The sequence below is a fragment of the Phaethon aethereus genome (assembly GCF_964289735.1).
Source record: "Phaethon aethereus genome assembly, chromosome: 14".
NCBI classification, from domain to species: domain Eukaryota; kingdom Metazoa; phylum Chordata; class Aves; order Phaethontiformes; family Phaethontidae; genus Phaethon; species Phaethon aethereus.
The window spans coordinates 15,765,064-15,909,242 of NC_138590.1; the positions used below are offsets into that span (position 1 = coordinate 15,765,064).

Consider the following 144,179-nt stretch of genomic DNA (forward strand, 5'->3'; position numbering starts at 1 on the left):
TTAACTAAACTTTCAGAAGGACTTTATTTCCCCAAAATGCCTCCTTTTATAGGCTTTAGCTTTATTAATACTATAAATGCAACAAATTGTATCAATTTAAATATCCACCACATTTTATTCAAAATCAGCAGTACACCTGGCTTTTAATAACCATGGATGTAAGCCACGGAAGAGAAATCTTTATGAAATGCAGTGAAATTTTTACGAAATGCAGTGCAGTCACTGGAAGTTTTGCCATTAACTTTGCTGGAGTCAGCTTTTCCCTTCTGTTCCCTTCCAACTCTCATTTCTTTCTCCAAACATAGGGACAATATCTGCCCCCTGCAGCCTCCTGGACCTAAGCCAGGCTGGCCAGGCCATCCCTTCCTTTCCATCCACAGGTTTATCAGCTTCCCCAAACCTGCACCACCACCATCTGCTTTCCTCCCTGTTGCTTTGCTGAAGGCAAGTGCAACCCAAAGCAGTCTCCAGACCACCTGCCTGGGATGCAGCCAGACTATATGCAGGCAGGTCTTAGGTCTCAGGCTACATCTGCACCCTGCAGAGATCAGCATCGCCATTTTGGTGTCTAAGCAACATAAATTAGGCTGCCTGGAACTTGGCAGTAACACAGCCACTGATTTACTGAGGTGGGCAGGAGGACCTCAAGTTGTACCACAGCATCAGCTGGTGCAGGATGCGTTCCCCCATCTCTTGGCAGAATCAGGGCTCCCACCTCTCCCTCCCTTGGTCCCTCACTCCCATCCTTCTCCCCTGCAGACAGCTGGTTCCAGTACAGGAGCTGACTCACCCCGAGCTGCCTCGACTATCTATGGTGGATGCTGTATGGTATAAGCTTGACAGATATTAACTATCCTTCTTGGTCTTACTCATAGCTTCCAGCAATGATGGTCTTATCAAACTGAAGTAGCTAAAAAGAGCTCTTTTCCCTCTTCAGGAACTCAGCAGTCACCACCTTCCCGGGCATGTCCTAAAATGGGGAAAAAGACATGTACCGTCACTAAGGAAATGGAGGTTCTAAATATTGGCCGGGTTGGAAAACAAGTGGTTCTTTTGTGTTTGATCCCCATTCTTCAGCACCAGGTACAGCAACAGAAAATGACCCAAATGACTCCCGTCATCAGGAAAGATGCTCGTTGTCTAGAGTCTAGGAGAGGCTTCAGACTTTCAGGATAGGAACACATGTTGATACATATGCACAAAATGCCTGGCTTGGATATTTTATTTAGCTTAGTTTGTTTTCCAATTTCCACTTCAGGCCTTGGAACTGGCCTGTTTTTCACACCTGAGGCTCACAAAAGGTCTGTAGATCAGTGCTAGACACGAGAGAAGGGGGCAGGAGATGGCTGGCAGGGAAAGCAATGCCTCCAGAGTCCAAAGGGTAATTATTTATGTACCCAAAATGTCACTGGCTGGAGCAGTGATTGGAACAACAGACCAGAGCACTGAGAGCTGTTTCATGCTGAGGGAACGAGACTCTTCCAACAAGCATTGCACTCACGGGTGGAATTTCTGAAGTAAATGGAGACACTGCTCTGCCTCTTGTCCCAGGGCCCTGACCAAGAGCCCGCGGCAGCCAGTGGGAATCTTTCCATCAACTTAAACACACTTGGGATGGAATCTGAGGTAGAGAGACACTAGATCTTGTGCACAGAAAAATAATTAGAAAAATTCTGTTGGCTGCAGTTGTTACCATCTTGCATGTTTGTGGATTTGTCTGGCCGGACACATGGTTAGAAGAAAGAATTAGGACTACACATATATCCCCCTAGAGAATTAACTTCCCTTATTCCCATCTGACCAAACCACCAACCCCAACAAACATCTTGAGAGCAGACTCTTTTCTAAGATGTTTGCTAATCTGCAATGGAAATGAGACTAAAAGGGCCAGATTCCATTGCTAAACTGGTGAGGGTGGACTATGCATAAATCAGGGGCAAAAATCTGTTTGAAGAACTCCAGATAAATTCATCTTGCCCACAAAAATCTTTTAGCTCGAGATACACTCAGCCGGTTGGGGCTTAGGAGGCTGGGATCCTCACTCCAGTTTGGCCATAGGCCCACTGGGTGATCTGGGCAAGTCACCTTTGTGCTGTGTGGCTCACTGGAGGCACTTGAATTACTCTGCAATTAGATATTCCTGGCAGTCCAGATGCTTCACAGCTATCGGGTTTTTTTCCTTCACACTTCTGGGCACTCTGTAGCGAAATCTTGCATAACAGAGACTCTGGAGTCACAGTCAAGTCAGAAGTAAATCCTGATGTCGGAGTGTCTCCAAGCCTTTCCTGCAAACCTGATACATCTGCTGACAGATCTTTCGCTCATGCCCAGTTTTACGCCCACTTAACCTGCTTTTATGCATCTATTGGGAGAAACGGTTTCTTGCTGAAAAAAACAAAAAGGTTCATGCATGATGAAATAACGAGGGTGCTGGTGAAGCCACTGTTAGTCAGAGACCTGAGCTGTGGGATTTCATTACTCATAGTGAGCACAGCCTTACTTTTGTGGGTACGCTTCCTTGCTTAGGATCAAGCTGAACAGCTGCGCAGCCAGTGTCTCTTCACCGCGATTAATGGAGGTTCACCTGTTTGTGCTAGGCTTGCGTTTGCCCCAGCATTTACGTGCCTGGTAAAGACCCAGTTACCTTTTTTTTTTTTTCACTTGGGCTTTGGCAAGTGACAGTCAGGAGAAATATTGATCTGAAATGTGTATACTAAACCTTTGATCGCCTTGAGCCAATGAGAAGCTGTGATTAATTTTAATCCTTTAAATGTTCAAATGCAAATCCAGAAATCTGAATTAATATATTTTGCTGGCATCACTAATGGATTGTGAAACAGGAAATTAAGAGCACAATAACTTAAACAAAAGCTTATGAAGAAATAATGGCAGTGGAACGGGTAATGAGTCAGAGTGAAGAAGCTGTTCAGAGAAGCCTGTAAGAGCCGGGTAACAGTTCAGTGGGGTTTGGGGAACTATTGCCCCTTAAATTTCTGGAAAATCCCAGCCTAAAGCAGTTGCTAACGTTTTATTGCAAGTTTATATCTTCATAGTAAAAATTCTTAATAAAATTAGCCTTCCTCTGACCTTGTGCTGAGTCCCAGCTAGAGCCTTTGCCTGTGGGTATTCCTGGAGTCTATTGTCTGCAGCAAGAGGCTCTGATTTGTGTTGCACGGGAGCAGTGGAGACCGTCTCCCTCATCATGCCAGAGAGATGCTATGGTTCAGCTGCTTCTTGTTACTGATACTGGGCAGCGGCCTTACAAAATGCGAGATGTAAAATGTATCTGGGGTTTTTGATCACGTAAATTTTAGTTGTTATGCATTGTCAATTGATCTCTAGTGCCATTCATCATATTAAAAAGTGACATAAGTATTATTTATACGTAATGATTACCCTACTAAATTACTTACAAAGATTTAATAGGTGAGAGATACTTCCACGAGGAACAGGTGTCACGAGTGAATACAGTCATACGAGCAATAAATAACAAGTCATAAAAGACTAACTCTGTAACAACAGATTAATCATCATTAGCCCTCTCTGGAACATTTATAATTGGAATCAGCTCATTCATTTTCTGCCTACAACCAGCGACAGGTCAACCAGCCACTTCTATCACTGAGTTACACCTCGGAGGCCTGATCCTGACCCTGTGCGCAATCCCGCGGGGCTGGAAATGACGTTGCTCCAAACCCTGTGAACGGGCGCTCCTGGCGCAATGTGGCTGCCGCAGGCAGGGGACGTCATCTCGCTAACGCGCTCCTAAAAATACCCAAAATATTTACTAGCCTGGGCGCTAGTCAGGTCCAGGGGGAATGGGTCAGGAGTTCGTAATGTCTCTCTTTCTCATGCTGCCGGTCTCCGCTGTCTGTAGTGGTCTGGGGTAATGTCTGAGCCTGCAGAGCTGAGGAACTGTGTGTGCGCGCGCGCGAGCCGCTGCCGGAAACGCGGCATCTGGAATCGATTGTGCCACAGTCATCCTGAGCCGAGCTGGAAGCCAAAAGAGCTTCAGACTGCATGGGTGCATTTTTTTTCCTCCATGCTTGTGGGATTTTTAAAGCGCAGAGCGAACTCAAAAAAATCCAAATCCCAACATCTCTAATCCTCACAAGTTGACTTCACATTCTTTAGTTTTAAGGGTCAAATTGTGACCCTTGCGCAGGAGCTGGGGAAATCTCCCTCCGCCCGCCCTTTCAAACAGCACCCACCGTCCCCAGGCACGCTGTGCCCACAACAAGTGCTGGCCCTACCTCCACGCGGCCAGGGAAGGACGTGCAGCCGCATTTCCCCTCTTCGCACCACTCGCACGTGGTGAAAGCACCACAAAGGAGGCTGAAAACAGCCCCTCCGGAATCCCACGTCTATCTCCGTGAGAGACATCACCCCTGTGCTGGCTGCCTCCTCGTCCCTCGGGTGAATACATACCAGGAAGAAAGATGGAGAGCAGAGGGGGAAGAAGGCAGAAGGGGTGGATGGTGGGCTGCCCTCGTGCAGATCCTCGTGAAGCAGCCGTGGGGCTGCTCTAGGTGACCCTGGGACCATGCCAGCCCCCCGCTGCCTCCAGAGTGCCAGCAGCACGCGAGAATTTTGCCCCTTTGGCGTTGCTGAGCTCAGCTTTGCTCTGTTTTAGAGAGAAGTTTCTCTCCGAGGTTTTTGGAGGCTGCAACACGACGCGTCTGTGCCGCAGGAGGCAGGAGCCAGAGGGTGGATTCAGCGGCCGTGCCCAGAGGCTGGAGCACACAACAGGGCGCAGGGAGAGGAGCCGGTGCATCACCGGCGGTGGCTCGGTCTGTGATGGGGCTAAAGAAGAGCTGCCACCTTTCTGGCACACGCCGCAAGGGTGTACAGTGGCATAAATCTGGGAATAAATAATTCACCCCGTGGCACGTTACCTCCCGGGTAACGCCACAATATGTGGTGCAGGTAGGTGGGTTTTTCGCCTGTTAGAGGCTACTCCAGAACAGCACTGCTCAGATGGTGAGAAAGCCCCTGATTCCCAGCTTGAACGGGTCAGTTAACCTCATCTGTTCCCCTGCCAAAATGGCTCTTAAACAGCTCCCCTCTCTCACAGGCATTATCCTTCCAAGTATTTATAGAAAGCAATCAGCATCCATTCTCACTCGTGTAGGCTGAAGATGCCATTTCTCAAAAACTGTCTTTGAGGAACTCCCCATGTGATGTGGGCAGTCAGTAGTTCCTTTTTCTGATGCTGATTTGGTATTTCCCTTTTCAAGGCAAAATTGGTGTTTTCTCTTTAGCTGGGGAAATACTCAATCAACAGTTCCTTATTAATACCCATTTCTTCCAATTTATTTGATTTTCCTGGTGATACCTAACCAAAGGCTTTACTGAAGTCTTGGTAGCTGAGATCTATCACATTTCTGTTGTTTAGAAAATCACATATCAAGGAAAGATTCCGTTAATGTAACCGGTGTTACCTTTGATAACTTGCAATATGGGTTTCTCCTGTTTTTCTACATCTGAATATGGAATGCGACTTCAGGCATACTCAAGTGCTATAATGGTTATTCTGTGTATGAAATGCAGTGATAAGTTAAAGGAGAGATTTGAGAGAGATAGATATGGTCATCTTCCAGAAGATCAACATCAGGAAATTAGGTTTGGAGCACAATGAAAATATTTTGGCTTGTTAAATTTAAGAAAATCCTCCATTCTGTTGGATTTGGGACAAGCAGAGAAACATAAATCTGTGTTTCTCCTTTTAGGTTTCCTTCTGGTGCATGACACTTGGAAGACTTTGGGTCTTGACAGGGTAAATGAAACTGTAGATCTAGTGAAGGAGACCCTCCCCTAAAATCCATTATTTGTGCCTTTCTCATACTTCCCGGTCACCTTTCTTCCCCCTCTCTCACGAGCTGCCAAGCTGGGGGGTTTGGTGCCAGCTGGTGGAGAGCAAGGAAGAATTCTGCAATGAAAAACATGAATGCTTTTATTTCAAAACAGTAAAGTAAGCAGCAGGAATCTCTGCCCATGTATGATGAGCCTTTGGGGTGGAAAGGACTTGATCTGCCCACCCCTGATGAGATCTGCCTTGTGCCAGAGATGGGAGAGGTTCGGAGCCAAGCCTTCAGGAACCACATCGGGTTCAATGCAGGACTTTGAGAGCTCAGCACAGTTTTGCCCGCCTGGATATCCAAGCTCATAGTGGGTCAAATAGCATAAATTATATGGCAATGCCTCTGTCTCTCTCGCGTGCCGGTTTCCATGTCAGTCACTTTGGGCATCCTCGAAAGCAAAGTCACCCGGAGCGCAGCGCGCCAGCCCCACGGAGAGTGACCAGCGCAGGAAACCCAAACAGCTCTTTCTCTGTAGAGGCAAACCAAGGTTTGCTCACGTGTCCTCTTGTGTATGGCTCTTACATACAACCTCATAGGACTAAGGAACCGCAGGGACGTCCCAGGTGTCAGGCCTGAAGGTCACTTTTTCGGGGATGCAGGGGAAGGCAGCTCTGAAGTGAGGTCTGAACCAGGCTGGTTGCCCTGTGGCTTTGCCCTATGACTATATCCAAACCCCTGTTTTATGGGTAGAACTGTGCTGCAGTTTACCAGCATAGATTAGCTAAGACTGAACATTCTAAGTGTCATAAGAAACCGAAGAGCAGCCTGTAACAATTTTTTACTTTATTGCCTTAAAAAAGCACAGATTGTAGGAGTAAGATGTCGCCCTCAATCCCCCAAACTGATTTAGTGGTTCAAATATTCCTGAGCTGTCAACCCCCCCAATCTTGCCACAGAATTTGTGCCAAACTCCAGCCAGCAAGTGATCGGTTAGGGATGTTTAAACTGAGAAAACAAGCCCTGGTGTATTCTGAAGGGGTGCAGATTTTCACTGCATATGAGTCTTGACAACGTACATTATGTCTACATTCAGCAACAAATCTGTTATCTCCTGGCCTCAAAAACATGCCGCAGATGCAAGTTACAGAAAAACAGCTGCTACAAAAAGGGGATGTGTAAGTAGTTACCATCAAAAAAATCCACAAACCTAAACAAATGGGAATGACTATAGTGTCTTACTGCTTACCACAATAGAGAGAGCAAGTCTGGTTTAGAAGGGAAATGATGCAAAGCACTGATCTCCAAATCAGGAACACCCCAGCAAGACCTCCCACAGCAACAAAAGAATTTAAAATAACAGGGAAAAATTACCTGGGCTGCATGATAAGATCTAGAATCCCACAGTGTTATGATGAAAACATTTACTAATTAAACCACTTCCACTCTGACACTGTCACTAGTGGCACTGCAGTGTGGTACTTCTAGCATCGCTACTGTGAGCCTGTGCTTACCGCAGGCTGATTACACTATACAAAATGAGGTCTCCTAGATATGGTCTTCAGTGCGCTACCCTAATTAGTAAAATCCAGATTTATAATCAACCATATAGTTATGGTTTAGGAGAAGGAGCTAGATCTGGAATTAAAAAGCCCATGGCTTTTAATTAGGCTACTGCGAACATTGCCTGCTGCGGATTTGGGCAGGGGTTATTACGTTACATGAACTGCTACAGGAATACGTGACTAGAAACGAAGTGGGCCCTCGAGCACACAGAATTGGTCATCTCTCTATTATACAATCACTCTTGGAGAGGCTTGAGTGGACATGGTCAGCTGTTGGCCATGAAGACATGTCAATGGAAAACAAATGCTAGTGAACGAGCTCTGTGACACCGTACCTGGTAACGGATTGCTCTTCAACGTCGGAGAAGAACTGGACTATACAGAAATTCATTATGAAGCATTATACAACAGCCGATGTATTCTGAGTCTTGGGTCTTAAAATCTCAAAATGTAGTCAGCTCTTTGTACTCTTGGCTCTTATATTTTCTTTAATTACTTCAACCCTTGCCTCTCGATAGACATTTCTGCTACAGGCTACTACAGGGACTACCCAGCTCCATTCCTGGTGCGACAGTAGAGTCTCAGACTGCCTATGTTTGGATATTGGAGTCTCAGGGTTGGAACTATTCACTAAGGATGATTTTGGCCGCTGCAGTGGTGTATTGGGCTCTAACATCTTGACTTCTTCCACTTTAGAAATAGAAGGGAATCTGCCTCCCCGCCATCTAATGGTTATGTGCTGAGGAGCTTTCTGACCAAGTCTTTGTGGGCACATGAAGTTTACAAATAATGGGAAAAAGAAAATGCCATATAGCATTTTCTCCCGCCTAAGTATCTACCACATAACAACTCTGTAATTGCTGAGCTCTTTGCAATATAAAAAGAAGAGCTTATAAAAATTCAGAGGAAAAGCTCCCCAATTCCCAAAAGAACCAAAAATGGGAACAACATATTCTGAAAGTTCATCCTCAGCAGCCAAACTCTGATCCAACACAGATGTAGTTGAATATTGTAGATGGAGAAGATTATAATTTTATATATTGTTTCTCTTGCTTTATCATTCTCTACATTTTTATGGGCTAGCCACATCTTGCCTCATATATGAATGTAAATACATATGTAAATGAATACTATTGTGCAAAGCCTTTTTCTGTTATCAATAATGGGATGTTTTCATCCCCGGGTTAGATGTACAGCATACTAAACTGCACGCTTTTGACTTTTGAGTATTATACTATTTCCTGATAATAAAAGTATGCAACCCCAGTTTATTGCTCTCCATTTAACAAAGGAAATCAATGTTTATTTTGTATGTCTGAAAAGTACAAACTCAATTAAAGGAATGACCGATGAAATACTGACTCAGGAGCTTGTACACAGACTTAATCACAATGTGGGAGAACCCCCCCGGAAGATTGGTTATGCTGCCCATTGAGAATTTTGCCAAAATCTATTAACTTCAATAGGAACAAGAACTGGCCAAAACTCCAAGTGCTCAGCCGGCCTCTCCGGGCTAAGGGTTGGCAAGAAACTTCCAGCATCTGCTGCAGGATCCTGTTTTCTGCTGTGTACACAGAATTGCTCCTTCCACAATAGCCCACATCTGCGAAGACCCCCTGCTGCAAAGGGCAGCCAGCTGGATCCGGGTACCCGGCAGTGCATAGCTTGGATCCCTCAAAGAATTCGTCCGTTCTTTTGGTATTAATTTTACTGTACTTGAGCAATATACAAGAGTGGGCAAAGGTCACAACTGAAAATGGCCCTTCTTGCCTTGTAATGCTGAAAGACGATGGCAATTTGCAGAGCATTGATTATTTCCCATTCACAAATATGGCAAGTTTCAAAAATCCATAATGTCGGTTCTATAAAATATCACCGACAATTTTTAACAGGCCTCACTCTGTTAAAGTGTGAGAACACATAGAACACATACCAGTTCTATGTCTGATTTTTAACACATGAAAAATTTTTGCTGGGATAGACTGTATATTCAACATCATCGTTGGGAAAGCTGAAGTCAATAACACAATTTTTCAGTTGTGTCATTTTCAGCGTGATTTAGACACAGCCAATTTCAGATGAAAAAGACATTATGTAGGACAAAAAAACACACTGGGCGTTATAACCCATAAGGGTGTCCCGTTCCACTCCCCTACTACTGATGACTTGTGTAATTTGATGGTCCAACCTATTGAAACTACACAACGTACTCTGTTTTGCAATTTCATAGACAGTGATGTAACTCCAAAACAAGCAATGATTAATGAAATATCATTTGACCCACCCAATGCAAGAAATGTCACACTGCACCAAGCTTTGCAATTAGACTGAAAATGTACCTCTAGAAAAGCTTCTGCAGCGCTGTTTCTGTCAGAGACATGTCAGCTGGTCTTCTCTGCCCCAGAAATTTTCATGTAACAGGGTAGGGATGCTCTAGGTACATCTGGAGAACGATTCAAGTGGTTACAACTGGGTAAATGGTTCCTTGCTCAATATCCTAAGTCATTATATCTGCTAGTTTTTGTGTTTTCTTTAAAACCAACAGAATTGGGTTATCTCATGCAAAGCCACAGCTGAAAAGGAAGTATGAGAAGAGAAAATACATGAATTTGGGAATGTCTCGTTTTGCGGAAAGGTGACTCTGTCATGTCTCATGCATCAAAGACTACCTCACGACTGACTACTTTGGGAGGGGTGCATGAACCCTGGACCAGGAATTCGCATGGAAACCTCAGAAGTTCAGATAGACTTGTTCATTGCTCAGCTTCATCATCTCTCATCCTCATTAAAGTAAAAATATCACATAAACCAGGATACTGCCCAGTAAAGCTTCCTTTAAATTAACTCATACCGAAGGAGTGAGAGGTGAAAAAGAAAAGGAGAAAGCTGAAGAAAGGCACAAGCAAATGCTGTGTGGAATGTGTCGGCTTCCAGCGTCAGGCGAATCAACAGCGGGTGTTTTAGATAACCTCTTGTGGCTGTAATTTGACGTGTCAAAGAGCAGTTCTGTCCTACAGCCCTTCACTTTTTCTCCCCTTAAGAGGGTAACAGGAGGTCTTTCTGACATCCAGTGAGACTTCTCTTCTACCATGGTGCTAACGCTAGTAATTTGATATGTATCAGCCTCTGAAACGGATATATATCGAGGGGCTGTGGAGGTAGAAATCCCTCCAAGCTTTGGTACTATTTTGAGGATTTATTAGGACACTTCCATGGGGCAAAAGCCAGTGCTGAAGGGCTCACAGCAACCCACAGCCCCCGGGGTCTGCAGCAAGTGGTCTCCTTTGGATGGCCACTGCTGTGCCAAGCACGGGTGAGAACTGAGGTGAACGGGGCTGACACGCACGAGATGATTGATCGCTCTCTTGGTGTCATGGCTTTTTTTTTTCAGATAATATAACTACAAGAATGGTTTGCTGAGGAGGCAATTGGGCTCTAATCCCTCCTGGCAGAGTAAATGTGACATGAATGAAGCTGGCAAAAAGCTTTGCGACAGCACAGTCACTCGGCAAGTTACTGGGATGAATATTTTTGTCACCAAAAAGCGGCAATTATTTTTTCACCCATGGGATCTCTGTCTTCTCCTCCTCCAGGCAATAGAGTAACATTTACATTCTGCTATTCCTCCAGAGTGCTTTATAGTGACACGACAGAAACAAGAGAGATATCTTGGATGTGATTAACCCTCATGTACTGAAGGCATGAAAAAATAAAGCCCAAGGAAAGCTGAAGCTGAAGAGGAACTTCTTCAACATCTTCACCTTTCTAGAAGCAGTTTATCATTTTTGCTCTGCTGGTCCGGCCTGGGGCAGCACCGAGGTGGTGAGCTGGCAAGCAGAAGCGTTCCTTAGCAGGATCACCACCAAAGTAAGCAAACCGAATAAATACGCCTGAACTGCAGGCAATAAACAACCTGGGCACACCAAAGATCCAGACTGGGTCTTGAGGTCCACCCTCAGTGAATCCTTATTATATCACACTGGTGCACTATAGACACAGGATAAGGCTCCGCTCACCCTCCATCGTCACAGCTTTAACACAACTACACATATATGAGTCTAAAAGCACTCTTGTCCCCCGATAGGTTTAATCAATTCCTTCCTCAACAGAGGTTGACTTTCCTAGTTGTTCTCCTGCCTGCATAATGAAAATACTGTAGTAAGGAAGAAAATGCTGCAGCGGCTCCTGCTTATAATGAAAACCACATTGTGGCAAAGCCCTGAGGACTCGCTGGGGGAGGTGGAGGCAAGGGGCTCCCTGGCTCCGCTCACAAGTATGATTCAGTAAGTCATTTCCAGGGTAAACATATAAATCTGTCCTTCTCGAACAGAATCCAAACAATCAGAAGTATCCCCCTTGCTTTATTCCTCTGCTGCTACTGAGGAAATAAAAGGAGCGGATAAAACCAAACACCCTTTGGTGGAAGTTGAAAAAGAAAACACTCAGTGTAAATGTTCAGATGGCCACTGAGTAACTCTGCTCAGAGGCTAAAGCTCTGGCTGCCGCTGATGTTCCTGAGAAGTACCCTGCCTCACTAGTGGCGTCACGTGTGCACTGATGCTGTTGCTCAGAGCGTGAGGACTAGATGTTGGGATGGATGCCCTGGAGAAAAGAAAAAACAGATGGGAAAGAAGGAAAAAAAAAAAAAATCAACAATTCTTCCCCTGCAGCAAATATGGTTTAGCTAATGTGCAAGTCAGGATTTGTACAGAAAGCAGAACCTACTATCACATCCTGTTTTCATCAGTGTGCCCTGCTGGGAAAGTTTAAGACTGGCTCAGTCGAATGGTGAAGATCAAGAAGAAAATTCTTTTTATGAGGGTCAAAACTGCTGTGTAATCTGCAGTGTCAGAGTAAAAAAAAACAATTCTGATAGATTTTGCGTTACAAATTAAGGCTATTGAGCTGTCACAATGCAAGCTCTCCCACCCCCAAAATCTAGCTCTGTGTATAATGCCATGGAAGAAGTAATTATCTGCTACACTTAGTGTCTGGTATGGCTCACCCTGCTGTAAACCTGGTGTCTGTATGAGAAGCTTGTCAGACCTACTGCTATTGTCTGCCATCTTGTTTAAAAAGTTGATCCTCATTGTTACCTTAAAGACCTTTTTCTGCCAAGGCAGTGATGTTCTCAGAGAGTTGGAGTTACAACAAAACACCAGATGTTACAGAGGTGTTTTCCTCTGGATAGTGATTAAAACTAAGCATTTAAAAATGGTGATACTTGAAATCACCTCTCTAGCTATGTTTTAGGATCTATTTCTGCTGCAGAATCCTAAAACTTCCCATCGTTCCCTACTGAGATGATACAAACAATTCTAAGTCTTCTACTAGTGGTCTTCATTGGGAACACCAAGAACAAAACACAATGTTCAGCTTTAGCTCTTTCCCAAATTGCGCTATTCAAATCTCTTCCTTGCAGGCCCTTCCTTTAAATGCAAGGCTCAACCTGCGCTGCTCGTTTAGCCCAGCTACACTTACAGTTTGTCTGTTTAGACAGGTTTATAACCCGGTAAAAGGAAGACTCAGAAGATGAGCCAGATGCCTCAAAGTATGGTTGTAGACAGCACAAAGCCAATCAAGTCATGGCCAGTAGAAGTCAGGAAGATGCCACCAGACAGTTCTCTGTGTGTAATGAGCTGGATTCTGCCTTGAGTATCTATAGGCAATTCAGCAACACAACTACAAGCAATTTGCCAGCAAACGCATATAGGAGGTTGCATATTTCTGTGGTTCTTTTACAAGTCTTTGGTAGCTGCATGCTTATCTTTCCGTCTGGTCAATCCTACTCATCAGTGCAAATCTGCCAATTTTAATGTAAATTGATTAGCTAGAAAATGGTTTGGACTTTCTGTAGGTCATCTTTTCCCTACCTCTTGCTTAGCTGTCTCCACACTTGAGCTTATATTTATTGCAGAAGATTATGAGACGTAATTCCCAATGGTGCAAGACCTGATGCTACAACTTCAACAGGTCATTTCCATTTTGAATACAACACTTTCCTGCATTAGCTCAGTTGTATGTGTCACTAAGACGCACATGATCCCATCACTTGACTGTGTTTCTACGCACAAGGGGAGCGGCAGGCAGCAGAGTGAGTAGTTAGGAAGGAATTAATTTTTTTCTGTCAGTCCTTTCACTAGAGAGAACGTTTAGAGACGTTATTGGCATAGTCATATGAAGTGTTTTCCAGACTACATTTCATGAGAAGACTTCAAAAAGTGTTTAGGGACATAAATCTAATATTTAGATGATCTTGCAAGGAACAGATTAATTCAGCCTTGCTTTACAGATGAAGTAACTCCTAGCAAGAGTAAAATAAAGGCCAACACATTTTGTACAGATGGATCCTCATTATCTGAACTCATATGGCTCCTGCAGAGTGTGTCAGGGAAATAGTCAGTGGCGGGGACTAGAAAGTTGAGTCTGTTCTCCTAGACGGAGAAGGGATAGCACAAAGCACCCGCACAAGGAAGGGCTGGGGGCACACTGGGAGCACTACAGGAGGGCACAAACATGAGATGGGTTTGGCTGGGAGGGGATGGGTTATGGTAGGTACACGCGGCCGTCTGGGAGAGGGATCACAGCCGTTCTGGCAGAGGGAACTGCCTCTTCTGTCAGATACACGTATCGGGTCAGACAGACGTATGGGGCAGCTGCTTTACCATCTGAACATCTTTCATATCAGGTCACTCACGGATAGCTTTGGGGTTTCAGTGGGCTTTATTTCGCAGTTCCCCGAGGACGTCCTTCCCTCCTTAACTGCTCTCTTCCCATGCGTCATTTGAAGGCATGGCTACCAAGGGCTGAAAGTGCTGCTGAATTGCTTTTAGAGGCTCAGGACTTAAATTCCCGGGTTGCCTAGGCACAAGGCATTATGATACCAAGCAAAGCAGTACCTGGGCATTTTTAATGATCTAGATTTAAGTGACTTACCTATATTTATATATAAAAAAAAAATCAGAAGTGGAGCATGAGATTGAAATAGGATCTGCTAAAGCCCTTTTAACCGCTGAACCATCTTCCCCTGGTCTAACTGGTGCTTTAGAGCTAAAACAAAATGCCACACACTTAGTTCTAAGGTTCACCTTGGAGACACCTCTAAGTAGAAAGCAGACTTGACAGGTATTTCATGTCCCTCAAGGGGGACATTCTGCTTTCATAGAACTTTCTGAAGGTCAGGAAATCAGCTGCTCAGAGCCTGATCTGGTTTGCAGACTGGGAGCTTCAGCATCTCGGCTAGTGGGATTGTGCTCCAAAGGGAAGTCCTGGGGGGGCTATATTGCAAAATTAGGCTCCCAGTCTACATCCATGGATACTTATTGTCTATTATTTCAAATTGCTGATATGTTTCCTACAAGAGTAACTGCTGAAACACCGCATCCAGCTGCTAACAGCTGGGGTGCTGGGCAATATAATACATGTGCTAAGCCATTTTCTTGGAAACTTTTTAGATATCTACATACAGTCTGAAAAGGGAAATAATTTTCACTGAAGATACCGTCCTTTTGTTAGCTTCCTCTCCCAATGGCGTTATTCTGAGGTCTCACTTTGTGGAAGGAAGCAGAAAGGCTTGTTGCAAACAGTTAGGATGCTGCTTTACCACAAAAGATCTGGCAAAATGCTCTGTGGGTTTAGTTTCATTTTGAGCAGTACAGAATCAAAAGACCAGCTTCTTTCTTTTCCTGAATCAAAATAAGGAAAGCAGAGGAACCTAACCGTTTCCATACCCATAAGGTTAGAGCTGAATGAACATAACAAAATCTTATCAAACATAAAAGATTAATTCACTCGGTTGCTATTAGCACGAGTAAGATCATTAATGTGCTGAGTACTGGCATGGTTGAACATTGATTTCTGGAAAAGTTTATGATTCCTCAAAGACTTACAAACAATATTTCATCAGAAAATTCACATAGCGAAAAAGCATATTCTAATTCACTGTTTCTGTACTCCAACACTTTGAAATTTATTCAAAAGGCATAACATAGAATCCATTTGCCACAAATATTGTCCCGCAAATAGTGGAAATGAATGTTTTGAGAAACTCATAGTCTGAACTGTGCCTTATAGTATTATACTCTAACAATTATGTCCACATAAAACACAATCAACTGGCAAGCAATACATCAACAGAAAATGGAAAATATAACTAATATCGCAGGATAGTTTATTTTGTATCTCACTGTCCTATCAGCACCATTAAACCTTGATTAGCTTAGGACGGCTAATTTGTTTTTGAAAGAATCTCCATCTGTGTAACACGCTTTGTTAAATCTAAGCCAAATTTGGTAGGAAGGAATTGTATTTTTGCATTCCTGTTAATTTTGCAGACATGCCTTTCAATTTTCTGCCCAGTGAACTGAGCTCAAATCCATTAAAAGACAGTCATTACTGAAACCTCCTCTAAGTTGTCACTGAAGTCAGAAACAAAAGCTATTTATTAGAGGTGATCCCTTAATAAAAGGCAAACGAGAACTGGATGTAGCTGACTTGGGGGATACTTCTTAGTTCTTTCTTTTGCCAAGAGGTTACCAAAGAAGGAGAAGTTTTAGTGCATTTTGGTGCTGTTTCACTAGCAATACATATCACAGGACAGTAAGAAAAGGTGAAGAGGAGAAGGGTACTGGAATTGCTCCTTTATTTTTGTTGACTGCAACAAAAGCATTCAATCTCCTCTTGGATATGTCTTCTCAAGTGCCAAGTAACACAACAATAGAGTAAGAATTGCAAGGTAAGAAGAGTCGGAGTCTTCAGAGGCTAAATTTGTAAAGGGCAGGTCCTACCTGTCTAGATCATCTGGGAGACACCTTCTATGGAAAAAGGAAATATTTCATCACCTTTTGGTTTCAAGTGTGAGCTGAGAGGTGAGAGATGGGCTTGTGGTTGGGACAGAGGCACTACAGGAGCTCCATGCTCAGCATCACACACTGCCTCTGGCTCTCTTTGGGACCTTTGGCAAGTCCTTTACCCCATGAGCAGGAAAAAGAATATTTAGTTATCCCTTTATTTATCTCCTCTACAGATGCTTTGCCCTGTTAAAACCAAATACAAATGTTGAATTGTAGGTGCTGTGAATAATCCCTCCTACATACATGTCTGCACAGTAAAAGCCATGTGCAGAGCTTTGAGATCACAGCCTATAAAAGACAGCCCTTGCCCCAAACTGCGAAGTGTGCCTGCTGCTGCCAGCACTATACTTCTGTGCTTTGAAACTTCTAGCAATAAAAACTTGCTTTCTTAGGAATTTTCCTAGCAGCTGATTGCCTATCTAGGGAAAACAGACAGATACGAGTGTAAACAGACACACAGGTACTGGGTGCAAATTATCGGTGGGCAAGGAGTCCCTGAGGTCAACAGTTGGGTAAAGTAAGTGACCACCTGGCCAGGAGCTGATAAGAAGCAGTAAAACCCATGAAACCACCAGTCTGAACAAGAAAGGCAGAAACAGGCTCCAGCTTCGTTCTCACCTATTTTAACTCAAGGGATGATACACAGGATAACCCTGGGGGCCAGGTCCGGCTAGCTGCAAAGCAAAACCAGGCGGTTGCTGCAGCAGTGTCCAACATAGGTCACTGCTTGTCTTGAGCATTTCTGTAGGAGCTGCTCAATTTTGAGCCAGTTTACAGAAGAACAGTTTTCAGAACAGCTTGATTGATGCAACATTCAGAAATGTAACTCATGCTTCCAGAAGCTCAGATCTCATCCTAACTCCTGAAGCCATCTGTATGGAAAATGGAACTAAGGTTCCCAAAGCAGCTGGGTATTGGGTCTTTTTCTGTGAAAAGCTTATAGTCTCCATCTGTGAGTTAGCTCAGCTGCGCTCAGCTGGTAAAGATCAGGTGAATTACTCTGTTGTGTGTCTGAACTTCTCTTACACATGGGTAAGAGAACCTTTGGCTACATTTAAAGGCTGTTGTCTCCATCTCTCCTAAGTTGTATCTGACTGGTTATGCTTATGAAGAAGCAGCAGCAGCAGCTTTTTTTTTTTTTTACATATTTATTGCTATCAATTTAAAGGATAAGGAGCATGCTTAAGTTGGTTCAGTATCAGCGGCCAAGTGGGGACCTACTAGGCTCAAAGCAATGAATAATCTGTGCTTTACACCATTAACAGAGTAGGGAGACAAAGACTAGGATTGGGTCTTGGATTTTGCTAGTCTGTAAAATAACTGAAATAGTATTTATTCCTGCTCATGGAAGCTTACAGGAGCTCTGTCTCTAGGAGGAAAGATGTGCTCTATTCTGAGTCGTACTTTTTCCCAGCCTATCTGGAAAAAATTACTACTACTATTCAGGTAGTCTGTAACAGTTGAAGAACTTGAAATATTTGACAGGCTCTATGTTGAGTACGTGGGTTTTAGTTTCTAAACATCTATCTCAAAGCCTCTCTTTCCCCTGTGCCTTGTTAAAAGAAAGGCTGGAAGAAAGGAAATGAGGAAATTTGAAAGTTAAAAACATTCTAGGAGTTTCTCCAGAGAACAGAGGAGGATGTAGGAAGCCCTCCATAGTGTGTCAGCTCTCCTTGACCTCTTATTAGTGCATTTAAATTGCTATTTTAATTATATTGATTAATTAGTTTGCATTTATTTAGAAATTGTAAATGCATCTAGGACTTTTTAAGGAAGAAGTTGCACTTAGGGATAGAGCTCTCAAACATGTCAGAATTAGATTTAGCTGAAGCTTTATTTGCCTCTGCAGTCAATGAGGATCTGTTTACTGAGCTGAAGGTAAGAAGCAATCATTTCAACTGTATGTGTCTGAAGAAAGCTTTCTTAGAAACCATCTTCCAGAGGCAAAAGATAAAAGCCTTGCCCCATTCAAGAGGAGCCTCAGGCTGCCTGGTATGATCTGTGGTGAGAAGCTGGGTGTCACTGGCAGCAGGCTGGTGCCTTTGCTCTTGTGGCTCAGTGATGATGCGCTTTCCTTGAAACAACAGCCAGCGTGTGACCAGGAACCTTGTGCTGCTGGATCTGGTGTCTGCAGGTAAGGCATAGAAAAGTGGTCCTGATCCTCTCAAAGTCACTGAAGATCCTATACTATTTTTCAAAAGAAAAGCATTTAGTGCTAGTGCTTTAATTGCGTTCTTCGCATCAAGTGAGTGTGATGGGGGTGATGGCTGCTGCTCTTACAGAGGTGGCTTCATGGTGTCAGCAGCACGTTCAGGTGAGCAAACCAAGCTATTGCGCTTATACTGCACAGCGACAGTCATTAGCAGCCTTGTCGATGACGTCACTGATTGCATCAGAACTGGACAAGAGAATTTGGTTGTTTGCGATGCTAATGCAATGATTTGGTTTGAAAGACACCATAAGCTCAAAGCATGCTGTCTCCTTGAGAGCTGCTGGGCTGCCCAGGTACAACAGGAGAGCCTCTGAGCTATTTTAACGTCATTAAAGTGCAGTCCCAGGCCGGATGATAAAAGCCCCGGTAGCGCGCTCTGCTGCCCGCTGGCTCGCTCGTCTACGAGTGCGCAAAACCAGTGAAGATGGGCCACCTGTGTTACCTGCCCGCCCAATGTGATTGGGGTAATATTGCTGTTTTTTGCAAAGGTGAAGGTAGCAATAAAGCCTTGCGTTAAACCTAGTGGCTTTCTCTAATGTACTTCAATAAGCCTTCAAATTTGGGCGTGTAGAAACACGAGTGACTATGTAATATTTTGTTGTCCTTCATACAGCTGTGCTCAGTTGTTGACAACATGACTTGGGAGAAAGCAGATGGTTTTGCAGTCCAGGAGTCTGGAATTCATTAGTGGAAATTTTCAGACGTGGGTTGTTTTTTTTTGTGGGGTTTTTTTTTTTTTTTAATTCTTTGGCTTAGCTACAAGAAGTCAAAGCAAACAGAGCTGAAAATTCATAGTGAGGGGTGTGAAAGAGTTTCTTTGCTCCCTTTCACCAAAGAAGTGACTGGACAGAAAAATCAAACACTTGTGAATTTCTTTTTCCTGGTTTGCTTCATCTGTGACAGCAAACCTTTACTGAGAAGAGGAGCTCTTAAGTGTTTCTCTGGAATTCAGGTTTATTTGGAGAACACCAACATGATACTTGCTACTAAAGACTGCAGTTGTGCTAACCTCGTAAAGGAAAGGGGAGGAGATGGGAGAAGTGATGTTAATTTATTTGCTGAAGAGTTCAAACTGTGTAGTTTTTCCTACAAGGATCTTTTTCTCCTACACAGGAACCCTGCACAGAAAGAAAAACTGTACGGCGAATGTTAACCTATGGCATCCTGACTCGAGGCAGGAGCAAAGCTCTGATGATGTGGTGCCATGCCTTGGAAAGGTGGAGTTTTGCATTTGCGCTTTTTATTGGATGAGTTTGTTTTCTAGGCACTCAACAAGAGCAGACCGCACCATTGCCTGGAAGAAACTGGAGGTGGAATTATTTTAGGGGAAGTGAAAAATTCTTTGCATGAGTGTAAGTACTGGAGTGCTGCAGCCCTCCTGAGCTGGACACCGGCCCCGCTGCCGGCCGGCCACCCTGGCACAGGGCTCTTGGCCAGGTTCTGCTTTGAGCTCTCCCATCTCACAGTCTCCTCTCTGTTTCTTCCATTTTGTAGGTTTTTCATCCGTTCCTACCATGAAGATTTGTTGCTCCCGGCTCTCCTGATTTGCAGAGGCAATGGCATTGTCCCAGCTCCTGGCAGCTCATTTCTAGAGCATTTTCCTTGAGGTGCTGTGCCCCAAGCCAGCCCCAGGAGCCACCCTTCCCTGCCGTGTTACTTCCCAGTATCCTTTAGACAACAAATATTTCCCATCTTGTGACACTCCTCTGATGCTAAGCCATGGGAGAGGCTGGGCGCTGGTCCAGGGCCATCAGCTCTCTGACAAGCACAATCGACACAGTAACAGGTAACAAGGCTTTGGAGAGCTGCTTTTTCAATAAGTAAAAGGGAGGTGGAGAGAAAAAACACATGTGAAACCTCTCCTGCTAAAATCCACACGCTGTGGATCTGCTACAAAGGATATTTCAACATGGGCTTCTGGAAGCTGTATTGCTCATGAATGCCGAGGTGGTTTACACGTACCTACGGTCTGGGAAATCCTTTAAGCCTTATGTAAATACTGCTAACAAAACCACTTTGCCTGGGACTTTAAAAGCGTTAGGTAAACTTCTTTGGGATTGGGACACTCGGCTTGAAAAAAAATCCGTTTCTGCTTCTCATTCTTAGTCCTCTTGGACTTCTAAGCTGCGTTGGGTGTTATCTCCCTATGGGGGAGCAGATGCAGTGTGTCAGAGCAGCCGCAAAGCAGAAGTCACGTCATAAGAAAGCTTTGCCCATGTCTGGACAGATGATGACTCTTGCCAGTTGGAGCTAAGGACCAGCTAACTCCTTGGCAGCCCTCGTCTCTAATCTATAGTGTAGAGAAGGTGCTGCGGCCTGTTACTTCCCTTAACATCTGCGCTCCGAGGCAGCCGGTAAAAAATGCGACTCAGAAAAAATGAAATGGGAATATTTTTCCATAAACTGGAATGTGTAATTATGGCAGATCATAATCCTCCATTTCTTGGAAAAGGCAAAGACTCTTAGCTGTGATTTTCTTAGCGTGACCCAGTTCAAAAAGCAAATGACACTTCATAGAAATCACTGCAAAGCTAAATTAGCAAATTGCTGGTCCTTAGTGCCAAGGGTGCTGGTGCTTGCCTGGTGAACTGAGAGTCTTCCCTGAAGAGCATCGCCTTCAATTCCCAGCACGGGAATTCTTGTTCCAACTCCAGTGGCAGATGCAAGACAGACTGTGAAGCTGTTCCTTCTGCCTTTTAGCGGTGCTGCTTGTAAATGAATGCAGAAGATAAGGAACCATCCAATTTTATATCACTTATTTGAAAATTTGTCATGAACTTATGATGTTTTGAGCACATAGAAGTTAAAACTGCATTCATTTAGGTAGCTTAGAAGTGGTTTCAATTTTTCATGCCAGGTGGATTTATAAATGTACACACTCCTGTTAAACGTTGGCCATTTCATGCCTCTAATTCAACATCTATCTGTGCTTGAGTTAATTTGACATAATCAAACTGTATTATAAAAACACATCTGAGGCCAAGCTCTGAACCTGAATTGACTGTATTGCATTCAGATGCTCTCTTGGGCTACAGCAATGCCACGCGTGTAGCTGCACAAGCACCACTTTAAACACTGCAATGGTTAGGAGACTTTAGCACTATTTCACTCAAAAACATGGGTGGGACCTTTGTAGCTTGTAAAGCCAGAAGAGACTTGTGATCATCCCCTCTGCCTGCTGCAGGACCCGGTGCTAACTGCCTTGACGCAGAGTCGATGTCCTGCAGCACCATCATTTACGGGGGGTGGAGAGTCTGGTGCTCGCAGCTGTACAAATAAGGGATTTAGCTGTTTTGGTTTCGAATTTGCCAGCCAGTTTTGGCCAACTGAATTGAAAACTGCCTGCATTTGCTGTCAAAATGTACAGCTTAAATAAAAAATTTTGGATCCGACTTGAAATTAAATGTTATGATTGGAGGAGAATATTTTTTAAGAGTAAAACCATCTCATTTCAAGATGTAACTAAGATACAAAACCCCAAAATATCTACTCCTCTTTGGTTTTCTGGCAACTCTCCCCCCTCACAGTTCTTCCCTAAATTTTATCCAGGTTGTAGTGACCGTCATCTTGTCTCCCACTTGCCTAGACACAACGATGGGGTAAGTTGAGGACAATATTTTTCTTCAAAACTGCATTTCTGCTTTCAGTCAACCTACAGCTTACCTCATCTGGTGTGTTCACACCAAAAAAATCACAGCCCAAATCGTAGCCTAATACCACCAACTTTGGTTGCCAAAGGCAACTTTACAGTGCAACAGCATATACATCCCCATGGGGGTGTCATACTTTCATGCATCTCATGAGGTTCTAAATCCAGTTAGTAGCTGGAGCTATTAGGAATAGCCAGAGTCTCTCTGAGTGAATCCAAAAAGAAAATTTTAATTTTACTGTAACAGAAAAATCTTATGCTGGAGGGAAAACTATGTTTAAAAAAAGTAATTCAAGGAAAATACAAGGAATTTTTACTGGCAGTAAAACAATGCAATGCATAGCGTGGTCACGGTAGTTGTTTAATGGTGTAGCTTGCAGAAGTTGTCAGGGGACTGGACAGGAGCCTGACAGGGGCGGCAGTGGCAGAGGGGGGCTGGTGGGGGACGTGCGCAGGTGACGCAGTGAGCAAGCTGCCGTATCGCTGCACAACTCTTCCTCCATTTCATGCTAACTTCAGGTTAACATCCTGCACGCTAGTCACAGGTTGTACAGCACTCTGCTTCTGTTAATTTATCAACATGTAACTTACACCCAGCGGTCTCTAGCAGCCTGTCCTATAGCAATGCTATGTAGGTAGTGAAGAAATTGCTGCCCTGCATTATTTCTCCTTAGGTGCTTCCTCATCCCTAGTACAGAGGACCCGCACAAGAAACTGAACTGGTTTTGCATCTGGCTGGTGATAGAAAAGTTATCCTGAAATCCCCCGTGTGCAATATCTTTATTTCTACCAGTGCAAATGTGCCCAAACCTGATTTTGACGACTGGTAGATTACGGCAGATCTAGTAACCCCAAACTCCAGAAACGGAGATACAGAGGGGTCATTAATTGGCAGTGAAAGAAAATGAATGCTTCTGTTTAAGCACAGTTTATGCCATTTTTCTTTGAATGCCAAAAGAACAAGATTACAAGCTGTTACAAAAACAACTTAAAGAAAAAAACTAGCTGTGATTTGTGTCAAGCATTCAAAAATTAAAAATATAGAAACCGTAGGCAAGAGCAGATTTCGGTGCAATAGCTGTGACTCCGGGACTGACAATACCCCACCCAGGAGATGAGTTTCCTTCAATCATTTAACAGTTGCTAAACAGCAGCATTGCATATTTATCGTAACTCTTAATGTGATTATTAAAACTGGGGAATCGCTGGTTACCTGTGGGTGTTTAGTGGTGTCCAGGCGTGAGGTACTTTACTTTCAGCCTCATTTTAAATAAATAGTAACACAGCAGCTGCAATGTTAAATACACCAGTCCTAAAAATTACTGCCGTATCTTGAATCCGGCTCCCCCCATTTATTTATTTTGATCACAAATGGGAGAAAAAGGGGAAGAGGGGTAGTGTTTAAGTTCCCAGTATGTAATCTTTTGATGCTTATCTTGATTGTAGAAGGAAGCGATAGGGACAGCAGATTTGAACGTGTGAGGTAAAGCCAGATGCATCTTGCTATCTGGATTGCTTTTAGAAATTTGGATTTGTTTTCTTTTAGTCTAAAACTGCTGATAACTGGAGCTGTATGGAAGCAACTCGTACTCCCAGCACCTTGCCTCCCTCCAGCTCCTTCCAGTTGCTGCTGTAGCAGCTTCTTGCTGGACAGCGGTGGCAGAAGCAATGTTGGGGGGTGACAGGGTGGAGAAAATTGGGCTGTTTAGCATCCCTTTGTCTGGCTTTGTTGGCAGTGCAGGTATGTGTTCTGGAAAACAGCAGGTTTTGATTTGCAAAATCAGAAGCTTTTTGCCAGAGAACTGTCTAAAGGGCAAACCAGAGGGCAGCCAGCAGCAAAACTATTTTCTAGCTTCAAAGGTGTTCCTTTCAAAGGCCAGTTTAAATCCTTGAAGTATTAAAGCTGTGAAAACAAATCAAGAGAAGAATGGAATGAAATTGTTCTTACCACAATAGCAAGCCAGGTTCATATGCTAAGAAATAAAATGAACCAGAGCAGCGGAGAAATTGCACTTCACCCTGCTCCGTGGTGTTGAGTGAGCCAGAGCAGCTTGGGCAGTGGCGAATTATTGCACTTGGGGGTGTTTGCTGCCAGGAGGGATCTGCGGGAACTGGGGAAGGAGGACAAGGCTTTCCTCTAGTGGAGAAGTAAGAGGTGATGCTGTGGCCGGTCCTGGAGTGTGATTTAGCTGTATAAGCCACATGGAGTAGCTGTGGTACCTTTTGATTTTACAGTCAGCTCCTTGTTCAGTTTCAGTGAAGCCATGATTTGGTGTATACTGAAAAGAATTAAGGATTTCTTTTAATGCATGCTTTATCTTTGGAATTTGAGCTTTTTGACTTCTTACATAGGCATGATTTCCCCGGCTATTGTAAGTAGCTAGCTTTGCTCCCTCCAACCCCACGGTATCTGTAAGAATCCTTTATTTATGAAAAATACTGAGTGGATGGTCCTGGTCCCCAGAAATGGGGCAGGGGAGGGCAGGTATACAGATATCTGTATTGCTCTATCAGCATTGCTCACTCTTGACCTGAAAGACCACACACCAGGCTGAGAAAATTAATCCAGCACCAAAAGCTATCTTACTTGAAAAATCTACAAACTTTTCCAAACATTTTCACCCTGACACTTCCCATTAACTTATTTGCAACTCCTGTTATGAGGAATTTACATCAAAAACTCAGGAAACCACTTAATGCTGTTTAAAACATAATGCTTTAGATGAATTATTACTAAGTGCCCCTTTGTGTTTTTGAAGTATTTCAAATCTAGTTAATTAGCCAGGTTGGTTTTACATTACACATGCTCACCACGAGAATTCTGCTGAAAAGCTGTCATAGAATTAAGTCACGGTTACTTAATTCTCAATCATAGGTATGATGTTGATTGACATTTATGTGTAAATCCTCCTCACACACATAATTTTTAGCATTTCAAAGACAGCTGTCTGACAGTGACAAATGATGATTAACTCTCACCTGTTCTCAAATGAAAAGCTGTTAATTACTATTATGTACTTTTAAAGTGAAAATATCAACTCCTTAGTCCTAGACAGATCCTAGGTGAACAGCCAGTTGACACCCCCACCGAGAGAACCATAAACATAAAAAACATGTTCTCCTCTCCTTTGAACTTCTCAGCAGAAGAAAGGTGTTGCTGTCTTCAAGTCAAACACACTTGCTGATTATCTTCAAAACTCGCTGGGGAGCCGAGACGGATGCAGAGAGCGGCTGGCCTTTCCTGGGTAGCTCTGTCCTGCCATGCGCAGCCCGACCTCCTTCGAATGCCAGCAAGGTCAGCCCTTTATGGTTGTTTTTTCTGTTGTTGGTGAAATTCATCTTCACTGGAGCAACTCCTGGTTAACAGCAGTCACTGTTAGCAGACTGGGAAGAAATCGGAGAGAAATGCAGATCAATCTGGCATCCCAAATATTCTTCAGAGCCATTTTGTTAAAATTTAATTGATGGTGATGGTCGTGCTCAGCTTTTCTCAATGTTTTAAATATTTTTATTGGGAGTAATACAGAAAAATTGCAGAAGTGCAAGAGTCTAGTTGAGGAGGATGATGATCTGTTACGTACAATGGCTGATTTTGGTCTCCCAACTTTCACATTTTGAAACAAGAAAAACTCTTCAAGGGAATCCTTCCTGGTGTTCCTTTTCTCCAATTTGTTATTTCTCTCTTTCACATATATATATATATAAAAAACCCTAAAATAATGAATTATCATTGTTACTATAAGAACATGTGCTGTGTATTCTAGGATGAATCTTGCAACAGGCTATCAGTTCTCAGAAAATGTAGTAGCCACTCAACCAGCAGTCCAAAAAGAGTAATTTAAAAGGAGTTTTATAACTCAGCTATAATCATAGAAGTGCTGGTGTTGGAAGAGACTTCCATTTGGTCACCCATCATCCTTTGCACCGTACACAGATCACTCACATTAGTGATGCCTCACAGGAAAGGGTCTCCTCCAGCAGTGTCACCAGTGAAAGGGCCATAAACCAGCCTTTGCAGCCTGTTCTGCTGTGTAACTGCCCTCTTTACTAATGAGAGTGTTTTGGTCCTTTTACTCCCTGGGACAACTGAATTTTCTGAAACTCCTCAGTAGGAAATCCAGTCCCCTTCGGTGTCTAGCACGGAACAGAACCAGGCATTTAGACAGGTATCTCAATCTCTTGAATATGCAAATGCAGTTTGAAATACTTGTCCTTAAAGTGCTCCTGGCTGCTTTTCAGGGCACATCATAAATGCTGTAAGAACAAGTACCTGCATTAGGCTCAGAGAGAGTCTAAGTATAAATTCCTTTTCTTTCCAACCACATCCTGAATGATTTTCATTGCTCTTTGCCTTTACCTAATGGTTCCCCAGGCAACTTCCTTGTCACCTGATGTTAAAACAGTGATACAGTATTCTCCATACTGTACCCTACTATCTCCTACTTCTATTTTTAAACACTTGTGCAAAGACAGCAAAAAGAAAGAAGTAGTTGGGCAAAAACTCCTGATCCCTAGACTATCTCTCAGATTTGTGTTCTGACTTTCATGGGAACTTGCATGAGTTGATCTCCTTGTTGCTTCTCAGGTGCCTAACTCCCATAGCATGAAAACAGCAACCTTTGGTTTACAAACTCTTTGTCAAATGTGCTATCTGTTTTGTTTTTTTAATGGTCTCCTGAGAAGAGCACTTTTCCAGAGTACAGCAGAGTTGCTATATCCTTCTTGTATTGAGTATGGTAGATGATACTTCCACGTATTTTGGCTTTTAGACTTTAACAAGTTTCAAGGTGAGATGCGATCAGTTTGATCATCTCATCTGCGTGCTGCAAAATCTGTCCCTTCAAGCCAAACAAACCCACCAGTAAATACAATTAGTGTATTCTCTAATATATTCCCAAAAAGTCATGAAAAAGCCAAATGGCATCAGACAGAGGAGTCTCAGAAGTGTTGACTAGTAAATTATCAAAGTGACACGTTAACCACTAATGAATGCAGTTCATACTTGCAGTTGAGCCTCATTTCTGTTCAGTTTTCTCCCTGGGAATGTTACATAGAAACATGAAATGTCTTGCATGAGTGAAATTTTGGGCTCTGACTTGTGATCTTTGGCGATAAGTTTTGTGGTGATGTTAGGAAAAAAAATGCTTCTTTCTCACTATCTGCACCACTCATTAGCTAAAATGCATGTTGCACAAGGGAGCAAAAAAAAAGTTTATGTATATAATTCAATATAAGTAGCAATGCTACTTAACATGCATAGCTGAGATTAGGAACCTCCCCCTTTGCTTGGGCTGGACTAGGGGAAACAAGATCAGAGATTGCTTCAGGGGAGGAGCAAAGTAACCTAAATAGACAAGACAAACTGGAATGGTGTGTCAAAATGACTTGCGTGATGTCACACAGCAGGTCAGTGACAGAGCTGGGCCTACAACAGTGACAAATCCTGGGCCTGTTTGGGCTTATTCTGGGGGGTGGGGGAAAGGAAAACAAAACTTTTCTACGGAGCACAGTGTGCATAGCTGTTTCACACAGGTAGTAAAGAATGGATTTAATTTTTTCCTTCTTATAAATTCTGCTTTAAATTAGTTTATAACAGTTTTAATTTTATAACTTGAAAATATTTTAAATACAGGTTTTTGCCTTAAAATTGAGACATAGTTTCCCTTTCTTAAAATGGCACAAAAATTTACAAAAAAAAGGGGTTTTTTGTAGTTGAAATTTTGATCTTCCAATCTTTATCCTTCATTCAACCTCTCCATCAAAAGTGACAAAGTTTGAAGGAACCACTACTTTATATAAAAAATTAACTACAAAAAGAAGTGCAAGAGAAAATGAGCCCTTAAGTTCTAGCTTAAATTTAAGATGCCTTGCACTTGAGTTTCAATAACTCTGTGTGAAATAACTAGGATCCTCTCTATGAAATATTTTGGTGCTTTTTAATAAGAAAGAAGAAACTATAAGCAGGCTGAATCATCATGAAATGAAGCATTTAAAAAAAAAAAAGTTTGTTCAAATAGCAGCTGGAGCTACTTCTTTGACTGCTCGCGGTTCCAAGCACGCTGCAAGGTACTCGCTCTAGAAGTCACCATTCCCTTTGCTCGGAGGAGGCTCCCTGACACAAGAGAGCCCAAGTTTCTTTAGAAGAAGACAAAGCGCGAGCCTGCTGCCTGGGTCACGGCCGCAGGACTGCACCTGCGCCGAGGTGTGCTCTGCAGATGATGCCAGCCGGGGCCTGCGGCCTTCCTCACCCTCGCAGCATCTGCCCCCAGAAGAGAGCCCAGCCTGGGAGGAAGAGGCTGGAGGAGGCTCCTGGAGCCGATTTGCAATTTCTCTTTTGCCAAGTAAATGGAAGAGACCACAGGGACTGACCAGGCGTTCAGTCTGCTACTGCAGGGAAAGGCTCTCCCTCAGGCAGAGGCCGATGGCCCCGGCCTCTGGCCTTCGTTCAGCTGAACATGAACGCAGGTGCTCTCGGTCCGGCCTGTGCAGATGAGGTTGGTGCCGAGTGTCTGTTTTTAATGCGTGTGGCCGAAAAGGCTAGAAAACGGGGGACACCTTTCCCTGCAAGCTCAGAGAGGGGCTGCCCTGCCTCTTCGCATCAGGCCCGGCCATGTCACTCTGACAGGACGGACTGCTTCGCCTCCCCTCCGGGCTTCTCCGTGCGCGGAGCCCGGGAGACCCGGCCACAAGCCACAGCCCTCGTCGGCCCCTGGAAGAGTCGAGCCGGGCGAGCGGGCGCGCCCGTTGCCGCAGGGCTGGGCCGGGCCGGGGGCAGGGCGCGAACCGTCGCGGCCCCCCGCCTCGGGCCGCCTCCGCGCCGGGGCTCAGCCCCCGCCGTGCACCCGCTCGGGGCCCCGGGCGGAGCGGCCCCCGCGCCCGCTCCCCGGCCAATGAGCAGGGAGGCAGGGGCCTCCCCGGCCGCACTATAAGAGCCGGGGCGGCGGCAGTCCCTAAGCGAGGCTGTCGGGCGGGAGCCGCGTTTCCTGTCAGCGGGGAGGACCGTGTGGTGCCACCATGTGCGGTGAGTGATGGGGCCGCGGCCAGCCCGCGCCCGCCGCAGCCCTTCGCCCTCTGGGCAGGACGGACCTGGGGGCCTCCTCCGGCCGCGGCGGGGGTCGCTGGTAGAAGCGAGGTGCTCAGGTCCAGCCGCCTCTTCTGCTGGTGTGCGGGACGCGGGCGGCTTTGTCCCCGAACGGAGGGTGTGGGGCTGCCCCGCGGTGACAGCGGGTCCCGGGGCTGCGGAAGCCCGCCGTCGCTGCCCCCCGCAAGCGGGTTCGTTCGGGGCGGGCTCCGCTGCATCCATTTTGTGGTGCGGGAAGGGGGAATGACTGGCTCTTGCGGTGATGGCAGGTAAAGGTAAAGCTCCCCCGTCCTCTCCCACTTTCCAAGGGAAGGAGCTGGCCTTTCTCTTCCCCACAGCCTCGCCTCTCCATGTCTGGCGGCTGGTGCCCGGGTCTGGTGATCGAAAAACGTCCCGTCTCCACCGCCCGGCCGCTCTGGGGGGCCTCGGCCGCGTTGTTAAACCTTCGCTCCTCCTGGTCCAGGCGCCCGGGCGCATCGCCGCTTCGGCAGGCGCGCAGGCTGGATGCGCTTCCTCTGTCTTCCCTAACCCTGGCCTGGGGGTTAGCTGTGACTCGCCGCCCAGCTGCGGCGATAGGAAGAGTTTGCGGGTTTCGAACAAAGGCAGTGAAGGAGCTCAATTCTTAGCCGGTGTGAGTTTACTCACCTTCCTTTATCTAATAAAGAGGAGATGGTGAAGATAATACCCACATCGTGTATACAATTGCTTAGATATGCTTTGGATCAGATTAAAATCCAAGTGCGGGTTTAGAAGCTGCTAATGCAATGTATTTTAGTTACAGAGGAAATTTCAGTGAATCTGTACCTGTACCTTCACTGAAACCTCCTCGCAGGTCTGGAAGGATACTTTTGCTGAAAGCAGAAAAAATTCTGCTTGTACTTCTTAGTCATCATGAACAAAACCTCTTTTGTGAGAAGCAGACTGAAAGTGAGTGGTTACAGCTCAAAAAAGTATTTTCTGAGCTAGATACCTTTTCCTTGCCTCCCCATCCTCTTTAATTGTAACCTCAGAAGGAGCAAGGAGTGTAGCGAGTGTCTTTCCTTTGAATGGAAACACGAGGTGATATTGTTCGAGCTCCTACGTGACTCTTGGGACGCTATCAATGAAACAAACTCGGTGCCTTCCTGCAAAACCCCTTCAGGTGGGAGACTTGGCTCAGTGCCTAAGCAAACCAAAGGGATTGGTGGCAAGCACCAAGCAGTGAGACATGTAATGGTAATATCAAAAACTTGGCATATCTGGACTGTATATTGATTGAGAAATGAGGGTGTTAACAGTGTTAAATGAGTTTGGTAAAACATCTAGTTTGGGGTGGAGTAACTGACTCAGTGTGAAATGGCAAAGAGAGCAGCATTTCATGAAGTGCAGTGAAAGTAGTGCTAGTTTCTTCCCGTCAACATTTGGGAACCTTTTATGTGACATCTCTTATCATGAAAGATGTCCCATATCTTCCTTGCTATGCTGATCTGCTGTAGGATGTGCAGGAGTTCTTGAAGTTGCAACCAACAGTTTCTAAATTACTTATTTTGTTGTTGCTGTTTTTCTTTTTGCATATCTTTACAAGTTTAAGTGTTGAAAATAATGTCCTGTTGTGTTTTCTCTGACTTCAGGTAGCACATGAAGATTTAAACACGTTGTTTTCTGTTTTGGAAATACATAGGTCATTAAATACTGACATAAACATGCTCTTTAGGAAACAATGTTGAGATGTTATTGCACTCACATGTAAGGAGATAGTATAGCAAAAGTATGCAGGGTTTGAAAATAGTGTAAGATTTTCTTAAACTGATGATCTACGTATTATAAATCAAAATTAGTTTCACCAGGATATGAAGTTGAGATTGGGACTTTCTCAAAGCTAAGTTTCTGGCATCAACAATGTGCTTACCCCAACAGAGATACCCTTTTATTAAAAAAAAAAAAAAAAAAATTTAATTTTTTTCAAACTTCAAGTATAGGCTGCCCCCTTCTTGATTTTGGTGAAGTTTTGCAATTGCAAGAGTTCTTGTGGATTTTTACCACACAAAAAATACTCAGTGAACTTTTCAACTTCTTGACACTCTGCTTGAAATCCTGGAAGAGAAAGAGGAAACTCTAAAGTCTTGATATCCATGTAAAGGGAGAGCCTTACTTTCAGTGTCTGCACCTGATTAAAGCTGGTTTTAGTTATGTTTTGACAACAGTCTTTTTCTGTTCTGAGTATCTAATTCTAAAGGTAGGCCATAAACAATTGATCTAGATCATGCTTGTATGCAAACTCTGTTGTTATGGAAAGTTATGAACTAGATTTAGCATTCAGGTCAAGAGAGCAATGCTCTAGTAAACCACTTCTTAAATGCTTTCATTGGATTCTATGTTTGTATGTATGACTTAGGAAAGTATTTCATTGCTTATGTTGTGCTGACAAATAAACATTACCTTTCTTGATATGTATGAAGAAAGTACTGCATTAATTTAGAGAGTACTTGAGTCTTGACGGGGGAGGAGAGATGCAAGCTCTGGAAATGGCATCTAATAGCTTGGGGAGGTCATTATAAAGTTGTGAGCATCACAAACCTCTCTTATCAGGAGTATGATTCAACTAAAATTCAGTCATCTTGATTTGCTTCCAGAAGGAATTAAGCTACAAGAAGACTTTATCGAAAGTTGTTTCTACATAAGTTGAGCAATGTGCTTTAAATCTAGCCAAAATGATGACTGAGTAGGGAAGAAAATATGCAAGTGGGTAAATCATGAAACAGGAAAGTACTAGAGAAGCGGTGCTGAGAGTAAGATTTATTTCCCTTAACTGAAAGAGTTTATAATATATTCCTTGAGAAGTCAGGCTGCAGCTATTGATTTCATTGTAAATGGCCTCTGGTGACTTCTGCGTCTTCTGATTCACGTGTGTGGAAGCACAGCTGGAGTTCCCTGGAAACAAGGGTCTTTTTAACAATTGCAGCACACTGGTAGCATTGTAAGGATGGTCCCGAAGGAAGATTTTTCCTGGAGCTCTGTGTAGTCAAAGATGCCACGTGGAACATACACGGCTGATGCTTCTTAAGTATATTGTGAAATCTGGCCTAGAAAGTAGAGCTGGATCTGAAATTAGGTGTGTAGCAATGTTTTGGAATGATGTTGAGAAATTCGCATTGAAGAAATTGAAGAATGCTGCTCTTGAGGTTTGTGGTTAGTGCCAGAGAACGGTAAATATCTGTCTGGAAAAATGATCAACAAGCTCTCAGTCTAAGGTGACTGTATATAACTGAAGGCATTATTTTTCAAAGCGTCAAAGAAAAACAGTATTTAGCTGTTCAAATTCCCAAATACCTCTTTAAATGCAACTGTTGTCTTGATATCTCCGTTAATGTTGAACACTAGAAATAATTAGGCTAGGCTCCTCATAAATTTCACTTCTGCAGCAGAAGAGCATTTTCCACCCTTTTATCCTTCCAAGATCAATTCAGTGACCAACGTTATAGTCTCTTAGTCTCACTGTCAAATCAACAGTATTGATGGCTTAAAACCAGTGGAGTAACCAAATTGACAATAATATTTATAAGGGACATTTATTGGTGTATTGTTATAACAGCTTCTTCACTACAGCCATTTACAGTTCAAAAGCCTTAATTGAAGGGGAAGAGGGTGTTAAATTTCAACAAAGGCTTTCTCTGTTTAAAATGCTTGCTTGTCTGAACAGCTTATCTGTTGAGCTCTTAAAGTCTGGTTTTTGCTAACTGTGGTCTCCAGTCCTGACTTGTTGCTTGGAGAAAATGTTGAAACAGAGAAATTAGACGTTTCTGTTTTATTGGGGCACAGATTTGCAAGAGTTAATAAAAGGGCCTAATCTATCCTTATAAATGCAGAAGTCTCAGGAAGAGCAGTGGGCAGAGAAAAGGAATGGTTGTGTTTTCCTTTGCAGGTGACCTTTTTATTACACCTTTTCTAAAGATAAAGCAACATCCCTCAAAGTCCGCTTAATGAAAAAACACTTGTGTACTTTTGCCTTAAAATAAAAAAAAAGTCTGTGTGGGAGAGTGGGGAGAACCAACGCAAAAACTAAAAAAGCCTCTTCTTGGTTGATGACTGGCCTATTCAAGAGAAGAAGGATCAGACTTGCAGACTCTGCCAGGCTCTGTTTGCCGAGTAGGCAAGGAGTGAGTTCACGTCTTTCCTATGATGTCTCTGTAAGAGTTGACCTCAGTAACACGGGGCAAACAAATGGATCTTATATGTCTGTTGAGTTGGGTTTGGCAGGCAGCTTTGTGTTCAGGCAGCGCAAAGGGTAAATGCTTGTTTTTTTGGGTGACCCTGTTTTTGTATCTTCTGTTTCTTTTTTTTATTGTCCTATCCTTTTGACTTCTGCCCTCTCTTTATGTTTTCTTCTCTGTTCTCTTCCTGCTGAAGTGACTCTCATATATGGGATTAAGCTGGAGCCTTTCAGAAATACATCTTGTGCCTAGTACCTACCCGTTGGGTATTTAAGGCCGTAACTTTGATTACAAAAGTCTCCTTGTGTTAGTACTGGTGAATATATTCCTTCTTTCAATGTCTAGTTTTAGATCTGGATATGAAGTAGATCACAATGTTCCCATTTTCAGCTGCGGTTTTCATGAAAAGTAGAATTCTTTTTAAACTCTCTCAGCTGTTTAACTCTTGGTGGGTAACATAAGGAGAGCAAAACTGGCCAAGAAAGTTTATCTGTTTGCGTGGTGAAAATGAGGGTCCTTGGTTCCTTTATTGTATTTTAACACTTTCCACTTAAGAACCCAGTAGGAAGAATTGTACTAAAGGGGAGGTTGGGTCCCCCTAGGGCCTCTCTGTGATACTAGTTTCAATGGGTTTTAAGTTGAGTCTGAAGGGATGCAAACTCTAAAAAAAAAAATCTTTGCTTCTTTTTTTTCCCCCCCTTCCCCTTTTCTCTTTAAACAGGAATTTTTGCTTATCTAAACTACAGAGTGCCTCGGACACGGAAGGAAATATTTGAAACCCTGATAAAAGGATTACAGAGGCTGGAATACAGAGGATATGACTCTGCAGGTAAGTAAACTAACTCAACAAATTAATTTTAGCAACCTATAGGTATGTATGTGACTTTTGGGTACTTTTAACTTCTGTGTGTTGGATTTTTTTTTTTTAATTTTTTTTTTTTTACCCTGCAGATTAAAAGATCAGAACTAATTACCTTGATTCTTGGAGTTTCTTCTTCAACTTTACTCAGGACTTTAAATTATGTGTTTAGCTCTGTAATCAGGTGGTGCTTGAGGTTTAGTACACACAAGCAAAGCAAAGACTGTGGGAGGAAGATGACCTCCCTGCAGGGTCATCTAGCCTTTTTTGTGCATGTGAGTTCCAGTGAAATGATGAGGAAGATTAAACTTGTCTTTAAATTTGAGTTGGCTAATTTTATCGGGCAAATACCAATCTATCCTCAAGCAAAATTTGAGATGGCTTATGTATATTTTCGTCTATGCAGTGGATATAGACTTCATCTAGTTTGATTTGAACATGCACAGGTCTAGTGACTTTAAGTATAGCCCTTTGAAAGATAATTTTAAAATAATTGTTTCACTAGTGTGTGCTTCTCTGTATTTTCTCAGCCTGTTTTTTTAATCCAGTGTATTTCATGCTTTAAATAACACTTGTGACTGTCCTGTGCTGTAGGAGTGGCAATTGATGGAAACAATAATGAAGATAAAGAAAGGTTCATCAAACTAGTTAAGAAAAGAGGAAAAGTAAAGGCCCTGGAAGAAGAGTTGTACAGTAAGTGTCTTAAAAATTATCCCTTTACTTTGGCCTCCCACTGAGGTATCATCTGCATCTCGGCAGAAAGTCAGACCATTAAATTCCAGTTATGATTTTGTACCAGAAATAACTGCAGTGTGTAATCCAATGGCAGTTAAATTGTGACCCCCAAATCTGCACTTGAAAAGCAAGTGGATCCTCAGGTGTGGTGCTGTGAAATTATCAGTCTACTCTTTCTTCTCTTATTTGCGTCTTTGGTCAAGATCTGGGCTTCCTTGATGCTTTACTCGGATGATTTTTGTGCTTGGTAGCTGAAATGTCGGAACATGGACTCTGACAGAATTTATGAGCATTTAAGCATCTGGCTGTCATCACAATCTGCTTTATGCAGTGCTTCCATCTGTGAAGAACTGAAGTTGTGTTTTAATATGCTTACAGTATAATTTGTAGTAATGTGGTTTGTTAGCCTAGCTGTTAGTATTGGCTGAAAAATGCTCAAGTCTTGGCAAACAAAGTTTTAATCGTCGTAGCTTGAACTGTCTGAAGTGTAATGTCAAGAAAGGAAATCGTTTAAAAGAAAGCCAGAAGATAACTTTTAGATTTTTACCTGCAGCAATTCTCTTAGTGTTTTACTAGTTGTGTTATGTGTGTGTGAGAGAAACTCAAATGTAAATATTTGGTAAACTGAATTTCTTGTGTATAGAACAAGATGACCTGGATTCAAAAGCAGATTTTGAAACACATTTTGGAATTGCTCATACTCGCTGGGCGACCCATGGAGTACCAAGTGCCATAAACAGTCACCCTCAGAGATCAGATAAAAGAAATGGTATGTAGTTTTTGCGGCACTCTGGAACTGTATGAATCTGAAATGGTTGAACCCACATATTACATATGTACTCTCTTCTTACTAGCATCATGGCATCTATTTTGTATATTAGGGCTAAGCTGTTGCTATTCTATCTAGGTTAGACACTTGTACAATAAAATAGCCTCTTCTGAGGCTAAAGTAACGCTGTAAAAGACTAATGACATCTGTTTTCTGAAAATTGATGCAGGTTAGTCAAAGGACAACATTGTTGTTTTTAAAAAGTAAGACTTTAAAAGGCATCAGTATTGTCTGGGCTGGAGAAGGGAGATTTCATCTCGTTTTTCACTTGAAATGGCTTGGTGTAGTTTAAACCTGTGTCTTGATGATTTGGAAAAACCTTTGTATGCCTTCAGAATTTGTAACAGAATTTCTGTTGTCCACGTTATGATAAACTGTCTGGTCTGAAAGCTGTACCAGCTAGTTTCTAGTGTACTTCTAAGCCTTTTTCCCTCTAATTTTGTGTTCTGAGTTAAATATCTTTTATTTTCTATTACTGATGTTTATATTTTTTTTTCCTTTTAGAATTCGTTGTTATCCATAATGGAATCATCACAAATTATAAGGACCTGAGAAAATTTCTGGTGAGTCTGTGGCAACTTGATTCTAAAACTATAAAGTAAGCGGTCCACCAACTAACAGTGGATCTTTCATGGCTTTGTTGGAATCTCAATTCAAGTTTTGTAATATCATCTATAAAATAGTAGTGTGAGGGAGTCTGCCTAATAAAGATATGCGGGAGCTGGTGAAGTGCAATATGTTCTTGCAATCCTAAATGCAAAGTACTTATGAGTAGAGTAGCAATTTGTGCTCAAATTGTTGAGCAATTTGAGTTCTCGTTGTTGAGAGGGTGTGTGGAGTCTCCCTCCTGTCTCTTGTTGCTTGACAGATGCTAAGCAAGTCTTAATACATGTCTTATTACAGTATTTCTGAAAGAGTAAGCTATGAAAAGTATGTCTTTATATTTTGTCTATAGTGATATATATCCACTAGTCCAGTGTAGTGCTCCAAGCAGTCTGTCTTACTGTGCAGTTTCTGTTGGGAAACAGCTGAAAAGCTCCTCAGTGTTTCTTGCCTGAGGATGAAAACCCTTTTTACTCTTTTATATGATATTTCAGGAGAGCAAAGGCTATGAATTTGAATCTGAAACGGATACAGAAACAATCCCCAAATTGATCAAATACATGTATGACAACAGAGAGAGTGAGGACACCAGTTTTTCAGCCTTGGTGGAAAGAGTTATTCAACAGTTGGTAAGTGGGATGTTCCTTTTTTCCTGTACTACAGTATAAGCTGTTTGTGGGCTTGTGTAATATTCCGCATTTATGCATTTAGATCCTTTGCAGGAGTCTTTAGAAAGTGCTGTAACTAATGCTTTTTGGCCTCTAAACAATGCTTAATAGACCAAGAAATGAGATTAAAATTTTGGAAACTTCAAAGGTTTTTCAATGGTAGATTTTTAAACTGCATTAGCAGTGGTTTTTGTTTGTTGTTGTTTTTTTTTAAAGCAACAGGCTATCACAGTTTTTTTAATGAAGCAGTTTAATTAAAAAAAAATGTAGGAGCCTCTGGAGGTTGAAATCTCTCATAAAGGGCAGCGTGTTCTTGAAGGCTATTTTGATCATGTTAAAACACTGCTGTGATTCAAGTATGTCTAATAGTATGCCTTGGCCCACAGATTTGGAAGTAGATCTAACTAGCTGTACTGATTCATGGCGTAGCTGGTTCCCAAACTGCGAAGTGGGAATCTACTGTTACTTAGTATGTGAACATTTAAAAACTTCGATAGATGCTTTGCAAACTTGGAGAAAGTTTGTTTTGTTTCTTCCCCTAGTCTTGGGGCAGATGCTTTCCCTCCCCTTCCTGCAGTTTCTTACGCTCTTTTCAGCTCCCCTTTCTCCTCTCTAAAGCAGCTCTCTGGGATTTCCCTAGAGCAGGACTGGAATACATACCAAATAAAGGTCTGTGTGGGCCAAGAGGGAATAGTGGTGCAGCCTTCACCTGACCACAGAAGAGCAGAGTAGTCTCAGACTGGAGTCCCTGGGAGCGGAGTGAATGTTACCATTGGTTGTCTGTTTGCAAGGTTGTGGGGCTTTTGCTTTTGGAATACTCCTCAAGTTTGCAGGATACAGTAGAATGGTTGATTTTGTGTTCCTGTTTTTGTTCTTGCATTGTGGATTTTGCTTTTTTCTTGGTGTGGGGTTTTTTTAATACATTAGTGAGAATTTGCTGCTTAAACTCCAGAATTTTAGCTGAAAACGCATAATAAAATCCAGCTACATGCACATTATTATTAAAAGTCTTACTAAAAGTAAATGTCTAACAGTCTTCACGTTGATTACCAGTAACATCTCGGACACTTTCTTAACGCTTGCATTAGAAGGTATTGTTTTTATTTATAAAGAGAGGCTAAGTGCTCACTTCCTGCTCGTTCAGCTGTTGCACTGTTACATGCATGTTAGCTTCTTCTGCTCCCTGACCAATTCCTTTAAAGGTGCGGTCTGCCCTCCAGGAAGAGATTCCTGATAGTAGTAAAGAACTTTCCTTCACAGCCTCCTCAGGAAGAGGGGCCCCAGTTTAAAGAGATGCAACTAATGGAGATAAGTTGTTTAGGAGTTCTTTTTTCTTTTTCTCTTCTGTTTGCATGGTTTCCAGGAAGGTGCTTTTGCATTGGTTTTCAAGAGTATCCATTACCCAGGTGAAGCTGTTGCTACCAGGTTAGTAGAAGTCCATTTTATACATAATTCATGCTTTTCTAGGTCAAAAAAAAAAAGCTAACATCTCTTAAAAAAAAAACAAACCACAAACCAACAACCTAGAATATGGATGTTTAAAGTGCTCAACTAACACAAACTCAGAAGGTAGATAGCTGCACTAGTGGAATCCTTGTGAAGAGCTGCAAAACTCTGCTGAGCGTCTCTTCAGCTGACTGTTAAATATAACTTAATTTGAACTGTACTGACTGTAGGTCACAGAACTTCCAGAGGCTTGTGTTGGTTCTCTATAATCTTGAACTTGGTTTTGTTTAATAAATTAGCTGTGACTACTTACTTTTTGAGAATGCAAAAACAGTAGTGAAAAGTAATCAGATGATGTTTTCTTGCCTCATGCAAATACACTTTTGGTTGGAGATTGTGCAAATGAGATGCTCAGAAGAATGTACCATTGACAGCTCATTCCCTTAGTCTGTCCTGTTATCTACTACAGTGCAGTGTGGCAATAAAGGAGCTCAGTGTACCTTCTGTTTCTAAAGTTACTAGGAGTGTGCTAACATTCCTCCTATATATAAAAGGAGAGGGAAAGGGTGCGGTTCAATTTTCCTTCACATTGAATAAAGACTGAGAGAAGTATGTTCAAGTTGGCTAAAATGCCATCATACTAATAGATTATACAAATAGTGTTTTATAGCTGTCATAGTGTTTAGGAGTTTTCTTTTGTGTAAGTTCTACTGTTACTTATGACTTGGAAGACAACTTTCAGGAAATGTAAAGACATTAAAGTAGCAAGTGAAGTAGCAGTGGGAATAAAGATTCTTTTATACTACAACCCAAAAGCACATTGCTTCAGTGGCCTAAAATAGGACTATATTAAAATTGTGAAAAAGCCAGCTGTACCATCACTCTAACTGGAGAACGTATCTGAAATGAGCTATTCTATATGTGGTTCAGGTTTGGGTTTTTAGGATTGAGGGGATTAAGAGAAGCTAAATTTGTAATCTGAAGTGTTGGGGGAGTGAACGACTCTCTTATTCCTGTGAGATACGTTTTTTTTTTATAAGCTCTTCAGTATGGCACGTGACACATATAATTAAAAATTATCTTAATATTCTACAGTTTCAGAGGTGCAGTTGACATTTCTGAGTTTAAAAAGCTAAAGGGTGGAACAGTATTTCAATAGTAAAGAGTGCTAGAGCTTATTGCTGGCTCACTTCAGAGGCAGAGTAGGGTTTGTTTAAAAACGGTGTTCTAAAACGGTGTGCTAAGCTGTTTTGTGATTACTGGAAGGAAACCAACTAGTTCATACATATTTTCCTCTACCTGGGTGTAGTTTGTGGGCAAAGAAACACCTAAGCATATGGTGCTTATTCATGTAATAATATTTGGCAAATCTTACAGAAACAAACCAAGCTTTATATAAAACGGCTTTAGGATCAGGGTTGAGGAGGATCTTCCTATTTAGGACGTTACATGGGATATTGTCTTTCAACTTCAGAGATGTCCTTTGACTTCTTTGTATGCACCTTTCTCTTTATAAACTTGTGTATTTTTCCATTGCAGGAGAGGGAGCCCTTTGCTCATTGGGGTTAGAAGCAAGTACAAGCTGTCCACTGAACAGATTCCTGTTTTATATAGAACATGTAAGTTGAGAAATCCAATTGCATTATTTCTAAGAGCTAAAATCATTGTTACTTTATGATTAGAAATTAGGTTAATTGGTCTTTGTACTATAAAACAACCAGCTGATGCCCCAAATAGCTTCTTAGCTGAGGATATTCTAATTTTATACTACAGAATGCGTAGTTCATGTAAAACTCGTGTCGTTCCCCCCTGTTCCCCCCCGCCAAATACTTGTGTAACTGTTGATACCTTGAACCTGTATAGTCTGTAATCTCTAACTTTAACAGATCTGGTTTTGCATTTGAAGTGTCTTATTTCTTTAATAGGCAACATTGAGAATGTGAAGAACATATGCAATTCACGAATGAAAAGACTGGACAGCTCTACCTGCCTTCATGCTGTTGGGGATAAAGCAGTAGAATTTTTCTTCGCTTCGGATGCAAGGTAGTAAAAGTACTTAAACACTTCTCAAAACACTGTTCTTGTTTAGAAGTGAGAGAGTTTTGGAAGTCTTGCGCTATCTTGCTGCTGTACAATTGTCTTCTGATAGAATACCTTCTAATCCAGGTAACTTCATAAAGCCCACAGGCTAAGGTACTTGAAAAATCTGGAGGCTTGACGTGAACATTGGAACTGTAAATATCTTCCAATTACCAACCTCTATGTAAAATAAATCCAGTGTAGGAAGGTAAGTTGGGTACAAACAGACACTATTAGCCAAGTATTTGGGAAGACTATAGGTAAGTCTTTAGCGTTTTAATAGCGTTTTAATAGCGTTTTAATCCAGCTATCAGAGGAGGAAACGGTGGTATCCTGCTAAGTTTGATAGCAGGAACCTGGACATCACGTACGTATTTGTGTCTCTCGGAAGTAAGATCCTGACCTTAGGGGTCCATCAGAGACCCTGGAAAGCAGGATCAGATTGGCAGGAACTTGCTGATGCAAGATGCTGTGGTTCATGAGCCTTCTGCTCTGGGTTCCTGTGAGAGTGCAGGAGGAGCAGCAGATGGAGCCATTTCCTTTAAGATGGCTCTATCTGTAGTTATGTCCAAAAGGAAGATAGAAAGGGGCTGGAAGTGCAGTGTGGCATATTTAATTGCTTTGAGGAGTGCTGCTACCAACTCTTACTGACATGTCAGGTTTGTCTTGCTTCTGTTTTTTCTGTAGTGCTATCATTGAGCACACCAACAGAGTAATTTTCTTAGAAGATGATGACATTGCAGCAGTAACTGATGGGAAGCTTTCAATTCACCGTCTTGAGCGTTCAGCTAGTGATGATCCTTCCCGGGCTATCCAAACCTTGCAGATGGAATTGCAGCAAATCATGAAAGGTGGGATGAAACATCTGTAAACAAGTATCATCAAAGATGGATAATTACTGACTGTTTGTGTAACAGATAAAGCAGAAAACTGCTAATTTGTTGTGAAAATGACCTGATATTTAGGCTCTTTGTACTGGGAGATGGCAATTCTAAGCTTTAAGACCAAGGAAAGATGGGCAGTATAGGACCCTACCCATTTTTAGCCTTGGAAGAATCCTAGATTCTCCTATTCACCTCAATATTGAGTGAAAATATAAATAATGTTAACATGTTGTTGTAGTTGTTGGCAAACTTTGACTGTAAACTAAGAACTGAAATGGAATAGAGAAGTTTCTTTAAAAAGGAATTCAATTACTTTCTCAGTGTTGGGAAATGAAACCAATCTAATAGAGTACTACCAGTCCCTCCTTTCTTCTCGCCTATTCCTAAGTTTTTGTTTAAGCTAACAAAGTCAACTTAAATTAGCTTGCTACCACAGATCATCTAAGACTAGTCTCTTTGTAACTGTAATAGACTTGAGATAACAAACCACGTACCTAAGCATTACCATGCAATGTTTTCCTAAACAGGTAACTTCAGTGCATTCATGCAAAAGGAAATTTTTGAACAACCGGAATCAGTTGTCAATACGATGAGAGGCAGAGTGAACTTCGAGAGCAGCACAGGTAACTCGGAACAGGTGCTCAAGTTGCACTAAGCCTGCAAATTTTGAATATATTAACTGGAAAATAAAATACGCCATTGATATATGCTTGCTTGTTTGCTTACAGTTCTGCTGGGGGGGCTGAAGGATCACTTGAAAGAAATCAGAAGATGCCGAAGATTGATCATTATTGGCTGTGGGACCAGTTACCACGCCGCAGTAGCTGTATGTTCAGCCTTAGCTGAAATGCATCTGTAACTCCTAGTTCTGTTTTTAGGCAACAGCTCTTCATCTGCTTTTTCTTCTGTATCTCAAACTTTGCCTTTCATTGAGGGATCTTGCCCTTTTATTTAGTTTTCCTTTGTACCACATTTGGTATTAATGCTCCAATGCTGTTACCTCCAATGCTAGAAATTAACTGTTTTTTCACCTTGGTTTTTAAAGCCCTGGTGAGCTGTACTTACCAACGTTTGTAACAAGAATCCATTTAGATTATCTCTCACCCTTAAGGTGTCAAGACTCTTACGGGTGGCAATATTAACAAATATTGTGTGCTGCTTGAATACAGACTCGACAAGTATTGGAAGAATTAACTGAATTACCAGTGATGGTGGAACTTGCTAGTGACTTCCTGGATAGAAACACACCTGTATTCAGAGATGACGTGTGCTTTTTTATAAGTCAGTCAGGTGGGCTGCTTTTACTGTTTGCCTTCAGTTGAGTAAAAACTGTAGAGAAATACAAAAAGCCAATGATTTGTTAGTTTCTGCATGTTGCAAAGGAAGATGATGGCTAATGGGCCGGATTTGTCTTGAATGAAAGTTTTTTCAGACTTGATTCAAATATATAGACAATGAGCGAGTGCTGCAAGATTGTTTTCAGTTGCATTTTGCATTGTGTAAGTGTGGATGCAGTTATTTAGAACACACTTGCATAGAATTTTGTGCTTTTCAGGAATCATTACTATCCTCTGTCAACCTGAAGTCAAGATGTAAATGTTTTGCAGGTGAAACTGCAGATACGCTTATGGCCTTGAGGTATTGTAAAGAACGTCGTGCTCTCACAGTTGGCATCACCAACACAGTTGGAAGCTCAATATCCAGGGAGACGGACTGTGGTGTACATATCAATGCAGGACCTGAGATAGGTGTGGCAAGCACAAAGGTAATTGATGTTCAGTGTTTGACTTTCATACTTCACCTGTGTGGAATCCAATTAAAGTTTTAATTGTAGCACTTCAAACTGAGATCATACTAACTGTCTGCAGACTTAGCTGCTAAATTTTTTTTTTTTTTTTTTGTCTGCAGGCTTATACTAGCCAATTCGTGTCTCTTGTAATGTTTGGTCTAATGATGTCTGAAGACAGAATTTCCTTGCAGAAGAGGAGACAGGAAATCATTAGTGGACTAAAGTCATTGCCAGGTATATTGATATTTTGGGTTTGAGGAGGGATAGATGATGTTGTTTAATGGGCAATATAAAATCACAGAATCACTAAGGTTGGAAAGGACCTTCAAGGTCATCAAGTCCAACCATTAATCCAGCGCCACCATGTTCCCTAAACCATGACTTGAAGCGCCACATCCACACGTTTTTTGAACACTTCCAGAGGTGGCGACTCCACCACCTCCCTGGGCAGCCTGTTCCAATGCTTGACCACCCTCCCGGTGAAGAAATTTTTCCTAATATCCAATCTAAACCTCCCCTGGCATAACTTGAGGCCATTTCCTCTCGTCTTGTCGCTGGTTACTTGGGAGAAGAGACCAACACCCTCATCGCCACAACCCCCTTTCAGGTAGTTGTAGAGAGCGATAAGGTCTCCCCTCAGCCTCCTCTTCTCTAGACTAAACAACCCCAGTTCCCTCAGCCGTTCCCCATCAGACTTGTGCTCCAGACCCCCCAGCTTCGTTGCCCTTCTTTGGACACGCTCCAGCACCTCAGCATCCTTCTTGTAGTGAGGGGCCCAAACTACTCTGGGATGTTTGTTCCTTATTTAAATTTCACTCTCCCCCTCCTCCTGAAAGGTAGACAGTATAAGAAAAATTTTAGTTTCTGCATTAATTGCCAGTTTTACAAGTACCTTTTCAACAAAGTTGGCAAGAAGATCAGAATTTTCATGGTTTGGGTTTTCTAATTACAAGAAGATAGTTTTGTATGAGAAGTATTACTTGATTTCCTAAATTGATAATTTGAAATGGTTGAAGCCTTTCACTTTAAATCACGATGGATAAAAGGAAACTAGTTCAAGGTGACTTTAAAAAGGATGTTCACAACTTCCTTTAGAAATATAAACGGGATGTATGAACACTGGTTAAACTAATAGTTGCTTTAAAGTTCTTATTGTAAATAGGGCTGCAGAAAACATCCTTAAACTGCAGTCAGAGTTGCAAAGATGCGAAGTTAATGGTTGAATTATCTTAAGCGTTTTTGCTCTAATAAATCACTAGAACATCCTACTACAAGCAAACTATTTTTTCCAATTAAAAAAGTTTCATATATGTGCTTTTTATGTGCCCCATAGAGATGATTAAAGAAGTCTTGTCCTTGGATGAGAAGATACATGATTTGGCTCTTGAACTGTACAAACAAAGATCATTGCTGGTTATGGGTCGTGGATATAATTATGCCACTTGTCTGGAAGGAGCTCTGGTAGGAACCCCTTAATACTGTTGAATGTTATTTAAAATGAGCTTTTGTGGCTTCTGCAACATAGTTTATTTCTAATATTTCATTACAAGTTAATTCTGCTGCAGTAAAACTGCTATCTATAACTAAGAGCATTTAGTCCTGTTGAATTGAACACATACATAAGATGAACTTGGATACAGTATCAGTTTCTTGTTTCTTTCACATAATAAATGAAGTGTTTAATGAGTTTATTTTAAAACCAAACAATTTAAAATACTGACCCTTTTGAAAATAACATCAGAAAAACACAATGTGCTGATGATGTTCAGATCAGATGCTCATGCAGGAAACATAAATTATGCTATGAACGTTCTGGTGGAATGGACACATCCATCTCTGACAGAAGTTTGATATGTTAAAGGTAGACTGCATTAGCTAAGGTTGTGCTGGACATTTGTTCTTACAGTTCCTGTTGATTACTCCATTTATTTATCTGCAAATGCATGTGCATGGGCAAGCTCCATTTCCACCAGCAGCCTGCTAGAACTCCCATCAGACAACTTTGGTATTTTCAAAGATTAGTTAATAGTGAAAACAGACAACTTGATACTGTATGTCTGTATTTAAGCAGCAGATGTAGAGCCTTGGTGTTTTACTTCTTGTGGCTTTTATTTCTTATCTGATTTACTAGTAATTTGGTGGTATTTGGGGTTTTTTTTTAGAAAATAAAAGAAATCACCTATATGCACTCCGAAGGTATCCTGGCTGGTGAGCTGAAACACGGGCCGTTAGCCCTAATAGATAAACAAATGCCTGTAATCATGGTGATAATGAAGGATCCTTGTTTTACCAAATGCCAGAATGCTTTGCAACAGGTCACTGCTCGACAGGTAAATTGTTTAACCAATGCAATTAAAGAGATAGTGCACATGGTATTGCTTGCTCAAAAAAAGGATGTATTGGTGATTTTTTTCTAATTATTAGTTATGAATAAGATGCTATATCTGCATTGTAGGTTGTCATTAAAGATTAACACCAGTAATGAAAATTGATTCCATGCAGGTGGTTAGTTTGTGTTGGTTGGTTTGTTTTGAAGCAAATGGAATAGTTAAAACTCCACAGGGTGAAAACATTCAAGTCTCACAAAACAGTGAATGGCAAAAGTCATTATGCAAGACTGGCATTGTCTTTGTTAGCTACCTAAGCTCTTCTAACATCCTACAGGCATGCTGTGAATCAGTATTTCAAAGGAGTTCTAAGTCAGCTCTTCACTTAACATGGCAAAATTTTATTTTCAGGGTCGTCCAATCATTCTGTGTTCTAAAGAAGACACAGAAAGTTCAAAATTTGCCTACAAAACCATTGAGCTGCCTCATACAGTTGACTGCCTTCAAGGAGTCTTGAGTGTTATTCCTCTCCAGTTGCTTTCATTCCACCTGGCTGTTCTCAGAGGATACGATGTAAGTGCTTTCTATATTTAACACTCCAGTTAGTGCAGTTTTGAACTTCCTCTTACCAGTGTAAAATAGTTACATGGCATATCTGACAAAGAATTGCGATAATAGTGGAGCTTATAGTGACTGTGGTAGGTAGAGATGGCATTTTCATGCCAGTTCTTCAGCTTTATATTTTTTTTAATTGCTATCCTTCAAAAAAAAAAAAAAAAAAGATTTGCTTAGTTTGATTAGTTAAGAGTGCAGATAGGACTTTTTCAGAGAACTAAATCTTCAAATGTGATATTGCACTTTAACCTAAAATAGTTCAGTGCTTTGTACAGCTTAGTTTGTTGACACTGGCTAGGTGTGTTAGTTTGATAATGATAACTGCTTTGGAAAGGTACCCTCTGCAAAACAAGTATGTATTTGCTAGGAGGGTTTTAGAAGCAAGGATGAATTCAACAGTGAGTCATTATCTGCATATCTATAGTCTCCTGTGTGTGTTAATGTGTCTAGAATAAAACAGAACTCATTAGGAAGTCTAAAAAAAAGCTCACTAAATGAACTCAAATGCAGAATGTCAGTATTACTCTGTCATATACTGAAAGTCTGTCTCTTCATTCTAGGTGGACTTTCCAAGAAATTTGGCCAAATCTGTTACTGTAGAATAACAGCCAAGAACAGCTGATGTTTTTGTCACCAGACCTCTGAGTTATACTTGTAGAAATGTGGTGTTCTGAATTGATAGGTACATGTTTTTCTAAAGAGAATGACAGCGCTACCTGGAAAGTATCAGAAGGATTTATCTTGCAGCTTTAAAAGCTTTTGATGTGCCTTGTACCCAAGTGCTTTTGCTCACAGCAAATACTCCTTTAAGTCCTAAAATTGCCAAAGGAGAAGTTAAAAATTGTTTACATATGGTATACTGAATGAACTTTTCTACTGTGCAATATATATATATACAGCTCTCTTCAGAGTAACTGTGAACATTTTTTTAGCCTACACTACTTAACTAGTTTTAAAGACATAGTATTTATAACTACAATTGTATAGCTTTTTTTTAAGTTATTTTTTTAGTACATTGCTTGTCTGTAGCATTGGTAATGCTCAGAATGTAAATACTGAGCATGTTGACACTTGTGTACAGTTGTTAGGGGTTTTTTTCCTACTTCAGCCTCAAACTGGAAATTTGTTGTCTGTCTTCCTCCCCAGCTTCTCTTCCCTTCTCTGCATCTGTGTTTTGTATTTAACCAGTCTTTTGCAAAGTTCTTCTGTGTCTGTAAATTCCCAGCTATGTTTAAATTTCTGCTTCTTTCAACTAATTATTTGAAAAGCCAGAGCAACATTTTTTTTTGTATGCTGCCCCAGCTCTTATTTGCATAACATGTACAGTGCAACAAAATAAGGGAACTGGATGTCTTTTCAAGTGATATTTCTGTTTGAAGAGTGTACAACAAAATTATAATGCAATTAAAAGATTATGTAAGTCTTCTTGTTTTGTGGGGTTTTTTGTTTCTGTTGTGTTTTGTTTTTTAACTTGATGACTCCTCTTTTCAGGTCTGAACACAGGTACACCACCGCAGTACTCTGATACAAGTAGGAGAGACAGTGTTCTTCTCCAGTCTCGCCTAAATCCTGGTATCTGAGTTCTTTTCTCTGTTTCTTGGGTTAGTTCTTTCTGTGTCACACAGGTCTCTCAGGGAGGCACACCTTACTCTTCCTTATCCAGCAGCTGTGTTTCAAAATAATGTGTTGTGTTTGGGTAGTTTGTTCCATATCACCATCTTTCTAAAGCACATGAGTACAGGAGAATTGAATTTGGTGACTGTTCGTGAGTGTTTTACCAGACGTGTACCAATACAGGAGCGTCATCTCTGTAGCTCACAGTAGCTCCTACTGTAGTTCACACCAGCTACTGATTAAACCTTCATGTAGATGAATGTGGGAAGGAATTTCCAGGTGAAAACAGAAGCTGTGTCTGTATTTTTACATACGCTGTTTATGGTCATCAAGTCTCCTCCTTGGCCAAGAAAAAAATGCCATAAACTTTGCATGTAATATAGTGTCTAGACTACAGATACTAGAATATGTATAAAAAAAGCCCTACACCCTATACCAGCAAATAAGAGAATACTAAGTACATCTTCAAGCTAGCACTAAAGCACTATTTTATTAAGATACGTATTTGCAAAAGCACAGTTTGTTAGTTGTGAACTAACTCAGAGTAGGAAGCACCTATAAACCTCAAAGGAATAAGGTAGATATGCATATGAAGTTCTCTGCTTATGTGTTATTTTGGAACAGTTAGAAATCATAAATTTTTGCATTTTAGTAGCTAAATCCTTGACTAGTAAAGTTTTTTTAATGGTATTCCTCTGCAGGCTTGCTTCTAAATGGACATGTTTGAATGCTTATGTAGGTTAATACCTTGAAAGTGTTACAACAAAGCTAGTGTAATGAGCTTCTTACTAGAACCTGCTCTAGTACTTTTTATAACCACATAAAAGAACCCAAATCATAATGAAAGGCAGAGTGATAATCTGACCTAGATGCCAAGAACATGTGACTGTATCCAACATGTTTTGCTAAGTGGTGCAAAAGTCCCTTTTGCTGTCTGTCTGCAACTAGTATCCTCTTCATATTAGAAAGTGGCAGTATTAAAGAAAGTGATGTCATCTGGTCTATATAATAAATTATTTTAAAAAATAGTTTGTTTTTTCTAAAATCATCTATGAGAATAGAAATCACAGAAAAGAAAGCTGCTGTTAGTCCTAGGAGAGGTGGAAAAATATATTTATTTTTAGTCAGCACTGGTTTTAACAAACAAGCAGTCCTAACATCAAGGCAGATGGTATGGTGATGTATAGAAGGCTTATGATTTTTGAGTGCTGTCAAAAATAGCTGGACTGCCTGAGGATGCAATAAATCCCTTCCCTCTGAACCACCCCTGTGTGAAGATCATGCTGTGGTTCTCAGGGCCATCGCAGACCCAAAGGGTCAGGGCTTGCAGCTGCATGACTCTGCACTGGGGGACTGGGCGCTCTGTCATCCCAAAGCACAGATGTGAGGTGACCATGGTGTCTTGTGGTGCTGTGACAGGTTCCCAATGTGTGATGTTATTTTGGTGTGGCGCTTTGAGGGCTTCCTATGCATGGGAGGTACTTACCTCACGAAGCACTTCTCCCCGCTTGCCGGAGCAGGGCGGTCGTGAGGTAAACGACAGTACAATCCACTAGCTAACCTGCCACAGCAACTCCTAACAAGGCGCGGCTGTGAGGTGACATCATAAATATGGTGGCAGGTTGACGTGCGATGATGACATCACGCTAGGGGGTGGGGGCTGCGACCGGATTGGCTTGAGCTTCCCTATCTCCACTGCAGTACCTCACCGCCCTCCCTCATGTAGCGGCTAGTAGGTCCTGCCTCCGGGGCTCGATTGGTTGATCTTCACAGGCAAGGGCTATGATTGGGCTGTGCGGCTGCCTGTTAGCGGGTGCAGGCCTGGCGCGGTCCGTGTGGAGCACCGGGAGGCCATTGTGGCTGGGGCAACTCTGCGCGCCGGAGGAGGAGGAGGAGGAGGCGGCGGCGGCGGCTGCGGCCCGCGAGCGCCGCGCCCCGTCTTGCTGCGTCTCTCCGAAGCACGACTGAGGGAGGCGACGGTGAGGGAAGCTGCCGCGAGGGGGGTCCTGCGGCCAGCGGGGCCGGAGCCGGAGCTGGGCGAGCTCCCGACCGCGAAGCCGGCCCTATGGCCACCGGAGTCCCCGGCTTCTCCCGCGGGCCCCGCCCGCCGGGGCGCGGGCATAGCCGGGGCTCCCCGTGTGCCGCTGCCTCGGGCCCGGCAGAGTGGGGGGGAGGCGGGGAACCGACGCGGCCGGGCTGTGGGCCCTTCCCTTTCCCCTCCGCGCCTCTCCTGTGGGGTGCCCTCGCCGAGCCCCCCATGCCGCATTGCCGCCGCCGGCCCCGGCCCGCTCCGCTGCGGTGGGCGCTGCCCCTCCGCCTTCGCGCTCGCTTCGTGCTCGGTCCTTTGCGGCCCCGGGGCGGGATCGCCACCTGCCCCGAGCCCGCCGGCGAGGGCAACGCGCCGCGGCGCCGAGCGGCGGGGTCCGGGTGCCGCCCCGCCGGTGCCGCGCTGTGCGGCCAGGCCGGCGCTCGGTGTCCCCTGGAAGCCCCCCAAGCGGGTGGGGGTCGAAGGCGGTGCGGCCGGGCCGAGGGAGAGCCCCGTGCCGCCGGCCCCGCTCGGCGCAGTGAAAGCGAACCTGAGCTTTCTGTTGAGCCGAAGCAGTTTCTGAGCCTAAGTTTTTGAAGAAATGTAAGAAGTGCTGGTTTACATGGCCGTTACATAACTTTACAGCCGCGTAATTGGTTACAGCACATGCACATTTAAACTTTTTCCCTCTTTCCACCAACTTGCCCTCGCAGAGGCGCTGAGATGCATCCAGTGTTTGTCTGCAGCGTACGTTTAACAGACGAATGATACTGTAACAGGTAGTTGGCAAAATCTTTGGTCAGTAATGGATTGGGTTGCTTAAAGAAAAAGGTCGACTTTTCAAAGAGCTAAACAGATACAGAGTACCTCTAAACTGTGCTGTAACCGATTGACGTTACTCAGCCAGTGGTTTGCTACACTTTTGTAACGGGCTGTTGGAGGGTTGTCAGTAGAGGGACAGGAGGTAACTCACTATGATTTTGTAGCTGGACTCATACCTGTTGATATATATTGCTGTAAAGATTAAAAAAAGCCAACGCAACACTATCGGATAATAGCCCTTAAAAGGGCACACCTGAATTTGAAGTGTGTTTGAAAGGGTGAATAAGAGAATGGAGGGAGATTTTCTGCACAGAATTCCCGTATTTTTTCATAAATACATATAAATATATTTTCATTGTCCTGTGACTTTTACATTTACTGCTGGTCCTGTATGGTGCAGCAGCAGATAGAGAGCCATAAATGAAAACTTTTATTTCAGAAATTGAAATAATGCCTACTTCCAAAAAAATCCTGTATAGGAGAAGTGTGGAGTATGTTAGCTGGACTGATGAATCAGGTTATTTCAGATAGGAGAGTAACAGCTCAGGACTAAGAAACTTACTACTCAGATATACTTTTCTCTTGAACAATGGGAAATCTGTTTTTGTTCGAGGGCTCTGGCCCCAGAAATAGATTGTCTTTCTGAAGTCCTGTGAGCACCTACAACCCCTAGGCATCTAATTTTACACTAATGTATATGTCTGAAATAATGTGTGTTCTGACGCTTCCAAGCAGCCCAAGTGAAAATCAGGGCTCAGCTTACTTTTCCTCCATGTTTTATGGAGAGGTGGGGTACTTGGCACAGTGGATTGCAGAGGATGTCAGAATACATAAAACTTGTGTGTTGTGATGTTTAAATCCCTCTTTGGGTCTTGTCTAAAGATTTTATCATGGTCTCCAAATCATTTTTAAAGGATGGCTTTGTACAAACAGGGAGGGTTTCTCTGGCTCAGGATAACTTCCTTTTCCCCTACTTCTTTATCTCTCTTACAGAAAAGTGTTTCACTAATGCATGAAGTGGTACAGCACAGGTCTCGCATAGCTAGCAAGTCTTTAACTTGATTCCCAGCTTATGTAAAATATCTACTTTTTTTAGTTTTGCTCTTTTTTCAGAGACAGGATCTTGACCTTCCAGCTGTACCTTTCTTCCAGTGTATGAAGAGTCACTGAAAACACTATGGCTACTCAGTGACTGTTAATAAAAAAATTTGGTACTTCAAGTGTCTATAGCTTTGAAGTAACAAAAAGGGTTGGAAGGAAGAGTGGGGTTGTTTCTGGGATGTAGGAGGAAAGGTTGAGAGGGCCTCTTAAGGAAGCGTTTTGGTCTCACATTAGTGGAACTGCATCTCATTGCCCCTAAAATATTGTCTAGGAGACATGCTTTTCTTCCTCCCCTTACTGCTGCTGTAGCAGAAAGTTGGTAGCTCACATTTTCGCTTTGCTGATCCTTTCTCCTCTGCTTTTTTTCTTAAGCTTCTAAGAGGAAATACCAAGTAAATTTACTGACTAAATTGCTGCCAGATAGGACCAAGTTGAATATCTACTTCTTAAAATGCTGCTTAGATTTTGAGAAACTTTAAGGTAAAGGGACTCTAGATATTTCTTGAGAGTCCCTTAAGACTGACCATTACCAGTTTAAAACCAGTCTTTATGAGGATTTGTAGGTCTTCCGCCTGTTTTACTTGCAGATTTCCTGGAGTTCATCTGCTTCCTTAAGCCATGGAAAAGATGCTGCTACCTTCCACGTGCACCTAGGAAGAGAGAGGTCCAAGTTCTAATTCTTGAAGCAAACAAAGGCTATTTGTGTGGCTCTATGCCCTTCTACGGCAGGCTTCTGGGTTGCTCTTGAGACTTTTCTGTTTTGCATTGGATCACAAATATTCTGTAGGCCAGCAAAGAGAGAGACTAGCTGCTCGCTAAAACAGACATTGTACAGGCCGGTGGTTAGGACAGCTGCTCTGGGGGAAGGTGATCTGCTTTCATTTCCTGTTTCAAGGAACACTTGGCTGTGCCATTTACTCTGGGCTGTAATGACACTATCTGTCATAGTGAATGTGAAATTAAAAATGGGATAATTTGACAGAGATGTCTTCAGTAATTACTGACGTAAATTGCCTTGTAAGGTTTGGAAGAGGGAAAGAAGCACAGGAAAACTGGAGCGCTGTACTCTCATTACTGCAGCGCTTTAGAGCTAAAGAGGTTTAGTCCATTACCTTGCTCTCCGATCTAATTACCTACTTCTAGTTCATTCTTGGCAGATGGATATAACTTATCCTCTATTATGGCATGAAAGACTCCTTCAAACTATAGCACAAAACTCTTAATTCTTGTAGGACTATAACTACACTAACTGATAGCACGGGATGTTATGGTGTATTTAAACTGGGAGGGAGGATGGGTTGTGATAGGTATGGATCAGGGAAAGGTTACCTGGCAGAGGTGAGGAGGCAGAGACCTGCTTGAAATTACCTACTAAACTAGGTTGAAAGGAATGTTGGAGAAACTGCAGCAGCCATAGAGATTTTGGGGGCAGTTGTTTTATTTCAAACCTGTCTTGCAGTTGTAATCAAGTCTTAAAACCCTGTTTCTTTCTCTGTGGACTCCATGGGTTTCTGCTGTTGCTTTTTTCTGTGTTATCAGTGTTTGAAAGACATCATTTATTTTTTTTTTTCTGTAATGCAGAAATTAATACAGTCCTAGCACACAGTAGTAATTCTAAGTTAGGCAGTATCTTTCAAGGAATAGTGAGTTGTTGGATTTGGTTGGTTTTATTTATTTTTACAGTTGTTTACTTAGCTGCTTTTTGTTTTAGGGATTGGAATAGAAGCATGCATTTACTTAAAGCTGTGAAGGCTATAATTATTTGCTATCTGTCTGGAAGTATTTTTCACTAGAAGTGGTAATACACAAAGTTGAAAGACTACTTAATACTATGCTGTTGAAAAATTCATATGTATTAAAATATGTATAATGATATTTTCCATCTTGTCTGCCTGGAATTAGTAAGACATTGAACGTTTGTTTTCTTTCTTTTTCTTTAAGATCTTGAAAACTTTACCAGGTCCTTGAGAGAGAAAACTACATGACACTACACCATGAGTGACAGTAAATGTGATAGTGAGTTTTACAGTGTTCAAGTTGCAGATTCAACGTTCACTGTACTAAAACGTTACCAGCAATTGAAGCCCATAGGATCAGGGGCACAAGGCATTGTCTGGTGAGTAATAAATACTTTCTTTAAATGTAAAAAGCTATAAATATAAAACAAAATTAGAATGTGTTCCTGATAGAGGTGCCATAACATCAAATACAGATAATTTCTGTCTCTTGCTACAGGGTTATGGACTAAATAAATTCAAAACACCTGCTTGCTGTAGTCCATGTACAAAACTATTTTTTGTTTTGTTTTTAGGGGAAAATTAATATTTGCATAACTGCATAACTTAAAATGGTCAAATGAATTTCCTTCTCATTAACCACTTTATTTTTGTTTCTAGTTCTCACATTCCACATGTAGTTATGATATTGCAGTGTAAGGTATGACAATGCTATGGTGAGAGATTCTGGGTTTTACTCGTTTCTTCATCATGGCCCCCTTTCTTCCCCCCCTTTTATTCCCGATCACTCCTGTCCGTTTCTAGGAGCCATCAGTGCAGTGCCTTGCCATTAACTGGCAGGACGAGGCAGATCAGTGTCATTGTCACTCCATGGATTAACCAGAAAGGGATGCTGTGTGAGGGGTTGGGCTGGCCGGCTCTTCCTTGGTGTGTCACCTCAGCTATGTGTCCAGCCTCCACTGGCCCAGGACGTGAGAGTCGTTAGTCTGATCCTGAACCTTAGTCTCTTGTATGGCACCACACCTCTGGGCCAGCTAAAGGTAAACATTTTCAAATGTTTTTTAGACTGCAGCAATCCATTCTGCACAACTTAGTGCCAGTCCATATTTTGTTGGACAAAACTTACTTCATAACAATAGAAATGTTTATTGGTTTGTTTTTACAATTCCATACACAGGGCAGCAAACGGATATGCTCAAGAACTCTTTAACGTTAGACTTAATTACAACACGTGGTGGGTTGTTCGTGCCTTAAATCCAGTCTGCAGTTTCTGTTCATCTATAAATTCTGCAGAATAAGCGTGATGACTCGTGTATTGTGAGCAGCTCCTGCCCATGGTTTTTTTTGGCCTTTTCATAACTGTAATAAGTTATATACATAGGAAAAGAGCGCATTTTTGTGAGAAGTTGCCTTTATTTTTAAATTATTTAGATACCCTTATTGCCCTGCTAATAGATGAAAAATGAGCAAAATGCAAACAGAATTTTTCATTCTTCTTTAGTGGGTTGAGTGATGAGTGGATAGGCATACTAGAACTTGGTTATTAGTCTTTGGATAAGATTTAGTATAGTGCTTAGCATTTTCCAGGTATAAATATTCTTAAAGCTATGCTTGTTCTAGATGGCATGCAGGAATTTAGGGTGGCTGTAAATGTTCCTCCTTTCATTAGAACTAGTGCATTTCTAAACTATATATCTTAAACTAGGTGTCTGATTCAAAATGAAGTTAGGGTAGTGTGAAGGTCAACATTTTGGGAGAACTGATGATCTGTTATATTGACTTGTTTTGAGAATACTTGAGTTATGGAACAACAAAGTGAAAGATTGCTTAAATTTTCATCTTCCTGTGAAACATATGAAAACTATGTCCAAGTTGAAGAAGGGGCAAAATCTTAATTTCTCCTAAAATTCTTTATATTGCTGAAAGGAAAGATACAAAATACTACGATGTAAAACATAGAAAACTCAGTGTAAGATGAGTGCTATCCTGTTATGTTTGGCTGGAAAAATTGTCAAGTCATTAGTGTGACAAGCAGATGTGTGTCAGATGCTTTTTTATCGTCCAGTGTTTAACATAAAAATTAAGGAAGATATTTCTGGTGTTTTGTGTGTGGATTTTATTTTTTGGCGAGAAATTTTTAATACCACATGTGTCACTTTAGACCTTCCCCAGCTGAATTTTGCTATTTTTTTTTTTCCCTCAAAATATTAATGGGAAACTCCATGGGTATTGCTTCTGCTTAGTTTTCTCCTTGATATTAAAATGTAGGAAAATAGGTAGTTTTAAAAATATGTACTTGGGAAAAGTGATAAATGAAAGCTCTGGGAAGATGAAAAGTGAATTAGGTTGTTATGTAGAGGGTATTTCTAGCTCATGCTGCAAACAGGCTAGGAGAGAAATTGGATATACCTTTTGTATTTTTATATGCAAAGTACACTTTTATACCTGACTTACTGCACTTCTTTGTTCCTAAGTATAATACATTTGGAGTCTTAGAATATATTTAGGACCGAATAATCACTTGCACAAAATTATCCTTTTGAAATAATTTTTGTCTTCGGCTTCCTGACATCTTTTTTTTCCTTTCTTGTCCTTGATTTCCTAATTTCTCTAGTGAATCTGATTTTAATGTCCCAGCAAATTTCTTTTGTCCTGCAGTGCAGCAAACCCATGATCTTATAAATAGCACAGCTTTGACTGTGTTGATAACTTTACTTACAGTTACAGTTGAAGAAGCAGTCGGGATAAGCTTGTTACTATTTGCAATCTCCTGTTCAGACAGTAGGGAAAGAGTTTGTGAAGTGGAACTGGCGGAGCAAGAGTCCGTGGTAGTAGCATGTTGCAGTTCAAAGCAAAGGTCATTTGCCTACAGTGATTAAGTGTGATTTCCTACTATAATTTAGGTCATAATGTTTTGTTAATAATTTCATCATGTATGTGGTATTGCTACTCTTAATATTAAATGTTTGCTCAAGCTGCAAAACTACCATAAGTGCAGTGAAGACCCTACTACAATTAACTATGATCAAACTGGAATCGCTGCTATACAGTAGGATAGACATTGAGATTCTTCCCTGGTATCAAACGCTGAAATAATTTGTAGACATTCTGTTAGTCGTCAAGGTGATAATTCAGTAGACTGGCAAATCCGCTTTTTTCAAATCTGTGCCTGAAACAGTTGCCAGATGAAAAAATCTCTTTGAATTCAAATGAGCAGGGATGAGGAAAGAAATTTGACACCAATTACATCCACAATTTTTTTTCTTCATTTATGTAAAATTATGTGATATTTAGAAGTGTGGTCTTAGTGGTTATAGATGTTATATTCTGTCTTTTTTTATTGGTAAGTTAAATAAATGCATGCTCACACAATTTTCTACTGTGGGGTTGTTTGGTTTTTTTTTTAATTCAACCAGCCTGTTGATTTTTAAATTCTTCTCTTTGGATTGTGTAGGTAGCAGACAGCGCTTTTTTTTTTTTTAAGATGCAATGTCAGTCACTCCCATGTAGATGAGGAAAATAAGAGGTTCCAGTGGAGTTCTTCATATGTCCTCAGACTGAGCCTTGACATATACCTGATTTGTCAGATCACAAAGGGACATTTACCCTGAAAAAAAGGGACGTTTCCCCTAAAAATTGCTCCTTTGTCCACTGCTGACCTGTGATTGACTTGAACAGCTAATTCATGAATTCATGCAGACCCTGTTGGTTATTGATTTTTATACTAATTCCCAGGTTTAAACTCATTAACATATACAAAACTCTAATTTACATACAGTGTCTTCTAGGTGAAGTGAATAATGAAATATCAGTGCTTTCATATTTGTGAGAAAAATAATTTCTCCAGCTGTCTGGCTACTTGCCTTCCTCCCACTTTGTTATTTGTTTTGCACAGACCTAAAGGCTTTAAATCTGAGAATGATCGTATCATTGAATAATGACTTGCGTCTTTCACAGAACTAAGTTGAAATAAATGCTAGCAAGCCTTTAGTGCAAATGGCACATTGATTCAAATTTGGGACATACCTCCAAGAAATCACATAATCTCATGAGTGAACCCTGCTTTCTGGTGCTGTTGCTTTTTCCAGTAGGGAAAGCAGTGATTTGATGCTGGTAAACTTCATGTAAATTGAGTATTGTTGTTATCACAGAGGAGCTGTACATTTTTAAGAGTACTATAATATGATGGTCCTTTTAAGTCTGGTGGTGTACTATCTTGATGAGATAGGGAAGGAGCTCACAAAGAGCTTAAATGTGCTTGTAAAATATATGTGAATGAAAATTATTTTCTACCCTATGAAAGTAGCGTTAAATGGAAATGTGGGAATCCTTATTTAAAACTGGAACTATTTAAAGATTGGGAATCTAGCGTAGTTTGTGGTATGAATTCACATGTATTTTGCTGAATAGTCTTTGTGTTTAATAATGAAGAATATTCCCATTTTAGTCTTGTCCTGGATATGCAGATAACTTAGCTTTAGATTCTTACAGCTATTAAAGCAAATTTACATCTGTACCTCAAACTGCAGAGGGAAGGAACAGGCACAACTGAAAAACAAAATAAATGTAATGGTTGTATTACTTTTAAACTTTTATATTGCTCCCTGCAGTTGTGAGTTTTCCATGTTTGGTTTGTTGGGGTTTTTTTCCAAAACCAGATGTTGAATGTGATTTTTATGCTAGGCACTACAATTGTTTATAATTGTAAACATACAGGAGAGTATTGATACCTGCTGAATGGATCCTGAAGACATGATTGCAACTCTCCTTTTAGCAAAGAGAAATTTTTATTGCAAATACTAAATGATTGTCAGTCAGCAACAGTGTCCAAAAAAAACCACTCCAAAAATACAGATTAGGCAACTGAATGCTTCTTGATTTCAAATAAGCTTAAAGTATTTTTAGATCTTGCAATTTTGAATGTGAGTTTTGATTCAGCAGATTCAGTTTTAAGACAGAAAGAGGGCAGGAAGACTTCTGATGAGTGTCAATGGTTTGTTTCACCTATTTTTATTTATTAAAGGATGTGTAAATTTTAAAGGATGTAATTTCTAAATGAGAATTAGATTAAGTTAGTATAAAAAGCTTTGTCTCAAATCTTGATTTATTTCCTCACTCCCATCTCCCTTTTGCCCCCCTCCTTTCCTTCAAACAGACTTCAACTTAAGTTGTTTGTCTTTTGAAAACTTCTAGTGCTGCATTTGATACAGTCCTTGGAATAAATGTTGCTGTAAAGAAGCTGAGTCGTCCCTTTCAGAATCAAACCCACGCAAAAAGAGCTTACAGAGAGCTTGTTCTTTTAAAATGTGTCAATCATAAAAATGTAAGTTTGGCTTTATATTTCTCTCTGTCATTACTGTAAGTTGTCTAAAAAGCTCAGGATTTGCTCTTTTACTTGCTGTTAGTAACCAAAGTAATGAAAAAATAGTGAGAGAAAGACTGGAAGGATCTGTTATGGGTAATGTAGTTCTCCACAATGTATGGTTAAGTTCTTGGGTGAGCTGTTTGGAGTATGAAGTACCAGGAGGAGGAGGTTTTTGCTGCGTTGTTGGTATAGGTTTACCATCAGTGTCAGCTTTACAGAGCTGGCCTTGCTGTACTGCAGAAAAGCCTGTTTGGCAGTGGGTTTGTTTGTGGGTTTGGCTCTTGTAACTGCACTGTAGTTAAATCTTCTGAGCCTAGACAAGATTTTTATTAAATACAGTGTTTAACTGGTGGGGTTTGCAGGGGTGCAGTCTGTCTAACAGTTTATTAGTAAACAGAAGTGGTATACTATGGACAATACATATATATTTTTAAATCTTTGAACCTTCTAAAATAATAAGCCTTAATGTCAATACTTCAGTGTTCAAGTACAAGAATATAAGGTTTATGTGACTGTTAGATTCTGATACTAACATGAACTAGAGACATTGCTGATCATTGAAGTTGTGCATTCAGGTCTTAAACTTCCTGCAGTCAATTAGCCTTTTAGGATTGATTTTCAAGCAAGCTTTTCATGTAGTCCAGAAGTAGCAGAATAAAAGCAAGGTCGTTATTAAGGATGGCAGTACAGTAATTTTAGCAGTTCTTCTGGAAATAGTACATCATAATCTAAGTTTAATGGGATGGCGTGGGGCACCTCTGTGTACATGTTGTTGGACAGCCTTGGTTAAAATTCCTTGCACAACATGTGATTTAAAATAAGAGATTATTATTTATGGGGAAAAAATGGGATATATTTCAGGCACAGGGGAGGGAGATTGGTGTCATATAACTTTAAAAAGAAAAAAGTGGTTTTGTCCTGTCTTAGTTCCTTTGGCATACATGCTGCAGTTTTGAACTATTTCTGAATTGGCAGTTTTTCAGCACATGTGAATTAAATGAAGCCAAGTAACATTCAAATTGTATATAGTAACAGTGTGCATTTAGTTTTGAATAGTAGCTTCTGCAATAGTGGATTTTTATGTGAATTAAAGTGGAAGCTTCTTCTAATGCTTATTTTTTATTTTATAGATAATTAGTTTATTAAATGTATTTACACCACAGAAGTCACTAGAAGAATTTCAGGATGTGTAAGTACTAGATTTTTCTTTTACTTTTCCTGACAAATACTTGCCTAAGCCCTGGAGCTGTATTTCCAGTATCCTACAGACTTCACGCTTTGAAAATAGAGGGTAGCTAAAACCTGAATTTAGCCTTTAATTGGTCTGTATTTCAAATTTCTTTAAGAAAGACCAAAAACGTTGTTTCACTACATGCATAAGATGGAAATGGGAAATAAAAAAAGGTTATTTACCTTTTATTCATCTGTCTGCCATAATTTGCTCATTGTATACGCATCTGTTTTGTGCGCATCGTCCTTTAGCTAAATGAGTCACCTCAGAATAACAACTTGGCCTGGATGACCTGATACCATTTTTCTGCCATACCAGTCACATCAGCACAACAGTATTTTTGGCCTCAATTAAGAACTGAATATATTTTCTTTTTTTATGCAAGCTATGTCAGTCTAGAAAGGATTCATGGTGATTTAATTGGTGGGGTATTCATAGGTTCCAGTGAATATGCTGTTGTGGTTTGTGAATGGGCTTCTCAAGTAAACGGGGAAGTGTGTGTGTCTGAAGTGGATAAACAGATGATATTTTAAGTTGAAAATTAATAATTCCTTCTTAGTTCTTACTTGCTTTTCTTAATTTTCTTATTTTTTTTAATTAAAATACTGTGAAAGGAAGCATCGTTTTTTGAAACATTGCAATATCTGTGATTTCTGTGTCAACTTCAGACAATTTTTCATGCTGCATAAACTCAGCATTGTTCTTCTGCATTGCTGTTTATAAAACTGGACGAATTCTGATCTCTTGTGATGGACTATTGAACACTTAATTTTTAATAGTAAGACTATTATATAGATATAGATATATTATATTATATATGATACATTATATAGAATAGATAACTTTGAGACTGTGGTCATGCATAATTTTTTTTTTAATCATAAGCTTTTGACACTTATGTTAGCAAAGTAGTTGACTTTTATTAAACATCTGTCATGCTAAGCTTAAACCTGATGCGAAAAGTAAGACTTCAATTTTCTTAATGCTTTCTTGTGCTTTAGATATTTGGTTATGGAGCTGATGGATGCAAATTTGTGCCAGGTTATTCATATGGAATTGGATCATGAGAGAATGTCTTACCTTCTTTACCAAATGCTATGTGGTATCAAACATCTCCACTCAGCTGGTATCATCCACAGAGTAGGTAGTATTACATCATTAACAATACTTCCACAGATGTTGTTATGAAACAGGGGGATGGGAGAGGAGGCAAGGGGTAGTTATTTTGTAAGTTTATATTTCCTTCACACATAAGAATATTATTAAACCTGAAGATTGTTTTTAGTTCAAAGATAAAATCTGTATTGTAAGTAGATCTTAAATCACGTTAGCTCTGTGGATTTAACTAATGCTGAACTGATTAAAAAATAAAACATGAGTATCTGTGGACCCTTCAAATTAATAAAGAATGAGTCTTTAAAATGTAATATTTACCTCTTAAATATCTATATCCTTGGAGATATTTAAAAGCCATCTGGACATGGTCCTGGGCAACTGGCTGTAGGTAGCCCTGCTTGAGCAGGGGAGGTTGAACCAGATGACCTCCAGAGGTCCTTTCCAACCAATCATTCTGTGATTCTGAAAAATAAAGCTCATGTAAATGATCAGAATTTCAAAGTCCTGTGCAGACTCCATATAGGTCTCTGCTTCTGTTGTTCTGCTGCTGCACTTTTTAAATTTTTTTTTTATTTATTTCATGACTAGTCTGTTTGGTTCTGCTTGTTTTCTTTCCGGTTCCTTTCCTTTTCTTCCCCTACTTCCTGGACATACTTACCTTTTATATTTCTTTCTTTTTTTGCCTGGTAGCTGAAAACTCTGTCCAGATCTGGTTTAATGTGGGTTTTTTTGTTTATGTTCAATCCATAAACATAATTGAGAAGCTGTATAAATTACAAGAGATCTACTTCCTTACTTTGCTGAAAAAAATCTACCGTGAAAATCCTGTGGTACTAGCAAGGAGTTATATATAGTTAGCTTAAGTCTGTATTGAGATTGTCTTGGTACTGGGCTTTCCTAAAATTATGGAGTGAGGTGTGTAAGAGAGTGAAGCAGGGAGGGCTGGAACTCCAGCTGAACTCCACCTGACATGTTGACTGTGACTTGGAGCTAAAGAGGAGACAGTATTTGCTGAGAAATTTGAGCTCATCGGAGCTAACAGAGCGATCAGCAGAAGTGATAAGGTTGATGAAGAAAACGGGCAATGAGAGGAACCGCACTATGAATAGCTAAACAGAAGTGTGAAGTTGAGCATTAGTTTGGGACCAAAACAACATTACCCTTCTGGAGTGGAAACTCTTGATTAATGAGAGATTTGATTTTGAAAAGAAACCAGTCTAGGAAAGGAACAGAGCTGGGATAGTTCAGGAGGAATAGAATAGTAGAAATTATATCTAGAAATTACTCAAAGAGTCTGTGACCAGAGTAAATTCAATAGTGTTCTCCAAATTTATTGCCTTCCTGAAACATGCAAACCCACGTGAACTATTTGCATGCCCCCGTGTCCTTTAAGAGAAAGACATCTGTACCTGATAACATGATTCGTGTGGTTGAAACTAAGTCAAGCATTTGAGCAGAATTAAAAGTACATCTAATTTGACTGCTTCTGATAATTTGTGAAAAAAACCCCAATTATTCTAGTTTTTCCTAACTGTATTCCTTTGGGTGCAATAATGACTGTTCCCATGAGGCATATCTCCTGAAGTATTTTATTTTTCTCCTCACTTGTTGGGTAACTTTGTGTTTTCACTATGTCCTACTACTGTGAAATTTGCTAATCGCTGTAATGCAAGTGGCTTATGTGTCATTAACAAATGCACTTATTTAATTGTCATTAACAAATGCACTTATTAATGCTTTGTGTGTTAGGATACTCCTTTTCCTACAGATACTTGACTAATTCATGATGTTGTCTTTAGGATCTGTGCCCTAATAATGACAGTATTTCAACAGTCTCCTTTATCATGCAACTATTCATACCCAAAATAGGTCCACTTAATGTGTTAAAGGAAGCAGACAGATGTACACATTGTGCCTGTATACAGACCGTTATGTAACTGGCTATGCTGTCACTGTACAACTGGGTAAAATAAGACTCTGCAGACAAGTTTGATTTTGGTTTTCCCTGAATTTGAGTACTTAGCTGTGCAGCATTTAACTTGTCTCTAGTCTGTGTCTAAATAAGCAGATACATCAGGGCAGGAACATGCAGTTGTTAATGAAGTGAACTGGTGGCATGTATTGACTGTGGAGGGGTGTGTGTGTATTATTCTGTATGTTGATCCTTCCTTAACTGAAGTAATTTCTTGTTAGGATTTGAAACCCAGCAACATAGTAGTAAAATCAGATTGTACGCTCAAAATCCTTGATTTTGGACTGGCAAGAACAGCATGTACTAACTTTATGATGACTCCATATGTAGTAACACGGTATTACAGAGCACCAGAGGTTATCCTTGGGATGGGATATAAAGAGAATGGTAAGTTGCTGGAGTAACGCTTTAAATCTTTTGTCTAAAGCCTATCTGTCTCAGAATATAGCAGCTTTGAAAGGGGGAGGGCGGGCTGGTTTCCTCCTGCCATGTTTGTTGTTTAAGTATGTTAATCATGGTATTGGAAATACCAAAATTACACTGTAAAAATTTTGGAGAATATAATAGTTTTCTGATCTGTGTGCCTATCTCCATTTAACATATACTGTTCCCTCTCTGCTGCTATTGTTATATCTTTTCATGTGTTGTCTTGTTGCCTTTTTTTATTCTACAAAAAAGTGTTGAGACGTGCTGGATGATATTAAAAAACCCCCAAACCATCACTATGTAAACAATAAACCCTTTTATCAATGTGATTTTATTCTGAAGCATCTTCTTTCAACAGTCTGTCCCCTTTTGCATCTCTGATTATTAAAATCTGTTTCAGATCCCCATCATAAACCATGTCTTACACTCTCTTAAATCTGCATAGCATTCAGAGAGGCTGGGTGTTATGTTATTAAAAACAACACAGCTATAATATATTGTACGTTCAACTGACAAAATTGCTGGCAAGGAGATTGTCCTTGACTGGCGTTACTGGAGGTTTTACCTGCTGATTTTTACTAGCTGTGGAGTAATATGCTGCCTCCTCTGGACTTCTATGCTAGTACATCTTTTTGCCTTATTGCAGGGGTTGGGGATACCATGCTTTTTGTGTATGTGTAACTTTGGCTGTGTAAAACAAGGGACTCGCAGGACCTTGCTGTGCCACAGATAATGTAAAAAAAAAAAAAAACCAAACCCTTTCATTAATGCTCAAGGCAGCTTGTCATACAGCAAGTGCTGTCATGGATCAGAACTATAGAACAGTAGAGGCTGTTCTGGATGGGACAAAAAATAAATTATCTGCAGGACTGTAGGAATACAGTGTGAGCGCAGAAATAAATAATTGTGGTATTTAAAAAAACCTCTTTAATCTTTTGTCCTTGTTGCACCTAACATATGATAGTGGATATCTGGTCTGTTGGGTGCATTATGGCAGAAATGGTCCTCCATAAAGTCCTGTTCCCAGGAAGAGATTGTATCCTTCACGGTCGTTTCAGAAATGCAAACACTGATTATATTTTACAACATGCTAATAACAAAATGTAGCAACAGTCAGTTGGTGTTGATATGATTGAAAATTCATGTTACCAATTTGGTTTTTCACATTGTTGTGTTTTATTGTAGATGCTAGATGTTTTTGTTTGTTTTCCTCACTTTTGTTCATGATACTTCATAATTTGATCATTTCATTTTTACTTTCAGTTGATATCTGGTCAGTTGGGTGCATCATGGGAGAATTGGTGAAAGGTTGTGTGATATTCCAAGGCACTGATCGTATCCTTCCCTAGTCATCCTTGAATCCCATTCCACTTCCAACAGAAACACAATTATTTTGATCTGTATAAAAGCATAAACAATATTTTCAATAATATGTTTTAATAGATCTACTGTACTATTTGAAATTAGTGTCATTAAACAAATTGTCGAGCTTTCCATTTTATTTTCTTAGTAGACTATATTTAATGTAACTTGTACTGGTTGAATCCATAGAATTTATATTAAGAGCTTCATCTTTTGTAGCTTAAAGGATACCGTTAGGTTTAAAAAATAAATAGCAGTTAAGTATATTTTCTTACTTTTGTTCTTTGTAGATGTGTTATAAGCAAAAGCCTACAAAGTTACTTTTTACTATGCATGGATTTTGCTTACTATTTGTTTGAGCAGTAGACTCATTTTTTTTATTGTACAACTTTTTTGAGTTTCAGTCAGATTTTTTTCTTGCTTATTATCACTGGCTGGGCAGCAGTGTCCTAACTGCAAGCACACTGTATGAGAGATTATTTTTTTTTTATTACTATTATTTAATATAGAAAGAGAAACTTTATTTTTGGAGTTTTTTCATTCTATGAAAATGTTTTTTTTGGCTTGCTTTTTCTATGAGATTTGTTATTCCTCCATTTCTCCTGCCAATATTTTTGACCCAGATTTGTCTTCATAAAGTTCTGCTTTCCTGTATGATAGTAACTGTAAGAACTTTTACTGTATTAAAAATAAACAAACCCCTCATATATATGTTTTCATGCCTTAGAGATTGAAAATCTCAATAATACATCACTGGATCACAAACAAGTCTTTACACTGTATTGAGTGAACAGAAGTGATCATTTAATAAAGTAAATGTTCTTTGAAGATTTTGATGTATTTCAAAATATTTCCCTAGAAACAAGATTTAAAACATTTCAGTCATTATCAAGTTCCAATTATAAAAAAATCAGAGGAAAACTACTTTCATCCTTTATAAATAATCTTACAAAGTAGTAGGACTAGACATTCAAAATTGATCAGTAAGTAAATAGAATCCAGATGATGCCGTTAAATCACAATTGCCAGTTATGGCTGTAGGTCATAAGAAGCTATAGCTACTTGTGGTCCAAGGTCTTGAAGAAAGTATAATATTTTTGCTCGTCAACAAGGAAAAGTTGAGTCCACCACTAAAAATGCCAGGTGCATGTTCACAGATACCTACGTATCTTATAAAGAAGGACTTCAAATTTTAATGCTAAATACCATGACACTAATCTTCAGCAGTTGATCATGCATTATTTATTAGTACAAATGATTAATTGTTAAATAAGTCTTTTTGTTTTCCACCTTTCTTCCTTTCTATACTTATTGTTTTGCCTTTTAAAGCCTTCAGACCAACCTAACACAATTCTTCATGTATGTTATGTGTCTTTCACCTGCATGTTAGCATGGGCTATTTTGATGTATTCATGAATAAATGAAGGAAATTTTGTCCATACCTGTTGAATATGCAAGTTATCATTTGTGGTTCTCTGGAGTCACTGAAGCTCCACCAGTCTGTTTCAAGGAGTCTCTTCCTGCAGTATCTTATCGGAGTGCATAGCTGTGCTTACAGGGTTTTTTTACTTCTTTTAAGACTTTGTTCTCTTTAATATGAAATACTGATAACTGTTCACGGTGTCGAAACTTTTCCTGATAACTGCTTCAGTCAGGTTGTCACTTTCCTTTACCTTTAGCTGCAGGATTGTTTTGACAGTGTGGTTTATGGGCGATGCTGGTGCGCATGTGTGGTGGGAAAAATCATGCTTTATTGTGATTGTAATAAGGACCCTGCTTTCAACTTCTATTCTTCAGAGTCCCAAAAAGGAGGAAGATGTACTTGGCATGTGCTAAACTTCTGGTTGCTTTTGACCCTGGGGTCACTAGAACAAGAAGGGTAGTTTTGCCTGCAGGTGGCAAGGTTATTCATGTGGTATGCTCTGCATGCTTTACATTGAAATTAAGTTTTTCTGCCCTTTGGGTTTCTGATAAGAGGCTTAGCTTATTTCAAGTCCAACCCTATATTGGGGATTTTTTTTTTTTTTTTCAGTTTTCGATATCTGTAAAGCACTTTGAAGCAATCCAACTGAGACACATTGTTTTTTTCCAGTTTTTAATTACTAAAGTGGGATAGGTCATTAAGTTTTTCTGCCCTCCCCCAGTACTCTGAGACCACAATAGACTGGACTCTAATTTTTGATTAGCTGACTAACCAGACTGCTGTTACTCAAAGAAAAAGCATCTTCTTGAATCTAGATTGGTGGAGAGATCTCAAAAATCAGTTTTCCAGCTAGGAACAAAATTTCCTGATGTATGTCAAAATTTTCTTTGTATGTACTTTGTTTTAGCATGAGAGTTAACAATATTGACTTCTTAATTTTGATTGATTTTAATACAGTTTTTCCATTGGAATGTATTCAATAAGCAAATATAATTTTCAGGTTTTTTATCAGAAGTCTAAAGTCTTAGTGTGAAGCAGTGAGTATACTTATATTTCTAGTTGTGTTCTTGTCACACTAACTGAAATAAAAGCATCTCGGTATTTTTTTTAAATGCATCTTAATTCAAAGTGCAGCAAATTTGTTTTGTTACAAAATCTGTCTATGAGACTGGGTAGGTTGAAGTGCTAGATTATGAATTTAGCTATGAATGTTTGCAAGGTCAATGGTTAGACTGCTGGAATTGCACATCTTTTATGAGGAAAAACTGTAACGTGTAAATCTGAGTAAGCTTAAATATCAGGAATAGTAATTAAGTGTCGTCTTAATGTGATAAATGAGCTTTGTTATCTTGACTAGGCTTATTCAGAGCGGATTCTGGTATCTCTGTAACAAGTGTCACCATGTCTAGGGGAAGTGCCTTCATTTGAAAGAGGGAGAAGGGACAGTCCAGAAGAAACATGAGGCTCAATTTCAACTTGCGGCTTGTGAATGCAATTCCTGCAAAATGCTTAAATTCTGAAGAACAGAGTAGTCTTTGAGTATTACCACAGTTGATACACTTAAACAAAAGAACCTGCTATAATAACCTATAGGAATCTGGACTCGCTGCTCAGAACTTCTTTGAACCTTTTCTGAAGTCAAAAATTAAAAAAAAAACAAACCAAACAACAACAACAAAAACCAACAACAAAACCCCCCAACCATCCAAACAGACTGGCCCCCCAAAATGCTACAACCCAAAGCCTCACTTCCTTGGGAGAGAGGCACAAAATTCTTTACTTTGAATGACACGTATTTCTGCTTTAGGTTTTTTTTCATGTATTTTTTGCTATCTTCAAGAATCTTCAGTGTTGATGGTATTATGTTGTACTTCAGAAGATTCAACGGCAGCCTTTCTTTTCTGTCCTTATAGTTGTTTTGCTATGGATACAATTGCCAAATGAAGCTTCTTTTGGACTCCAAAATTATTGCTTTCAATACTAGCCTATAGATAATAATTATCAAAAGATATTTAAGCATAATGCATTGTGTAGCACTTCTAGCCTGTCCTTAAGATGACAAAATCTGAATCTTATTTTTATGTCAAGCTAGCTTTTTGCATGGCAGCTCAGAATACTGTTGATGCTAGAATGAAGTTCATATTTGTGTCCTTTGTTCAAGTTTTCATTAACTTTTCAGATTTCTTTAAGTGATATTTTTGTATAGTGCAGCCTTCAAATTCTTCAGCTGATTTTCCTAAAGATATGGTGCAGATATTGATCAATGGAATAAAGTTATTGAACAATTAGGAACACCATCAGCAGACTTCATGAAGAAACTACAGCCTACAGTGAGGAATTATGTAGAAAACAGGCCAAAATATCCTGGTATTAAATTTGAAGAGCTTTTCCCAGACTGGATATTTCCATCAGAATCTGATCGTGACAAGTTAAAAAGTAAGGCGAGTTTTTTTCTCTTTTAAAAAAAGATGTTAATTTAAAATGTCTGCAGTACACTAATTAAAAAGAACTACTATAAAATCTTTATTGCAATAGGTGTCAACATTAGAAGCTGCATACCTTCTTTTTTGTTCATTTGTGACATGTCCTGGAATCCTAATAGTAGTCATTAAATACAGACCTATTTCCCTGTCCCCAGTATTCTATTTAATTCTCTTAATTGTAATCTATTGAATAATGTCTGTTGCTTAAATGTTCTCTGAAAGTAATACTTGTTATGGAGGTTATTTGTGTAATTATCTTTTTCTAGTTGATGTGTGCATATAATTGAGTTTTGCTATACTTTGACTTTAGATAATTACTGATAAAATGAAAAAACCTCACCTTATTATATTCTCTAGATGGTAAAATTTTTTGTAGGTTTTTATTTCAATATTACAGTGATCGTTCAGACCAAAAAGAAATGTCAGTGAAGTGCCATTGCGTCAATGGGTAGACAGTTATGGTGCAGTAACACCTTTAAAAGAAAAACTAATTTGATATTACAGACATTGGATCATTAGTGTATTTTTAAAAACTTATTAAAAATGTTTAGTGTGTTTTATGTTCAGTAGTTAGTGCCAAATAAATGTGAGCCATGTAACAGCAGAACTGTTCAAAATTGAGGTTGGTTGGTGTCAGCTGCAGGGTTTATTTTGGATAATAGTAAAATAACATTTACACTAAAGGGGTGGGACCTCATTAAAAAAAAAAAAAAGCTGTATAGGAAAGCTTGGCTTTGTGGGCCTGTTTTCAGAGTGAAATCTGTTACAGAGTATGTCCTATGTTCCCAGTATTAATTTTCTGTGTCAGACATTAAACACTACAGCTCTCTTACATGTATATTCTTTTCATTTTTACTTTCTAGCCAGTCAAGCTAGAGATTTATTATCAAAAATGCTTGTAGTAGATCCAGACAAGAGAATTTCTGTAGATGAAGCCTTACGTCATCCTTATATTACTGTCTGGTATGATCCAGCTGAAGCAGAAGCTGTAAGTTCACATTTAAAATAAATTTTGAGATACCAGTTTAATAACTTTAAAGAATACTTTCAGTTTTAGTCAAGAGCATGCTTTGCACTCATTCTTTGGCTAGCAAAAGTCATACATTAAGCCTTCAGATCAACATTGGTGGCAGAATCACCTGAAGAACAGCCACTGGGGTGGAGTTAATAGTTTCTTTTACTTTAGAGAATGAGTTGCCTATGTGGTGGTAATCTAGGGCTTTTTGAAGAGGGGATTTTCTCTAAGGCCCCATAAAGTGTTATAATGAGTTTAAATTTAGTTGATGCTTTTAAATAGCCTTTCAGTGGGAGGCAGGACTAAAAAGAAAATTCTGGTGGTGTAAAATGAATGTGCCTTTGAGGTATAGTGAATAGACTGCCAAGATGAGAGTAAGGAAATGTGAAAAAAGTTGTCATTTTTAGGTTTTTTAGTTATGATTGGTTGTGTTAATCTGATACAGTAGATACACTATAGACTTTCTATTCTTTGTAGCCTCCACCTCAAATCTATGATGCCCAATTGGAAGAAAGAGAACATGCAATTGAAGAATGGAAAGGTAAAAAGTGAGCATGATAAATGACATTTATTGTAACAGCTTGTTTTATTAATCCGTGGCTCGCAGTACCCATGTGCTGGATTGTGTAATTGACTGGAACCCACTATTCCGATTATGCAGTACTGCTTGTGGCAATATGAAGAGAAATCAATAAAGGATAAATGTTCTCTTTGGAGTGAAAAAATATATACATGCGTATATGTACATATATATGTAACATTCTGAAGTCTGTTCAACAAAATGCTGCAGTTCTCTGTTTTTTTTACTTTCCCTTCCTCTGAATATTTTGTTATTAAGTGTTCGTAATCTCAATAGTTTTTTTCTTGATAGAAAATTCTCTGAAAGAAACATGTGCCTCTTCTCAGTGTGCATTATTTAAGCCATATCTCTTGACAATATTTACTAATTCATTTGTTCCAGAGGTCGTAAATAGCAGAATAGTTTTTTTCTGTTTTTTTTTTTTCTCTCATTCTTTATTTATTGACCAACGAGGTTAAACTGTTGATGTAAACAAAAGAATGAATGGCCTTGTGGTATTGACATCAATTACACCATATAGTTTTAGTCAAAGACATTAAGTGGTGATGCAATTCATATTTTAAACATCTACCATCACAGGACCAAGGGTCATAGACATCTTTGACTACTTTGAAAGCTGCTTTTTTTTTTTTGTAAAATAGCTCTATAAATTTCAGGTACTGATTCTGGCTTATATATATTTTCTTTAGAGCATGTCTGCGCAGGTACGCTTCAAATTATTTTGGATTAATGCAAGGTGGAAAATTAAAATGGATCAGTTAAATCTAATTGAATCCATTTGTAAGTGTTGTTACTCAGAATTAGAGCCGTCTTTATTTAAATATTGTTACCGTTAGTTACATTAAGACTATGGGTACATACACAAGCTACTGTGAGTTAACTGAAGGTATAACTTAGTGTACCTGCTGCTCTGCAGCAGTCATAATCCTTTTGCTCTAGAAGGGGCCAAGGTAAGCCATCTTGCATGGACCGTACTACAGACATATCAAACAGGATAATGGATGCTCCTTTAAAGTTCTGATTTTTTTTGTTGTTGTTCAGGTGCCTGTATCCTAAGTTTGTTTAACCTGCTTCAGAATTTCTAGACTTTCCTCAATGTGTCCATGGAGATTGTTCCTTAAGAATAAAATTTGTGTATGTTTTTGTTATCCAAGTAAAATTTACACAGGGGTTATCCATATGTGTTTTTTTTAAACCCAAATCTGATTTAACTTTTTTTTTTTTGCTACAGTTAATATTAGTGCATCATAGGTGTACATAAAGTTTTGGGGTGGGATGGTTGTTAATTTTTAAATGGATAGCTATTCCATTTATAAAATATATATTGATTTTGGTACATGCTTAATGTCTTTCTGTGATGCATAAAGAACATCCACACAATTCTAATCATTGCTGTAGGCCTTTAAAACAAAAGTGGGGGGGAATAAATATCTCTACAGTTGTACCTTTAAGCATACGTGAATTGTATACAAATCCTCTGTGACCTTACAATTTTTTTTCTGTCTCTTCTCTCATTCCTCCCACCCTTCTCTCGTAAGAATTAATATACAAAGAAGTAATGGATTGGGAAGAAAGGAGCAAGAATGGTGTGGTAAAAGATCAGCCCTCAGGTTAGTCATTGTTTCAGTAGTTCTCCTGTAACTATGATAGATAGTGCTGATCTGTCGCACTAGTGAATGAAGAAATCCTGCTTCGTAATCCAGGTAGGCAACAGTTTTGCTGTTCAAGACTTCTTGATTCTGATCTGCCTTGGGAGATCCCTGTGCAGTAGTTTTTCATTGTTATGAAGCAAGTTGTAGGAAAACTTAAGAAGTCTTGTGTGCTCAACACCCTAAGCTGCCTTCTCCCGAAAGGGCTCAGTCATCAAATGAAATAATTGATAACATGTTATGTCACCTGTTCCATAGAGATTTTTTTATGCTGAACGCTTATTTTGTGGCTCTGTATGAATGGGTCCCTTTCATGCAGGGTTGAACATCAGTAGGGCTCCTTTAAAATAGTTATGCCCATCATCAAATCCTTGACATTTGCTGTTCTCTCGGTTTAGTAATTGCAATATTGTACTGTCTTTTATTAACTGTATTTATTAGATTTCTTGATACTTAGGTCATTATTCACATTATACATTGCCTTTTTTTTTTTTTCCCTCCTTCCTCGCCAGAGAGAAAGACAAATAAAATTCTCTTCTCTTAACGTGCATCTCGGGTTTTGAGTGCTAGGAAACTTAATGCTTGCTTTTCTACTGTTTATTAATTTCTTTATTTTCTAAGGATTTCTGTGGGGAAAGTGATGCTCAGAGCCTAGAAGTGTGGTTGTTTGTACCTGCAATATTGTCTCGCCTCAGATTTTATTATGTTTGGTTTACTTAGCACAGATGCAGCAGTGAATAGCAACACCAGTCCTTCCCAGTCATCATCTATCAATGACATTTCATCCATGTCAACAGAGCAAACATTGGCCTCAGATACAGACAGCAGCCTCGATGCCTTGACAGGACCCCTTGAAGGATGTCGATGATCAGCCAGGATTGCAGACTTGACTTTGGAAAAGAACTCTTGCTTCCATTGGGCCTGAATTGCTTCTAAGTTAATGGAACCAAGTAGAAAAACTCCATGTTCTGCATGTTCTGCTAAAGTAATGCCTGTTTTTTTTACTCAGTTGTTATGAAATTGCCTGCTTAATGTTGTCGAATGAAAGCAAATCAATGTCTGAAGAAAAAAAAAATTAAATTTAGACACTATTATAGGCTTTTCTTTGATTCAGCCTATTTCAGGTGAGCAGTTATAATAGACTTTTAGCAAATAACTCCTCTTAAGTGGGTTCATGAAACTTCAGTCCGAACTGTCAGGCTTCTGTGACACAATGGTTGTTTACATTTTAGTACAGTATTGCCTATTGGTAGGTTTTTTGAATGTATGGTCTCTACGAAGTTTGTTTTAATGTGTGACTGTGGCAGCTTGCTTTATTTAACGGCTGAAGTGTTGTATGTAAGTGTGAACTCACACATTGAATGCTCTCAGTACTACGTTTAAAGGGCAGTTATTCTTCCACGTAGCACTTTTTTTTTTTTTTTAATTGAGCCCTTTCTATCTTCACTTTCCAACAATTCTGTCTATATTCTTGTAGAAGAGATAAATGTGAAGTTTAAAGAATATAACGTTGTATTTCACCTATGAGTATGTGTCTATAACTTTTTCAGTTTTTTTAAATGTGGATGGAAGATCCAGTGGCTTAATTAAATCTTAAGGAAGGATGAGTGACTTATCTGTGACGCAGTGCCTGTTTAGAAGAGGAGAGTGCTGAAATGTTCTGTATTTTCTAGCGTGTGATACTGGTCCTTTAACGAACAGAGAAGGAAATAATATCTGTGATGCTCTTCATTCACTGCAAACTCCGATAAAAAGACAGACAAATTGGAGAGATTTGCAGCCTCAAAAAGAGCTGCGTAAAATGTTTTCCATTTATTTAATGGGTCCATTCCATCTAGTGAGTACTTAAAGAAATAAATACAGTAGTTTTGTGTCACTTGTAAATTAAGTATTTAGTTAACAGAGCTTAGCTTTATTCCCACCTTAGGAAAACCTCTCTATTTGTACTGAGGGAGGAAAATATATTTAATATATATATTCTAATAAACACAGTGTCAGGTAAGAGGAGGAGGTTATTTGCTGTTTTAATACAGGCTTATCAATGCAGTTTTCAGAGTCAGGTAATACAAACATTGCCTGTTACATTGCACAATATGTTGAATTAGAAAATGCATTTGCAGTAGAGTAGGGCTTAAATTACTTCATACTATACACTTGTGAATTTGTACATGTTCACTTTGAAGTGCACAGGTGTGAAATTTTGCTCAAGGGTCTTGTGTGTGCATGTGTGTGAGATTAAACTACATAAGAGTAATAGAGATGTACAAGATGAGGTAGACCACCACTTTCTAAAGGCACTATATTTAGCTGTTGATCCAGATACTCTTGACTTGAATATATAATTAGAACTTATAAAATACTGGTCCAGCCAGCCACTGCATTACTGGCATATTTCTCTTGTAAAGGAAAATTGTCCATTGTTTCTGACCTTAAAATTTGAAAAACATCAATTTCTCTTTATGCAAACATTACTTTTATATTAAACTTGGACCCTTTTTTAAAAGCTTAATTTGCTGTAGCAAAAATATTAAGGTTTTACAGTCCTAGGAGGTCAAAAAAAATTTAAACATTAACAAAGTACTTAATACGATGTTAACTTCAGAATCATCATTATCATCTAGAATCTTGGATTTTTAAAATTCTGTTTAATTGAATTGCAGGATATTGGGGTTTGGGTTTTTTCCTGTTGTTTGGTTTTAAACATATGGATCCCTTAGTTTATCTTTGGATACTGACAGTATATGTGAAATATTTTTAGTGCATTTTTGTCACTGGAAAAAACACTTTAAAATACCTGTTTACCATATAGAAGAACAGTACAGGTTGCTGTTCTTTTGCATTTTTTTAATCCTCATTATTTGTGTAAGTTAACATTATTGAAGACACCTATTAAAAATGAACATGAGTGATTCACTATGGAAATAACCTAGTGGATTTTAATTTTCAAGATTTTTAACTTTTTCAACTGAAGTTGCACTGTGCTATGTTCATTTTTAACAGTTACTGCTTTAGATGACTTAATGCAACAAGGATTTTTTTCATGTGTGTTGGATATTCACAGTTTATTTTTTCCGGTTGGACTTGGGCTGCTCAGAACAATGGGGGGTTGGACCAGGTGACCTCCATGTCTCTTCCAACCTAAATTGTTCTGTGATTCAAATTGTCTTACTTTTTTTTTTTAACAGAACTACCCTGTCTCCATGATTTGAACTGGTATCTAACCCTCTCCTAGTACATACTGTTAGCTTGAATATGTACTCTTGGAACAAAAAAACCCCTGAGATTAACTGCACTTATTTGTAAATCTTGTAGGAAAAGCTGTCTCATACCCTATTTTTTTTTTTAATGTCTTCTTGCTATGGCATACATTGAAGCTTAAAAATTTTAAAGAAATGTTGCTGCCTTCTGAGCATGAATGAAATGTCTGTGAATATTGTGGATTTTGATTCCAGTATAATTCAAAACCAAATTGTTTAATAACCTGAATGAACATCTATCTCAAGAAGACACATATGCAGATTATATACAGAAAAATACATGCAGAATAGATGCATGCTACAATTCCCATGCCATTTCAGTGTGCACATATAGACTGTAAATGCACTGCATGCAGATTATATATATATAGAGAGAGAGTTGTATTTCCTGACTGCAGATTAAGCCACGTTTGTGGAATGGTCATCAGTGCTGTGAGAACCTCATCACTGGTGGAAAACAAAATGCACATGTAACCTGACAGGGATTTAAGGTTTAGTGTTTGGTGTGCAATATAATCACTTTTATTCCTAATACTAAAATCATGTATGTAAAGTGATGCAATTGACCGTTTTCTTGCACTTTGGCATTTATAAATATTTATATGTATTTAAAGATTAAGAATATGAGTGTGTGTATACATATATATATATATAAAGAAACCTGCTCAGTTTTGTAAACATGAGTGTTACTTTTTTTGAGAGACTTTGTATAGTGTTAACACTACTACAGTATACATAGACAATTTATGAAATATGACTAGTTATAAGTGGTGGTCAACATAGGTACAATCTGTAATCTTAACTGCTCACCTGAAAAAAAGAGGGATCTATGGCTATCAATCAGATTATTTACCAGAAACATTATGTTAAATATATGAACACTGAGTAGCTGAGTGGCATTGCAGAAATGGAGTATGTTTTAAACAGTTGATTTCATCTGCTCATATCATTTTTCCTCAAAAAAAACAAAACCCTTAGAAAGCGAAGCTTGGCCTTTTGAATGGAGAAGCAGCCTGTAAGTGTGCTTTGAGGAAATACTGTGATATGACAAGTCTTGGTTTTTTTTATTGAAGATGATGAGAAATGAATGTCAAAATTAAGGCTTTGTCTGCATGGATCATACAAAATAAACTAGGCTAATGACTGGAAACTAGTGTTTGCAAGCAGCCTTTGAAGTTTTGTAATGTTTCGGTGAGGGTTTGCATTTCTGTGTCAAAACAATGAAAATTAAACTCAACCTTAACTAGAAATTCACTAGTTGGTTGGTAAGTTTCCAAAACTGTTAGGGACTAGAGAGCTCTTGAGGGTTTTTTTGTCTTTTCTAAGCCCTAACAGCATATATGTTTATTCAAAATTAAGCTTAAAAAAAAAAAGTGATTCCATATGTTTAATTTTTCTTTTCAAAAGGAGTGCTAAACTGGTTTCCTTTTTAGGTCTGATGGTATTTGGCTTAAAATTATAATTTTATGAATGAAGTAGGATTTAGACATTCAAAATACAGCTGACATCCCGAGTCTCCAAGAACTGGGTGGATGACCCTTCTTTTGGCAGAAGTGCATTCCTCTAGTTTGGTGCGCGCTGGACGTTGAGATGTTGAAGTGCAGACAAATCTTTATGCTGGTTTGGAGTACGGGTTCAGTCTTGCAGCAATACAGTTTGTGTGGAGTGTTTCATTTGAGTTGGAACACTTGAAATGGAAGTACTTCAAGCGTGGTGGGGGGTAAATGCTGAACAGCCTTTGTCTGTATATTCTGTATATGTCATATGGATTCTATCAGGGCTTGATGCTAAACTTAGTGATACCATATACTGGGAACCAAATTCTTTCATGGGATGTGTATTGTAATTCCTGCTCAAAACTGGTTTTGATCAAGGGATACCTGCACCCAGATGCAGAATTTGGACTTGAGTTCCTACAGATGAATCTAGTAACTTCTTTGCTTTTTCCAGAGTGTCTTTGATTTTTTTTTTTAACACGTTGAAATATAACAGGAAAAAAAAGTGTATTCTGGCTCATTATTTTACGTATTTTAGATTGTCTATTACATGAGTGCTAGTGATGTTCTAAAAGCTTATTACACAACTTTCCAAATAATTCTTATTTTTTGCCTGCTCTGCATGCTAAAAATGTCTGGAGCTAAACTAATGTTTTAAGTAAACCCATCTTTTCTCACATTAGTATTGGAGGAAAGATAGCCATTGTTTCTGTTTGTGTTCTATAAAATGACTATTTTTGTAGCTAAAACTTTAGTTCTTGGATTTCAATCTCACAGTGTTGCTTTGTGGATACAAATCTGCCTGGGTCCGCTATTTCAAACAATATATGTATAACAAGTCCAGCATAAAATTAAACTAATAAAATACACTCTTCTGCAATTTGTTTTTGAAAATATGGCAAATTATTTTGGTCCAAGAATTCAAAACAAAATAGAGAAAATACATTGAACTATTTTAAGTTTTTGTTCCATGATGCTGCTGCTTATTTTTTGAAAAGGTGCTTGCAGTTTTGCACAAATCAATTTTATTAATTGCTGGGTTTGAAGCACTTTAGGATTCTTCTAAATACAACCAGTATATGGTGTAAAAAGGAATGACATTAAAAAAACATGTTTAATGTGTTTAAATTTTAGTTGCAATCTTTATTATCCTGATAGATTTGATCAGCATGTTCCTTGAAATATAAACGTGTTTTCAGAGATTTTTAGATTAGAATTTTTTTTTATGGGATGAAATTTAACACATAGTAAGAGCTCATTTGAGAAACATTTTGTACTCGGATGCCTGTAGGGTGACTTGAGTAGCAATGTGACTACCTACCCATCTATTACATAAAGATACGACAAAGATAAAACAATGTTTGTTCCTATAGCAAGATCAGCTAGCTATGAGCACTAGGATTCTTTTTTTTTTTTTTTTTTAAAACCAAAAACCTTTTTATTAACTTTTGGCTACACATCATAAGGTAGTTGTATACATTATGGTAAGGCCAGAACATCTGCTTATAGGACTCCACTGTAAGAGATGCTCCGTGAATACCATAGGCAGATGCTGTCCCTGCTCTAAAATACTAGTCCGAAACCCTGAGACTTAAGTACATATGTATTTGTTTCCCAGGCTGGGTCTGTAGTTCAGCACCCCGTAGTTTCTTAGGATAACAAAAGCGGAGGAGAAAGTAATTGGGTAAGAACAACATTTTATGTTCACTACCTGAAACAGTAGTCATATTTGTCACTGATAACAAGGCTAATTTAATACCTGTGAGCATATACTATTGTATTGTCTTTAATGGGGAAAAATTTTTTTGAAAAACTAAGTGTGTCACTAGCTTTTCTATGAATTCAGATGCTTAAATTGGTGCTAATTTTTTAAAAGAAAATGTAACAGATGGTTAGCAGTGTATTTGTCTGTTTTTGATACCTATATTTTCTTAAATGGTGGCAAGACAAACTTTATAAAATTACTAATGTGCTTTTTCAGCTTCATCAGATTCCCAGATTTTCCTAAAGTAAAATGTTTAAACTTCTGCGGTAGTTACTGCTGCTTTGGAGCTATTGCTTTCAGGTGTTTTATACACTAATAAAATGAACACATGTAGAAAAGATAGCAATACATAGCTATCCCTTTCTTTAAATTACATGACATGTTGGGTTCCCCAGGTGGTTTTAGCAGTTTAGTGTAATTGAGATGCCTAATTAAGAGCAAATCAGATACCTGTGTGCAGTTAACTCAGTACAGTGAAGCCTTACCTGATCATTAAAATAATTTATAAAGATTATACAAATTTTCATCTATTTTAAAGAGGGGATAACAAGTAGAAATAATGGAAATGTTAATTCCAGAGAATATATTCTATAGTGTACTCCAGAACACATGCTATTAAAGAGTATAATAGGCTCCTTGAATGATTTGTTATAAAATTCAGTTTTAACCTAATAGAGTCAAAATAAACCCCTTCCAAAAACTAGTTCTTTGAGAATTTCTTTGCAAATGCCTTCAAGTTTTAACTCCCTTCAGAATGCTTTGCATATCTTGTTTTGGCCCTCTTTCCTCACCTTCTGTTTACCAAATGTCACAAAAAGTAGCATCAAGCCCTACTACTTGTTAGAGTGTTCTGATTTTATGGCCTTAATATTAGTTACAGTATGGTATATAATTTCAGAAGAAAGATGTGCTTTGAAATCTAATTATATAGATACATGTGGCCTCTTCTGCCTATGAAATTAGGCTTTGATTGTCATATCTCATTCTTGATGCTTGTGCAATAGGAACATGTTCCTTTCAATGCAGTGGCTATCTTGTCTGATGCTGGACTTTGTTTTCAGGATGACTAGAAAGTTGTTCTCTTTTTTTTTTTTTTTTGTGGACAGCAGTCATGCTGCCTTGTCTTTTTCTTTAAGGAAACTAATTTCGTAAGGAAAACTGTCAATAACTGGTTCTGCAGTGCTAGTTAAAGCCTCGTTCTGAAGCTTTTTGTGTGTGTTTTTTTCTCCAAAAACCTTACCGTAAAACAGTACTAAAGCCACTGTAAAATTACAAATAAATATGTATACTTAAAAGATTTGAGCAGTCTGCCTTATTTACTCTAGCAATGTTTTCTTTTTCTTGATTCTTCCTGTGTTGAAGTGGAATGTTTTGTGTCACCAAGATGAGGTATGCTCTTAGTTCTCTTAAAACATAGTTTCAGTTACTACTTTAGCTTCCAGTTAACCAAAACGTAAGTATGGGTATGAAAAATGAACGAAGAACAGCTTTCGGAGATTTGTTGCAGCTGCGTTCTCCTGATCAGCTGGAACATTTGGACACATTAGCAGCACTTGGTTTTACTGCCCAGTAAAAAGTATTTTGAAATTTGTTTTGTTTTTAAATTGCAGAAGCTTGCCTGGTAATACTGACAGATCTGTATTCTCACCCATGTGCTTAAACAGTATCATCATCAGATTGTCAACCTTCCTTGCAAGCTTCAGATAAGCTACTGGATATATATGTGTGTGTGTGTGTGTATGTAGATATATAAAAGGACTTTGGAAGACTTTTCTCTTCACCTTGTGCTCCAATGATGTTGCGTTTCATCTTGTTCTTACCGAACAAGATAGAGATACAGCTAACGTGAAAAAAAGAGCTCCGTTGGACTTCTTTGGAGGAAGAGGGAAGTATTTGTGCAAAGACAGTGATGAGGTTTCCATCATCCAGGCACTGTGCAAAGCTGCTCTAACTCGGGGGAAGGTGAAGTAAAACTTAACAGCTACTTTGATCTAGTTGTTTTTCATGAAGGTTTTCTAAAGTTAAAGCAAGGGTTAACACAGCTGCCTTTCTAGATACATGGGTGGGCTTATGGTTCAATGATGCACTCGTGGAGACCAGGCAATGTATGGAAGGGGTTGGCCAGTGTGCACGTACGAGTCCTGCAGCATTGCCTTGGGCGTGGAATAGGGTAGGGCTGCATCCCTCCATGGACCTTGTGGGATAAGACTCTGGTTTTTTTAATTCACTCATATTTCATCTTAGAACAGGCTTCTCGCTCCTCTCTGGGGAAGAAGAAAAACATCTGTGCAGTTGCTGCTTACACATCATAAACTGTTCTAGCGAGACATTGAGTTACCAAGTAGATGGTCACTCTTAACATTTAAGCGAGTAATGAACCACATGTTTTTCTCATATAAAGTATAATTTTATATTCAGTACAGGTTTAAGTATGCAGATGCCGTAGTTCATGTTAAAGTTCTTCTGCAGTGGATTAAAAGAACAGCAGTTATTTTCTTGATAGTTAACTGTATGTGTCATTAATGCTGGTATTAAAATAGTTAACACATTTTTTTGTGTGGGGAGAGGTAACTCTGAAGAGCTGCGAGCGAGGGACCCTACTGGTGATGGTCTTAAGACTAATGTGCTCTTACGGGAGTCCTGTCGGGAGGCTAATGATAATCCAGAGGAGCAAATGGCTTTGCAAGAGACCTCCTCCATGAATGACTCTCCCCGCAGGGAGCGGACAGGGGCTGCGCGGGAGCTCTGGATCCCGGCCACGGGGCCGTGTGGGAGCGCTGGGGGGACCAGGGGAGACGCGTGTTCTCTCTGTCTCCAGCCGAAACAGCTGACTTCGGGCTGCCAGTGTGAACTTGGCGCTCTCTAAAGCCCATGTTAATACCTGTGTGACTTCTGGGGTGGCTGGTAAAACACTCCAACAAGCACGACATCGCTTGATTAAAAACACTCAGCCCCTGAGGCATTTCATGCTTCAGTACCAGACTCGAGGGTAGCCAAAAAATACCCGGGTGCTTCCCCAGCACGCTGCATGGGCTGGCTGGGCAGATGGTAAAGCGAAGTGTGTCGGAAAGATTTTTCCAGTGGTGAGAGAAAGTCCCCACTGGTGTTAGCAGCGTGGTGCGGAGCTCCTGGAGCTTGGGCATCGCAAGAAGTTTGTGTCGACTGCTCGCTCTAGAACTGCAGCCTCGTATTTGTGGTGGGGTTTCTTACTTCGCCTTTGAAACGTGAGTACGTGCTGCAATCAGAATATGGCCTTTCTCTCTCCTACAGCTTAGCTCAATTTCAAACTGAACGAGCTCCTCTTTATTTCCACCTGTTAATTTCCCTAAAGGTTTCAAAAAACTCTTCCATTTCTTTTTGGAGCATTTCATTTCTTCTCTCTGCATCTTCCTTCGCTCTCTCCGCGTCTCGCATTTTCATCTCCGCAAGACCGTACCGCTTACGCTGCTGTCCCAGTTCTGAGTGCATATCCTTAATCGCTGACTGCAGCGCTCTGTTCTGCTGCTCCAGGCTGTTGGGAAGGCAGACATTGTGAGTGACAGGATTTTTTTATCCCCTTTCTTAATAAAGTCATGGGCTCTTTCACAGCTAGCCTTTTTAACATACTATACATAACTATAAATACAAGGATTGGCATCCCCAATACTCTTCCAATTTATGGTGTTATATATTAAAAAAAAGCTGCCGTTTTAATTATACTAATTCACAATAGATATAAATAACCATATGGCAAAAGGAGTCAGTTTTGGGGTTGGGTTTTTTGGTAATGGAATGCTACAGTAGTCTAACAGCAAATGGCAATGCAACATATTTTAAGAAACACGGAGGATTCTGCTTATATTGCAGTTCTTTTGAGCTGCAAGGCAAAACATAAGCAGAATATAGCAAAGAAATTAAAAAAAAAAAAAACCCACCACAAGCGCAAAACCTAGGAATAGCTCCTTTACTAAGAAGAAATTGATGAATACTTCTTCAAGAAATTAAAGGTTAGATAGTTGGGTTTTTTTCTTTACATAATGTTCAAGGCAAAGTGTAATTCAACATTACCCACTTGCCATCTGTTGCAATGATGCATGTTGAGGTATTCTATGATTTAATCAAATAGTCAATTTGCACGACAAACCTGTAACATAACTAATGGATGATATTGTGTTTTAAATGTTCATTCCTTTTCATAGCACACAGAAAAGCAGCACCATTTGGAAAGTAGAGCCTGGAAATGTTTCTGCTTTTTTTTTTCTTGATAACAAGCTATGGCTAAATCTCTATTCAATTTCTAAGCTTAGAAATGGGGAAAAACTTATGAACACTTTCCTCAAATTGTTAAAATTCATGACTCACAATTTGTAAAGAATAATGGCTTACTGCTAACGCTGCCGAGAAGCCTGCATGTTTTTCCCTAGAGAAATGCTTAATATTGGATTAAGGCAAAGGAGAAAAATACACAATAGACCAGAGCCTTTTTAAGAGCTCTGTGCAAATGAGCCCTGAAGAAAAAAACAAAAACAAAAACAAAAACTTGGCGATGCTCTGGAGTTTCTCAAGCACTTCACATGAAAATGAATTCAAATAATTCTCTGAATAATTGTTAACCTAATCCTGGAATGCTGGATCCTGGGTGACACTCACGGTGGTGTGTGGAGGGTATTGGCTGCAGCAGCATCCGTAGACCCTACGGGCAGATAAGGACCCTGCGGTAGTTGCATGCAGTAGGGAGCGGTGCCTTCCCTTGAAGCCTCAATATTTTTTAAAATCCTTTACCTTGCAATTTTAGATTCATACTCTGCCTTCTTCGTGGCCATCAGCAGCCTCAGGTTGGCCGGGTGGTGCTGCGGGGAGGTTGGGGTCGCTGGCAAGTCGCCGAAGGAAGCAAAGCTTTGGCTGTTGTCCGCTGGGATGTGTCCCATGTTTTCCTCATCCCCCAAAATGTGACTTGCAGCTGTGTTGGTTTCTTGGGAGTCGTCTGGGTGGGCAAGCCTTGTCAAATGTCTCGAAGGAGGATTTTCCTCAAACATAGCTTAGCAGCGGGAGCCTGCTGAGCGTGCCCAGCCACCACCACCCCATGCCCTCCGGGCGTTGTCAAAGACTCAATGCCTTTTCTGTTTTAGAGGAGACCTTGTTTTCGGGGTCTGTCTTGCTCTGCCTTGTCGCAGGCTGTGAGATTTTTTTCTTCCTCCCCACAGCTGTTTGAAGCTTTTTCAAATACTTGGAAATAGTCCATTTTGCTGGAGCCTGGATCTTGTTTCAGCTTCGCTTTTTGTGTGCCGTGGGCTGAGGTCCTGAGCTGCTGCACCCGTCTGCTGCCCGCTTACCTTTGTCATCGTGGCTGGCTTATCTCATCTCCAGGAGCCGCTGCTGCTTTCCTACCCCCCGTCCCTTCGGTGTAGCTTGACTGACCATTTTGTAGCTGTCCACCCTTGACTAGTTTCCCTCCCGGGTGAGGTGGATTCCGCAGCGCCAGCCCGCTCCCGGGGCTGCGCAGGGGCCGCGGGCTGCCCGCGAGGACAGGGCTCCCTGTGTTCCCCTTCGCACGCCTCGGAGAGGAGACGCGTTGCATCTGCTTTGGCTGCGCTTCTAGCTAGCCGCCCAGGCGTGAGAAAAATTGCATCGACATGAGATGGCGTCTCCGCATCAGAGAGAGCGAATGGCGGTGAGGGAGGCTGGCTGCTCCGGTCGCGATGCTTCAAGGACAAGAAGCTGGAGGTTAAGGAAAAATAGGCCACTCTTCAGTTGTATTTCAGTTCCTCTTGGAAAAAATAGTTGATGTGAATAGATGTGTTTGATTTAGCTGCCTGTTCTCACAAGGAATCAAGCCCGGTATAGAAATAACTTGATTTTAACTAAAGGAAGGGTGAACCATGCATGCAGTTTAAATGTGTATCTTAATAGAGACGGTTTAGAATAATCGGGAAAGTTGTTTCCCTGACTCCCACCTGTTCAGGCTGGTGCAAGAAGTGAAAACGAGCTGGCTGAAGTGCCGCTGTATTCCTGTAAGTGTTTTACTGGTTTCCTATGTGAAAGCCGCTCCTGGTTTTCACTCTGCACGCCTGACAGGGCTGTGACGTGTTCCTTGAAGAAGTTGGGGCTGGGAGGTTATTGAGACACTTTCCCACTTTAACCTGCCCTCCCTTCAGTAGGAAGAGCCCTTAGAAATGGGCAGGCAGGTAGGTGAACATTTTGGGAACCTAAAGAAGGCCTGGGGTGAGGATAGTATGAAAAAAAAAAAAACAGTAAATAGGCTTTAGCCTTCTGGGGGTGAGATGCTGTACTGGAGGAAGGTGGGGAGAAATCCACTAATTTGATTTCACAGACGTAAAATAATAAACTAATTTAAACACCTCCAAAAACACCCCCCCACACGCAGGCACGACCTAAACTTTTCCTCCAGAAAAAGAGACTCCTGGAGTATTAGTGCTGGTGCTTTACATGAGTTCTGCACCTATTAATAACCGAACAGGTGGCTGTAGTTCCTGGTGAATCGCGTTCGTTTTCATTGATTAATCTGCTCTCTCCGCGCCCCGAAGGAGGGGCGGCAGCTGTGCCGACCAGCAGCTGCCGTCGCACCGCGGGAGCGTCTGCGTCGCCGGCTGCCGCCCGGCGAGGAGGCGATCCCGGCACCGCTGCCCGTCGGAGCCGGGCAGGGAGCGGGTCTGCCGCCTCTGCTGCGGCGGGACGGAGGCGCGGGGGAGCCGAGGGGTCCCCGTGTGAGAGCGGGTGGGCTGGGAGGAGCGCGACCCTCGCGCTCCCCTTCGCCGTCACGGCGCCGTAACGGCTCCGTGTGGCTGAAAGCGAGGAGGCCGACGGGATAGAGGGAATGCGGAGAGCTGCGCTTGAGGCGCGTCACCTCTGGCCACGGTGACCGAGCAGCGTGTTACTGGAAGCGGTTCCAGTGGCGACCCTCTGGAGGCAGCCGAGCAGCTGGGGCCGCGACCGGGAAACGAGCAGCCCTTAGTCCCGTGCCGCTAACGCCAGAGCCGTGCCTGGGCCCTGAGCCGGCGGCCGGCTCCTCTCTCGTGACACTTGATGGCTCAGGGGAAGCGTAAAACCACCGCTCCGTTGTGGAGCCCGCCGTGCGGCAAGGTGACTGTGGGGGAGCCCCGTGGCGGCGTAGCGTGTCGTGCTCCTCCGCTTCGCTTTCCTCGCTCAGCTGCGCACCGGCTTCGCGCTGCCGTTGGCTCGTACTCTTCTGGGGGAGCTCCTTTATTCCTGGGTTTTGCTAATTGCCCACCTCGACGTCATCTTGGAGCTGATGTGCAAAGAAAAGACAGCGGTAGAGGAAGCGAGTCCCCTTCCCGGCTGCCTCTCTGACACACTCGCTGGTGCTGGTGCGGCTTCAGAGCGCCGTGAAGCGCGTCGGCGCCGACGCTGTAAGGAGCGGGGAGCTGAGGGGGATGCGGCTTCGCCATTTGCTCTTGGAGGTCAATGCTGGCCGGGGGGCTTTGGAGCAGGAACCGCGGGAAGAAAAATACTTACTCCCTGGGTTAGAAGCTGGCAGCTCCTCCCTGACAGGTCGTTAACGTGTGAGCTGGGCTGGCAGCGTCAGGGAGGAAAGAGGAAGATGAGTGAATAAAAAATTGCATTGAAGGTTGCTGCGGAGGGGCCATCTTCAAGGGTGGGATGAAGGGGAGGGAGCGATGCAGAGGGTCCTGCCACAGAACATTTCCAGCAGGAGCCTCTCTGCTGCGTGTGCTGCAGTCGGGTGGCAGACCCAAGGTATGGAAGAGTCTGTGCATCGCAGGTGGCTTTCTGTGGCGCGTGCTAGTACCGGCAACCGATTTCTCAGAAATCACATCCCTGTGCTGCTTAGACCCATACCACCTCTTCGTGGGGTGGCTGCCGAGCTCCAGGTTAGGAACTTGGAGGGCATCTGAGCAGCACCAACAGGGTACGACAGCCGGAATCTCATCCACTCTGTGCTTCCTCTCCTAATTACAACTTTCATCGGGCACAGCACCATATAATGTTGGTTCCCCCCCGCCCCCCTCTGGATTTACATTTATTCATATGCTATGTCCTCCTTCCACCTTCGCCATGGCTTCTCAGGGAAGAGTGCTTGTATTAGTTTCCTGACAATTTAAAGGTCAGCGCTGAAGAGAGCTGTGTATTTTTTTGCCCTGAGGCAGAGGAAGGGCTCTGTTCCAGACCCTTTGCTTGCAGGGCGCTGGGATGTTTTGAAAAATTGTTTCTTAATTTGGGCCGACTTGGGATGGAGCTTGTGATTCTCTGCAGTGACCTCTCCCTGGAGCACAGAGATGCTGCCACGTGTGGTTAAAATTTGACATACTCGAAATAGTTCCTCCTGGCGAGCTGTGGGATTCAGCCTCCCCCAGTTCTGGTCCTGTGCCAGCTGCCTGTTCCCCTGTGTCGCCTCGGAGCTCCTCAAGAGAGACCGGAGCACCCTCGCTTCGCCTTCCGTAGGGTATCGTTGCACCGCGGGCGGATGAGAGGTGACTGGTCCAAAAAGGATGTCGGTTTGCCCCAGGATGTGCGTGTTTGAGGTTACTGCCTAGATGAAAGCTCATCACTTCTTTTACATAAAAGCTGGTGGTAATCGGACTCTGTTTTTGCAAGCCACGTTTATCAGCACTTTCTCCTCTTCAGCCTGGAGGCGGAGATGAACTCAGTTGCCAGCGAGGGAGAAAGCAGAGTGGTCTGCACGCAGCTCCCGGGGCACCTCCTTACGCCAGCCTCAACTACTCCAGCGCGCTCAAAGAGCTCCCTGTAGCGCGTGGGGGCACCCAAAATGCAGCTGGACAAGGTACCACCCGAAAACCGGCACCGTGCTTCTGAGCCACCCCACCCTTGACGAGCCCCTCTGGACGTGCGGCTGGGCTGGAGGAGGCGTCGCGGCCCGGGGAAATGGCGCCGGGCGGCTGCCGCCCTCTTCGGCGGCGTGCGGCCGCAGCCGCCTGCGCGATGCCGGCAGGGATGGGTCTGAAGCGTAATCATTTCAGACATTCTTTGGGAAGATAATTCGCTTTGGTAACAATGACACGCTCGCCCTGAAATGTCTCTGCTAAATTTGATATATTTTATGGTTACTTTAGAGCTAGATTACACCCATACATTTGTATGAGTTGTTTGCTTGGCACATTTATTCAGACAGAACTTCCACACCTTCTCTGTGTTGTAACGACAGAAACGGTTCCCATGGACTGACTTTTTACAGAATGATTTGTCTTGAGCTATGTTGGGAAACTAGAACCCAATAAAAATGCATGAACTGATTTTTGTGTTAGATGAAACTATCTGCAGTCAACATGTTTTGCATCTAAAATGGACTTTAATGCTATCTTCGTTTGCTATTAATGAATTGAAAGTTTTGTTTGTGCTGTTTTTTTTCCAGCCTGGACTTCCACACGGTTAGAATGGTCAATCCCGTAGTCTCATCTCTGATTTTATTTGTAATTCAACTGTAAGAGAAAAGCAAGTTCCCTGTGATTTTTTTTTTTCCCACCCCAAATCCCATTTTGTCTTTTTAACTCTGAATGAACTATTTATTGCGCTGAATATGTGGAATAAATGGAAACCAAGAAAATGTTCTCTTGGCTGGGACAGACTCTGGCTCCAGGTTCTATTGACTGACTTCAGGAGTTTGAGTGCTTTTAAACTTTTGGCAGCGGTCCTATATTGTTTGATAGCAATCTTTTTGCAAAGAGAAATAGAAACAAAATAATAAAAAGCAAACAGTCATAACTTGAAAGCTAATTAAATTCTTAATCTTTGTTTGCCTTTTTATGATGCTTGTTCTTCCACAAAGGTGCTGCCACGTCCCAGTGCAGGAGGAAGAGGCGCATACGGCTCGATGCCGTAAGAACCTGAGCTTTTTAGGCTTTGGGGCTTGTCAGGAATATTGTATATTGCCCTGTCTGCATAACCTAATGTTTTTGTGCATAAATACAGGGGTCTGCAGCTAGACAGCATTACAGAAAACGAGGGCGCTCGCCTTTGGGCAGCTGGAAGCTGCTGGAAAAATACAACTGGAATCTCCTAACTCCCAGCAAAGAGCTGGGAGCATTTTTTAGGGGTTTTTTTCTGCTCATCACAGGGCTGCGCTGACTGCGTTATCGCCTTCTTCCCGGCCGGGGCCGGGTTATGTCCCTGCAAACAGCCGCTGCCCAGCGCTGGAGCTGGATGGAGGCTTTGGAGTCCTTCCCAATGGGAGACGCTGTCAAACGTACGGGGCTGCTGTTTGCCAGAGCGCAGGAGTGAGTGGGAAGGGAAAAATGACCTTTCTTTCTTCTCTCGCCGGAGGAGAAGAGCAGTATTCAGCCGCTTACCCACTAGATGTCATGGTTGGGTCTGGATTTGTGCTGCTGTGGCCGGTGCTGCCGGAGCCCCGGCTCCTGGCGAGCAAAAATCGCACCGTTTTTTCAAGCTCGCTGGCAGTTCGTGACCAACATCTTATAAAAGCAAGCCATAAACGGATTTTCATCACTTAAACCAGGGCAAAAAGACTGGTGAGGGGGAATATTTAAAAAACAGAGGCTCCTGGCAGGAGAGGGCACTGTGTGCTTTGCTATAGCTAAGGGAAGCTGTATTTAGGATGAGTTTATTTTAGGTGGGAGGCTGCGCAGTCGCAGGGCGGTGTGATACAGGCCCCGTGCCCGCGGGGAAGAGCTCTCGAGGAAAAAGCTTGTGGGCCTGGAGCTGCTCCCTGGTCCTTTTCCTATCCCACACTGGCTTTGAATGAAAACCTGCCTTGTACCTTATGCTGGGTTAAAATGGGCAGAGGGGCTGTCGATGGAAAGGGCTGGGCCGAAGGCAGAGCAAGCGTGGGCAGCGTCTGCATCGCTCTTCAACAAAATCATCTTCACTAAATATATGCAAATAGCTTCAATCGAAGCTGATTTTCTCCCTCCTGACTGTATTTTGGGTCTTAAACATAGCTTACCTGTTTGCTTTAAGTGTAGGGTTTCCATCTGGGGGGAAGATGGTGTTTTGTTTGAAATGTGTGTTCAAATTAACTCTCCAGCCCTTCGTTTGCTTCTGTACAATAATCGTGTTACAACGGCGAAAAACTGCTTGGAAGGAACCCTCCCAAACTGCCTTCCTCATGGACTTTGTTTTTAATTAGAGGCAGTTTTGATACAATTCCCTACTTCGTTTTTACTTTCGCTCTGCAGGTCTGCAAGGAAAGATTTCAAGTCTGTTTGATGCTAACGGCAAGCCGGTTTTCTTGCGCTTTCAAAATGACCCTCAACCACTCCCAGGGAAAGTCCTGTTTAGTTCAGCATTTGTATTTCTGGTTAACATCAATGGGAACTGCTGATTTTCAGGCTGTCATTCAGTTTTAAGGACTTTTTTTTCCTTTCAGGATCTTCCCAAGGCATGCTTCCATGTGAGACTTTTGTCTTTGCATAAGGACAAGGCTTTGACTTTAAAACAGCAAAAAAAGTCAAGAGCTCCGGCAATCCCTCTGGAAATGATCATTTTAACAAATGCCTGCTGCTCTGCTTAAAGCAAGCTGTCGTGTTTAGCTGCATTTTGGATGGTGTCTATAAACACAGCAGCTGTCTGCGTGCAAACGGGACTTTCCAGCAGTGCATAATATGAAAAGAATCTTATTACAAGTTAAAAAAAAGGCAAGAAAGGCTCAAAGAGCTCAGATGATGCCAGCTTCCTATCAGCTCCAACAATAGTCTAGACATCTAGGGGAGTCATCAGATGAACGGGGTGTACATTCGGCACTTACAGCCCTACGTTTCTTAAAGAGAGCTGGGAAAAGTGAGCTTTCCTCCAGGGATCGGTGCAACCCTGAAGGCTTCCTTCTTTCCTCTGTCCCACTTCTTACTCATTTCTTCCCCTCGCCTCATGTCTGGGTGTGGGTGTCATGGGTCACCTCTACTACAGATCACAACTTCAAGCATGCGATGCTGACCCTCATTTAATGTCATCATCGACACCTTTGCTCAGAACCCCCGTAGCTTTTTGCATGACACAAGGCAGAACTCTCCCGGGCAGGGGTGCGGTTGCGGCATTTTGGCCGAGCGTCCAGCTCCCTTGCAGGGCGGCAGCGCCTGAGGCTGGGAGATGGGCTGAGGCCGTGGGAGCTTGGATGGGCTCGACCCGGAGGTTGGACGGCTTCACCATCCCCTTCCCTGGCCTTTCCTCAGGACAGTGGAGATGGAATGGAGCCGAGGTCTGATGCTGGTCCAAGTTTGCCCAAAGGTTTCCCCCGGCTGCTCTGCCGTCAGCTCCATCAGCTGCTGCACCAGGGCACCCCGAGATGGGGCAGCTCGTTCTGCCGGGGACCGTTTCTCTCTGGGTCAAGTGTAGCCATCGCCTCTCGGGCCAGACTGCTCTTCAGGGCCAGAATAAACTGTATTCCAGCTGCCGGCGTCTGTTTGTAAAACATTACAAAATTTGGCAAAAAATCTGATCCCTTGCTATTTAGCAAGTTACGCTACTTGCTTGAGTGCAAGGCCAGGGATCGACGGGGGTTTTGTGCCGACCCTCGCGGCCGGCCGCGCCGTGGGTGATGCCACGGGGGAGACTTGGCTCTGCCTGCCTGCGCCACGGAGGTTCCCAGAGAAGAAATACCAAAACAGCAGAGAAAAGAGTGCTCTCATGATATCCTCTGGCCCATCCAGAAGGAGAAAATGTCAGGAATTTCCCAAGAAAATCTGTAGTCTCTGACTTCCCAGCTGAACTGTCCAGAGCTGTCTGGGATGGAGCAGCACCAGCGCTCGCGGGTGTCCTGCCTCCCCCCGGCACCGAGACAAGTAATTTCTTACAGGGCTCTTTTTTTTTTTTAACCACATTCAAACAAAATTTATTTGCTGCTTCTGGGTTTTTTTTCGTCTTCTGGTTTGTGTTGACACGGTTGTGTTGGGGGGTGTGTTGGGCTGGTACATGGCTGCCTTGTTTGTGTGTTACAGGGGGAAAAAGCAGCAAGAAAATGGTGAGGCTTGCGGAAAAGTAGCACTTCTTTGCTAGTGTTTTTGGAGAATACAGCACAAAATTCACCAGTCCCAAGCAAAGCTACTGCAGAAAGAGGGAAGACAGATCTGTCGCTTAACAAGTTATTTTATCCAGGCAAAGCAAGCTGGTAGCAGTAAACTCAGTGGAAGGAATAAATCCATGTTCTTATTCGAACGGATTAGAAAAATGCATATTAAAAATGAAGCAAGTGATAGCTTCAGGGTTTTTAAAATTATGGCCATAAAAAGCCCCAACAATTTACTGATTTGAAGGTACATGATTGAAAGTTGTTCCTGTCTAATCGCTGCCCTGTGAAAATGATTTTGCTTTTCCCGGCCCCCACTGCTGGGGGCTGTGTGCTTCGTGGCCGAGAGTTTAAATCGCCCTCCAGCTCGGGGTCCTGCCTCCAGTCCCCTCTGCTGCCCTCGTGCCCCCGGCCATGGAGGCTTTCCGCGGCGGAGGGGAGCGCGAGGGACACACCCCCCGGGGTGCCCGGTTCAGCCTACGCTCGGGCAGAGTTTTGGGGAGAACAAAGCGAACTGGTGTGCGAGCCCCGTCCCGCTCGGATGCTCCCAGGGAGGAGGGGGCTCAGGCAAGGCCGGCGCCGTGGGGTCGCCCCGGCCGAGCACGGGGGAATTGAGGGGGAAAGCAGCAGTGCCAGGACCTCTGATTAAATCATTTTTTCCTAAATGTCACTTGAAGAGAGTGGTTGTAATGTTGAGTCATTACCAGCCATTTGCATGTACAATAACAACAGGGAAAAAGATAAAAAATCAATACAGGAATCAATAGAGAGCTCCCTGCTCTAGGTCTTTTGCCCGGAGCTTATCATTAGTAGACACTCAAGGAGCGGAGTGCTATTAATTAGAGGAAACATTTGCAATCCAGGGGAAATGACTGGCAGCTGGAAAACCCTCAGATTTTTTTTTAATAGAGCTTTTGGAGGTGGGGTTTTTTTCCCTTTCTCTTGTGGACTCCTCTGTGTCTCGAGTGAAGCGTCTCCTTCCCACCTGTGTTTTGAAGGACAGAGGTTACTTATCTGGGATTTTGGGAAAGGATGAATTTCCAAAACGTGTGAGCAAAAGCCGGGGGCAGCCCTGCTCAAGCCCAAGCCCTCTCTTAAATCTTCGGGCAGTAAATCTCTGACCCCTCCTCTCTTGTACCCGTCCCCCCCAGCAGTGCTCACAGCCTGAAAGAGCACATAAAAAAGAAACATATTTTGTCGTTTTCAGAGCAAAACAGCCGCTGCCGGGTTTCCAGGAGAGGGGGCTCTCGGCAGGCAGAGCATCCCCTGAACGCTGCTGGAAGCCTCGGCCCCGGCCTGAGCAGGACCTGGACGGGGCGGGTGGGTCGAACGTCGCCCTTCACTTTTACCCAAACCGAGCGACTGGCATCGAAGCTGCAGGAAAAGCCTCGCTGCCCGCCCGGCGGCCGCCGGGGCAGCCCCCACCCCGGCTCGCGGCACCCTCGAACGGGGTGCTTGTGCCGCGGCCGTGGGCTGCGCTTGCCAGGCCACTGGGAAACGGCCCCGTGCCGAAATCCAGTTTCACACCTCCCAGCCCACCCAGCCGCAAACATCAGTTATGTGTCGGGGGGAGAAAAAAACCCCAATAATTGCCAAAAAATAATGCTTTTGCTTAGTTTTGTGACAGTTCCATGAACCAAAAGGAAGACAAAACGCAGTGACGTGTTTCGAGGGGTAGCACTGCAGCCGTGCCGGGGTGGGCAGGGGCCACGCGTGCCGTGGTGCTCCCTGCGGCACCGTGCCCACGGGAGGGCTGCGTACGGCACCGCCGCGGGGAGCACACACCGTCTCTCAGGCATGGGGTCAGGACCCAAAGCAACTTTTTTTTTTTTAGCATTTTGGGGGGGTTATAATAAATTTAAAAAATGAGAGAGTGTGCATGATCCTGCCTGGACTAGCTGGGCTGTGAACCTGGCTCCTGGCAGTGCGTTTGCTTTATTGTCTGCGGTTGTGTATTTACTTTATTTAATAAACATACACTGAAACCACATTTGAGATAGTGTTTCTCCTCTGCATCATGGTTAAGCTGATCCCAGGCAGCCACTATTAGGTTGCTTTGTATTTTGGGGTTTTTTTTCTTACTCACTAACATGAAATCATTTACAGGCCCCAGGGAGGATGGGGGGAAAAAAAAAATCTCTTTAAAAACAGCAATTATCCTTAGTAAAATATTCTAAATAATTCATTGCTTATTGGCTGCAGTGTGCTATTAAATGCCTTTTAGCTACTGCCTGTATAAACTCTTAAAGCCCTGGTTCAAAGCCAAGCTCAGGTTAACAATACAGCGATTTCTGTGGGAAGCTCAGTGCTGCTGATAAAGCTGCTGCTGCGAACAGCCCCACGGAGCCGGACAGAGTCCTGGGGGGGTGCGGGACCGTGGGGAGCCCCCGCTGGGACCTGGTGATGCTCCCAGCACCCATCCAGCAGCCCTCCTGCGGCTCGCGGGCCGGCGTGCGTGCGGGGGGGCTGGGGGTCTCCCCTGTGCCCTGTTTGTGGGGTTGGACCTTAAATGCATCATGGTGGTTTGGGCTGAGGGGTTTTAAATGCGTGCCGTTCCCTCTCCAAGTGATGGAGAGGCGCGTGTGGGTGCATGCCCGCATCGCTGTACGTGGTTTTCCTCAGGATTTCTGCACTGAGAAAGTCTTCTCGTTCCTGCCCACGCTCTGGAGAAGCTGGGTGGAAAATACACTGTACCCGCATAACGCTCTCCCCGCAGAAACCCTCAGGGATTTAAGAATGTTGGCAACTGCCTCTAATACGCAGAAGAAAGGGCAATAAATGAGAATTCAGCAGTACCTCTATTAACCTGCTTCTCCAGCCGCCTGTTTTCCGTGCAAGCGCGCGGGAGACGAACGAGCGCGCTCAGCGGGCTGGGCTCAGCGCGGTGCCAACCGTTCCCTATCTCTGCAGCGTGAAGGTGTTTCTTTAGCATATGCCTCCTTGCCTCCGGTGTGTATTTGTTTCTGTTTGGTTTAATCCCAGTGGTTTCCTTTTGCCTCATGCACTTCAGCCGCGAAGTCTGATCGGGCTGAGTCCTTGCTTGACCGCTTTGGTGCTTTGGCACAGCTTTAGACCCGAGGCATTTGCCTCCAGCTCATCGCTTTGAGCATCGCTTTCTGGTGCAGCTATAATGAAATGACTGCAAGATCCTGAATTTAAATGTAAATCTTTTCTGTAAAGTCTTTTGTAGTCGCTTCTGCCTATTTGCAGGTATTAGCATCTCTTTGCGGAGAAGATCCTAAACCTCTGGGTAAAAAGTAAGAGCTATGACTCCACATGTCGTGCACATCGGATCTCAAGGCTGTTTTCACCAGCGATTCCAACAGAACGCGTGCAGTCCGCAGGACAGGGCATGTTTCCAGGGGAAATGGCTGGCGGAACCCCTTAAAGCTTTTTCATTTTCATTCGCATTTAAAAGATGAACATGGCAGAGTTTCGGCAGTCACGGGCCTATTTATTTTGTTATTTCAAGTGTAAATTAAGTCAAATCGTGACTTAAACCACAGAACTGTTTGCAGAGGTGATTCAGCTTAGTTCCCAAGAAACGGAATTTTGTTACTAGACCTGAAAAATGCCCATCCCAGCTGCTGGCCCTGGGCCAGAAGCATGCTTGCCCCAGGACAGTGGGGTCTCCTCCTCCAGGCTCGGTTGAAGAGGGGGGATTCGCGGGATCCAGCGCAGGGTGCTGTTCGGAAAGCAGCCGACGTGACGTGAGGTCCCTTCCACCCCGAAGGTCTCCAAGTATTTCGCAAATGGTGACCTTCACTGTATCTCTTGGCGGTAAGTAAATAGTAATATACTAATTTTACAGATGACTAAGCAGCATAGAGTGTTTAAATGACTTGGGCAAGGTCAGAGCAGACAGCGGTGGGGCTGGGAGGAGAGCCCCGTCCTGCTAAATCCCATCGCTCCCTCCAACAGCTCCAAGCAGCCCCTGCCTTTAACAGAGCTCGATGCTGCGGTGTTGAATTTAAATGGATCTCAATCTCATATGCAGCAAATGCCAGGATATAAACTGGGGGTTTTGGAGCAAATCTTTTATCTGGCCTTTTTTTAAGGACTGTTTCATTTAAAATTGCACTCGGTGGAAATCGGGCTCTTAGAAATCAGAAAATAAGCTGCCTCCTGAGTGACAGCTACAAGGGAACAGGCGAGGTAAGACATTAATTTGTTTGATTAAATCTTTAAAGAGTTTACTCTGAGAGTGCAGGCAGCCCTGCAGATTATAGCAGGGGAACAGTGGTGGGCAAAGGCATTATTTAGATAGAGCCCACGTGCTATCTTTCATTTTTCTCAGTCTGTAACTACTAGTACATAGGATAAAAACAAAACCAAAACAGAAGTTGTAGAATTAACATGCTATTTTTTCCTCCTTTAGGGTGATAAAATAGTGCAAATGACTGATGGCAACCGAAGTGCCTCCTGCCGCCACCAGCACCCTGACATCGGAGCGCCAGGGAGAAATCCAGCAGCATAAATCACCGCGCCAGGAGCGATCAGCTCTGTGGCTTGTGCTCTGAGAGAAACTACACTTTATCTGGAAGGAACGCCAGCATTTGGGCAACATAAATTGTGCCTGGATCAGGCTCTTATCAGGCTATTTAAAGATGCATGGCTCATATTTCTGTAACACCGCTGAAATAAGGACCCAAGGCAGCCACATATCAAACTTGTTGGCCAGAAGTTAAAGTCTGACCCTAAGTTGAAAACCCAAGTGTTGACTGTGGCCATGGTATTTACAAGTAGTTTCTAAAGCTCCTATGGATATTTCAGGATTTCTGTGATACTAAGTTATTGCTGGCGGGGAAGAGGCATAGCAGAGCCAAAGCCTGGTTCCACGTTGCCAGTTTAAGAGGAAGCCACTCAATACAAACCTGAACCCATGTTCAGCAGGCACCAAGAGTCTTGCTGTGTACAAACCATTGAACATTGACAGGTTGTATGCCGAAAACATCCCAGCCGTTGACCCAGACACTGCTGAGCCTGTAAAATTTTCCCTTCTGTGTGTGGCTGCTGGAGAGGATTCCCCAAAATAGCCCAAAATAGCCTTTTTTTTTTTTTTTTTGATCTTTGGGCAAAGCTGCACCGGAGTTGAGGATCTGTAGCCAACCTGACCCAAGCATGACTGAATTGGCTGAGGATTTAATAGTGTGAAGGTGGCACATCTCTCAAACTGGGGCATTGGCTGCATTTGTGGCCACAACAGTATGGCCCAACTCATCACACTGGGTAATTTCTTCAATTTCTGTGGCTTACCCGTGGAGCAAAGTGTGTCTCAATGCCTTGAGCTTGGTCTTCTCCATCATCAGTGGAGATCAGCCCATTTGCTCACTGGTGGCAGGAATACGTGGTGGGTCTGTCCTGTCCCCACACGAAGAGATGACAAATTGCAACCCACCACCCCTGTAGGGATGCCAGGAGCCTCATCCCCCCAGAAGGGCTCCTTTAGTGTCAGGTCTTCAAAATACGGCAGCAACAGCAAACCCCAAATGGGAAGGAAACAAATTAGCTCCAGACAAATTGGCCACATTTGGCAACAGGGGATTTAGATTCGGGGCCCCTGGCCACCCACTGGCTCTGGGGGACGAGGTGGGAGCAGGGATGCATGAAACATTCCCAGTGCAGCAGGATTTGTGCTCCGCATGCGGGCTGGGGCTGGAGCGGAGATGGTGAAGAGGTTCCGGTCAGTGCTGCAGTGCAGGATGGCGTTTAGTAAAATAATTTTTACCTTCCCGAACATTAAAGCAATGCTGAAAGCACACATTCAGGATAGAAACAGGTTGGAGGCACTGAAGTTTTTAATCATGTTAACGAGCTCTGTTTTCATTAGGGTTAAGAGACTGAAACATCTCCATTTGTCTCCATGCTTCTGCTGAGTCTCCAGTGAAGCCCCGCTCGCAGGCAGCCGCTCACGCAGCTCCTGGGAAGTGGCTGCCCTGTCACTGGCCAGTTCTTGCCCCCGTCGGATAACATGAGCACATTTATTTAAAACAATAGTAATTAATGTTTGGGGTTTTTTCCCTTCATTTTTTCTATCACAGAATCACTAGGTTGGAAAGGACCTTCAAGATCATCAAGTCCAACCATCAACCCAACACCACCATGTCCCCTAAACCATGTCCTGAAGCGCCACATCCGCACGTTTTTTGAACACTTCCAGAGATGGTGACTCCACCACCTCCCTGGCAGCCTGTTCCAATGCTTGACCACCCTCTCGATGAAGAAATTTTTCCTAATATCCAATCTAAACCTCCCCTGGCGCAACTTGAGGCCATTTCCTCTCGTCCTATCACTGGTTACTTGGGAGAAGAGACCAACACCCTCATCGCCACAACCCCCTTTCAGGTAGCTGTAGAGAGCGATAAGGTCTCCCCTCAGCCTCCTCTTCTCCAGACTGAACACCCCCAGTTCCCTCAGCCGCTCCTCATCAGACTTGTGCTCCAGTCTTACACTTCATTTGCAGTGCAGCAGGAACACGGCAACACAGGTTTTTACTTTATTTAATGACTCTGAACGCAACAGTTCTCCGCCAGCCCAGGGGCTGCGATGCGCCGGCTGCCACAGGGGAACAGCTGAAGCAGCGGTTTATTACCTGAGTTTCCTCCCCAGAAACAGGAGGTTGGCTTTTCATAAAGCAAACGTTACCGAGGGGGTAAGGTTGCTGCCCACCAGGGACCTGGACCCCTCCTGAGACACGTTAGGGAAAGCCACGCTGCCGGGGGCTGGAGCCTCCCGAAACCCCTGGCCCGGTGGTGCCCTCAGCTGCATTAATCACTTCAGGGCCGATAATCCCACAAAGCCTTTGCCCAATTTGCTGCCCAGAAGGAGGGATGAGCTGGGTACAGAGTTTGGCCCTCCACCTAACGGCCCTGGGGTGGGCAGGTATAAATGAGGGGCAGCCCCTGAAATTAGGTGTATCTGGTGTGGGTGAGGTTGGAGGTTGTGTTGTGTTGTGTTGTGTTGTGTTGTGTTGTGTTGTGTTGTGTTGTGTTGTGTTGTGTTGTGTTGTGTTGTGTTGTGTTGTGTTTGTTGTGTTGTGTTGTGTGATGATACTAAAGATTTTTGTCTTGGTTGCAAGTTTTGAAGGGCAGAAGTGGCTGTGGAGCTGCAGAATTGTACCCTTAAGCTGACCAAAGGAGAGACCAGGTGAGAAGTATTTCTTAAAAATTAAGCTCTTTAAGGTAAGAAACTGCAGGATGGCTCAGTGTGTTTAAACGCCTCACCAAGCACCCAAAAATCTGGTGCCAGGTCTGTCAATGGATGGGGTGTGGGGTGAGCATCCTCCTTGTGCGAAGGATGGCCCAGGTGGGAGGAGGAGGTGGGATGTCCCCTGGTTCGGTGGCCACACGGCAGGGTGGGGGGCATTCGGAGCGGGGCTGTGTGTGACCTCAGGATCTGTCCCTTACCACAGCTGTAAGGAGCAGTGTCCTCAGCTGCTCCTTGTCCCTGTCCCACTGTCCCCATGCAGCAACAGCTATCCCCGATGGGCGCCGTGTTGTCCTGTGCCTGCAAGGAGAGCTGCTGGGGAGGTTAACTGGGGACAGTCTGCGCCACAAAAAGGCCACAAGCGACTGCTCTGATGGGGCTGGCCCCAGGGATGGGGAAGGTGCTGATGCTGCCATGGGCAAGCTGGGAACCCTCCCTAAAACTGAGTGTCTTTAAACCACTGCCGAGCTGAGGGGTTTGGGTTTTTTGGAAGCCTTTGGCATGGAAAAGGGTAGAAATGGCCAAATGACACTACTGCTGTCAGAGGGAGAGTCGGAGGCTCTCAAAAGCCTTAGAAGGACTTCGCTACAGGTGGCAACTCGGAGCCTCCCACCCTGGCCTGAGGTTCATCATTCCCTGCAGCTTTGTTCCCTTGTGTCTGGCTTACGAGAGGGGGTTTGGCCCGTGTCCCTCCGGGAGCCCCGACCGCGCAGACGTGGCGCGTGCCAGCCTGCTGGGCCGGACTCGCTTGGTTTGCGGGCGCTGGCTTGGCCGAGGTGATGGTTCCTGGCGACGCTGAAGCATCACTGTTGTGGATGGGGCGGCTAATGAGTGTGAACGTCACCCACTTTTTATTTGCAATTAATGCTGGTTTTGCTCCCTGAACTCTTGCTTTCTTCAGTGCATGCAGGCCTGTTCTGAATCATTAACCTGACAGCCGGTGAATAGTAGCCTTTATCTGTTGTCTCCAAAACAATAAAAGTCCTTTCGTGGAAAATGAATGGAAGATCAGGTTACAAAAAAAATCCTGCAGGCATACTGTGGTGAGGCACTGAAAAGCCCGGGTCCCTCCCTTGATCACATCGCCCTGTTATCCACGCAGGTACCGGCAAAAACAAGACCCCAAGTTAATAAAGCCGTAGCTGAAAGGCAACTGAACAATACATGGGACGAGTGGTGACGTGGATCGGAGGAACAGGGCTGTGAGCGGAAGGGAAGCAAGGCGGTGGCAGCGGCGGGTGCCTCAGCAGAAGGGCAGAGGAGCCCTTTGCACGGGGCAGTGTCGTCTTGTCCCCATGAACACACCCCACGGGGCAGCAGGGCTCTGCTCCGCGGCTAAAAATGGCCAAGTGCAGGCGTGGCCAGTGAGCTGCCCCGAAATGATCCTTGCCTTTCTCGGGCTGGGTTTGCACCTAAACTTTGCTCTGCGAAGGCCCTGAGTGTTTGTGATAACCCAAAGCTGTTACAACACGTACCCTGCTGGCACCCCGCTGCCATGGCTGCTGGTTTTACCCCTGTGCAGCTCCCTTGGGCCTGATCCGTTCCTGCCTTCGTCGTGTTTGGGCTACCTGAAGGCGGCAGAGCTTTGCCGGCTTGTGTCAAGGTCTGACCTCCTGATTTCGGTTTGCTCTAGGGCAGGATGTAGCTGGGTGGGTGCTTATGAGCACCCGTGCAAAGAAAGTGGGAGTGATGACCTGAGGGTGTCGAGGGTTTGGTTGACAAATGATGTGGTCACTGTAAAATGGCAGATTCTCGACACAAGCTCTGTCCTATAGCTTGTCCTGCATCTGATGACGCACGGGTCTTCTAATGTGGTCAGCGGTGGAGAACAGGAGCTGGATAACCAGCGTGTGCAAATTTATACAGCTTGGCAGATGGAAAGCAAGCGTGTTTCCCACGATTCTTGTCAAAACGACGGTGCTGGGACAAATCCAGAGGCGCTCTCCTGAAGCCATAGCAGAGGATCCAAGTTCACGTGGTGGTGCTGAGAACAGGATGATCCTGCCGAATTTTTGTGGCAAGTCTTTGCAGAGCAAAGAGTTCCTGTAAAGCAAATGGCCCTGAGCTGTAATTTAATTGCATTTCTGTTTTTCTTTTTTTTATTATTATTCCAGAAGCAGTTTGGATTCCCGTGATATTCTGCTGTTATATGCATATGTAGGAAACAGTCTGGCAAGAGCCAGCTTACTGTGTAGAAAGAAACATCCTGGAGGAATGGGTGCTGCTGGGGTGAGGTTCAAACCTTGTTTCCCCACACAAGTCCTTCCAGCTGAAGGAAGGGTTGAGGCAGTGGAGCAGCAGGTAACATCTCTGCTCCCACCGAGAGCGTCCCTGCTGTCCCGTAGCTTTGGCTCTAGGTTGTAGGGAGAACTTGTGGGATTTCTGGGTGGCGTGACCCAAAAATGTGCAAGATGCAGCATGAGGGGGTGAGAAGCAGCCTTCTACCCCCCCCCAGACACCACAGAGCCACCTGCTCTCCCTGGGGTTGTGCCACCAGCACCACCTGAGCTGCCCCTGGGAGGGGTCTGGGGAAGGGCTGGGAGCAATATCCCTCCTGCCCATGCTGGTGAGGGGCCTGGATCCAGTCAGCTGCCCCGATGGCTGCAGATGCAGTTGACGTGTTTAGGATATCCCCTCTGCTGTCATCCTGCCCTCTGACAGCGCCCTGCATTGCAGGGAAACCCATCCTAATGACCAAGAAATTCCTTGTCTAATCCTTGCATCTCACCCATAATAGACCTTAAACAGCCTAAGTGTTATTGACCGCTGCCAAGGAACAGTCGCAGAAGCATCCCCATTAATGAAAACAAATGTCAGGAAATTCAGATATTCTTCCCAAGGACAGAGTGCAGGGTGGTTGCAAGCTGGAGCCGAGGGAAGAATAAGGCACGTTCAGTTCTGCAGGGGTTCAGTGTGTGCAGGGACTCCAGAGACTTCTGTACTGCTGGGTTGTTATGTGGATAGAGAGAGGAGGGCATCTGCATTTCCAGGGACAAAATAGGGAAACTGAGGCACAAGGCATCAATATCACTACCCTAAATGGCCATAGACCCATCTGGTGTGTTTGAGGTGTTGCAGATGATGAAAAGGGCTTATCTGAGCCTCATGTCTTTGCAGCGTAAGAGGAAGTGATGGAAAAGATGTGTTTTCATTTCATGCTGTTGCGTTTCATGCTTAAGCAACAGCAGTGGATGCAATTTTGGGCTGGTTTCGGGGCTTTGGCCTGTGCTGGCAGCCTGTGAGCTGGGATTAGGGCAGCCTGTGCTGCTGGGGCTCTCCCAGTCCTGGTGCCTGGCTGGGCAATGTGAGGCTCAGGCTTCCCAAAGCTCCCCGCTGCCCCTGGCTGCTCGGGGTCTCTGGTTTACCTCTCCTGCCTACCTTCTGCTGTTCAACTTGGAGCTTTCTGGGGAGAAGTTCAAGTGTCCATGAAATTTGAAGGTAAAAATGTCCCAGCAGCTTGCTGAGACAGAATCACTTGAGGAGCAAAAGGAACCTATAATATTTTGTCCTTGTTTGCCATTTTAAGTATAACACCCCTCTGCTTTTCTTGTTATTGCAGCGTAAGTATTTAGTAAAGCATTAATCTTGCTTGTCAGTAATAACATGCAAATTAAACACCTGCTCTAGGAATCTGTAGTGCTTTGTTCTATTAGATGGTATTGACATGTCAGATATTTGGACTTTAATTCAGAAAAATGGTGCCATTTTCATTTCTCTCTCCTAATGAAGAATGAAGGTGTGCACTGATACAGGGCTGCCCACAGCAATGCAGCTAAAAGTGAAAAACAATACTTAATATAGCCACTAAATTACATGTGACATCTCATTTAAAGATAAACAGCCTGAAGGCATATGTCCAAGTGGCACTGATGAAATTTTTAAATGTTCCTTTGAATCCTCATTTAAGCAGCGATTTGGTAGTGAAGGCACTGTGCTGGCTGGGAGATGTGAAGTGATGCTTCTCTAAATGTGAACCCAAATCAGAAGTAGGAGACAGCTACGAGTCATGAGCGACACAGATCTGGGTTCAGCCAGACATTCCCCTCCAGTCCCATGGGAAAACGGGAGCTGCACCCAGTAGATGGTGGCCATAAGCTGGGGCTCTTGCGCTGCGAGACACCAAAGCTCACTTGTCCCATTTGCAGAGCTGGGCTCTTGAGGGCAACACCGGTAGCAGATGGTGGGATGGCACAGGTGTGTGCTTCAGCCTCGCAGAGCTGTACGTGCACTGTGCACAATGTTGCATGCTCTCGTGAGCTGCGGGTTGGACACTGCTGAGCCTCTGCTGTGTCACATCTGCCCGTCTTGCTCTTCAGCTTCCCAGCATCTTCTGCTTTCTGGAGAAGCTCTGATCCACATGGAGAAATGCTCCTTAGCAATTTAAGCTACACAACCAACCTTATCTCAGGAGGTGGGTTTCCCTCTGCATGTGGGAGCAGAAGGGATGGTCACTGGGAGCTCACTCCCTGCCCTAAGGGATGACCAGTTACACCTGCCTTTGCAGACAGTCACCCATTCAATCTGTGCCAAAGAACCTCCTGGCTGGACACCTCACAATCTTCCAATCTAATCCAGTGCTTTGCCCTCCTTAGCTGCAGGGAGACCTTCTCCCCCAACATTCACTCTGTATCCCCTTTGCTGTGGTTCAAGCTCATTTCTTCCCAACTGATCCCTCGCAAGCGTGGAAACCGGGTCCCATCTTCCATCTTAGTAGGGAAGCTTTCTATGCATTGAAGCTCATTGCGTTTCTCTTGCTCTTTTCCAGCTAAATAGTCCCAGTTCATTCAGTCTTTTTCCACTGGTTTCCCAGACTGTTTTTGTTTTCCTCTGGACCTGTTGTGGTTGGCTTTGTGATGCTCAGCTAGACACAGTAATTAAACTGAGGCTCCTCCAGTGCAAAACAGAGAAGGAAGATCCCTTTTCTAGGGTTATGGTCCTGTTTCTGCAATAGAAAGTGCTGATCTTTCTTGTGTGGCAATCTGAGCCATCAAGAAGCAACTAATCCCTTGTTTGTGTGTGCAGCTGGGGCTTTTTGGTACCTTGCACAGCCTGTTCCTAGAGGCAGGCCCTGGGGCAAAGTATCTTGTGATAGAAATAAAGACTTGCAGAGGGAAGGCGCAAAATGCCATATTCTCCTATCAATGCTTGCCCATCTCTTGAAGTGACTGCTTGAATGGGTGTCTCTATGATGTTTTTCCATTGCTGTTCTTGGATGATAGCCTTTGATTTACTTTCAACTAATTTCTTTTGAAGAGTGCTCCAGAAATGAGCTCTGTGATTCATTTTTGTCCAGCTCTCCTAAATTTGCACCAGCAACTGTTCTTGTTGGCTTGCTTGTTTTCCCCCAGAATGTAGCTGGCAGCAGCAGGAACAAACTCAAGCAGAGGGTGCTTTTGTGGCCAGACACCAAACACACAAATGACCAGGATGCAGAGCTTCAGAAACATTCAGCAGCATGAAAAAGCCATACCACAGAGGCAAACAGCAGGCATTATTAGACCATTCCCCTCCAAATCTTTGATTAGTCACATTTAATGGGGTTTCTTCTCATGTTCTTGAGCTGCACAGCTATACTAGTGTTTGACCGATCTTCATGGTCACCTATTACCAGCTCTAGCCAACTCCCATACATTCACAAAATGTTTCTTTACTTCTCCTTGATAAATGTCAGGCTCAGTCTATAATGCAGCTCAGAATTTCCTGGTATGGGGTCACTTGGCATTCAGCACTTGGAAAGATCACATACTTCTACTTGTTCAGTCTTGATTTTGATCAAGAGAAGAGTTGATGTCATTTCAGCATTCCTGAAGCTCCCCCTCCCTTTTGGCTTTTTTTTTTTTTTTTTTTAAGAGTATAAAGCAATTCGACACAACAGGCTGAGCTTTGAGTCTTATTTTTGCATCTTGCAATGTGACAATATCCATAATAAACACAGGCTGGGATTGCTTGTGGAGAATGTACACTTATTTTGAATAGATAATTTTCTTGCTCCTCCAAAGATGTTTAAAATTTGCCTTTTAAAAACTAATAGAAATCAATGCATTTCCTCTCACATAAAATATTAAAAGCAGCTTGGGTTTTAGTCTTTAATAAATAGTTTGCACTCCCAAGGCTCTTTCCAGCAGAGAATGTGAGTACTTCGCAATCCTTTCCGGTGTCTGGCCATGCAACTTGCCTCTAGCAAAGAGTTCTTAATTCGCAAAGTACCTCTAGACGACGTGCAATTGTCAACCCAAAGCCCAGCGCTTTCTAATCATGGTTGGCACGAGCTTCCCCCTGCTGTCTTTCAAGCCGCAGGGAAGTCAGACATTTTCATACCCACTAAATCTCTGGGTATTTTGTGGTGGTGACAGCAGCCTGGTACAAGCTGGACCTACTCCACCAGCTAAGCAGGAATTGGATATTTCTAAGACCAGCTTCACTTATTTACGCCACTGAAGTATCTGGGTATGTTTATGGCCTTTAATTGACTTACCTCCCCCAGACCACGAGAAATGGGGCTTTTTCCATATTGCCTCTTGTCTGGCTGGGAATGGAGGCCTGGAGAGGGGAGGGGGCTGCCTGCAGAGAGCCCGAGGCAGAGCCACGGAGGTCTGAGAGCATCGTGGCCTGAGCTCTCCTCCAGTTTCTCATTCACCTTTCCCTGGGCTGTGCAGCCTTGTGACAAGCGAGGTTTAGCAAATCGTGTCAAGCTGAGGATTTGTTGGTGTGATTCTTTTGGTCTGACCGGGGTGGGGGAAAGCCAACTTATAAGAAGAACTCTCCCAGACCTCTCTTCAGCAGCAAATACTTGTGAAGGCTACAGAGGAGTCAAGGCTCTGCTGGGTTTCCTCCACCCTTACGTTTCTGCAACTGCGCCTGGGGTGTTGCTGTGCTTCACAGACGATGACTTGCTATATCTGGGTGGCTTCACCTCCTTTCCCCCAGCACGGTGCAGGCTATTTGGAAATGTTGAGGAACAGCAACCCCAGCCTGCAGATGGACCTCTGTGTGGCCCCACCACTCATGTCCACACCTCTCAAGAAAAATTAGATTTTATAAGGTGCTTAAAAGTCACTATTACAGTCACAGTTTGTGGGGCCCTTTGTGTATACTTTCTGATTTTCCTGACTTCCCTGCTTGGCAAGTCCAGAGCTCTCTTTGCACACAAATTGTGGCATCCTTTAGTTGGGTCTTTATGGGTGATAACTGCTGGGAAAGCTGGGGGAAAGTTGTGATCTCAGCTCATCGTGCTAGGGGAATGGGGTGTTTGAGAGACTCTGCTATAATGAGAAGTGAGTGAAAATGGCGACAGGGAATAGATTCCTAATTTAAATAATGAGCGTCCCTTGTTGCCTGACAGATGGTCATTTTCTGAGAAATGCAAAGTCTCTTTGGAGGGGTCAGATTGCTTGTGTTTACATGGAATAATGAGAGAGAGGCACCGGTCCCAACACATGCTGTGTTTTTCACATTTTTCCAGGGTATTCCCAGCTGTCTCTGAAAAGAGCAGATTTGATCCTTTGCAAACCTTATGTGGCTCTGACCACGCATTATCGCACGAAGAAATCGCACAGTAATGGGCGTGTCTCTGATATTCAGGCAGCCCTTATAATGCCCTTTAAGCATCTTTAGTCGCTAGAAAGGAAGCTTGATACTGATGCCAGAAAACATCTTGGGCCTGAGTGTGCCTTTACTGGTGCAGGGCTGGCTGCAATCCAATATCCAGTTATCTGCACGCCAGTGGTGTCTCCAGGACTTAACAAGTGGGAAGGCAGATGGATGGCAAAGAATTTGTTAAGGGGTAGGACACCTTCTTATGTACTTCCCCACTTGCTGTACCCACTTTTAATGTAAGAACTAAAGATCAGGCACTGATCAGGCAATGATGGAGAGCAGGAGGGGTTTTTTTGGGGGTACACCAGGAACTCCTTGCTGTTTCATGATATTTTAAATGGGATGGTGGCAGCTGTGTTGGGCATCGTTTCTGCTCTGACAGAGGTGTCTCAGTCCACCCGCTTCTCTGAAGTGTTCTGGTGCTTGCTGTCTTCATCATACAGAGCATAAAGCAAAGTGGCCTGTCCCAAGCCAATGGCCAGGAGTCAAAGATCCAGTTGCTTATGGATCATGCTCCCATGATGCCCAAGATCATGCTGCTTCTTGGCCAAGATCTCTTAGGTGCAGTTACAGGGTCTTTTGTCTACACAAAAGCATTCTAAAAAGTACAACTTGAATGAGCTGTTGAAGGAGTTCAACCACCCTTGAAGCCCCGTGGAGGAACTCTTATTGACAATTGGTGGCCTTAGCATGGTTTCTCTTACTGCACATAAATCACCATTTAGGCTGATGTTTTAGCACAAGGCCCTTACAGTCCCACTAAGCTTCTCCTGAAATGGGAAGGAAAACAAACCCTAGTTTTGAACGAAAGAACTCTCTTAATGACACAGACTACTTACCTGTTTTTCTGCCTCTTCCTGTACGCAAGTCCCTCATTCTGCCTCATTCCTCCCGATGCCAAGGAAGTGTGAAGACTTCTGTTGGGGAACACACAGTGATGACGAAGTCCCAGACAAGGGTGAATTCAACTTGCAGATTCCAAAACAACCCTCTTCTGACCTCCTTTCAGTAGTGCAGGGATAGATTTTGCTATTGCTTTTTTTTTAAAACAGTAAAAAAACTCGTAATTCTGAAAGCCTTGAAAGGGACAAACAAGTTTGGTAACACCAAAGGCAGTGACTTTCTTGTTGCTTGGCAGCTAAGAGATGCTCCCATAAAGTTCAGCAGTTTCATACATCCTCGACATGTGGTCTTTAATCTCTGGGTAATGATGTGTTTGGAAGAAGCCAAGTCAATCAACACCCATTTTTCACAATGCATCAACTACTAGTGTCAAATTCTGGTCTGCATCTTGTGCCAGAAAAAGGCTTGTTGTCACCTAAAGGGGGGAGTGTGCCATGTCAGGCTGCAAAATCATTTGTTCCCTGGACACAGCCCTAAATTATATATTCCCTGTCAAGTCTTGGAGACTGAAACCAAAGTTGTATTATGTTCCACCTACCCTGTGCTCAGACTGTTAGAGAAACAGGAGATCTGGGCCACATGGTGTCCCTGTTGAAGCGGATGAGCAAAAACCTCTGTTGGCCAATGCTACTTGCCAAGGGCACTGTGCATCTGGGAGGGAGTTCCCAGGGACCTCAAATTACTGGACAGTTCTCAAAATGTTGACCTGGTCTTCTGCATGGTTTCTGATGGCATACAGAGGCATTAGCTTTGCTCCGGCGTGCGTAAGCTGTTACAGCTTATAAAATATTTTCTTTAAAAAAATGGTTTTTAGCCAATTGACCTGCAACGAACCAAACCAGTTGATGTTTATCAGCAACATCCACGTGGATGGGATGTAATTACAGGGGTGGGAAGAAAAGGAGAGAAACTGAAAACAAAAGCCATCTTTAAAGGTCAGTGTTCTTTTCGCAGCTTTGCAGCTAAATTTAGAAGGTGGGGCAATTTTTTAGTAGGTGACCCAACTGGTCTGCAATGTCAAAGGCAGTGAAAAATGTGTGCGGAGACAAAAAAAAAAGGCTTCGTGCTATTCTGCACCCCATCCTCCATGCAGCCTGTATTTGGGCCCGGGGATGACACTTGTATGTATGCCTGGTGGTGGCATTCAGGAATGATAGAGGAGCTGGTGACAACCCAGAATGATCTACTGGTGTGCAATGGGATGCTCCCAAAGAACCTGCCCAGCTCCGTTGTGCTGTGTGTGAGTGCAGATAATGAAATTGCAGATAATGAAATGCCATGTACTTTCATTACACTTCCAAATATAAAGGAAACCTTCATTTATCTATGCCTGGAGAATCGGACAGAAAATCAGCATCAAAGAGAACCTCCTACTGAAAGCATTTGATGTTATAAAGGATAAAGAGCATCTGGCAGGGGCCTTAAAGGGGGGAAGTCTGACAGGCGTTCAACTGCTACTAGCAGTCCAGCCTTGCAGCCTGCAGTTTAAATGCTCTAAGAGTACGATGATAATGCACTGGGGCATTCAGAGCACAAATTGATGTTTTGTCTTTAGCTTTTTTTTTTTTTGGTTGCGCTAAGAATCTGCCCTGCAGCTCCTGGATTAATTAAATGCTGACAAGTCTGCTAGGATAGGAGCGGAGGATGTCTCCTGCCCTTTCTGTGGCGCACGGACCGGAGCGCATCGTGCCCCTAGGAAATGAGCTTGTTCCATTAGGCAAAATCAACAAGGCAGAAATCTCTATGAAATTCTTCTATTAAATCACAAATAGACTAAAAACCTATACCTGGTGACAGTGATCATTGCTTTTGTGGCCTGGACAGATGCTTGTGGGAGCATTTTGCTCAAATGGGCACGTTCACTTCTGCAAACACTGGCTTTACTTCACTGCTGTTCCGTACAGTGGCTGATTTTTCATTCCTTGGGCTAGAAGAACAAAACTTTATTTTGCCTCTGTGCCTATTCTGAGAAATCAGCCGCTTTCTGGAGTATTTAGAGTAACTCTGGTAAACTCATTCATGCAAACATTTGCCATAGAAGGTCATTTTCCTGCCAATAAATTTGGGCTCTCTCCCCAGGCAGGATGTCCGAAGTTTCTAACTTCTGTGGTTGCAGCATAGGCTTTTTCTCATCGCAGGAGTCTTTTTTTCTGATCCAAGCTTGGGACCTTCTGCCACAGTGGGGTGGGGATGGGTGAACAGCTCAAACATCTGCACAGCAAAGTGATACCAGTGCCCAAGCACCGCCGGAGATGGAACGTCAAATGTGCCATGCGTTTACTGTCCCTGAGCAGCTCAAACGGACACATGGCCTGCGGTCAACTTTTTTGTCATTAATCTTCTAGTATCAGAATATTCATTTTAGTGAGCAGATCTTGGGCTGCTTCTCAGCTGGGGCAAGGATCAGCAGGTCAAAATTGTCACGGGGAACCATGTCAGTAAAGGGAAAAATTTGGGCGCCAACAGCTTTTGATGGGCTCTGGGAGACCTGCCACACCTTTCACCTTCTCTTCATGTCTTGTCTCTAGCAGGTGTATCGTGCTGATGAGCTGTAAAAGTAGCAGATGCCACAAAGGTTTATTTTCTTAAGAGACGCAACATGGGAAAAATTTGCAAGGAAATCACAATCCTTATTAATGTCATTTTCACAGAAGATTACACTCTCCTGCTGTCTCTGTATCGCACCGAAAGACCCAATCCTGAAAAAGCGTCTTTGATGCACTTGTATGAATGTTGGGCTTTTTATATCTGGTGGATGGGGCAGAGAACAGCAGAGCTAAGCTGCAGCAAGCAGGGCACGTAGCGAGCATTGGGAGAAGCGTGGCCAGGGGCTGGATTGCTTTGAGGCAATGGACGGAGCAGTCTGCATCTAGAGAAACTCTTAAGAGCAGCCTGGATAAGGTTTGTCAGAAGTGTTTTCCCTGACTGACAGCCTGAGGAAAGGGTTAGGTCACTTCTCCCGGTCCTTCCCAGGGTTATTTGTCACCAGTGCTGGAGCTCCTGTGTTATGTCAGGGTCCTGTGTACCAAAAAACTTGTTTCTTAGAGATTTCTGGAACTGAAGTCCTCCTTACAGTTCCTGGAACAACGGCTTTTGGGGAACATATTTTGTTATGAAGGTCAGAGATTAACACCCTTCCCAACACCCATAACAACCTGCCTTAAAAATCTCTGCTTGGAAATCTTTTAATCTTCCTTAGATGCTTTTTGAACATTTTCCAGGAATGTTCTGCTCTTTCCCATTCACAACTACTAAATATACACTCTGTTTGGACTGCAGACCTCAGTCTATTTTTACATTTATTTCCAGCATATTTTAATTTTTCTACCCTTGATAGAACAATTTGGTCTGTTCTTAAACCCAAGACCTTGCTGCCCCTTCTCTTGTTGTTGCCCAGTTTGTGGCATCACTTACAAGGGGTTTATTATTCTGGGGTACTTCTGTGTGGACGAGGACTGTGCTAGCTTCTGTCTGGCTAGAGACAGACTTAAAAGCGGAAAAAAAGTGGGCAGGAAGGGAATCAGTTGTCCCTATACAAAGGAGTAATAAAGCACCTCTGCAGTCTCTTATCCCGTTTGTAAATGGTTAACTGAGTTTTGGGGCAGAAAATACTGTAATAGAGCAGTGAATTCCTGCCTGTGGAGCAGTTCTCGTTCCTCTGGGTTGAAATGGCGAATGGTTTCCATGTGTAAAGCAGAAAACAAGTGACTGCTTGCTTTCTTGTCCTCCTGTGTGCTAATATTTAGCAGGGCTTTATTTATTTGATTAGGTGCAAGGAATATGCGCTCATTGTTTACATTGCATGAATGGGAATGGCAAGAAGTAGATTTTTATCATTGTTACTCTTGTCTTTGGTTGCTACTCTGGCCTCTGGAGTGTTTATCTGGATCTGGTGAAGATTTAAAGTGGGGGAGAGAAGGGGGGTTTGAGGAAATATTCTCAGGCGTGTGGGCAGTGAGGGACCTATTCCATTTGTGAGCTTTGACTTGATTAAGCTTATACATCTCCACTTGACCTTCATACAGAAATTCACCCTTTAAATAATGGTTCTAAGTCTCTAGGGTCAAATCCAAGCTTCTGTGATGCAAAACATTACTAATGAAATTATCGTGTCCTGAGCTGGTAACATCTCGCTGGGCAGAGAGGCTGAGCCCAGAGCAGCGACGGGATGTCTCAGCCCTGCTTGGGACCTACCTCCAGCCTTTAGGAAGGGGGTTTAAATCCAGAAATGGTCAGGCTTTAAGTGTGGGTTGAAGCACTGCAAAGCTCAGTTCCCACAGGGACAGTCGCAGTCCTGCCCCGCCACTCCTGCTAAGTAGCACCCACCACAGCAGCTGGCCTGGCTCTACTTATTTATCTTTCCTCCAGCCATGGGCTGTGCCCTGTGCTAGCGACAGAGATAAATTCAGCTCTCTCAACAACACTGGTGCTTTAGAAATGGGGGAAAAGAAGTCCCAGCCCTGAGTCTATTACTATAGAAATACAATCCTTAATCCAGTTGGATGGTGCTGCAGAAAGGTTGACCAGAGCTTCCAGCATGAAGGCAGGTGAAAGGGTTAAAGACAAAGCTAGTGCTTGTCCCTCCATGGCATTATCTGTATGATTGCTTTTCATATCTTGTTTATTGTGGTTAGCAGAGCAGCTATAATATAGAGTGCTAGATGCAATAAATCTTGTCGTTGCAAACAGCATACTTTTCATCAGAGCTCAAGGAATTGCAAAGTAAGCATTCAAAGGCAATCTATAGATTTAATTACATAGAAAGTCTAACCTGTGTAGATCTTAAAGGAAATTATAGCCGTGAAGATTACATTATGTTCCGTTTCATTTGTATTACGTGTATTATCCTATTTTAGTTGTTATGGGGACACAGACAACGGCACTGCCAGCGCGGTGTCTTCTGTGGTTTCGTATCAGCACTGAACAGCCAAAGATGCTGGTAATTTAAGGGCTGATTTTTTTCCCTTTCTGACAGCTATGTCTATAAATTTGCACTCCTGCATTTTAAAATCTTCTCTGATGCTAATTGTAGCCCAAGAAATCCCATCAGGCAAAGGAAACCACCTCCAATTTTCTTTATTTACTGAAAGACAGTCCTGTGACCACAAATCAAAACTCTGTGTATCGAAGTGACAGGTCCACATTGCTCTAATCTCCTCATCGCCACACTCGCCAGCTCAGTCCCCAGCACTGGGCTGGCCACGACAAGTCCCCCACCGGAGGGACACGCTGTATGTCCCCCTGCCCTGGGCAGGAGTGGGGAGGTCACTTGCCCTGTCAGTGAAAACCACCCACACGAGTCCTGGGTGTTTGGAATTATAACAGTTTTAGCAACTTCCATTTTTTCCTGGATTTTTTTTGCAAAATCCCCAGCTTGGGATGTGCTGACATGCGAGCTTGGGTAGATCAGCTGATCTGTGGTATGGGGTCCTGAGGGGACAGGATGGGTGGCTTTAGCACTTCCTCTCCTGCTCAACTTCATGCCAACTATTTGCAATAGCCATTTGATCTCCAAAATCCTCAAGTGGTGGCTTGTTGCACTTGTCCCTTGGTGGACCTGAGCATCAATGTGCTGCAGGGCCTTCCTCCCCCAAGACAAGCCTCATGGAGACTGCAGGGGTGCAAGGGGCAATGTGGGAGGCTTTTGCTGAGGCTGGCTTCCTTGGTAGATGCCAGTTAATGAACTTGAGGCTCTAAGCAAATTTCTGGGGGTGGTTCGCTTTAGGTAGCGAGGTCTGGTTCACCGATGGTTTGCCAAGCTGAAGTCTGAGCAGGGTTGCTGGCCCCAGGCTCAGTTCCCCAGGAGGGACAGAAATAGGACTGTTAGAATTGGAGAGATGTGTTTGTCGTTGCCAATTAGCGGTGAGACCAAGTTGGGTTAAAACGCTCAGCTCTGTATCTGTGGCTGCTGTGCAAACACCATGATGTGGTCTATGGTTGGGAGAACCTGTTCTGGTCTTCCCAGCTCACTTGAAGGGTTGGGGAACTCCTTGGTGGTAGGTGAATTTTCCAGATGTGTCACTGAAGTGTTTCACTTGGACACGTGATTGATGTTGTTGGGTGCACTCCTACGCACCATGAGTCAGGAGGAGGTTGCCCAACCTGAGGTGCCCTCAGGGGAAAGTGTTGCTCAAACAGGTTCATCTGGGAAGGAACACCAAAAAGTCCCAGCTGGGAAGGGGCAGAGCAAGAGATGGATCTGCCCCAAATTCTCCACACCTTTCTCATCTGCAGCACCGAGAAGGGCTGAGGGGTGTTTGCACCCATTTCACTGACTCACCGGTCACTTGAGTCTCATGCTATGAAAATGGCGTTCACAGCCCTATGGATAAAAAAATGCAAAATTGCTACTGGCTTATTTCATTGTGTTGGGCTGTAAACTGTGATTCAGGAGCTACTTCACAAGGGCTTGCACCGTTGGTGGCACAGGGAACCTCAGGGACAGTGCCAGGCAGGAGTGGAGGGGTCACCACACGACCAAAATTCATGGGTTTTGTTTCTGGTCATGGCTTTCCCACATGGTACAGCCCAAAGTCCCCTGGCTCTACAAACCACTGAGTTTGTCCAGTGCTTCAGTTCACCATCCTTCATTGGAGATGGATATTTTCTACTTCACGCTGAGGCTGGAAAGACAGAAGTAATTGGTAACTGTAAGGCATTCTGCTGAAATGGTAAGAGCAGTGTAAATACTAGACCAAAACTAAAAAGTGCATTTTCTTCCATCTCACTAGCATAAAGTAAACCACAGCGGACTACAGAACATAGTCTAAAATAGCTAACAGCTAAGCTTCCACAGCAAAATAAAATACATGTATATAGTACAAAAGCACTTATTTCCATCCGTAAGCAATAGATGCTGAGGTTTCGCTCCTGCTTCACTGGCAGCAGCCTCAGTCTCCTTGAGACCCCCTTGCCAAATCCCCTGAGGACCAGGGGTAGCAGTATCTTGGGTTTAGCACAATTAAGATACCGTACTGGACAAATTAAAAATAAAAGAGATTTCCTACAGCTGTGCCAGTGATAAAACTTGGAATAATTATTTCAAGTTCTGTGTGACAAGACAGAGCGTGGCTCAGTCCTCAGAGCGGCAGGAGCAGCGGGGAGGTCACTGCCTGGACCGCAGCGTGAGCAAGGAACACCTTGGTGGGAGTTTCTGCAGCCCAGCTGTCTGCTTCCCTTGCCGTGCTCGACGTTCAGGGATTTTTTTTTTTTTTTAAAAACATATTGCTCTACACTTGAGTAGCAGCGCAATCCCAGAAATGGGCTCTTCTGTTCATACATGTGGTAGGAGCAGTGATGTGTAATTTGTGTGGACCAGGGAAATCCTGGCCCACGTTGTTTTTAATGAGAAGTTCTTAAAAGCTGGTTTTTGAGCTGATGGCAAACCTGTGATAGGAGCTGGTGCCAGCAGCTGTGCACACAATGACTTGTGTGCTTTTCAATTTAACACAAAGAAAAGCCCTCTTTCCCAAAACTCTTCCTGGACCTGCCTGTGCCCACCTCGTAAACCTCCATGACTCCCTTTGCACCTCTCCTGCTCTGGTGGGAAAAGCAAAGCATCTGTGGTGACCTTCTATCTGTCCTAGTTTTTGGCTCTCCTCTGCGGCTCCAATACAGATCTCCATAGTCTCTCTGGCGCAGGGTTGATGGCACGGGTAAGTCGGGCATTGAGCTATGCCCTGATGCTTGCACAAACCTACAGTCTTCACAAAGCTCCGGAGAAAACCTTAGTCCTGCTTTATCCAGACCACATTCGAGGTGATGCTGAGCTCCCCTAATCTCACTGTTATTTTTTTCCATGGCCTTCTCTGGGGGCTGAGATTCCCCTCCTGGTTCAGGATTAGGCCCCTGGGGACTGGCACTGCCCCCGCTCCCTCTCTGAGCAGGCGTTGGGTTGGTGACAAATGGGCGCAATCATGGCACGTGTCTAGATTTTCGCATGCAGAGCTGGTTTGTAAATGGAGCAGTTTGTTAATGCAGAAGGAAATGGATAGATATTAATTGCTCTCCAGCGCTTTGTCATTTTTCATGTAGGTCATTGATGAAATAACGGTAACCTGAGGGAAAACAGAAGAAGAGAAACCGAGGTTGGGAACAACCTTGAAGTCAGGGGAAAACCCCCTTATCAGCTCAAGGCAGAGCTAGGCTGCATTTTAAGCTGAAATTTTTCCAGTAGATTTGCCAATATCCAAATGTTTCAGGAATTCTTCTTGGCCTCACCAAGCTGCTTATACAAAAACTGCTTCTGGAAGTCAAAACATTATTTTAACACTTCCAAAATGAGCCATTTTGATTTTTCTTCAAATCTCTCATTTTACATTCCTTTCATTATGAAACCTGCAAATCGGGGGCGGAGGGGAACACGGACCGCTGCCAAACCTCATTCAGCCCCACATTGAGAGCAGAGCAAAATACTTTTAGACTAAACAGAGATGAGCATTGTATTTGAGTCCTGAAAGTTTTCCAACTTCTCTTTTCTACCTTCTTCTCTTAGCACACTTACTTTCTTTTGGGGGATTGCAAATGAACTATAATAATAAAGGTGATGATGCAATTATTTTCCCGGCTGAGGACAAGCTCCTGTGTTGCAGTGGCAATAGTGAGTTTATTGATGTTGGACCCAGCAGACCCTTGAGTGTGGACAGGGCTTAGATGAAAAATGATGGTACTTCGGTCTGTACTGAATCCAACCAAACATCATTATGATCATCTTGGGCCAGCTCTGGGGAGAGGAGTCTTAATTACCCAGGTAGGTGTTCATTTATTAACTCCTGTAATTTAGCAGGGAGAAGAACCAATAAAGAGGCAATGCTCTTTTTATAGCAGTGGCACTCTGCGTGCTATTCGCTGTTCAGAGGAGCAATGAGCAGGTACATGTATTCAACGAAATGTATTAAATTTCCAGTAAACAGCAGAAGAAACCGAATAATCCATGTTGGATTCTTTTGCCCTTTACAGATGGCGTGTTATGGCTTTAAAGATGCAGATATACCACAGCCTTTGGTCTGGGGAAAGTCCAGGGGAGAATAGAGTGCACTTGAACTGCTTTTGCTGTGAATTTATAGAAAGCTTTGACCTTAAAGGGAATAGTGTAGCTTTGCTCTGTCTGTTTGCACTTTGCATCGCTCGGTGATGTTGCCTAGCTCTCAGCACGCTATTTCATTTATACATGCATTTCTAATAATCCTTTCTCTGTGCTTCAGTCTCTCCTCCATTTTTTCTTTTTTTCCCCCCAGTCTCCGCATTCCTGGCAGTTGCAGTAGTTCAGGCTGTCCAAGAGCTGATAGACAAAACAACCCCATGTTCTCACCGTCTTTAAACACAGGAAAGATAGAGGCTTTTCTTGGAGAAAAGGCTTTGCCACTCTGTTCTAAGTAACATTTGAATGTCACATCCCAAAAATGAGATTCTGCCCTTCTCCCCGAGAGCAAGGCTGGGAAAAGCTGTCTCTAAATTGACCCAACAGCAAGCAGTCATTGAAAGGCATCACTTTTTTTTCTTTTTTTTTTTTTTTACAGCTTCCCTTCCCCTCACCTGTGATGTAAGTAGTAATTTGGTGGACACCGGGTGCTGGCTACCTACATCATGTGTGATTAATACTCCTTGTGCCAGCTGGACCCGTTAGCTCTATTTTCCTCCTGCAGCTCCGGGAGAGACAGCCGCATCGCTGTGCCCTGGTTAAGCCTGTGTCCCTGGGTGGGGGGGAACTCAAGACTACCCAAATCCCAGACTATGAGGAATCAGTGGGTTGCATGGAGCTGGTTTTACAAGGCTTCTTGCAGACATCTGCTTCCCTGAAGCCTAATGAAACCCGCAGGCAAAAGGCATCCCTCTGTTCGAGGGGGCTGCAGATACCAAGACACTGGGTGCCTTCCACAACCCTGTTCCTGGCCGGGGGATTTCTCTCCTGGCTGCGTCAGCGTTAAGGCTGGAGCCGACGTAATGTGTGTGATGAGCAGTTTCCTCTCTGTGTTTGCTGCAGATGGTCTGAAATTCACTGTGGTCTTACTGTGAGAAACCGAACGCCGGTGCTGCCCACAAACACACCGGTACCGCAGCTCGCATGTGCCCGCTGGCCTCTGTTGCATGCTCTCATCAGAAGGTTCAGCCCCAAGCTTGCTTTATCCTCTTGCAAAGCAAATTTGGTGCTGCCAGACTTGGAGCGAGCAAGTCCACAGGTGTGGGATCCTTCCCTGACCTCCCATCACAGACCTTGGTGAGGCAGGTACAGGCAATCAGGCAGACATGGGGGAGGCTTGATGCACGTTGCTGCTTAACGAAGCGCGATTAAGTGATGTCCATCACAGCGTGGCTGCTGCTCCCTGAAAGGAGTTGCAGCCTGTGGGCAAGACCTTTCCCCACCATGTCTCTGCCTCCCTCCTGCCCTGGTGTGGAGGCAAGAGGTTTCCCATGTAGTCTGTTCCTACATGAAGAAGAAACAAGTGATTTTCAGTGTACTCAAGATGAATGCACCTAAGCAGGGGTGCTGTTAATATCCAGTGTTCAGTGCACTGTGCTTGGCCCCATGGCTGCCCAGCCCAGGTGTTAATGTCACCTGTGGGCAATGTTTGTCCCCATCGCCGTTGTCCTTCCCGGCTGGGGAAGCTGCTTCCCTGCGTCGCACTCCCATCGCCTGCCTGCAAACAGGCTTCATGCTGCTGTGGCCACCGGTGAGAGCTGCTGGCGTGCACGGGGCTCTTTGGGTAAGCAATGCTGAGTACAAAAAAATTATTATGGCCAGGATTTTGTACAGGTGCTAAGAGATGGAGGTTTTGTAGGTGGTAAGGGAACACTGGAAAAGTTAGGGGGGAAATGGTTTTTATTATGTTCTAGTGTGGGGAAGATATCTTTCGGGCTGTTCTTGGGAAGAGTCACTCGGTGCATATTGCACGGGGCCATTAAAGCAAGCCAGGCTCAGCGGGGCTTCTGGTGGCAGGGGCCTTCTCAAGTAGGGACGGGGGAACCCTGAAGGACCAACACAAGTGATGTCTCCTCCTCCCAGAGTGTCCCAAGCCACCCCCAGGATGCTTCTCATGCCCCAAAGCAGCTGGGGTTGAGGATCTGCCTTAATGCTTCTGCAAACCCTTCGGAAAAGCAATTCAGACCGATTGCTCCCAACACTTGGAGTGGGACCACGAGTCCCGTGGATGTCACTGTCACAGGTGAGAGGCACGGCACAGCCTCCGAGCAGCTTCGTCTGCCGCGGGCGTGTTCGTGACTTCAAAGGCAGGAACTGAGAGGTTTCTCAGAGCCTTGGCTTTGTTATTCATCTTCTCCAATACTCATAAATTATCAACAAACAACCTCAGCTATCAAGTCGGTGAGGAGGACTGGGTAATTATGTTTGTGGTTCAAAATGAGGGTTGTCAATTTTAATTAGGGAAAGCTGAGGGCACAGGGAATTTTTAATGTTACTACCTGAACTCTCGAATGCCACACAGAAAATAATTGTAGATGAAAAATGAATCAGGGCTTGGTAGGGAGTGCAAGGGGTATTCCTTTTCTTCCTGTTTTATTATTTTGCCCTCTGGGAAGCGAACTGGGGTCTAGCTATACAATTGCCAACAGGTTGGCTTTTAATAACAGTAAGAAAAATGTATAGGCGAATACCAAAGGGACTGGGGAATTTCAGGAGGAATCAGATTTTTAAAGCCCAGGACTCATTAATATTTAAAGAGATTTCTCAGGTATTCATTTCGGAGCCAGGCCTGCTACCCACAGGGTGCTGCTCTCTGGGGCTCTGGTATCTGCAAAGTGATCCTGAGCCATTTTCTGCCCTGCCCGTGCCTATGGCCATGCCCATGCCGGCAGGTTTTCTCTTGCCCCAGCACTCTGCCCTGGTGCAGGCAGGGCAGGATTTGGGCTTTGTACCCTTCCCAGGCAGGGCTCAGCTGCGTGCATGGAGAAAGCTTGAAAAAGGCAGAGTGAATTGAATTGTGACGCTCCCTCGGTTTGCAATGGGAGCGAGGTGCTTTGTGCTCCTACAGCTACATCCCTCTGTAGTGAGGGTGACACCAGAGCTTGTCCCGGGGACGATGGAGGGACAGAGGATGCCTGGCTGTCGCTGCACAGCAAAGGGCTTCTCCGCTGCATAGAGCTAAAGACTGAGGAGCATCGGTCCCTCCATACCCATTCCTCCTAAAATCAAGGAAGCTTCATCCTTTAATGCCACTGGCAGCTGGAGGGGCTGCCTGTGTGACTGCAGTATCTGAAGAGCAGGCAAACGTCAGCCCATCGTGGGGAGTGTGGGCTAAGTTTTAATCAGGCCAGTATCCCCTCCTAATTTATTTTCCTTCATTTAGACAGGATTTGCTGGATTGCATGTGAACTTGTGAATATTTATGAGAATGTTGGGTTTTTTTCTTGCTGCTCCTGTGATTAACCGGTTTGGTACTTCCCAAGGACGTGCAGAGTGAAGGTTAAACTGAAAAGGCCCAATCCTTTCCTGGTGTTACCCTTTGATAGGAGAACTGTCAGGAATTATATTGGCCTCTGCACATTCACTGGGAAGGGTTTTTCCTTAGCCAGACAACAGCACCTCGCTTCAAGTGTGCTTGGTACCAGGGTGCCAACAGAGCTAGATCCAAAATATTCTCAGGACAGCAGAAAGATGTTTTAGTGGGCTTAGATCAAGCCCAAAGCAAGGCAGCTGCAGCAAATGAGCTCCCATTCGCTAATGTAGTTTTATAATAGATAAGCTGCAGACAAGTAGTTGACAATTGTAGTTAAGTCATAAAAATAATGAAAAAAATTGCAATTATTTTTCAATACTACTTACTTCCATTATGGAATCTCTGACTGGAAATACTTTGGGTCACTCAGCTGATGCCGATGGGGAAGATGAGATCGTTTACAGCAAATGGTGTCACTGGCTGGATTCACAGTCCTGCTGACAGTCTGGTGTTGCAAAACCAGCCTGGATCTGCTGGCAGATGAAAGTCTCTTGGTTGCCTCTGAGTGCCATGGCATGTAAAGTAGTCCTAAGTCAACCTGTAAATGAAAGGACTGACTCTGATCTCAGTTATACTAGTAAAAAGTGAGCATAAATTTACTGCCATGGGCAGACTCAGGATCTGACCCCTTTTGCAGAGTGCCATGGATTCAGGTGGACCCAAAAAAGCCCCTAAACCTCCATGTCCTGGGGTGAGCGGGTGCCAGCCCTTCTTGTTCGTACAGGTGCAAACTGGAGGCAAGTGCCGAGGGTTAAACATACCTCTGTCCTGTCTCAGTCTCCAGTCCTGCCTTCACTCCTGAGAATCCCCGCTTTAATCCCAGTAAAACCGAAGGGTTTGTCTCTGTCACACCCTTTGCAAAATCTCATTGTGAGAGTTTCCAGGTGCCTGCCACATGGATGGGTAAGGTCAGAAATTAAGGGAGGAAATGAGAGAAGCTTGTGTTCCCAAGCCCCCGGCTCTTGGGTACCCTGGGGTACTTGCGGTCGCACGCGGATGCTCACGCCGCGATCCTGAGATGCTGGAAAGTGTCTGTGGTCTGGGAGAGCAACTCAGGTGTTTCTTTTGCCAGGCAGGGTAACCCAAACCTCACTGATGTATCATCCCCAGTCGGGTGCTGGATACAGCTGCCTCATTGTGAATTTCGGCTTCTCTTGCTGCAGTTACTGATTTGCAACCAGGCTTTGGGAATGGGGATATTCGTACCAAGGAAAACTGCAGCCGGGCTGAATAGCTGCTGTGCAGCTTGGTCGCCTACCGCCGCACCTAGTGCCAGCTCTTTAACCGCTTGATGCCCGGCGGCTGCAGGAAAAACACGCATACGTGGAGTACGCTCCTGCCAGCCTCCACGTTTGTGGTTGTTTCTGAAAATTGCAGCCAATGGCGCTTCAAGCTTTGCTGTGATTTGGGGACAGGAGGTCAAAGTCTGGCAACAAAACCATTTGGCCCCAAGGTTTTGAGACAGAAGAATCTTGGGGATGTGATTAACTTGGCTCCTATTTATTATCCTAGCTCAATACAGCCAAGCCGGTTCCTTGTATCAGAAGATCTAGCCCATTTTGGGGTTTATTCTGTTGTAACCAGACAAGCTGTGGGATGCTGTCCTGCAAATGGTTTGGTGCCCCCAATTATTTCTCTCCAGGAGCCTTCTTTGTTCAGCCTGCTTCCCAGGTGAGTGCCTGGCATCATCTGGAGGGCAAAAAGTACTGTCGCTTGTCCGCACTGCAGCGGAGAGCTTGTAAACTGTCTGGCTGCAAATGGGATAGAGGGTGGCAATTAAAATGTGCTCTCACATTATAGAAAGAGGTTGCAGACAAGTATTTATCAGCTCCTAGGTCTTCAATAGGCTGGTAAAACACCAGAGCGTAATTAAAACAACAGCTTAATTAAATGGTGCTACAGTTTTAACCTTGCCTAGGAAAATTGTTGGTTTATTCCTCTAAAGCATGTGTTCGGAAAGGGAAGGACAAGAACATGCATAGACAAAAATTTGAGTTGTTGGCCAAAAATACCCAAAAATGCGGTCAGGGGATAAAGCATTTGACTGGGCTTTAGGAGAATGACCTTTATTCTGCTGCTGGCTTCTTTGCCAAGTCACCCCTGCTCTCTGCATCCCCTTCGCTCTGTCCACAAAGAGAGAAAAAGAGATGAAGGCTGGTTTGCAAAGAGCAAAGCTGCAGGAGGCAGCTGAATTCGCCCTCCCGTCCCGCGGATCCTCTCTTGCAGCAGGCAGCACTGCCTGCACCAAGAGGTTATGGGATGAGTGTGTCATTTATATCCCTGTTATAGGGGTATAAATGGCAAATGAATGAGGCTGAGCCTGCAGTAAGACAGGGAGCAGGGGGATGCAGTAGCTTCCCGTCACCAGCCCGGGCTGGTGCCATGCTGTCTTGTCGCCAGAGCTGTGCCAGGCACAACCCAAACCGTGTTAAATCACAGGATAATCCCCTGCTTTCCTCAGGCCTCAAGACCAAGGTGACGGAGGGTATAACAAGGCTTAATCAGCTGGTTTTAAAAACTGCTAATGAGCCATAAATTGAGCCTGGCTTCTTTATGACCAGGAATGCTTATGTTTCTGTCAGTGAGGGTGTTCAACGGGCTGCTCCACAGAGCATCGCCTACGAGCAGGGAGCTCTGTCAAACCAAGCGCAGGGTTTGACCTCAGCTCCCGCAGCTTGATGCGGTTTATTTTTGGAGTTTATCACACAAGTGTGGCAGGGGCCTTCCTGCTCTGGAACAGCCTGTACGTGCAAGGAGACCGCGCCGGTCACAAGCGATGTCCGGCTGCACGCACCCTGGCAGGGACCACTTCGGTGCAGCCCTTCGAGGGCTTTTGGTCCTTGTTATGAAGCTGTTCCTGAAGACGAGCGTAAAGAACTGCAAGCGCCTTCCTTCCTGTCTGTTGGCATTTGTGGGATCTGACCTACTTCTTGTTATTTGTAACACAAAAGCCTCCCTTGTTTTCTGACTTGCCATGAGCTACTGCAGGAGCGTTCGGTGCCTGGGAGCCTTCGTCGGCTCCAGGAGGGGGTCCTGGCATCTCGTACCGCAGTAAGCTTCACCTTAGAAAAGCTGTTGCCCAGGGAAGGAAAGTAGTTTTTGGGGTGGCCGATGCCAGCTCCACATGTGATGACCAGGACTTATCCCCAATGTTGCTGCTCCGACCTCCCCCTCCTTGCACCCGAGCTCGGAGCCGCTCCTCCTGCGGCCGGGGCTGTCAGGGCGCAGGGGCTGCTCGCCTTTCTGCTCCCAAAGCCCAAATGTGCAAACCCTCAGCAAGAAATTCTGCAAAACTGTACTTTGTGTGGCCACAGCCCCTCCCTGTCTCTGAAAGAACAAGGACAGCGAAAGCACCGCGGGGCGGGGGCCCTCTCTCAGGCCCTGAGCAGCGTCACCTGACGTGGCAATATTGCAGTTAAAGGCGACAAGGGGTGAAATGGAAGCGCAGAAGCTGCCCTGCTGCTGCCCCTGCGAGCTGTACCCCAGGCCGACCACGCCTTGGCACAGGGCCGCGCACGCCGCTTGGGCTGCCTTGGCCTGCAGCACCAACATCCCGCGGCTCTCCGTGTCCGCGTGCCAGTGGCCACAGCGGTCCCCGCGGGGGGATCAGCCTTTTTTTTCTTTTTTTTTTTTTTTGAGGGCATACAGGAAAGAAGCCTTTTCTGTGCTACAGGTTGCAGCAGGCGTGGCTGGGCTGCTGGGAGGAACCCCGATGTACACAGCAGAGACCTTTCGCCTTCCCCGCTACCCGTCCACCAGCAATCCTGGGCTGCCACCCCACGGGGGAGAAACGGCCGTTGTGAGCCAGGGAAAAGGTACACAGGGTGTACTGAGGATTTTGGAAAGACTGAGCTTGAACAGGGAGGAAGCGTTAATATATGCTCTTTCCCCTTGTAAATATTTCTTCAAAAGACACTGCAGCTATCTAGGGTGCTCCTACACAACAGCAAGTCATAAATGATGGCTTTCTTCAAGTAGTGTAGACTGGAAGCTCAGTTAAATACATCAAATTAACTGTCAAAATAATCTTCCAGGACTTGATGAGCCCAAAGATTAAACGGCATGTTATTTCTTCTCTGTGCATTTTTTATCTTAGCAAAAGGGATTTACAGTAGATTCCAAAATCCATATTTTAAATGAATTGTAAATAGTTTCTTGTAGACTTGGCCCATATGAAAAGAATTATCGCCCAAAACAACCCCTCTGTCAGGGGGAATGTAGGTTAAAGAGAAATGGGAAAGTAAATACATGTAAAAGTTTTACAGTGAATTCTGCAGGGGGCATGTTTATTTTCTCCTTTGATTCTCCAAGCCTGGCTTCCTATGCAATTAAAGGGTCTAGCTCTTCAATGCAAAACATACAATCATTTCTTTTTTGTGTCATCAGTAAATATTTGGGCTGAAACTGTTTAAACATAAGCTTTCAATAATCTTTGTTTTGATTTTTCCTGTTCTCTGGCTGAGCCTGGGTTTGAATTTCCGTAGACTAAAAATACATTATTTTCTTTAAAGAGCTTAGATCTTGTTAATTTTGCTGTTTATCTGTTACCAGAAGAGTCTAATCCTTCTTTGACTGTTGTTCAGCATCACGTAGTTAAACAACTATACAGGATATGTAGCGGGGAGTTGTAATTTTTAACCGTGCTCTTTCAGGTACCTGAGCCCACTGCTGACATAGCACATCCACCATGTATTAAATTGTATTGCCCTTACAAAACCTACTGCCACGGGGAGCAAAAATGTTAACAAATAGATGCAAAAAGGTGATAAAAGACAGAAATAGAAGAGGATGTTAGGAGGCATAGGGCAAAGAGAGATATTGGTGGCAGTCAATCCTGATTTTCAGGATAACAACATGACTCTGAGGCACCATTCTCCACGCTGTTTGTGTTTGAACATTGACAGGGAAGGGCTGTGTGTGCCCAACGCCTGGCTTCAGCCTTAGCTGTGATATTTATCCATGTATTTATCCGGGGGTCTGCATTTCAGCTTCCCTTCTAGGATATTTTATGGGGAACAGATGATGATTTTCTTTAATTTATTTGAAGACCTGTAGGGTAAAGAAGCAGGGAGAGGAAAAGAAAACCAAAGCTTCTGAAGGATTTCCCCATTTACTGGGCTTCTGGATGTTCATGTCAAAGTTAAAAAGTAACGTTAATTACAGGCATCCAGAAAGAGCCATAATCATCTGTCATTCATGGTGACAGAATGACATCTCCTGTTTGGATGGTTCAGCATTACTATTCACAGTCTCAAGAGCTCAGGCTATAAAGATAACTATTTCTGACAACCTCAGGAGATGAGTTTGACATTTTGGATGTATGTGTGTGCAGGGGAGGTCGTATGGCAGTGCAGGTATGTGTTAAGGCCTTCCACAGACAAAGAGCAAACACGTATTTTAATTCTGAGCAACTTTTAGTTTGGATAAAGGAGGAAATAAGCACAAAAGAAGAAAGCACTGAAGGTGGAGTACCCCATGTGCCCTCCATATAGCTTGTATTCCGGCTTTACCGCTATGTCCTGTTAAGCTAGATACTGTGCACCCCTAATGACATTGAACTCCTCCAAATAGCCAACAGATCACAGAATCATTAAGGTTGGAAAAGACCTTTAAGATCATCAAGTCCAACCATCAACCCAGCACCACCATGCCCACTAAACCATATCCTGAAGTGCCATGTCTACACGCTTTTTGAATACTTCCAGAGATGGTGACTCTACCACCTCCCTGGGCAGCCTGTTCCAATGCTTGACCACTCTCTCCATAAAGAATTTTTTCCTAATATCCAATCTAAACCTCCCCTGGTGCAACTTGAGGCCATTTCCTCTCGTCCTATTGCTGGTTACTTGAGAGAAGAGACCGACACCCACCTCACCACAACCCCCTTTCAGGTAGTTGTAGAGAGCGATAAGGTCTCCCCTCAGCCTCCTCTTCTCCAGACTGAACACCTCTAGTTCCCTCAGTCGCTCCTCATAAGGCTTGTGCTCCAGACCCCTCACCAGCTTTGCTGCCCTTTTTTGGACAAGCTTGAGCACATGATGATGAAGTTTGATAAGTCATTAAACTATGGTAACTCAGTGGTGCATCTTCTTGCTCAATCTTCCCTTTTACCTGGGAGCAGATGCAAAAACAAAGCCTGCCACCTCCGTGGAGCTGTGCTGTGGGCTGCCTGCTGGCTCAGTGACCTGACCAGAAGGGACCTTCTCGGAGCTTCAACTTCATCCTTTGCTCCTGGAAATCTCCTTGTGGATTTTTTTGCCTCTAGCATAAGTCAAAGTGAGAAATGCTTGTTTGCAAAATAGACCAAAACTAGTAGCCATTGAGAGTTGGGTCTGTTTATTCCCTACATCTATGATGTCAACCTGTCATCAAAATCTTGCTTGAGAGTGCCTAAACTGAGTAAATTGGACTGGAGGGCCTGCCAGACCCAAATAATGGGTTTGGCATGCTAAGACTCACCAGTTCAGGACTGGTAAGTGCCCGTGTGCGGACTGACAGATGGCCAGTATTGCATCTCTGTGCAAAGCAAGGCATGATAATGTCAGATCTTTTTTGGCTGGGTGTTGTGTTTTTTTTCTTTTCCCTGTCAGATATCTATCTCTTGGAGAGTTAGCTTCTCTCATATCCTTCTTGAGTCTCTGTGTCTGCATAAAGTAGACCTCCTGGCTCCTGCTCAGCTCGGAGCGATGGGGGAATCTGGAGACCCTGCTGGCATTGCTGCCCGTCCCGCAAAACATTTCTGCGTGCTCTTGCCGCCTGTGTGCTGCTGTGGCTAATCCCTGCATTATGCTGCAGGTAATTTGCAAGTTTGGAGTTGGTTACGTAGCTTGAGCATATGAGGAATGCAGCATCTTCACCACTCTTGATTAATAATGTGTCATGAGAGATGGAAGTCATTTGCCTATGAAATTCATTAATGACGTGTTATAGTAATAATAACAGAAATAAAGAAGAGAAAAAAAAAATCCCCATCCAACCCCAAATCCAAGCTAAATAATGTAAGGAGCATCTCCTGTGAGTGTCTTGCTACAGATTAATTCAATAACAACATCTGAACGAAGCCAGGAGAGTGGCTCTGAGCCCAGAGCTCTGCAGCACTAGCAGTATTCACAGCCCTTATCGTGGCTTATTACACAAATGTTTTCCCTGCACTTCGCAGGGTTCCCTGGTTGGCTAATACACAACCATTGTAGAAATAAATATTTTGTTAATTTTTTTTCTTGCTAGAGGAGAGATCAAGTAGTAACTCTTCACTGCCACTGGGAAAGAATATGCAAAAGCTTGCTCATCAAAAGGTCAGGCTTACATTAGACGCTGCGAATACAGATAGAAAAGGAAATCTGCATCCATTCTGTCCTTTGGGTGGATGCTAGATGTTGTGAAGTTTGGTGTGCAAAAGTATTTTTTTTTATACTTATGGCATAATGTTTGCAATCTGGACTCTTTGAAGAAGTCGGTATGAATCTCTGCTGGGTCTTGACATGGGATTCCTAAGTAACATGATGAATTTCTTTGCTGTGTTTATTTTTCTCCCTCAGCTGAACCAGTCTCATAGTGTTTATTGTGTAGTTCATTATTTATACCGCAGCATTCAGCTGCCCTCATCGGATCAGCTCCCTCTGTGCAAACACACAGTGGGAAAGTCCCTTTTCTAAAGAGCTTTAGCCATTGGTGCTAATTAGAAGACAAAGGTGCCTGCTGCTCTCCCGTACTTTGTTCTTGCTCACAATAACAGGCAGTTTGTTTTCCACGATGTCCCGGGAGACGATGGGATTGTACCTCCCACGGGATTGTACCTCCCACGGACTTTTGCCAAGAGCCAGTGCCTCGAGGGTGCATGTTCAGAGCTGTCGGTGGAGGATTTGTCCATTCTGTGAACAGATAAAGATTTGCACCATACTCCTTTCCTGTAAGATATTGAAGTCCTGGCATGTCACTGGTTTGGTTTTTTTTAAGCACTAAATAAATCTCTTAGCCATGAGAAGTTGTCATCCAGGAGCCTTTATTTTAGGCAACCACAGTAGCATCCTCCAAACACACAGCCTTCACTTCAAGGACTCAAAAGGATTTCAGCGCAACTGCAACTTCCATCTTTCTTTCTCTTACAACTTTCTAGTCTCTGTTTGGGAAGATACGATGAAATTGTTTCCCACGTTCCTGATTATTACACAAGGGGAGCACAATATGCAATGAAAGTTGAAGTGATTTGTAACGTAGAACGCTCCAAAGGATATACAGCACAGGCAATGAGAGAACTGTTGGAACATAATCTTCTGGCAGTACATGAAAGCCCAATAATGATCTTGGAAACACATTGATTCATGGATTAACATAAAAGGCATCCAGCTAGGATGCTTTGTTCTGTTTTGGGTGGCATTGCTGGAGAGCTTGAGGAAGGTCAGTAGATCCCATTGACTCTCAGTCATTCCAGCTGGAAGTTGCATAAGAAGCAAAGACCTCAGAGAGGACCAGATACTGTATCCACTCTTATTGTTCCAGGGTAAATAAAAGAAAAAAATGCTTCTTATTTGTTTGAGCAGCTGTTGTTCTCCAGTGAATCTTCCATTTCATCATTTTCAAATGCAAATTGGCTAAGTAACTGTACATGGTTTCAAATTATAATTGAAGATAAAGTGGAATTTAAATACATAATTCTATTGCCATCGAAATGGCACAAGCCACACTACGATAGTGCAGTTAAAAGTGTTATGAGTGTAGTGACACAGAAAAAGCCAGTTGTGCTAGCCCGGCACATTTCTCTCGCCTGCATTACACTCTTTTTGAGAGAGACCAGAAAAGCAATGTCATGAAATAAGACCTGGAGGATCTGAAATGGTTTTAGTTTTGAAGTACAGCTGCTGTCATTGGCTTCCACATCTCTGTCTCAGCTGTTTCTGCAATGGGGGCCATTCAGACACATGTGGATAGATGTGGCTAGAAATGCAGACTTGGCACCATATATAGGATGCAAAGAATATTGTATACCTTATAGGAAGGTAAAGCCATGTCAAGCTAGAAGCAGAAAGCTGATACTTTGCACTGTAGCTTTCCTCTGAGCCTTGCACAGCCTCACGTGACGGGATGGGAGAAGTTGAGATAGCACACGAGATCGAATTCTGCGGACAGCCCTGGATATGACACCTCCGTGTCTTGGCATTTCTGCGCACACACCGCGTTGCTCCACGGCCGCTTTGGTGCTCTGGCTCTTACACCTCATGCACGAAGAGCTGCACGTCCACCACAGCGGTTTACTGCCCAAAGCACCACGGTTCGGTGACCCTGCGCTCCGAGTGCCGTGATAATCTGGTGACATACAAATGGTGACGCCTCTGCAACTGGAAGAGGACAGTAACTGATTTTAGGTGGTTTTCACGATATGCAAGTCTGACTGCAAACTGCACAGCTCCTTAATTAATGACTTGCTGGCTTCATTCCCCACTCATGGCTTCTCCATTTAGACTATTCTAGTCACATACACTCAAAACAGCTTTGGCTTTTACAGATGCAATCCAAAACATGAATAAATAACAATAAGTTCTGGCTGAAATGTGTTCAGGAAATATTTGATAGGAACTAATTTATTTTACTTTATTATTTAGCAAGCCAATATATAAAATTACCTAACACAACAGTAGATTAGCTGATGCACTCACTTTCTATTAGCTTTTGGCTGCTGTTATTGAAAGGCTCACATATATTTTTGGAGAGGGAGTTATGTAAGAGAGAGGGTTTTTTTAAATAGACAAGATATTTTCAGGGTTTCCTGACATAAAAGTATACTGAAGTAGTCCTGCATCTTCCAGCCGTTAAAGCATTGGTCCCTTATCTAAGCGTCATCTTAAAAAGCTTACATCCTAGGTTGGTTTTAAGGAAGATATCACTGAAAACTCTGCCATAAAGATTGCAGCTGGCACTGCCTGTCCTCAGGCACAGTCAGACTTTCCACCACATGGGTGAGGTGTCCCCAGGGGCTGGTTGTGTCCCCCAGGAATGGAGCATTGGCTTAGATCTCCTTGCCCTCGGCTCTGGAAGCAGAGCCCATCGCACTAACTCACCTCTAACATGAAAATGAAGCAGCATACACCGTAAGAGTGAAATCCAAATTTAAATACTACCAAAGCAAAGTGTCTTCCTGCACATGCAGTTCTGTGCTTGGGAAGGTAACGCCGGGTGCCCAGCTCCCTGCTGGGTGAGCTGTTGTTAAAGAGCACTGGTGTCTCGGGCAGTTTTCTGGGCTTCTCCCTCCTGCCACAGGCTGCAGCATCATGTTCAGGTTTGTCCGACAGAGAAACTGTGGGTAATATCGGTAATCCTAGAAACCAGGAAGACCAAAATGGACCTTAAGTGGTTTGGCTGCCCATGCACAAACATTGTCTCTGCTTTGACAACACAGTATGGACGGACGACTCGGAGTCGTAGGAAACCAGAGAGGGTGGAAGAAGGAGTAGCCAAATATATTCCCCTGGCTGTAAATAGCCACCACTGCAGTAAACCCTTTTGTTAGAAACAGTGCATTTGCATTACTGAAAAATAGAGTTACAATGGTAAGGGTGAAAACAGGAAAAACAGTGCTGGACTCCCTGCCCTTGGATCCTCAACATGTCTAGGAAAAGAAAGCAAACCTTCAGTAATTCTAACTACGGTGGAGTTTTATAATTTTTAGAGTTTTTCTGTTGTAGTCTGATTTATCTGTTAGACAAAAGAAACAGCTCGAAAGAACTACTTAGGCCCCAATCCTGAAAATGAGAACCGGTTAGAGGTCTCACAGTATCCGAATTAGATACTAATGTGTGAGTCTTTGCGAGAGAAGAAATATGGTAATATTCTCTGCAAGTGTTGTGCCCCTGTTTTGTAGAAACAATAAAAAACTGAGCAGGGTAACTCTGCAAATTTTATGGTGGGTCCAGATACTAAAGAAATATAAATGGAAATCTGTCTATCACATACCAGGAGAATATGAAAGTTGAATGTGTTGTACGCTTGAGCTGTTTTATTTGTACAGTCATTTATTCAGCAGTCATCCTGGTAGTTTTTCTACCCCTTCGACTTCGTGAAATTGTAGACAATTACACAGTTTCTTTACAAAGCGTTGTGTGGTTATATGGAAATTAAACTCTTTATTACTTAAAAAGGCCACAACGTGCAAGGAATTCGTTGGTATGTTTAAAAACTGGAATGATATTCTATTTAATTTTAGAACATTTAGCAAAAATTTAAAAAAACATTTAGTTCGTCAAGAGATGTGTCTAGGAAGTCAGCAACCTGAAACTAAGGGTTTGGCAAGTAAAAGCAGATATAAAATTCTTGGAGAGAAAAAAAATGGAGAAGAAACCAAAAGATTAGTGAAAGAAATCTGTAGTGGTGTAATTTCTTCTAATGCATTTAAGAAGGCAGTTAAGTGGGCAAGGCTGGCTAATGTGTAAAAAAAAGAGTGTTCATATATAGATAGGTCACTTTTAAGACAGGACAGGTTAAGTGACTTTGAGCACTAACAATATCCCCAGGGTTTGATGGGATAAAATGAAGAGAGAAACATAACCAAAGACAATAGAATATCGAGTGTGCTAGAAAGAGAAACCAGCAATTAATTTCTGGGGTTAATGGTAACACAGAGCAACACAACATATGTCTGGGGGGACCTGTGGAAGAGAAGAGCACCTGGCAGGGAAGGGCAGCGGGGAGGGAATCCTCCTCTCCCGTTGCCACCAAACGCTTGTCCAGCTCCCCACGTCCTACCCAGCTCCCAAAGGCACAAAACGCCAAGCCGTGCTTGACTGTCAAACTGCCTGAGTAACTAAGCAACGCCAAATATATATACACATATATATTATATGTCTTCCTCTCCCTCCCATATATAAATATAGGTAACAGTGTTCTGATACACCCAGCTCAGGTTCTGAAACTGGTTTCCCATTTCTGGTTATCCCTCCCTGAATACAAGCTGGCTTTTTTTGTCAGTGACCAAAAAAATACTTTGTCACGTTTTTTGAATGACTTTCTGTGTATTTTAGTTCTGGTCCCTCACCAATAGCATCCCGAGCATCCCGCAAGCCCTTCTCCATACCACAGCAAACCCAAGTTGTATGGAAGTGGTGGTCTCCTGCTCTGCAGCACGGCGTGCGCACTCGTGATGACAATTCCCGAGACAGTTTAGTTGTGCTTTGAGGAATTAGTCAAACCTCCAGCTCTACCTCGAGCTGAGGAGTTTGTGGGGGTGGGGATGCTGCATGAAAATTAGGCAGCGTGAGACAAATATAGAAGCTGTCAAGGGAAGCTTGTTTCAAGCATGTCCCCCCAAACCCACCAGTCTATTATTCTAGCCATAAATTTGTCCTTCAGTGTTTGTTTTTCTTGTCTTAGAGTCTGAAAGGCCTATTTCTAACATTGCGAAGCCTCAGCTGTCATATCTGCTTTCCTCTTATTGCAAGCTACACACTGAAGCACCGTGCCCTTTCATATCAAATACATCATTAAAATAGATGCTTTTCCCATCAGAAATAAGCTCTGGGTGCAGTTACTCAAGCATTTTTTTCTAGCAGCCAAGCCAACCTAAGGTGTTCCCACTTTCCTGACCCGTTTCTGCGCACACGTACAGTTTCCGTCCCCTCAGCTGGACCCGTGTGTGGGGCTGCCCCATGAATTTGATTCATGTGGATTAAAACCAGCGCTCTCAAAACACATGCCTCAGCACAGCAGAGGGGGCATCGACCCCCGGCGTGGCGATGGGAAACGCATCCTTGTAACCTCGTCTTCAGACACGCTAATGGCCATTTCTGCTGCTTACGGGCACTGCCCAACGCAAAGACTGCAAGCAGTGAAAAACCTGACCTGAAACCTTTATACATTTCTCAAGCAGCCAGCAAGAGACCAGAACCATTTATTTATCTTTAATGGCACTCTCTTTAGGCATTTCCCCAAACAAAATTAACACCTTTAAATCCCCAAATCAATTCAGCTTCTGCATTTTGCTATGATTAAGTAACATGCTGTTATTTATTTAATCCTCTTTGGAAACAGCAGAGCTGCTGTAAACAGAAGAGCCGTGTTTATTTTCAGGCATTTCAAATTCATTACACTCCTGTACTCATAGATACATATAGAGATTTATATCCCTGGTACAGATAAATCCATTCAGTGAAACAAAACACAAGCATCTAAAATACAAATCAGGGCGAGCCTTCGAAGCTGAACTGCAGTCTTGTGTCCTTCTTGCAAACACAACCCTCCCAAAAGACTACAGCTCCCAGCATGCACTGAAGCCAATGGCATTTCTGGCACCAGGATGGCAGCTTGCACGGAGCAACAATTAACCTGCTTGGCAAAACAGGAGCGAGTGGGAAGAATTCATGACCACAGCTGCTCCGTATTCTTGAAAATTTGGTGCAGCTGCCGCCTGCAAGTTTACCCTGCACTTTAAGCTAGTGAAAATTTGCAAGCTGTTTGACGTGATGGTTGTTGGGAGGAATAGAGATGCTAAAAATGACTCGTGGAGAGCTCGGTGAATTCTGTGATATCACAGGAAGAGAATTAAACGCATAAAAGCACCTCTGTGAATGCTAGTGGAGTGTGTTTGCTTTGGAGAAAATCTCTTAAGTTACATTTGCAAAGTTTACTAAACTAAAGCAGAACAAAAGGTAAAATGTATCACAATGGGTATTCGCATCCACAGCGCTATAATGAGCTATTCCACCTAATGAATGAACCCGTGTTCAGTGTTTTAGGGATTATGCCAAAAAGCTGCAGCTCTGTGACACATGTGCAGACCCCAGCCATAGGGGTTTTGTGCTGCTGCCTTCAGACAGTGTTGCTGGCAAGCTCGTGGCCAGCCTTGCCAACCAGCTGCCACCACAGGGCACACCAAGTGTCCCAGGAGGGAAGCTGGCATCTCGCCCATCATTTCCAGACTCCCTGATGCAGATGGTTGCTATTTAGGTGTGTGTGAAACTTTAGCTTTTTCCAAACCTGACATTTTGTGAAGAGACACAGCCTTGCTTATCACCTCAACAAAGAACAAGAGCCGGGGTTAACTATATTTGCGTTACCAGTTGCATCTGCAAAGTTCAGCTAGAACTGGCTGGAGAGCATCATCATCAAACCCATCACGCTTCCTGAGCTTCTCTGTCCACAAGCCCAGCATGGAGAGCCCAGGCTTTTACTGGAGGTGATATCAGGCAGCCCCAGGCCAGACATGGATTAAAATCACCTCGCCATGGTGAGGGGGGAGAAGCCACGCCTTACCTTGGAGCCAAAGTGGGCAGGGGAACATGCTGGATTTTGGTATCTCCATGCTCTTTGGGATCAGCCAGTGGACTGGCGGATCCCCAGTGTCCCCACAGACTGCAGCAGTGCTTGAAGTCTTCCAGCACCTCCACCTTCTCATGCCAGGCTCTGTCCAAACCCCAGTGTGCACCTCCGTGGGGAAGCTGGGCTGCCTGCAGAGGAGACCTCCACGGGCTGCCTGCAGAGGAGACCTCCACACTGCCCTGAGTATAGGGGTGTCAAGTCCCTTTAAACCATTCCTGTTCTTTTCCCTGGGGTGAAGAGGCTGGATGAGAGGTAAGTTAACTGGGGAGAATAAATCCTCTTTCTTCTCACATCTAATTTTGCAACATGTTAAAAACAGAAGAACCCATTTATGCTTTCTCTAGCCCTGTTCAGAGGTAAGGACTCAGGTGTATATTTGTACAGGATGTACATGTACATCTATAAAAATCTTCACCTCCTCTTTTTCTCCCCCACACCACATATGAATGCATTGTAGCACTTGAAACTCTTCAGTTGCTTGGTAAAAAAACGCTCCGGAGGATGACCAAAGGTTAATGAAAAGTTCAGCCAAGGAGCAGACCCCAGCAGAGACAGCAGTTCTGTAAGGCTTTCAAACAGCTGACAAGAAACCATCAACAAGTATTTGTGGTCAGGGATAAAAAGAAACATCTTTTTCAACATATCCAAGCATGAAACCTCCATGGTAGTTACCTTATAATGTTATCCCTACATGTCAAGCCATGTCATTTTTATGAAGAAAACTGATTTATACACAACAGCGGCAACTCTTTACAGCCCTTGGGGGTTGTGACTTCAATAGCTAAGATCCAAGTAGCCGAACTGTAGTCTGCAACCCCGTAATAACTGGCAGTGGGATGAAGACAAGTGCTGCACTCTCGTTCCTGTTACCAGACTTCAATAGGTATTGCCTGCAAGTGCAGTCAATTTGCTTTCAGAACTCAATAAAAATTGTCTTCACGGAGCAGTGCCCTTTTTTAGTATTTTTTTTCTGCGTTTCTCATCTTTTAAAATAGAACTCTCCTGAAAGTAATTTTTTACTTTGGTGCCTGGGGAACTCTTAAGGGTATTTATTTATGTTTTGCAAAGGTTCATGTTAAAAAATGAATGTACTTGTGTTATTTGTGTTCCTAGAGTACCGAAAGCATGCTCAACATGTTTGTCAAAATGCTCACCTTCAAGAAAGGGGACCACGGTTGCTGGAATGGTTTATCTGGACCAGAGCCTACTCCTGGCTGAGGTCTGAGAGACCTCAGGAAAGACAGCAGTGGCAGCAGCCAGCAAAGTGGGGCCAGCCAGCAGGTTCGGGGTGCCTTGATGGTCTCAACACCAAGTCATGAGAAAGCATCATCAGCTCATGTGGGCTCTAGTTTGGGTCATAACACCAGCAGTCAGAGGGTGGGGGCTCATCATGGAGGGGATGATGTTGGATGATGCTGGAGGAAGAGATTGATTCACATTCTCCGGGGTTAATTATATGGTGGGTGTTAATGAACTGGGCAGAGACCTTAAAGTCTATAACGTATTTGTAATGGGAATTTATCATCATATCTATTCTGTTATTGATTGAAATAGTGTTCACAAGACATCCGGACCCTGCTAATTAATTTAGATATGTTAATGGTGTATGTGTTCTAAACAGGGTTTGATGCACTAGTGGATTTTTTCTCATCTTTATTTTTATTTTCCTGTCACCATGGTACTGTATATGTAAACACTCCTTATTTAAAAATATCAAATATGAAAAGAAGATTTAAAGCATTTCATAACGTAAGTGCTGGGATCAGAATAACATGTGTGGTGTTTTGACATGAGCTGAAAATATATCCAAAGGCTCCTTTCCAGCATGCTGACGAAATTTATAAATTAGCCTGGCAAAGGCCTGGCTCTCACCAGAGCTCCCAGCTCAGCGCAGAGCTCTGACCCAGCAGGGCAGCCGAAGCCACTGCCTCTGCTCCGTGGTGAATCATCATTTTTCTAGCAAAGATGTACCTGTGGTCATCACAATGAAGACCGCAGGGAAGCCAGCAGCTCACTGCCTCTAAATTCAGTGATAAATTAGCATTGCTCTGTGCCTGGCTGCTGCAGTGATGGCTGAGGAATCCCCACGGTGGCCTTAGTTGTTCTGTCAGTGGGGCGAGAGGGAGCAGAGTCACCCCTCAGGGCAACAGCAGGGAAAGACAGCACTTTCTAGGAAGAAACACTGAGCACCACATCTCATCTGTCCCTGTGCCAGCACCCTCCTCTTAAGGAGTCATTCGGTGTTCAGATCCAGTGGGTAAGCGAAACAACCTGGTGCAAGCTAAAGCATTTTTGGTGTTTGGTTAGCCCTTTGCCAAACACGGCAGCCTGCAAGACTCGGGGCTCAGGCTGTCACCTTCTCATAGATTTAGTTTTCAATGCACAGCCACCTGGTTAAAACACAACCTGCTGCTTTGTACACAGCTGTCCCAGCTGGGTTTGCTCCAGGTTTCTACACTGAACTTTGCCTCCCCACTCACGCTTTTAATTTTAGAGCTGTGACAGTTAGTGCTGGTGGAGGCGTGAAGTGTCCTTGAGTAGCTCTGAAAAGAAAAAAAGCAAACTTATTTAGGGATGTTTCTTCCCATGGCTTATGGATAAAGTTCACCCTCAGGCTTGAAAAGATGCAGACTTCAAATCGCCTTGTAAAGAAAAGGATTTTCTCTTGTGTTACAACAATAGCATGAAAAAAAACAGGTCACTTTTATTGAGTTAGATATTTATTTAGGTGCCTAAATCTGGTTCCTAATTTTAGGCACACATTTTTACCAGCATTAAGAACCCTGGCTCTAATAATACCGGAGGCACAGAAGCACCACAAGGAGGAAGTTAACATTAAGAGTGCAATTTCTTTTAAAGCATTACAGATTCTGTGATTTACACTTCTAATTCCTATGGATGATCTGGAAAAGCCCACTTTAAATATTTATCAAACATGCTAGGACTGCTGGTGGGAAGTGCAAATTCAAAGCATTAATATTATTTCTTAGCTATTTTATCTAAAATACAAAGGGGCCGTGTGGTCTTTAAATGTCATTTGAAAAAATAAATCTTCCCCCAGAGAGATTAGCTTTCTTCTTCCAGGAATTCTGTGCTCCCAGGCAGATCTACAGTATTGAAGGGAGACTCCTTCACATTCATGTCTCATCTGTTCTTACATACACTGAAGGAAAATCTCCCAAAGGAATGTATGCTTCTGCTACAGTGCTTGTGTTTTATTTCTGCACCGCACCCGTGCTGTCCTGCAGCTCAGGCTGGCTCACTGCTGTTAATAATATACCAAAGTTCAAGCTGGTATTGGAAATCAGGTCAGCTACTGTGTCTCAGTTTTAGCTATTGTAATTACTCCATAACACAGCGAGACACACAGAGAGCGACCCCAGAATGCTTGCCTTTGGAGCAAGACTCCCTCTCCATGTTGCTGGATCTAAAGAGGGGTTACATTTTGCTTCTTAGAGCTATTAATCTGGTAAATCATTCCAGGTGCCAAGAGCCCCTCACCTGGGTCACTCCATTCCCCCCAACCCTTTTATCTGATGAGGAGCCCTGAATCACTGCCAGCTGTGCACTGCCCTCTCCGTCCTGCAACACTCCCCTCCCAGAGGTTTTGTAGCTGTGCTCTAGTGAGCTATCAGTTAAGGGGATGTAGCTATTCTAATGTGTGTTTGGGGGGATTTCCCCCCTTATTACTGCACTACGTGTTTTTTGAAGCGCTCTTGCAATGTGAGTGGTTCTTTGTCACAGGTAAGCAGCAGTCCTTGGGCTGATTTGGTGCTGAATGTTTTCACTTGCAGCATTTCACTCCTGTGGATTTTGAAGTGGATGAGATCAAGTGGGTTATTTTCTCACAGTTTGCTCCCAAGCTCCTGTAGCGTTCTGGGACAGTCTGCCGGGGAAGGAGGACTGTCTCCCAGGAAAGGTAAAGGCAGGCTGTTCTCCTGTTCTTTATGGATTGCTAAAAATATGAGACCTGTATGCTTAGTTTTTGTTATGATTGCATATCATGCTCGTAAAACTAACCACAGTCATTCTTTGTGGGTTTTTTGGGCATATGAAGAAGTTTAGTGATATATGGTCAAGTTAATTCATGTATTACTGGAAATTTTTTGTTAGGTGTCTACTGGCTTTTTGCCCACAATCATTATACTTGAACTTGGATACACTGTTTATGAAACACTGATCGCTCTGGAAGCAGGTGAACTTACAGAAGTACTTAGCAGCTCTTGGTGGACTGGTACCTAGTGATTTTCAGAAGAGTTCAACACCTATTGTACTGAGAGCTCCGAAAAGAAAAACTGTTAAATGGAGGATGAAAGATGTTTGATCTTGAGGTATGGAAAGTGCTTGACCTTTTGTGTCTGCTGCAGCCTCCTGTCACTGTGAGCTGTCTGTCTTTCACTGCAGTGGGCTACACAACACATTTACGAAGGACCTGTTTTACACCTGAAATTAGAAAGGGGTTTCTTGTGGCTTCTTTCCTAATAGTCTGGATTTCTAAGTTATTCAGGTCTTTCTTTTATTTATGACCGTTGTCTCTGCTGGAGTTCATAATAGTTTGTGGTGGTTTATGTCGTATAAGGACAGATAGCTTATAGAACCAGGACTCTGGGGAGGAAAAAAGATTGGGGGGAGAAGAAGTAAACCTTTTGCCAGATCTGTTGTGACTGCTAAGAGTTACGAGGTGGGGGTGTGTGGAATTGGCAATGAAGTGTTGCTTGGTCTACAGCAGCTAGTATCCTTCAGGTGACCTGAATATTTGCTGTAACTGTTCTTTCCTATCTGAGGACCTCTGGTTGATAGTAGAGCATTTGTAAGCCCCAGAAAAAAAGGACTCAGTGTCTTGCTGCAAAGAAATTACTTTTTTTTTCCCCAGTGTGTCTGATCTGCATACTCCAGGTATATGGCAGCCAGGCAGACTGCCTTGGGCTTTCTGCCTTTACAAAGGTGTAAACTGGAGATTCTTGCAAGGGTGGAGGACTGTCACTTAATTCATTTTAATGATATGGCATCAGAAAGGAAAATTTGAGATCTTTTCCTAGATCCTTAAAGTTTCTTATTTTGATGCAAGAAATGGATGTGGTGTGAGAAGTTTGGTCAGTTCCTCTACTTAGGACAGCAGAAATCTATTTGTGAAGAACAAAGCAATGTGTGATAAGCACCAAAAGTTTTGTCTGGAACAATACAAATAATTCATCTGAACCAGTTAATTTGTGAAAATCCTGGACCTCTGTTAGACATGAGAATTCCAGCTGGATGGCAAGGACTGTGGCAGGATCCATAAAAGTTACCTCTGGAAACACCTGCTTTAAAACAGCCTGAGCCCCAGTAAATATTTGGGATTTTCTTTGCTCTCATAATTGCACTGCTTTACCTTGGTGAAACTGAGAAGACAATCCAACCTTTGTTTCTGATGGTTACTTTTCATAAATGAACAGCTACCTATCTCCAGTAAGCCCAATTATGTTCTTCCATATTGCATTTCCAGTCATTTCACAATTGTCTTTTGTACAGTGTAAATGAACCATATAAGCCTGTAGTAAGTGCCAATCCTGGTAAAATAAGTCCTGTTTCAGTATATTACGGTTGGTTTGCAGTGCTTCTCGCTATTACTATACTTTTTTGTCATGGAAAATGAGGTGTATGCTGTATTCTCAACTACTGAGCTATTACACAGGTTTAGCATTGTAGCTTCTACTGATAGCAAATATTGTAGGTTGAGGATGCAAAATGGCTTCCACTATAAAAATCTGACTCTGTGTTCTCATCATTAGCCTTGTGGGGCAAATTGTCTCCAAAGAGAATGAAAGCAATAGGAAAATAAATAATTTGGCCCATCACGGTCCTTTTATTGTCGAATCTGCCTCAAGTCCTCTGTCAAGTTACTGAAACCTTAACTTTTCATAAACACGGGCAATTGAAACAAGATACTCTGCAAGTAGCAGAACTAATACAGAATGGCTTCTCAGTAGCGAGCAGAAGTTATTGAGCTGCTTTCAGAGCCAGGATGGTCTGGTGAAGCCAAGGGTATAGTCAGGTTCCAGCGATGCTGCACCTCTAATGAGCCCAGGCTGATCCAGGCTGGCTTTGCATCTGGGCCATGGGTGTTCTGCAAGTCACATAATGCACCCAGGATAATAACGCTGGTAGCGTTATATGGCATGCATGTACAGTAGCACAATACTGTGTTAAGAACATGGAAGAGATGCAATTGAGAAGTATATACATGTGAAATGGGTAGGAAAATAAATTCTTGCACAGACGAACTTTCTTGGGCCCTGGGCTGCTTGGGTTTCTAGTAAAAGCAGAGCTTACAGTGAATGGAACTTTCAATTCGCATTCACTGGTTCATTCACAAGAAAGAAAGGAACTGGCTTTGTTTCCCAGTGCTGCCCAGTCCCGCTGGAATGGTTGCCTTGCTGAGCTGTGATTTTGGGTGGTGGAAGAAGCAGTTGGAACACTTCAACACTGCACAGTTTACATGCCAATTTTCACTCTTTCTAGGGCAGCTTCCTTGGTAGCAGGAGCTTGCTTTTACCCCAGCAATCCAGAGGTCAGTTCTATCCTCCCCAAAGTAAAGGGCAGGGCACGCGTAGTCAAAGAAACAAGGGGGAGATAATGAGTTAGCAGGGGGTCAAGGGCAATGAGAGGCTGAGTGTGTGGTCTGATGTGATGGCAGGTACCAGGGACTGGGTCTATTCCTGGCTTCTCACTGACCTACTCTGATTCAGGGAAACTCACTCGGTCTGTTTCAAACCTCCATTTGTAAGGGGAAGGGAAATACTCCTTTACTGCCACCAGTGTTGCAAGTATAATAGCCCTTATCTGAGGGTTTTCCTTGAGTACTATGATGCTTCTTATCCTCTTTCCCCTTGGCTCTAGTTGCACAGGGTATTGGCAGGCTTAAAGGAGAGAGGGGGTCATCCTTTCTCCCCCCTTTCCCCTTAGTGTTCTTCCTAAAGGGAAGAAAGCATTTTCATGAAAGCAAGGAATATCTTTGCTGCTCTGAATGTGCCTGACCCAGAAGAGGCTTGGTTAGCTGACTCAGCTTCAGCAGCACTGAAATGAAATTAGCAGGTGTTAAGCCTGTGAAATGCAGCATCACTGTTACCCAACTAATAAAGGTCTAATTCTTTTAAGCTGCCTTTTTGGACACATATAATTAAAATTTTGCCAACACATTATGTTGTTCCCTTGGTTTTCCTTATGCCAAAATTAAATTCTTTTTATTGCATTAGCCTTAGTAGCTGCAGGATGCTTGTTATGAAAGGCATTCAAATAGCTATTTTCCTGTTCCTGCAAAGAGCACAGTGCGTTCAGCTCCCTATAGAGCAAGGATGTGCAGAGCTCTGCCTTACTCATGGCAGTAACTGACCACTGGTAGAAGTTAGTTTCTCTGGATGATTTGAGGCTTCAGATTCAAACCCTGCAGTACTTTCCTCACCCATTTTAACTGAAACTCTGGAAATCATATGCTTTGTTTGCCTCTTGTGCCTTCTGGCTGGTAAAATGCTGTGGAGGTACAGAAAGACCCATATTCTCTCATGATGAATATTGTGGCAAATAGTATTGCATTTTTTTGACTGCTTAAGTAGGGTGACAAACCTTTCTCATGCTTTCCTCATTTAGCTTGTGATGTGGACTTCTGTCCATTTCTTTGCTGCAGATGCTGTTGGCAAAACAGCTTCTAAGGAAACAACTGGGTGTAATGTACTGGGACACCAGTCCCTGCCTCAGAAGACATGTGTGCTATCACTCCCCTTGTAACCTTCACCTTTTAGGGTTCCTGTTTTCCTCCCTCGTCTTATTTATTTAGCCTATATGTTTTTAGGGCAGGGCATGGCTCTATTCTTCCATTCTGCATTCAGCACAGCAGAGCCCTGATCCTTTGGCAATGCAGCAATAAATCTCTTGGACAGTTTCCTGTCTTGACAATTATGTGTGCTGACTCCCATCTTCAGACATTCAGGAACCCAGCAGAGTCAAGTATCTCAGAGGTAACCAGCAAGACAAGAATGAAAACCAGGTCTGCTTTTTGGAAACTAGGGTTTTGATACTGTGTTTATTATTCAGCAATTACCACCAGAAACTACATAACCACATTTTCAATATCTAATGTACTGACATCTTCTGATAAACTGCCCACTTTGATGGTTTTGATGACTAAGCAAGTGCCGATTCTCTGAAGGTGTTGTTCCTACTTGACTTCTGAGATTACTGACATCAGTTGCTGGAATCAGATTATGTTCACGCATCTGCGGAAGGCCTGTACATCACCAAAAACTAGGTCTTATATAGCTACTGATATAGTAGCCCCCCCCCCCACCTTCCAAATATAGCTGACCAGTGCAGTGTTTACACTGACAGACACATGAGGCAGGAGCAGCTCTTAGCTGTGCTACACCCGGTAGTAAGGCATGCTCTGCTAGACTAAAACTGGTCTAATCCCATCAAAATCCCCAAGATTTGAGAGCTCATACTGCCTAGCTCTTTGCTCTGAGTTTCATGTTCATCTATGAACATGAGAGGGGGGGAAAAAAGCACATGAAGGAAGAATACTTATTACTGCTAGAAAGTGTAAACTATGAGAAAGATAAAATTGCTTGTTGTTACTAAAAGTATTTGAATTGTGAAGAGTTCTTCCTCGTGAAGGGTTTCTTTGGGTTGCCATGATTTCCTTGGTTCATAGTATTTTCACACTGATATAACAGTTTGTTGTATAACTGGCTTTTACACATGTCCTGTATTTTGATACAAATTGTCTAGCACTACGGCTATTGTAAATGGTCAGCACAGTAAACAAAGCCCACTCGCTGTATGTTGGGTGAAAGGAGCAGATTTGCAGTAAAACAGCTGACAGAGGAAGAGACAGTGTGAGACTGCAGCCCTGAAACATGTCACTGACTTCAGGCAATGCAGATCAGCAGGAGACAGGACTGCAGCAGATGGTCTGAGTTTGATTAATCAAATGTCCTGAATTAAAGCCTGATTGTTTAAAAAAAAAAAAAAGTAGGTTAAAAAATAAAAGCAAGCTGACAATGTAAATGAGTGCACTGTCTATCCGTATTATTAACTTCAAGTAACTGAAAGCTGAAGGAATCATTTTTTTCCTGAGAGAGCTCAGCACATCGAACATTAGTGTGTTTAAACACATTTTTATTTTTTCAGTGTATTTAAATACATTGTAAACATCGTGGGAATTAAGCAAATTCTTTATCTCTGAAAATTAGGCCAATTTTGCATCCTCTGGAAAGGCTGAGTGTGAGGGGCTGGGGACCTGTTGAATGACAGGCAAAGTTGTGCTAAAATACACCAGTCTTGGGAACAGCCCTGGGCCATAAAACAAGCCCATAAGTTGTCTGTTCAACCCAGACATACACCAGCCTGTGTTGAATTCAATGTAATTGAGGATTCAAGCCTTCCAATGTGAATTTATTTCCAGACAGGCAAACCAGACCTCGGTTCTCCATGGCTGAGACTGCATGATTCTTTTTTGCTTTTTAATCATGTGCACATTTTATTATAATTAATCATCATAACAGAAGAAATGGGGAGAAATGACAGAAGAGTTGAAAATCATATTCAGCCCTGAATTTTTTTGTCTCTAAAATAGCAAAACCCACCCAACATCAGGGACTGCAGAACTGAATTAAAACTATGGATTGATCATAAGTCCTCTTGGCTATAAGCCAAGAGTGGAGCTATTAATTCGATGCAAATTAATCTATGCAAATTTGCACACTGATTTAATGAAGAGACAGACATGCAATCATTTCATTACTTCTCAGATTTTCAATTAGATTGAATTCAGTAGCTGGCCACCATCACAGCCACTGAGTTTTCCTAAAAGGTTATTTGATGAATATTTATGAATTTGAGACTCTGCTACAGCTGGGCTTAATAGCAAGTATCATATTTTCTGAGTACATGCAAATGATTCTTCAAATATCCTAATGTGGTGATTGATTTACCTTTTTTTTGTCTTGACTGCTCTATCTTTAATCCCAGTTATTACTCTGGCATTCTGGTCTGAGATAAATGACTTGCTCAGGGGTAAGTGACTGTTTTATATTATTACAAACACTGTCTTGTTTCGTGGCTATTTCAGTGAGAGATGTGATGTCCTAAATAGCTGGAAATGTGACAAACCTC

General features: G+C 43.0%; 2 protein-coding genes across 6 annotated transcripts; both read left to right on the forward strand.

Moving 5' to 3' along the window:
* Window positions 1-32,258: 32,258 nt before the first annotated feature.
* Window positions 32,259-46,786, forward strand: GFPT2 (glutamine-fructose-6-phosphate transaminase 2; the record flags this gene model as incomplete). Its single annotated transcript, XM_082005944.1, has 19 exons — window positions 32,259-32,325; window positions 34,069-34,176; window positions 34,801-34,899; window positions 35,585-35,710; window positions 36,275-36,333; window positions 36,868-37,002; window positions 38,405-38,466; window positions 40,027-40,106; window positions 40,413-40,530; window positions 41,254-41,417; window positions 41,978-42,073; window positions 42,179-42,276; window positions 42,620-42,740; window positions 43,058-43,215; window positions 43,359-43,473; window positions 44,573-44,700; window positions 45,402-45,569; window positions 45,978-46,139; window positions 46,742-46,786. 19 exons carry the CDS (start codon window positions 32,259-32,261, stop codon window positions 46,784-46,786), a joined length of 2,109 nt encoding a protein of 702 aa, XP_081862070.1.
* Window positions 46,787-53,009: 6,223 nt separating this feature from the next.
* On the forward strand, window positions 53,010-73,255 carry MAPK9 (mitogen-activated protein kinase 9). 5 transcript variants are annotated; one of them, XM_082006435.1, is made up of 11 exons: window positions 53,010-53,860; window positions 58,674-58,803; window positions 59,976-60,034; window positions 61,078-61,216; window positions 63,386-63,551; window positions 64,555-64,626; window positions 68,629-68,811; window positions 69,722-69,846; window positions 70,351-70,414; window positions 71,992-72,067; window positions 72,823-73,255. In XM_082006435.1, the coding sequence occupies exons 1-11, from the start codon at window positions 53,739-53,741 to the stop codon at window positions 72,968-72,970; spliced, it is 1,284 nt and encodes a 427-aa protein (XP_081862561.1). In that variant the 5' UTR covers window positions 53,010-53,738; the 3' UTR covers window positions 72,971-73,255. The 5 variants fall into 5 exon arrangements, with proteins under 5 accessions (XP_081862561.1, XP_081862563.1, XP_081862560.1 ...); XM_082006437.1 differs by having other exon boundaries at window positions 71,992-72,063; window positions 72,828-73,255; XM_082006434.1 differs by lacking the exon at window positions 64,555-64,626 and adding an exon at window positions 64,854-64,925.
* The last annotated feature ends 70,924 nt before the right edge of the window (window positions 73,256-144,179 follow it).

Coding starts and splice junctions, on each gene's coding strand:
- MAPK9 (XM_082006435.1), top strand. CDS start 53,739: ATGAGTGACAGTAAATGTGATAGTGAGTTTTACAGTGTTCAAGTTGCA. Junction 63,552..64,554: donor GATGGGATATAAAGAGAATG/GTAAGTTGCTGG, acceptor AACATATGATAG/TGGATATCTGGTCTGTTGGG. Junction 69,847..70,350: donor ATCCAGCTGAAGCAGAAGCT/GTAAGTTCACAT, acceptor TATTCTTTGTAG/CCTCCACCTCAAATCTATGA.